At 37.5% G+C, this 134,009-nt stretch overlaps 1 protein-coding gene across 1 annotated transcript; it reads right to left on the bottom strand.

Annotated features, from left to right (window-relative positions):
- Positions 1-32,009: 32,009 nt before the first annotated feature.
- LOC149138010 (vacuolar protein sorting-associated protein 60.1-like) lies at positions 32,010-82,322 on the bottom strand. The gene is made up of 7 exons (XM_089447051.1): positions 81,709-82,322; positions 34,099-34,250; positions 33,273-33,366; positions 33,088-33,159; positions 32,875-32,986; positions 32,527-32,681; positions 32,010-32,401 (listed from the first exon to the last, which is right to left on the bottom strand). The coding sequence occupies exons 1-7, from the start codon at positions 81,775-81,777 to the stop codon at positions 32,348-32,350; spliced, it is 708 nt and encodes a 235-aa protein (XP_089303177.1). The 5' UTR covers positions 81,778-82,322; the 3' UTR covers positions 32,010-32,347.
- Between the last annotated feature and the right edge of the window lie 51,687 nt (positions 82,323-134,009).

The raw sequence follows: 134,009 nt of genomic DNA, 5'->3' as shown, positions 1-134,009 counted from the left end.
TTGTCGTGATCATTGCTTTCCTGTGGACAAATTTCTTGATGTTACTCTACCTGAAGTCTTGAATTGCACAATTAGAACTGGTTTGGACATGCTTGCTAAGCATTTTTATCAAGCAAGCAGTGTTGGGGTTATTTTCTTTGTTCCATAAAATGACCTAGACATTATTCTAGAATAGGAGTTGCTCTCAGCAAAGGTTATGCACCACCCTATTCCCTCATGGTTTTATAGCTGCACAAACAAAAACTGGAGCGTCATTGCATTGAACTGGCTGAAAAGGAGAAGGTAGATGAGTTCATTGTTGGACTTTCAAAGTCACCTCATGGGAAAGATAATTTTATACAAGAGAGCCTCTTTGTCGATATCGAGGTTCTGCCTCCAACATTGCAGAGAGTGAGAGTGAGGGAAATGTATAGAGAGCCTTGTGGACAACAATACATTTGCAAAATATTTTCGCTGAGATTCACAGGGCTCATCTTCATCGTTGAGATGGACGAGCTCACCACATGTAAGTGACTATGATGCCCGCTGGCGGTAGAGTAGGTCAGCTACCAATTTTTACGTATTTAGCTGACACTGTGTGCATCAAGGGAAAAATATATAGAATATGCTGCATTGAATCTTATATATAAGCAAGGAGATTCCACTGCTATTGAGGTTACTTCTGTGAATCATGGAAGTCCCGAAATGTCCTGTGTGTTGGGATAGTTTTGATAAGAGGGGCTTTCTTAATTAGGAATAAGTTTTGAATTATTTTATGTAAGTTGGAAACATGGAAGGCTCACAAATTACCATGCACTAAAGAAGGTTGTGTAGTGTTCATCCAAGTAGCCTATAAGTTTCTTCTTATCCTTTTTACTGATGTTATATTTTGCTAAGGATAGTAGTAGCTCCTAAATATATCATTTTTTTTACAATAGTGAAGAGAGTACTTGGCCAATGATTTTTCCTTTGAGGTTGATATGGATAAAACCTTGCAAGAGTGCCATGGTTCCCACTATTGTGGCTATCTCAAAGGGGCAAGTGTCTTCTTATAATATTAGAGATGCACATGCTAAATCAATAACTATGGTGGTCAAGATCACCAAGACTTATACAAGAAGAAGAAATGGATCTAGTGACCTACCAAGGAAGGTTAGACCACACATTGATATCCAACTGTTGGCTACCCTAGAACACCATGATCCATCACTTTTGCATAGTGCAAGTTTTTACTTCGATGATCATGAACCCTCATGTACACCACTTGAGTCATGCGCAAAGTTACATGGAGATGAAGCTGAAGAGCCAAATTTTCAAGTGGGTTTGTTGTTTCCTTCAAGTAATGATGGTAAAATTCAAAATGAAGAACAAATCACACATGCAAAATTCAATTAGCATGAAACTTTATTCTTGCATATCCAGTGGTGATCTAGGATCAATGTGATCAAGTACCATTATAGTAGGGGGAATAATTTTTGGTTCAACTAGAAGATGATATTCCTTCAATTTTCTCATGGCCCAATATTCATATCTTGTTCTTCAAGGAGACCCTCTGAATAACTATTTCTTGGATATTTGGGTTACTCATGGTCTAATTGAGCTAAGGATGATAATGTGTACTTTTTGATTTGAAGAGTTTTGGCTCTTATACTTTCATATTGAATCATTGTTGAGGTACTATGTTCCAAATTTCATGGTCTTCATCAATTTCTTAAGTGACAAGCACATGAATGCATGTCTTGGCTTATGAAACTTCATGATTAATTGCACTAGCAGGTTGACTATGTTGATCGTTCTCGTTTAATAGATTGTGACTTAGCTACATGGTTACATTGGTCATTCAAATACATTTATTAATCATGGTACCTTTAAAAAACTTCTAGAAAAAAGAGATTTTGGTATTTAGTTTTAAAATATTAAAAAGGAGAAAAAAGGAAAAAGGAGAATTATTTTTGGGGGTTTTACAAGTAATTGTCCTCCTTCAACTTTGTTGCTAGTGGCATATTTTCATTTTTTTATGTGGTGGTGTGTTCAAATCATAGTATTGTTTTTATTCTATGTTAGGTTGGCTAGTACATGGTTTAACCTTGTAAATTTCCCTTTATTTTAGCTATTGCCATGTCCTAGTTTGCAACATTATTGCTTATTTTTATTTCATGTTAGCATGATAAATGCCTCACACTAGGGCATTCTATTATTTCCTTGTTTGCATTCAATGCTAGTTTATTGCTTGTTATATTTTTAAGTAAAACTTTTGAGTAAAATGGCATAAACTCACTCAATATTCCCTTATGCTCACGTTTAGGTCAACCTTGGATGAGGGTGTAGTGTTTTCTATTATGTGAAAACTCTATTTGATAGGTGGGTAGTGTTGAAGAGACAATATGATTCTTGAGTCATATTGTTGTCATATATCTTCAATCATTACGTTGAATTATCCTCTTCCATTAGCCAACTCCTCCTCCAACCTTAGGGATATGATGCCATTTCTTCTACTTGTTTTCCACCCCTGGTAAGGGGATGACTTCCATTAGTTTTTTTTTTAATAGGTCATTCCTTATCCACTTGGACACAACATCTAAGGGATCATCCAGAATTTAGAGCATCTTGATGGTTGTTCCCCTCATTGACAATCATTTCACAATCAACAACGATGATCATTGTTGGGTCTTTGAATTAATTTGGTCAATGTTCAATTTCAGATCATCATTCACATTAACATACAATGTTCATACCTTAGTTCCCATTAGTCTTATTGGTGGGTTCATTCCTAGTTGGCATAGGTTTTCCTTATTGGCATATGGCCATGTGGCTTTATCCCATTTGTTGACTTTAGATAATTTCCCAGTGGAAGGAGCATACATGATAGGCGTGTTGAAGGTAGGAATGTATGGGAAAGTTTTCAATTTCGCAGATCACTCGAGGCACCATGCAAGTGAGTCCATTTCCCATAGGAGAACAATAATGGTCTACAAGTTGGCATTTCATAGAGGTTAATTTTTTGTAGTTGTAAAGTGAACAAAGTTGCCAACTCAACGAGAACTGTACTGAGTTCTCAGTTTTCAGAGGTTGCAAAAAATCATCCAGTTTTGAAAAGTGGCGTTGCAGAATCAACCTTTTTTTTAGCATATTTTTGACACTTTAAATTTTCTTATGTATTAAGTATGCGCATTTTTTTAAATATTAGTCATTTTCATGCCAATTTTGAAAAGTGTTGATGCAACTTCAACCCCTTTTATCGGGGCTTATTTTTGAAACTTTAAATTCTCGGACATATTAAGTATGGATAATTTTTTTAAATGTTGGTGATTTTCATGCGGAATTTGAAAATCATTGATGCCATATCAACCTTTTTTTAGTGCATATTTTTTACACTTAAATTTTTTTTTTGTCACATTTTTTTTAAATGTTGGTTATTTAACCATTTTTCAAGCTTTCTTCTTCTTCTTTGTTTTCTTCGTGAGATGTTTGTTTTTTACATGTTTTTCAAATTTGTGTTTTTATTTCTTTTTGCAATATTTTTTCTGTAATGAAATTTTCATTTTTTTTGCAAAGTTGTAAAAAATAATAATATAAATATTTTGAGGGTAAGATTTTTTTATAAATTTATATATCGTTAATTAATACTTCAATACACATAAAATAATTGTCACTAAAAAAATAACAACTTTGAAGAGTTGAAAAAACAATACATATTTTGGGACTTTTTCGCTAAACTAACATGTCAAATAAAAGATTTTTATGGAAAAAATTAACCAAAAGAAATGAAAAAAATAACAAATTTTATGTCAAAAAAATAATATTTGATACTTTTTTCCAAAAATAATAATTCACATAAAATTTCAAGTTAAAAAAAATAAAAACAACTTTTAAAAAAATTCAAAATAACAAAACAAAATTAAATCTTTTAAAATAAAAATAAATTGAAAATAAAAATAAAAGAAACAATTAAAAAACATTAAAATAAAAATTGGTAAAAAAAACAATAAATTAACCAATAAATAAAACAATATAATTCAACTAAAATCAATATTTAAAAAAAGGGAGGCAAAAAAAACAATTATTAAAAAAATGTCGTTTAGAAATTTGAAAATAAAAAGTAAAATGTTATCAAAAAAATAATTAAAAAAAAATCAATTTACAAAAAAAACTAAACACATTAATTCAAAAAATAAAAGAAAAACAAATTTGAAATACATATATAATTATTAAAAAATATTAAAACTAGTTAAAAATATTAAAATATAAATTTCAAAATATAACAATCATACAATTTTAAAAAATTAAAAAATATTAAAAAAAAAAATAATAATAATTAACCCAGATAACTATTAAAAAAATTATTTAAAATTATAAATAAATAAAATTATTTAGAAAAAAACATTTAACAATATATATATATATATATATTAAAAACATTAAAATATGTATTAAAAAAAAATAAATAAAATTTAATTATATATATATAATTTTTTTTTTTAATATATACATTTGTATGGGGTAGCTCAAGTGGCAATGGCCATGGAAATGAAGTCTCACCGCACTGGAGATTTTGGGTTCGATTCTTGTGCTACCCTCCCCGGAAAGGGGTGAATAACGAACATGTAAAAACTCGAAAATGAGAAGGTCCTATTGAAACTTACAATTTTTATTTTTTATATATATATATATATATATACCATTTTCTAAAGGATTTAAAGAGGGATTTAGGCTTCTTAACCTATAATAATAACATTGATCAAATATATTACATTTTTACTACTACCTTTTCCATTACCATTAAAAAATTGTCTACAAAGATGTCGTATAAAAAGAATAACGGAACATCCAACCCTTAGTATGATAAAGACTATAAAACTGTGAGGGAAACAATTAGAGATGCTCCTAAAACGAATATACAAAGCTCTTATCAAACAGGAAGAAAAGGTCCTATATTAATAAGAGACAAGATCATCCTCATCACCTTTCTAAAGTTGTGTCGAAAAAGTTTTGGCAGAATGTGCTTGTTCTTAAAACAAAAGATAATCATTTGATCCCCTTAAAGAATTGGGACATCTATCTTAAGAAGCTGTATGACACCCCGAACACCATGGGCATCATCTTAAACACTCCTATAAAGGAGGGTATATTTTCTTTAAAAGACGTGGAGCTCGATATTAAGAAGCTTGATAATGGGAAAACTAAAGATATTGAAGGATACCAAGTTGGAATCTTCAAATTGGGAAGGTTTAGCCTCATCCCTCATATCCACAAGCCTCTCAATTTGGCGGTAAAGCATGGCTTCTCTAAGCTTTGGACGCAAAGACTTATTATGTCTATCTTTAAAAGTGGGGACAAAAATGTTCCCTCTAACTACATGACCATATGAGTAGCCACATTTTAGCCAAACTATATTGGCTCATTTTGGAAAAGAATATTAGCCTCTGGTTTGAAAGCCATGGTAAAAGAGCTAAAGGGAACATTGGTTTTAGGAGACATCACTCGACTATCAACCATTTTGTCACTCGTAGGATCATTGCTAAGGAGTGTTACAATAGTAAAACATATATCTTTCATTTTGTTGACTTTAGAAATGATTTCGACTATGTTCCTTGGGATAAGCTTTGGAAAAGACTTGAAGAGATAATAGTTCCACCTGAGTTGAGGATTGTTGTTATTTGTCTTTACGAGAATGTTTTTACCAAGCTTAAGACCGACAAAGGGTGGTCTAAAGATATTAAATGTAATGTTAAGATATTCCGACCCATAGGAAATAATTAATTATAACTTGGTTTAGTGTAGAATTAGGTAAAGTGTGTTTCTTTACTATGTACTTTTGTAACTTACAATCCGACGGTCACGATATGTAGTGATCCGACGGTTCATTCTCTCCTCGGTATTACCGACACTTGATCCGTGACTTAACACCTAATTGGTCCATGATCTCAATTAAAGAGCATGGAGGGTCATTTGTAGGGTAACCGTTCATGAGAGAAGCTTATGTAAATTTTCATTCTTTTATTAATAAATTGCTTGAAGTGGCCGCATTGGCTCAGGCCGTGGATCGTTTCCCTCTTTGAGGGTTTTAACCACGTCAAGAATATTGGTGTATTGATTTGTGATCTGTTTGTGAGCAGTGTCCTTTGGTGTTCTATCTGAGGAACTTACCCTGTAAATTCCTACATGGTATGAAAGCTATTTGAGGGCCACATCTGTTGGTGATCCAAATCTGAAGCCGGTACAACTGCATTTGACTGTCATTTCCTAGATCTACTATTTCTGACTACTTTCGAGCCAAGAGGACTGCCCTATTGCGTTAGGAGCATATGTTTCAGTGAAGAACCCCTTTCGTTTGACAAGAAAAGGTTTCTGGTAGTCCTAGCTACGTCATTTTTAAGATCTAGAGGTATACAGTCTTTATTTGCAGTTCTAGATATTAATCTCTATGTTTATTTCGGTTTATTTAGCTCTCTTTTTTTTATTACCGGATATATACCTTTCATTTCTGCGTATGCTCTTTGCTCCGTGACTTTGTGCGATCTAGGCAAATCAGAAACAGAAATGAAGGATTTTTCTCATGTGTATGCTCTTTTCTGCTACGCCTTAGTGTGATCTCGGAAAATCAGATACATTGAGGAAAATATCTAATTTCTGGCTAAAGCTAACTTCAAGCTGTAAGTTTTTTTTTTTGTATGTCCGTGTTGGGTTTTGTGGTTTTTGTTTTGTAGGCAAAAAAGAGTTTTTTCAAGTAAGCACGCACCCCTAAGTTTTAGTGACAAAAAAAAAACTTCCTCTTTTCCAAAAATTACTAATCTTTTAAACTAACTCACTTGGTCCAAAGTTATTTTATGAGAATAGAGGTCTTGAGTTCAGGTATTTCTTTTTGTTGAATTACTTTTTCAAAAAGCACATGTAACTTATGTTTTAAAGTTACTTTATGTAAAAGTGTTCTCACCCACTATAAAAAGTAAGTCACTTATAATTCCAAAGTCTTTTTATCTTTTATTTAAGTTACAATTTAGTGGGTAGCTCAAAAAGTACCATTGTAAAAGTGACTTTCACTTATTTATAAAAGTGAGTCACATAAAATTTTTTTTTAAAGTGAGCTAATTAGATTAAGTTTGGAAAGGGGGGATTTTTTAAAAATATAACATTATCATTCATTTCGCACATTCACGCACTTCGTCGGTATCTTCAACAATTTTTTTTAAAAAACCATAACTTCTTCACCTGGAATCTGTTTTCAGAGCCTTTTTTTTTTAATCAGCCTAATTTTTCGAGATATTTCCATTGGAACATTTAGTTTCAGCATATTTAGCTTCAATTTCTGTTAAAATGGAAATTCCATGCCAAGTTATTCTTGACAACACCAACTACTTCCAATGGTGGTCTTACATTGTGGATTTACTTAGAAGTAAAGGTCTTTACAGAATAACCTCAAGCCAAGAAACCAAACCTCAAGATGAAGATAAGGCAGTGAAATGGGAAAATAGGCAAGATCAAACACGTGGGTTGATAGGGATGTCTATTTCTCCAGACCTTAGATTCCATATCGCAGAACTTGATACTCCTAATGAAGCAATGAAACAACTCACTAAAGTTTTTGGAATTAAAAATGAAATTAGAGCCCATCAACTCGAAAATAAGTTGCTTACATTGGACCCCAATAATTTTTCTTCCATTGAAGATTTTTTATCCAAGTTCAAGACCCTTATACTTCTCTTGGAAGGTGTTAAGGTTAAGAAAGAAGATGGTAGCCTTATCTATTCCATTCTTACTAAGTTGGGACCAGCCTACTATGTGTTTGTTTCCACCTTCCATTCTACTAGAGAAGCCTTTATTTCTCAAGGACAAGACTACAAGTCCCCCTCTTTTGATGTCTTTTGTGACTCTTTAATAAGAGAACAAGAAAAGCTCTTATATGTTGGTCTTCTTAATCCTGGAAACTCTTCTAAGAAAGCCCTAGCCACCCAGCAACTACCAAATTCAAAGAATCCTAAGAAGCAATATCCTAAAAAGAATGGTGCTAAACCAAACAAGGGTCCTAAGCAATTTTAGTCTCAAAATGAAAAATCATTTCAACAAAATGAGGCAAATAAAAACAAAGGAAAGAAGACTGATAGAGATTGCCACTTTTGTAATCGATATGGCCACTTAGAATCCAAATGCTTTAAGAAGATGGAAGCCTTGGAAGCAGCAATGAAGAAGCATAAAATCCATTTGGAGCATTCTTCAACTTCAACTTCATCTTCAGGAATAACACTTTTTGCATGTGGTTGTCAAGCATCTCGGTCTGGTTATGCACTAAATGTATCTTCTTCTTCTCATCCTCATGAGTGGCTCATTGATTTTGGAGCTTCTTATCACATGGCCAAAAACAAAGCCATGTTTTCTTCTTTAAATGATTGTAACACCAAAAATATATATGTTGGTGATGATAGATCTCTTAGTGTTGTAGGGACTAGAAATCTTCATCTAGACGATGGTCAATTTAATGATGTATTATGTGTTTCAACCTTATCCTGCAACCTTCTATTTGTATATCAGATAACTCATTCAGGTGAAGGTAAAATCGTTGAATTTTCACCTCACGATGTTGGAATTAAGGACCTAAGAGATCCTAGACATATTTTAGCTACTGGCATTGCTGATGATTCTACAAGGTTGTATAAGTTTAACAACTTTGGGTCATCAAATCTTCCATCAGTATTTGTTGTTCATAATGATGAAGTGAGCAAACTTTGGCATGAGAGATTTGGTCACTTAAACTATCGCTCCCTTCAAAATCTATGTAAAGAAAATATGGTGACAGGTCTTCCAATGGTATCTTGCAGAGATGGTGTTTGTTCTGGATGTGTATTCGGAAAACATCATCGGGATAGTTTTGAAAAACGTGCCTCTTGGCACACCTCAGCCCCTTTACAACTTTTGCATAGTGATTTATGTGGTCCACTTCCAGTTGTTTCATTCTCTGGCTACAAGTATTTCTTAACTTTCATTGATGATTTCTCCAGACGCACTTGGGTATACTTCTTAAAACTCAAGGGTGAAGTATTTAACATGTTCTTGGCCTTTAAGGCCTTTGTTGAAAAACAATCTGGACATCGAATTCTTAAGATAAGATCTGATAACGGCGGAGAATATGTTAACAACAAATTCATCAACTTTTGCACTGAGAATGGAATTCAAATGCAACATAATGTTCCATATACTCCACAACAAAATGGTGTAGTTCAAAGGAAGAATCACACCTTAAAGGAAATGGTTAATTGTATGCTTCAATCTAAAGCACTTAGTCTTAATTTTTGGGCATAAGCAATTAACTGTGCAAATTACATAGTAAATCACACTCCTACTAAGGTTTTAAAGAATATCACTCCATAAGAAGCATGGAGCTCAATTAAACTAGATGTAAGTCACTTTCGTGTTTTTGGAAGTGAAGCATGGGCCAATACTCCATATGAAAAACTTAAAGCTTTAGAACCTAAGAGTGAAAAATGTATTTTTGTTGGATAGTTTGAAGAAGTCAAAGGATATAGACTTATTCCATTTAAGTCCAAAAATGTTATCATTAGAAGATATGTAAAGTTTGTTGAAAATATATCATTCTACGAGCCTAGTTCAGCGGATGTGCCACCTCTCTTTATCCCTTCTACTTCTGCAATTATTTCTTCTTCAGATGATGGCAGCGAGGATGACAACCTTCCTCCACCTTTTTGGGATCCTCGTTCAGCTCCTCAGCTTCCAAAATGGGTTTGTGCTACTCAAGATGCAGCACGTGCTCTTGTCGGTGATCCTACAAATCAGCAATGTACACGTTCTCAGTTCAATAGAGCCTCTTCTTTACTTGCTCAAGCTTCAACGAATTATGATCTTGATACGTTTGCAGAAGCTTCAGGCCATCCAGATTGGGACACAACTATGAATGAAGAATATCATTAATTCTTGGCAAATGATACATGGGATCTTTTTCCTCTTCCAAAGGGACGAAAACTTGTTAGATGCAAATGGATTTACAAACCAAGTATGGACAAGATGGAAAAGTTGATAAACATAAAGCTCATCTTGTTGCTAAGGGTTTTTCACAAGTTGAAGGCATTGACTATACTGAAACCTTCTCCCCTGTTGCCAAAATGAACTCTGTTCGCCTTGTTCTTTCCCTTGCTGCCTCTTTCAAATGGGAAGTCCATCGGATGGATGTTAAATATGCCTTCTTGCATGGGGACTTGGATGAAGAAATCTATATGGAACAACCTATTGGCTTTATACAAACATGCTCCAACCTTGTATGTCGGCTTAAGAAATCCTTTTATGGTCTCAAGCAAGCCCCTCGGGCTTGGTATGCCAAAATGGATAGCTTTCTTTTAGAAACTGGCTTTTCTAGGTGTCATTCTGACAATACTGTCTACACCAAGAAAGTGGGCAAGTCTCTTATCATTCTTGTTCTTTATGTTGATGATCTTATCCTTACTGGTAATGATCCCAACCTTATAAACCATGTGAAGTCCAGCCTTAAAAAGAAGTTTAAAATGACAGACTTAGGACACTTGCATTATTTTCTTGGTCTTCAAGTCTTGCAATCCAAGGAAGGTATTTCCCTTTCCCAATGCAAGTATGCCTATGATCTTCTACACCATTTTCACATGGAAGACTGTAAGCCAGCCCCTTCTCCCTTTCACTCTGAAGCCAAACTTTCAGTCACTTGTACTTCCCCTGAAGTTGATGCTAACTTATATCATCAACTTGTAGGAAAACTTTTGTATATGACCCATACTCATCCTGACCTTTCCTTTGTTGTTGGCCTTATTGCTCGGTTTATGCAAAACCCACATGAAAGTGATTGGAAAGCAGCTAAAAGAATACTTCGTTATGTTCGAGGTACAATTCAGTTTGATATTCATCACAGTGCAAAAGCATCTCCTTTATTGGTTGGTTTCACTGATTCCAATTGGGCTGGTGACCCTGATGATTGGAAGTCTACTACAAGTTATGTGTTCACTCTTGGTTTAGGACCTATTACATGGGCTTGCAGAAGCAGAGTATCGTGGTGCTATAGAAGCTAGTAAGGAAGCCCTGTGGCTTCATTAGATCTTGTCAAAGTTTGGCTTTCAGCAGCAGCATCTGACTACACTTTGGTGTGATAATCAAAGTGCCATTCAACTATGCAAAGATCCAATCCAACATCAGCACAACAAACACATTTAACTGCATGCACTTCTTCAAAAAGCTCATTAATGACCATATTCTTAAAGTGAAATATTGCTCAACAGATGATCAAGTTGCAAACATCTTTAGAAAGGATCTCACAGAGGCGAAGTTTACTAAACTTAGATTTATGGTTGGGGTTCAAGAAGTTGTCACTAAGGGGGGATAGGCTCTAATGCCTCCTTCCTTCTCCTATTGTGTCATATTTGTACATCCTTCTATCCCAAGTTGTTCTTAAGGGGGGATGTTAGGACATTTCGACACATAGGAAATAGTTAAGGATAACTTGGTCTAGTGTAGAGTTACGTAAAGTGTCTTTCTTTACTATGTAGTTTTGTAACTTACAATCTGACAATCACGATATGTAGTGATCTGACCATTCATTCTCTCCTCGTATTACCGACACTTGATCCATGGCTTAACACCTGATTGGTCCATGATCTCTATTTAAAGAGCATGGAAGGTCATTTGTAGGGTAACCATTCATGAGAGAAGCTTATGTAAATTTTCATTCTTTTATTAATAAATTGCCTGAAGTGGCCGCATTGGCTCAGGCCGTGGACTATTTCCCTTTTTGAGGGTTTTAACCACGTCAAGAATACTAGTGTATTGATCTGTGATCTGTTTGTGAGAGGTGTCCTTTGGTGTTTTGTCTGAGGAACTTACCCTGTAAATTCCTATAATATCAGTATTAATCAAGGGTGTCCCCTATCCTCTACCCTTTTGATCTGTGATATGTTTGTGAGCGGTGTCCTTTGGTGTTTTGTCTGAGGAACTTACCCTGTAAATTTATATAATATCAGTATTAATCAAGGGTGTCCCCTATCCCCTACCCTTTTTGGTATTTACATCGATAAGCTAGAGTATTTGGACATTGTGGGTTGCAATGGCCCCGAGCTTGCTGGTATAGTCATTACTCTTCTCCTTTACGCTGACGATATCATTCTTCTAGCCAGAAGACAGGATGACCTCAACAAGCAACTTAAGACTTTCATGATTATTGCTCCAAAATGGGTATTGACAGTTAATACCGACAAGACTAATGTCTTGATAATTAAATCGAAAAAAGATCAACCATGGTAGTTTCATCTATGATAAAAATTATTTGGAGCATGTTTCTTCATACAAATATTTATGTATTAACATTCATCATCAACTCAACTGGAATTATAACATCGAGAAAAGGATTATTAGAGGCTGAAAAAATTATTACGAGCGTGAAAACAATTGTAAGTTAGTTGATCTTTGGATTTAGAGTAAAAAAAAGTTTCTCTTTGAGAATCTCGTCACCCATATTATTTTATATGGATGTGAGGTTTGGGGTTACAATATATCTAGATATTCATGGAGAAATATCAAGATGATTCAAAAGAAATTTATAACTTACAACCTCAAGATTAAAGGAAATATTCCCTCTCCTATCCTCTCGATCGAAGTTGCCCTTTTCCCCATTGAAAGCATGGTTATATTCAGGTATTTGATGTATAAGAAGAAGCTTTACAACATGGAAACCAAGAGGCTTCCCAAAATTGCTTCTAACTCTAGCCAAAACCTCCACCTCTGCCTCGAGCGTAGATGGCATAGGGATGCCCAATCTTGGCTTGGCCATTGGGGGATAAAGGAGGAGATCCTGGGGAATAAGGATAGTATCAAAAATACTATTACCTCCAAATTTAAGGATAAATTGTGCGATGATAAGGAGCTGGAGGGAAAAATGAAACTAAGGTATTATAAGGAGGTGCTAAACCCCACCCTTGCTAACCAGAATGATCTCTTTGTATTGACTATTACTAAGAAGAAAAAGAACATTTCAAGGATAAGAACTAATTCTCATGAGCTTTGAAGTGAAATCGGGTGGGGGTATATTCCCAAAACTCATTGAATTTTTTTTGTCACCTATGTGGGTGGAAGATGAAAAGTACTTTATCTTAGATTTTTTGGTTGTTACTCACACCCGCTCTCATTTCCAAAACATTTGCCACACTTCCAATTTTTTTGACTTATTAAGTCAACCTAACTATAGTGATCTTGGAGCGCTTCTTTCCCTTCTTTTTTATCATAGAAATAAAATCTTAAAGAGTCACAATTAATTTCCTTCTTAAGTACTGATAGTCCGCATTGATCTTAGTGGACATTAATCATCATCATATATATATATATATATATATTTTTATTTTTTTTTTAATTTTAGTCTTTTTTTAATATATTTTTTTGTTTTTTCTTATTTTTTATGCTTGAATTTTCTTCGTTTATGGGTTAATTTTGGTTAATTTTTTTGTTTATTTATTTATTTTAGTTTTTTGTTTGGTTTTTTATACTTTTAAAATTTGAATTTTTTGTCATTTTGTCATTTTTAGTTTATTTTTTTTCAATGCTTTAATTTAATTTGTTTCAATTTTTAACTTATTATTATTATTATTAGGATGTTATTTAATTCTACTTTTTTTAATCTCTGTTTTGTTTTTCTTTTTAATTTTATTTAATTTTTGTTGTAGGATAATGTGTAGATGTTCAATTAACAACCCGCCCCAATATGTGTTAATTTGATAGTTGATTTTTCAGTGTTTGTTACAATGAATCAAGTTCACCTCCACTATGTGTTAACTTGATGGTTGATTTTTAAGTTTTCATTGCAATGGGTCAAGCATGCCCCCACTATGTGTCAATTTGATGGTTGATTTTTATGTTTTCGTTGCAATGTGCCAAGTTGTTTTAGGTTAAGATTTTAAAAGAACTATATTTATAGGATTTAGTATAATGACTTTTTTATTTAGGTATTTATTTTTAAGGTTAATTTAGTCATGATATTTAATTTCGAAACATGTTGAAAATCAAAGGTTTGTTATAGTTATGATATTTGTTTTTAATTCCATGGCTGAGAAGTGTTGAAATTTTAAGGTTTTTCGGAGTTGTGATATTTTATTTTTAGCGCCATGGTTGAAAAATGCCAAAATTTTAACATTTTTCAGATTCATGATATTTATCTTTAACACTATGGTTGAAAATTGTTGGAATTTTTAGATTTTTTAGAGTCATGATATTTTATCTTCAATGTATTATTGAAAACTATTGGAATTTTAATGATTTTTTGAGTCATGATATTTTACTTTTAATGTTATCACTAAAAAAATGTTAGAATTTTAGCTCAAAAAAAGGTTGATGCCAACATCAACACTTTTTAATTTTGAGGTGTTTTTTCATGTTTATTGGAGAAATATTATAGTTTTTAATGTCATTGTTAAAAAAAAAAACAAATTTTAACCAAATAAAAGAAAGTGTTGATGTAACATCAAGTTGCATCAACACTTTTCGTTTCAGGGACTCTTTTCATGTTTTTTGCACCAAAAATTTTGATTTTTATTGTCTTTAAAAAAATTGTTGAAAATTTACACCTATTAACAAAAAAAAACAACACTTTTTGTTTTTAGGTTGTTTTTTCATGTTTTTTTTGGGTTTTTTACTAGAGTTATTGTTTTGAGGTTAGAGTTCTCATTAAGTCAGTAACTTTATTAGTGCATACATTCTAAAATTCTCAACATCCCATAGAGGGCTCTCATCCCCTTGAGTCAACATTGTTAACCCCCTGGTTTGCCTATAGTAATTGGAGGGTCAACATCCAACTAGCTTTCATTAGGATATTTAGAGCCAATTTTCACACATCTTAGAGATGGCTCCCATGGAGATCAGATCTGGGTTTTATAGTGATTTGAGTTCATATCATAATGAGAGGCATAGTCACCATTTTTTAGGGAAATTGATATTTTTTTAACAATCTTCCTACGTTTTAGGAAACAAAATTAGCAGGTCCATATGTCAGAGATAATTACATATGTCTTAATGCTAGTTTCAAGTGAGTTGTTGAATTTCCACGCTCTTGGGTCTAGGATAGAATCTTAAAATCTCTGACGCTACCAAACCAAGAATCTCAACAAAAGCTACTTTGCATAGCAGAAAATATAAAGTAGTAAATCACACATGCACAAGTATAGACAACCTTTTACAAAATATTGTACAAATATGTACAACCCAATCTTCGTTATATTAAACCAATCTGAATATTACAACAGTCTAAGGAATACAAGATACAATGACAATCTCAATGCAGCCTTTTTGTCATATAGTGTCATGTCAGTCCTTCGTCGTTCTGCTCTCTAGATGCCCCTTAGTCCATCAAAGGACAACACATAGAGTCTCCAGGGGGGTCGCTACCTATCATTGCAACAATTTGCTTCTGCTACAATGAAGACGGGACAATCCAATCTTGCTCTTCTAGGTTGGCCAACACTTGAGCTCTAATCTTCCAATCTAGCAATCACTCTTCCTTCAGGATTGTTTGTCAAGGGCTACTTTGGGTAGCCAACACGTTGCCCTCCACCAATCCAATGGAACCCAATACTTCACTGAAATATCTACTCCTAGGAGGGACTTTCAACCATCAAGATAAGTCCTCCAAATGGCTCCCACAGGTTGTTAGTAGCACTGATCCAAAACTGATCCACAAACAAGGATACAACACCTATAAGAATGTATTAATATACATACCTTTTCTCATTGACTTAGGTTTTTTCCTCGGTTGTTTGATTTCAGCCTGGATAGGACAACATAACAGTCATGTTCATCCCTAAACACATGCCCAGAAATACTCCTCACAGTAGTTGTGATAGTCGTTCCTTGAGAGGTCGTCCCAATGCGCTGCAATTATGGGTTTTTCTAGCCCTCAAATAGACCTCATCCCTCCTTTATTCACTACGGCATGCTTCAAAATTCCTCCATAAGCCTACGACAACCTCTTTTGAGGAATGACCACCCATAAACATGCCCCAAAATACTCCATAATTTGACCCCTGCTCCTCGTCCCTCGTGCACAACAATTTGGTCACCAAAACAGCCCTAACTGGCTCTCTTCCTCATTAGTTTCCCTCCTTTTTCTGTGGCCAAGACAGAATTAGTCTTCTTCCTTCAACGAGCTCTTCTTGTGTTGTGTTGCTCACTTTGGATGTGTTCTATTGAACTCTCCTCACCTCCTATTTATACACTAAAGGAGGGCTTCATTGGACGTCAATATGGGCTTGTACAACTGTCATTAGCCTTCTAATCATTAGGCCGACTTAACCAAAGCCCAACATTGACATTCAAAAATTCATAACTCAAGTTCTAGAGCTCCAATTTGAGTTATTTTCAAAGCGTTGGATTCTCCACGCCATCTTCTATCACCTCAAATTTTCTCATGCTCAAATACGTCATTGTTTTGGCCCAACTCCTTTGGGTACAAAACCCCAACCTTGGGTTCTAAGCCCACAAATGACTTTTGTGGCACTTCACCCTCCAAACCTTGAACCCTAGAGGACTTCTTAGGGAGGTACTTGTGGATCATCATCATCATTACTTGCTCACCCAACTCTTGGTGTTCACCATTGTAGCAATCCTTGTAGCATGAACTACACCTCTCTGCGGTTGTCACTGGAAGCATCATCCTCTATGATTCCGATGCACCCTTGCTTCCCACTGACCACACGCTCTTCTTGGGTTGTAAAGTCTCCCTCCGAATCTATAAGCTCCCAATAGAACGTGACTACCTCTGAGCCTCTAGAACTTGGACCTTCTCCTTTAGAACCCATCCCTCTCCTTTGAAGCTTGCAACTGCAACTGCTTCTCTGGAACCTGCACCTGCTCATTCTTCTTCTTCCCATCAACTTATATAGACCATGCTCTCTAACCCCAAGTATAATATCTGTGGAGCTAGAGCCTCTGGGCATGAGTCTTACCTTCCCATCCTAGAACAAGACTACAAACCCCTTATTCTTAATCATCGAGACATATATCACACTATATCTGAGTCCTGGTACAAACAATACATCCTTAACCTGCATCACTCGTCCTATCTCCATCTTGAATGATACAACTCCCGATCCTTGGATCTCCTTTTGACTCTTGTCGCCCAACACCATGTGCAACTTCGAGTCCCATTCAACTAGAGTCTCAAAAACCTCCTATGACCCTGTCATATGTTTTGACGCACCACTGTCCACGTACCATCCATCCTCATTGAATAGTACCCAGTGAGAAATGAGAAATCATAGAAAAATCCTCTTCCTCCAATCTCTTGGTGAGAGCATATATCTCAGCAGAAGTGGCAACACCGGTGACCTGCTTCCCTTTCTTCTTTTCACCATCTCCCTCCTTCTTCATCGAACATCTCGACGAAAAATGACCCATCTCGCCATAGTTGAAACAATTGACTTTACTCAAGTCCTTCTTCTTCTTACCCTTCATTCGTGCTGCAAGTGCCATGTCATCATCTGAAGCCCTCTTCTTCAGATGAAGATCCTCGTCTCGTAACTCCTCCTGAATGAAGTCGTCACATAACTTATTTCAGTTTAGCAACTTCTCTCTAGCAAAGATCCCTTTGGTGAAGGGCTTCCATTCCTCGGCGAACCCTTTCAAGGCGATCCTCACCATATCATTCTCTGGAATAGTCACACAGACGGTAGCAAGCTCATCTTTGATCTGAGACAATCACGTCAGATACGAAGTCACTCCACCATGTATCATCTTGGTGGACTTTAACTTATCCTCCAATACCAGCACCCGGTTCTTGTTCTTATTCTGGAACAAATTATGAAGATCCATCCACATCTCATGTGCAGTGTTTTCCTGGATAAATGAGGTATTAAGGGATCTTTCGCACCATCAATGACGATCAATCTCACCCTCGTATCCAAATCCTCATACACTTCCAGCTCCTTTAGGTCAGTTGGCTTCTTGATGGCTTTCTCGACGAACTCCCATATCCTATTGACCTGCAAGACCAACTTGATCCTTTTCTTCCATGGACTATAGTTGGACAATCCCTCCAACCTATCCTTGTACCGGAGACCAGTTTGCAACTTCGACATTGTAGTGAAACCTTCACCAAAAATGTGACCAACTCCCTCTTAAGTTGTACTTTGTTGTGCACTTTGATGATTCACTGTCTTCCAAAGTAACCGAGACACGCTCTGATAGCATGTTGAATTTCCACGATCTTGGGTCTAGGATAGAATCTTAAAATCTATGACACTACCAAACCAAGAATCTAAATAAAAGATACTTTGCACAACTGAAAATATAAAGCACTAAATCAAACATGCACAAGTATAGACAACTTTTTACAATATATTGTACAAATATGTACAACCCAATCTTCGTTATATTAAACCAATCTGAATAACACAACAGTCTAAGGAATATAAGATACAATGACAATCTCATTGTAGCATCTATGTCGTATCTTGTCCTGTCGGTCCTTCACTTCCATTCTTTTCTCTAGTTGCCCCTTAGTCCATCGAAGGACAACACATAGTGATCTGAAAATGGGGCACTTAGGCTTCTTGTCTAACTTACAAGAACCTCTCCCACTTCCAAAGCTTAAATTTTTCCAAGTCTTTATGATTAACCAATGCGAAATTAAATATGTGCTTGAACATAAGGTGTATGTTGGTGCTTGTTATTAAAACTGTTTATGTGTTGTAAGTGATGTTCTTAAGCTGATATATAAATACATATAACAGTAAATAATACAACAGTAAAAACAAACACATAAGACAAAAATTTAATTAGAAGTTCACCCAAAACTCTTGGGCTACGTCTCCGTGAGCTCTAGTCAACTCAACTAGGCTCTCTGGGATTATGGTATAAGTTCTTTTTACAAGCTCTTGGCTCAACTCCTACTGTTTTACACAGATTCAGAACAGTGCTCTTGAAGCTCTCAGCTTTCTGGCTGTCGGCTCTGGCTCTGGCTTTTTCGGCTCTGGCTCTAGCTCTTCGGCTTTGGCTTCTCTGGCCCTCTGTCAGTTTACAGCTCTCGGGCTTTTCACTTGAATTCCAAGTGACTCCCTCGGCTACTCTGCGCTCTCACTGGTTGCTCTCTCTGGCTGCTTCCTTAGATTTCTGTGCTCTCGTTTGCTCAATTAAGCTCTTTGGCCCTCTTTAAGGCATTTTCCGGTTTTTTGGCTTCCTTGGCCATTTCTTTGCGATTCATTATCCTTTCTGTGGTTTCTCTGCTCCTTGTCGATTAAACTGGCCATCTGGCTCTGCGGCTCTGTGGCTGCAAAATGCATCATTGCTTGTAAAACGCCTGCTACAGTGTGGCATGATGATCAGGAGCTGTTGTAGAAGGAGTCGGGGCCGTTTCATAGGCAAAACCCGAAAATTGAGAAAAATCCCAATACACAGAGTTTTTCGGAAAATACACTATCGGGCATGTATTTCGGATTTGAAATCCCATTCAATCGCCCCTAAAATCCCTATCAGGTCCGCCATTAGGCGTTATCGCATCGCATAGGCGGGAGGCCTAAAAACATCAATACATAGGAATACAAAGAAATCCCGTGATTTCCGGACTTCAAATTTTATTAAATCTGCCCTATAATCATATTGGGTCTGGCTATTATCGCTATCGCAAATCGCAAGTGCCCCTGTGTCATGGTTTCTTTTGTATTTGAAAAATACATTAAAACACAGAAATCCTGACAATTGGCTTTATGGAGGACTTCAAATAATATACAATGGTATTTATAAACCCTTTCGGGTCCGACTTATCGCTCCGTTCGCATTTCCTTTGTTTTTCGTTTATTTAACAAAAATGCGATTTTACATAAGAAAGCCCTTTCTTCCGGAACTCAAAATATATCAAATATCACCTATAACCCCGTCGGGTCTGAATATCGCAAGTCACCTTTGTACCGGTCCCACTCCTTTGTATTACTTTGATGCAATATTGCGATATCACAATCACATATCGCATTTGCATACGGGCTAGGGGTTTTGTCCATTGCCAATACTGATTTGCCGATTCGATCATCGGCGATCGGCATATCGCATGATCGCAATCGCCAAGTCCAGGGTCCCGATATTGCATACATGTCTGCCTTCGATCCGATACATCGGATCGATGAATCGGGGTTTCTTCCGCCTCCGCTTAAGTCCAGCCTTTTGACTTTTTCCGATGCGATTTCCCTTTTTAAGGGTTTTTTTGCCATTTTTAAGGGATTTTGCCTCTTTTTTCAAAGAACAAAGGCATCTTCTTTTTGTGATAACTTCTGCATCCTAAGTCCATTTTTGCCCATTCAAGTTGCAGTAGATTCAAAACGAGACGATCTCTGTAATGGGGCTAGTTCTTGGAACTTCCTTGGACTTCCATTTTCCTCTGTGAGGAACACTTAGACTTAGGAGTCTATCCAAAATCCATTTTGGATCACACCTTCCCACTAAAAGAAATTTTGGTCTCCAAAAGACTGATATACTGATCTGAACAGTAAATGAGAGTGACTCACCCTCTTCTTTCAACCTCCATACACTTGCCTTGCATAGTGCCTCTGAACCAAAGTCTCTGATCACTTCCCTTCTTGGATGGGCTGGTCTTCCTAGGAAGAACTATCTTCCTCCTTGCCTTCCGGTAGAACTCCTGCTGAAATGGTTATAGAAGGTAGTTTGAGCTTCTCTTCCTTGATCATTGATCTAAGGTGGCTCAAACCAATGTGAAGTACATCTGCTCCATAAAACTTTTATTTGTACATGTTTGAAAAGTTGTTAACAACCACTGTTAACAACAACAAAAATACAGACAACAACTGGATGGCCTAAACTCCTGCTTCAACAAAAAAAACAGATTTCACATCTTGTGAACACCTCCATGTCTTACATTTGCATACAAATCATAGACTAGACAACAAGCCCACAAAACATGCATTTAAACAAATGACCCTTCAAGTCAAGCATGTAGAAAAAGACCATTTGGACTCTTTTTCAAAAGATGAAACACTTCATCATTATCCCCATCTAGGAGACCAAGTTAACTTCTCTCAAGTCAACATTGCATCACATGCATGTCAAAGCAATCAACCCTGTAAGTTAATTACACATACATGTTCAAATATAAGGAAATCATCAGTATCCCTTTGTTCATGCACATCAAGCTCATGCATGCATTTCATCTTTCAACTTTCGCTTAAGCACACTGTACTTTTGAAGCTGAAATGAAATATAATGTTGCAACAACAAAGTGAGTCTCCTGCTCAACTTCTCCATTCACCTACTTGGTAAAATCCTGCAACTTGCATTCCATTAACAAAGAAATGCAGATAAATGCATCACTAGACATGCAATCTTAATTGGATAAGAACTCTAACTGTTTCTTACCAATCCCTTTCAAAGGTACTACCTTTGTTTGCAAATCATAATCAACATGTGAATCATTCTGAGACACATCATTCATGGAATCTTCCTTTCCATTTCTGCCATCATCTCTTTCCACTTTCTTCAACTTTTGTGAAAGCATTGCTAGATTCAGAGTCCAACACTTTTCAGCAAGATGCCCTTGCTTATGGCAATAAGTGCAACACATGTGCATCCTTTTGACAGCATGATTTGCCTTGTCCAATGGACCTTTGGCTGCTTGCTTCCTTTCCTTCAAAAAGTTTCCTGTATGTGGCCATTCTCTTCCAACATCTAGAAACATGATGGTTATCCAAACCACAAAAGGAACATGCATCACTTTTCCCATGCTTATGTAAAAATTTACCATGCTTTGCAAAATCAAAAGGAATATGTTTAGAACCAGATTTATACCTGCCTCTTTCACCTTTATTGCCTTCATGAGGAGGTGAATTGAGTGAAGAAGTAGCTCCATTTGGAACACCATCAATCTCTTCAAAGCTGTCAAAGTTTCCACAACTCTCCAGTTCAAGTGCGTGCTTCTGAACACCTGCACCCTTCAAATGATGTTTCAAGCTATTGCATTCCTCCCGAATACAATCTTCACACTCTTGAGGTAGAGGACCTGCAATGAAACTCCTTCTTGAGACTGTTTCAATGGACTTCATGGCAACTTTGGAACTCTCTCCATAATACTGTCCATAGCCAAGACCCAAATATTTAGGCCTTTCCTCAACCATTATTGGTTCAACAATACCTTGTGCATGCTTACCCAAGCCTTTTCCTTCATAGCCCATCTTGGACATTAGCTTGGAACCTATGCCTCTAGTATGTTTTCCAAAATAACCAATACAAGCATTCTTAGAAGAATTTGAAGACACACTGGAATGGCTTACCTATTCTTCAAGTTGATACTTGACTAAGGATTCTTAGGCAACAAAGAGCCGTGACTCCAACTCATGCACCATTTTCAGATTCATATCTACAATATGAAGTTGCCTCTCCATTTTCTGCAATTTGTTAGAAAGCATCTGCTTCTCTTCCTCCACGAAATTCAACTGCTCTTCCTTCCATCCTCATACATTTCTCTCACCATGTCCATCATGATGAACAAGTCTTGCTTCATGTCTTCATCAAAGAGTCTTGTGAATAAAAGAGAATTTGAGGACTCACTTGTAGAAGTTGTCATTATGCCGATGAACAAAAGAACTTCAAACAAGAATAATAAAGAGCTTATTCAAGCAACCTTTTGCAACAAACCTCTTGTGCTTCTAGGATTGCCTTGAGGTCCTTTGGGATAGAAGAATGCCTTCAATAGTTTTCCCCTCACCTCTGCAAACTAAAAAAACAGTGAGTCTGCGAACAAGCATACATCAATCAGACAATCAATCCTTGACTGCCCAAACATCTCTCAGACAAGCAATCTTTGCTCTGTCAATCAAGCATTCTGTTATAACCTTCTTTGAAGGTGAGGTTAACCAATCTTAAGCTTTGATACCACCTGATTTGAAAATGGGGCACTTAGGCTTCTTGTCTAACTTACAAGAACCTCTCCCACTTCCAAAGCTTAAATTTTCCCAAGTCTTTATGATTAACCAATGCGGAATTAAATATGTGCTTGAACATAAGGTGTATGCTGGTGTTTGTTATTAAAACTGCTTATGTGCTGTAAGTGATGTGCTTAAGTTGATATATAAATACATATAACAGTAAATAATGCAGCAGTAAAAACAAACACATAAGACATCAATTTAATTAGGAGTTCACCTAAAACTCTTGGGCTACGTCTCCGTGAACTCTAGTAAACTCAACTAGGCTCTCTGGGATTATGGTATAAGTCTTTTTTTACAAGCTCTTGGCTCAACTCCTGTTGTTTTACACAAAAACAGTGGGTTCAGACACCATTTTATCCCCTGGTTCTCGAAGCTCTCGGCTTTCTGGCTCTCGGCTCTTGTTTTGGCTTTTTTGGCTCTAGAACTTTGGCTCTGGCTTCTTTGGCCATCTGTTAGTTTACAACTCTCAAGCTTTTCACTTGAACTCCAAGTGACTCCCTCGGCGGCTCTGTGCTCTCGCTGGCTTCTCTCTCTGGCTGCTTCCTTAGCTTTCTGCGCTCTCCTTTGCTCAATTGAGCTCTTTGGCCCTCTTTGAGGCATTTTCTGGCTTTTTGGCTTCCCTGGCCGTTTCTCTGCGATTCATTATCCTTTCTATGGCTCTACGGCTTCTTTGCTCCCTGTCAGTTAGACTGGCCATTTGGCTCTGCGGCTACAAAATGCATCATTTCCTGTAAAACGCCTGCTGCAGTGTGGCATGATGATCAGGAACTGTTGCAGAAGGAATTGAGGCCGTTTCATAGGCAAAACCTGAAAACTGAGAAAAATCCCAATACACAGAGTTTTCTGGAAAATACACTATCGGGCATGTATTTCGGATTTGAAATCCATTCAATCGCCCCTAAAATCCCTATCGAGTCCACCATTAGGCGTTATCGTATCGCATAGGCGGGAGACCTAAAAACCTCAATACACAGGAATACAAAGAAATCCTGTGATTTCCGGACTTCAAATTTTATTAAATCTGCCCTATAATCATATCGGGTCCAGCTCTTATCGCTATTGCAAATCGCAAGTGCCCTTGTGCCGTGGTTTCCTTTGTATTTGAAAAATACATTAAAACACAGAAATCCCGACAATTGGCTTTATGGCGGATTTCAAATAATATACAACAGTATTTATAAACCCTTTCGGGTCCGGCTTATCACTCCCTTCGCATTTCCTTTGTTTTTCATTTATTTAACGAAAATGCGATTTTACATAGAAAAGCCCTTTCTTCTGGAACTCAAAATATATCAAATATCACCCATAACCCTGTCGGGTCCGGCTATCCCAAGTCGCCTTTGTACTGGTCCCGCTCCTTTGTATTACTCTGATGCCATATTGTGATATTGCAATCGCATATTGCATTTGCATACGACCCAGGGGTTCTGTCCATCGCCGATACTGATTCATCGATTGATCATCGGTGATCGACATACATATCGCAATCACCAAGTCTAGGGTCCCGATATCGCATACATGTCTGCCTCTGATTCGATACATCGGATTAGCGGATCGAGGTTTCTTCTGCCTCCGCTTAACTCCAACCTTTTGCCTTTTTCCGATGCAATTTCCCTTTTTAAGGGTTGTTTTGCCATTTTTAAGGGATTTTGCCTCTTTTTTCAAAGAACAAAGACATCTTCTTTCTACGATAACTTCTACATCCTAAGTCCATTTTTTCCCATTCAAGTTGCAGTAGATTCAGAATGAGACGATCTCTGTAATGGGGCTAGTTCCAAAAACTTCCTTGGTCTTTCATTTTTCTCTGAGAGGAACACTTAGACTTAGGACTCTATCCAAAATCCATTTTGGATCACATAGAGTCTCTAGAAGGGTTTCCACCTATCATTATTGCAAGTCGCTTCTACTATAATGAACACAAGCTTATCCAATTTGCTCTTCTAGGTTGGCCAACACTGAACTCCACCAGTCCAATGGCACCCAATACTTCACTGAAAGATCTGCTCCTAGGAGGGACTTTGAACCATCAAGACAAGTCCTCTAAATGGCTCCCACAGGCTGCTAGTAGAACTGATGCAAAACTGATCCACAAACAAGGATCCAACACCTACAAGGATGTATCAATATACATACCTATGCTCAATGATTTAGGGTTTGTCCTTTTCTATTTGATTTCTGTCTAGCTAGGGCAAGATAACAGTCATGTTCAACCCTAAACACATGCTTAGAAATCCTCCTAACAACTACGATAGTCCTTCCTTGAGAGATAATCCCAAAACACTACAATTTTGTTGTGTTGTAGCCCTCAAACAGACCTCAACCCTCCTTTATTCACTGCAGCAGGCTTCATAATTCCTCCATAGGCCTGTGGAAGTCTCTTTTGAGGACTGTCCACTCATAAACATGTCGCAAAACACTCCAAACTTTGACACTTGCTCCTCGGCCCTCCTGCACAACAATTTGGTCACCAAAACAACCTTAACAAGCCCTCCCTTCCTCGTTGGTTTCCCTTCTTTGTCTGCAGCCAAGACATAATTAGTCTTCTTCCTTCAACAAGCTCTTCTTGTGTTGTGTTTCTCACTTTGGATGTGTTATATTGAACTCTCCTCATCTCCTATTTATATGTTTGATCTAGGTGGATGTTGGTGGCCACCCACCTATTCCATTTGGACCCCCACAACTGACTCTTTCAGTTTTTCAGTTTCCGTAATTGTAGCACAATTTACTATTTTTAGCAGTTTTTCGAGCCCTGAACTTTCGGAGCCGTTTTAAGGCCCTAAACAACGTTTTTTTGGGAAATATGGGAGCAAGATGGGTTTACGGACCTATCTTTCTCTTCCTAAAGTTTTAGTGCTCGGATAGATCTTTCTAACGAGCTATTGTTTGCATCAAACGAAGATCGTATGCCAAAGTTACGACCCCGGGAAGTTGATGTACCAACTTACCTAAAACGAGGCCCACAATTTGGTGTTTTATCTTCTACGGTTAGGTTTTGGGATGTTAAGGGTTTTCCATTGTTTTTCAACAATAAATAGGGCTTCGAGCCTCATTGTAACACAGTTCAGAGGCATGTAGCTGCCACATCTCTTCTCATAGATAAGCTACTATCGCCCTAGCTGGTTTATTTCCATCGCTGTTTGTAAGCATATTTCAGTATTTTACATTAATGAAATGAAGTATTATTTCCACTGCATCTCTGTGTTTATGGTTATCTCTGTAATTTGTTGCATACCTGTTTAAATCCGAATCAATGGTATCAGAGCGCTCTGCTTTTTTTCTCTGTTTTTCTTTGCATGTCCCCAACGAGGTCGAGATATAAGGAGTCAGGGCTTGAATTGGTCAAACCTTTGCAAGACCAGCCTCGCAAACCCCGACGGCCTCCCATGGCAGATGAGAAGAAAGACGAGGGGGCAGGAGATCCTATCAAAATCTTGCTCGAAGAAGCCCTCGAGCGGCAAAGGAACGCGATGATGGATTTCTTTGCACAGATCCTTCAGTGGCTACCCAAAAGCGCCACATTGGCTTTCAACAGCTACTCTGGAAACGCCACACCGTTTAAAGTACAAGTTAATTTTGAAATCCCCATCTTCGAGGGTCAAATAGACGCAGATGTTGTAGATAAATGGTTAAATTTGCTAGATGGGTATTTTTCTGTTCATGAATTTTCGAGTCGGGAAAAGATTGTTTTCGCTCTTCTCAAAGCAGCCCCCATGTCAAGCACTGGTGGGAAACCTACTGCGAGCAAAAGAATGAAAGTACGGGCTCACTATTTTTAGCCGCACCCACTTGGAATTCCTTTTGGGATGCCATCAAGGAGCAGTACTACCCTATCAAAAGCTACGAGGACAAATACATAAAGTGGACCACGCTGCGGCAGGGACGAGAACAAGATGTGCCGGAGTCCACAAACATTTTTCATACCCTTCGCACACAATTGGGTATCAAGGACTCTGAGTTGCATTTGGTACTCAAATACCGCGGCTGCCTACACACATACATCCAGGAAAAGTTGGAGTTCCTAAACATCTCCTCGTTTGGCACAACTTATCGATACACTGTCAAAATCGAGCAGAAGTTCAAACAGAAGAAGCGAGACTTTGGATCTGCGAATCTGAAGACCAAAGGACAAAGCCAAGGCGGGGTGACACAAGACAACCTGTCGAAGCCGCAAGAAAAGAACAACACCACGAAATCGAAGAAGGACACAGGAAAGTGGTGTGAGTTCCACAAGAGTCCCACTCTTAACAAAAGTGAGTGTCGGATCACGCAGTCGCTAGCAGCCGAGTTGAAGGCTTCAAAATCAGATGCATGTTCTGACCCTGAGTCAGAACTTGACAAGTGGAATGGCAAAGAGAAGCAGATCATTGATGCAGAGCCCAGCGTCACTGTTGCCATCGCCAAGATTCAGAAGAATGAGCCCGAAGACCCAGAGGAGGGGGAGCGTCTTTTCCACTCACAGATGTGGGTGAAGGGTTTGCTACTGCAATTCATTGTCGACAGTGGCAGCCAAAAGAATATCATTTCAGCAGAGGTCATGAAGCAGTTGGGCCTACTGACTATACCACACCCGCAACCGTACAGTACTGGGTGGCTTCACCAAGGACGATATCTCTGAGTCCGCTAGTAGTGTCACCTCCCCTATAGCATCAAGCCTTTCACAGACGAGGCATTGTGTGATGTTACACCTCTGGATGTTTGTGATGTACTATTAGGGCAACCATACTTGTGGAGGCGACATGTTGTGTATGAGTCAAAGCCTCACGCTGTTATTATTACTTTGGGTGATTCATTATATAGGATACCGGAGGTAGCCCCACCTACTGCCACCTCTTTGATCACTTCTAAGAAGGCAGCAAGCTCATCTCCCAGACTAGGAAATTCATTTTCTGTCTGGTTCGCTCCCAAAGTAAGGGGAAGATCGTCACCACATCCATGACCCTCACGAAGGGTTCCTCCATGCAGCAGTAACAACAAAGGGATATGGTCATGACAGAACACATGAACAACTTCTCCTTACCCACAGGGGTACCACACAAGCTTTAGGTGGGCAACAAAGTCTGGTTGCATCTGTAGAAAAAACGCCTTACAAGAGCCCATCAGAAGCTCCGACTACGCCGACATGGTTCTTACGGCATTACCAAGGCTGTGGGAAACAATGCTTTGGAACACAACATTCCTCCATTCCTTTGCTTGCACCAAGTGTTCAATGTGTACCGCCTTCAACCATGCTTCCCACCATTACTGGACACATCAGAGACTGCAGAACAACTCACCAGGGACCAAGTTCAGTAGATGGAGGAACTCAACGCAATGGGGACCATTGCTTCCTAAGGGGGGAGGAATGATCCAGGTGGATGTTGGTGGCCACCCACCTATCCCATTTGGACCCCACAACTGTCTCTTTTAGTTTTTCAGTTTCCGTAATTGTAGCACAATTTACTATTTTTAGCAGTTTTTGGGTATTGAACTTCCGGAGCCGTTTTGAGGCCCTAAACGACGTTTTTTAGGAAATTTGGGATAAATATTTCTAACGAGCTATTGTACGCATCAAACGAAGATCGTATGCCAAATTTATGACCCCGGGAAGTTGATGTACCAACTTACCCAAAATGGGGCCCACAATTTGGCGTTTCATCCTCTGGGGTTAGGTTTTGGGATGTTAAGGGTTTTCCATTGTTTCTCAACAATAAATAGGCCTTGGAGCCTTATTGTAACACAGTTCAGAGGCATGTAGCCGCCACATCTCTTCTCAGAGATAAGCTACCATCGCCTTAGATGGTTTATTTCCATTGTTGTTTGTAAGCATATTTCAGTATTTTACATTAATGAAATGAAGTATTATTTCCGCTGCATCTCTGTGTTTATGGTTATCTCTATAATTTGTTGCGTTCCTGTTTAAATCCGGATCAACGCTAAAGGAGGGCTTCATTGGATGTCAATATGGGCTTGTACAATTGCCATTAGCCTTTTAATCATTAGGTCGACTTGACCAAAACCCAACAGTGACATTCAAAAATTCATAACTCAAGTTATGAAGCTCCAATTTGAATGATTTTCGAAGGGTTGGATTCTCCATGCCATCCTTTGACCTCAAATTTTCTCATGCTCAAATACTTCATGGTTTTGGCCCAACTCCTTTGCGTGCAAAACCCCAACCTTGGGTTCCAAGCCCACAAATGACTTTTGTGGTGCTTCACTCTCCAAACCTTGAACCTTAGGGCTTGGAGTGTACCTCCAAAGCTACTAAAAAATCAACACGAGTCACTCATTAATAATTCATGGCAAAGTGGTGTGCCCTTCTTCTAGATCCCTCTTTGGATAGAATTGAAAATTACTAAAAGGAAATTATAATTTTAGATAAGGCAATTTTGCATGAGGAAGCTATCTTTTTGGACTTTGGTTATCTACAGTCTAGTCAACACACACACAGGGTGGATGAGCTTGATATAAATTTAGGCAAGTTAGCTCAATTTATCTTTATCTTTAGTTCAAAATGAATTATGGCACATGAAAGGGGTTGAAGAAGGTGCATGGCTAGTATATTTTGGGAGGAGCACTTGCACGAGCTAGGGGTTTTCCTTAGTATGTTCAAGAAATTTAAAAAGGAAGGGTGCAAGGTCATAGTTAGGTAGAGTTTCCTAGAGCAACTAACAACCTTTCTTCTACATATTCTCTTCTTTCTTCCTTCTTGTTTGTACTTTCTATTGAGCAGTATTCTTATTAGTGTTGTATTTCGTCTTCATGATGCAGCGAATATTTTGACCAATACAAAGATAAAGCTTGAACTATGCCTTTTCTTGCAATTCTTTAACTTATATATGCAACATTATGTCTTCTACGATGTTGTGGACAATTTTCATGCCTCTTTTGATTATATCAATCATGTAGAGTGCATACTCTTTGTTTTCCTCTCGTATTTTGTTGCTGCAATTTTAGATTCTCTCACATTATTTAAGTACCAATATCCCTTAATCTTTGGTTGTTTACAAACAAATCGAAGGCCATTACCTATGTGTTGATTTTTTATATTAACACACAAATTTTAAGTGATTTGCAACACATAAACACTAGGAACAACCCCTTGAGATAGGAAAAGCACCAATCCAAACAAAGTAGTTATCTAATGACATTTGGGTTGATTTCTTATAAGTTATTACTTAATTTTATGTGCTACGGGTCTTCGAATCATTGTTGTCATGTGGTGTAGAAACTTAGAAATTGAAAATTGCTTAATAATTTACCTATTGCAAGTTGAAGTATTGAATGTAAATCATACATCTGATTGCATCCTTGATTTTCATACAAACATTTAGAATGGCCTCCTAGAATCATAATGCAATCAATGCAGTTTAATACAAAAGTTGGTAAAAAGTAAAATAAATCATGCATATTCTAACTTCATAATAAACACCAAGAATAAATTAATTGAAAATGTTATCAACATTTATAACGTTTGAAGGTTTTTTTATAAAGTTTAGCAAACTTGTTGAATTGTACAATATATTTTGGCACGAAAACAAGCTAGTTAGCTTTCCCAATCCAAACAATTAAAAAAAAAAAACTCATTTTCCAAGAAAACCAGTTTCATTTTAGGTTCCAAAAATAATTTGATAATTCCTCCTATTGTTAGAGCTTGGTGGATTCCTTGTCCATCTCATATGTGCATGCAATCTAAAAAGAATGATTTGGTTTCTTTTACTATATTCAAGTAATCAAAGGTCCAGTAGGTGGTAGATAAATTCATGTCCATGACATTTACCAACAAAATGTTATTTGTTAGGCAAAAGTTTCACTGTTGTCATGCCTAAATCCCTCCCATCTCCATGCACTATATGTGTTTCTAAATCCACCTCTATGCCTTATAATCCTTATATTTAATGATAAAAAATAAGCTTTTGCCTTTCAAACTAATTTCATATTTTTACAATGTTATAATTCATATAGTCATTGCATCAATATTAAAAATTATTTCAAATCTACAGTGAAAATAGATTATGAAGAAGTTAACTTTATCTTGATGAGAGAGTCTAGATTTCCACAATTGTTCATATTGAGATAATTTTCTGTAGTGTAGGATTTTAGATCATGTCCAATGTTTCGGGTGGACACTCCACCCATCATCATTCCTATATACTAACAAAACATTAAATACAAATAATCAAGCCATTTATATCAAACATTATGTTAATTTACATAAATAAAGATATAAAACTCAATTGAAATCTGACCACTTTTTAAAGATACATTTTTACATATTTTTCATCCATATTTGTGTTATTGTAAATAATTGCAACAAAAGTTCAAAGGTAAATCAGGTTATTGATGTAATTGAGATACATTAAAAAAAAATAACATTCCACTTTCTTATAGTGCATATAATTAAACAACAAAATTTCAGATGTTAACACATAACAAAATTTCAGATGTTAACACATTTTTTCCATGCATTTAACGTTACCATTTGTTTTAAACAAATATGTGTATAAAGAAAGAGAATTTAAAAACAGTTATAGACATGATCTAGGTTTAAATCTTGATTAATGTTTTTTAATTTCCTGTGCTTTACTATTAACATTATATTACACTTAGGGCATATGCTCCTAAATAATGTCGAAATAAATGACTTTTTAGGCTGTGTGTTAATCATCGTTATAGCTTATACAGTAATTTATAATATAAGTGATAAAAAAATGCTGTGGATTTTCATAGTAAGTGAAATTTAAGTTGCGCTGGTTGTGTATTTGAATATAGTAAGTGAAATTTAAGTTGCACAAGTTGTATTTGAATAAAATAATAGTGGTATTTTATGTAATATTTATTGTAATTATATTTGAAGTTTGGAATAACTATGGATCTATCATATAAATTTTATTTTAAATACATCAAATGACTTCCACAAAATTTAAAATCTATGCCCTATGGCATGTGCGAAAAATGATAAATTGTTTCTATCTCTTCACATATCCTTGCATAACTTATCAATTTTCATTCTTATGTGAGTTTTTGTATTTAATAGAATGACACATCTTCGTACTAAGTAGGAGAAAGGCCTTCCCCAAAGAGCCAAAGAGCTTTTCAATGCAGTCTGCAATACCCTGAGATCTTGAACACTTCATATATATGGTCTGGGATTTTAAAACTTCTATCATACAAGTAGCTGGGAAAAACATAAATATGAATTTCAACAAACACTGATGCTCTGAATAGAAACAGATGATAGAAGCAACAAAATATAGCGTACGCTCCAAAGATCATATTGTCTCCAGCAAACGAGATATCTACTCTGAAAGCTCAATATGACAATGTCAGAGATAAAGCTATAAATGACTTCGATGGAAAATATATAAAATGACATCATTAATACCGCACAGCCACAATACACATGCTAACCAGACCAGCTATATATCCTACACTGGTAGGTTGGAAAATGTGCTTGCTCATGAACGAAGCGAGGCCTTTGGAATATTTGGCAGCCCAAACTCATCTGTAATCTGCACATTGGGATTATATGATACAAAGCTCAGAAAAATATCACTGCCTGAACAGTAGATGGTAGATTAATAAGAAAGCACAGCTTCAAAAATAAATAGCTACATCTCATCTGCCATAGGACTACCTGTGGATTGGCTTGTGGAACTGTGGCGTGACCAGAAGGTGCTGAAGGCAGGCTCAATTCGGAATCTAGATCAGACTCCTTATCAGGTTGTAAATAAGCAGGCACCCCATCAGTTTGGGTCTCTGAGCTCATGTCAGCTTCCAGGGCATCTAGCTCTGTCATAAGAAACAGACGAGTGAATAAGACTTCAGAATAGACATTTTACTTTGAAGAGCTGCAATCAGCTCTAGTAGCTTAGAAGAGTACTAAAGTTTATACAGAAACTGTATCAGTTCATTATTTCAAAAAAATTGTATATATTGAGTTTGTGATTCCTCTTCCGGACAGCACGTTAAGTAGAGACATTACCACCCATTAGATCTTCCTCATCAATGTCATCAGGCACACTATAGCTTCTCCCAAGTGAGTCTTGGATTTCCGTACTTATGTCCATTAAGTCCATCATCTCATCCTGCATATTCTGCAAAATAAAACAATTGGAATCATAAGCCACTCATAAATCATAGGCATGACAAATGTTCTAGGGAAAATAAATAACAGCGCGCAGGTTGGTCGCCATACATCAACGTCTTCAATCTTCATCGTCTTGAGCGATCCTTTCAGTTCCTTGTTGGCCGATTTCATGGCTGCCATCTGCATGGAAGAATCAACTGTCAGTTGCTAACTTGCTACCGCAACTCTGACGGTTATCCAAAAAAAGTATTCTATGCACAATGTGCTTCATTTTGAAAGGCATGGTTCGTTACCGTATTCTGAGCATCCTTGATGCCCTCAGTGGCAAAGGAAACCTGATCAAGATTGAATGTTTGATTGTAAATCATTTCCCTCTGTCCCTCATACCTGCAATTGGCCAGGAAATATTTTGAATCGCATAGACATTCTTCAGACAAATTCCATTGATAGGCATGAAAAAGACAAATGGCATTTTGACTTTGTCAAAGATACTCTAGGTCTCAGAACATTGTACCTCTGTACTATCTTCGAAGACTTACTAGAAACTACTATTTTCTTTTAAATAGTTGCAAAGATTTATATAACCTGTTTAGAAATTATTTCAGCAAATACATCTTCCAATCTTACATCCTTGGGTTGACACAGTTTGTTAAAGCATGTTGAAAACAGCATCTCGTGACATGTCACTTTGTACAAATACATGTATATAGACAGTGGATTTCTTCATCAGGGGAGAAAAACTAAGCATGTGAGCAGTCACCGCTAAGGATTTATGCCACTCACTTTTTAGAGTAAAATATGTACTTATCCTTTGAAAGTAATCATGTTTCCATCGAGAAAGTTGAAAATTCATAAATAAAAAGCCTAAGAAACTTCTACAGCATTATTTTATTTTCATATTCAATGCAGGGATTTTATGACAATTTGTAATAATCACTGCTTTAGTTAAAAAAATATAAAAATTAGAAATTGAAATGATGTAACCTGCTAATACACCATGAAAAAGTTAAAAATTATTTTTTTGAAACCATAATAAAATAAAACTAAAACACTATCAGCAGTGTGATTAAACAACGTATAAATACAAATGACAAAAGAATTGGGAGATGAAGAACTGACATTCTCTTTTGCTTGAGTATCCTCATAGCCCGAGCTTTGATAGCCTCTTGAGCAGGGCCTGGCCTAGTCTTCTTTATTTGTTCTTTATATCTAGCAAGCTCAATATCGAGTCTCTTAACCTTTTCATCAACCGTGTCACCTCTTTTGTTGATCTGCATGCATAGGTAAAACAAATAAAACATTATTCTTCCTCCAAACATTAATATTCATATAACATTCAACTCAAACCAAGGATACAACTAGTTATTACATCAATGTCAACATCAGAACATGATCAATCACATTAGACATTAAAATATTTAATACACATAAAATAGAAGTTGGGAAGTTAAGAAGTTAAAAGTTAAAACAATAAATTGCAGTTTTCTCATTGAGTCATTTGATGCCATCAAAATCAAAATTTATTACAACATATTAAATCATTGATACTACAGGTGGGAATGCCAATGAAAAAAAAATAGGTTATATACTAGAACTGTAGATGGAAGAATCTCATAATTTGCCAATTGTCCTCCTCCATGTCATATCATCAAGACCACCACCATTGCCACTACTCTATCCTCCATCAAATTATGTATTCAATAGATCTAAAAATATAATTTCAAAGAGAAATCCTTAACTTAAGAAAATAAATCAAATCATTTGCACACAAGAATTAACACAATAATATAGATAAGTATATTAATGCTCAATAAATGACCACAAAAGTAGATCAATGGGACGGTTGAGTACAACGATGTCGATACAAGCAGGAGTACAAAAAGGCTCCTATATAAAGAACAAGAAATAAAGTAGGAACATAATGTCTATATGCTAAAATATAGAAAACCCTTGGATCCAGGTGTAGGCAGCTGGAGAAGGGAGCCAGGGACTAGTTCATGATCCACTAGATCTATCTCTCTTAACACTCAAGGTTGAATGAAAAAAACTCAAAATAGAATGGTGCCTCGAGGGGACAGTTGGGGGAAAATTTGGCTCCTTTGTTGCGTTGCTGCCGGGAAGACATAACCTACCACTGAAGTCTAGAGGACCTCGACTACATGTTGGTAAGAGATCTGGTCCGGCAATGTATCTAAAGTCCCTGGGGAAGGGAAAAATCCTTGAGGCAAAGTAACACCATATATTATTCCTTAAGGAAAGAACTCCTCAACCAATACTTGCTACAATTACAATACATTCACCATACTGCATCATATTGGCTACACTTATTTATATAGTAAGATGTACCTCCTAGTAACATTCTAGTAGGTGGAACCTTCTAGTAAGCTTTCTTACATTTATTCCTTTCACATTACTAGTTGGGCCTTAGTTACTAGAAATGGCCTCCATACATAGCAACACAATCATTTACATATTATTAGTACAACTTGAGTGGGCCTAATGGTGCAGAACATGTGCTTCCTCGTAAGAGATCATGGGTTCGAATCCAAAGCGGAGTAGAGTATGTACACCTCCATAGACTTTGGTAGTCAAAATGTTATGCAAAGGTGGGTCACTTGTCCCACAAACAAGGGGGTTTCAGACACCAATTTGATGTCTAGCTTGGCGGTGACCTTAAAATTAGATTGTTACTATTATTATTCCCCTTGGGTACCTCCCTTGGTATCCCATATTACCCCCTAGCTATACTACATTCCATCCCCCTTCGCATGTTAGTGTTTGAAACATAGGAAGAAACCAAGCATGAGCATCCATCCATCCTAGTGAAATATGAACATGGGATTGCACTGCTTCCATGCCACCTTGATTTGGAATTCAATTTCTCTTTGATGTGCTACTATGATATCTCCATGCATGGTTGTTATGTGTCCATGTGACTTTCAACTGGTTGCCTTTCTGGTGCCATGTTTGTCCATAATAGATTTGTTGATGTTCACACCCTTGCCTCGAGGACTTTTGTTTTTCCAAGTGGCATGGGTGGTGATATATGTCTTTAGTTCTTGGTTTTTTGGCTTGGACTCTTCAACACGACGTTCATTTGAGTTTTTTAACTAATTAACGTCCTCTTTATACCACTCCTGGGGCTTTTCATCATACGCTTCTATCGGCTCCACTTTTGATACATCCTCATATGATATTTGCAGCACGGGCTGGTACTTCTTGTTGGACACCTAATCTGCTAAGGGTTATGGTGTGGAAGTTGAATAGTCAAAGGGAGTCGAAGAGACCTTGCAACATGAATCCAAGAGTCACACCATTGTATTATAAATGTATATATTGTGAATAATAAAGGCATCTCACGATTATCCTTCATATTCTGTCCATTTTATTTGTGTTTCACATGGTATCAGAGTAGGCGAATACCTACCCTGCTCAAAGTGTGAGCTATGACTTTTGTGCTTGTCAGTTTTGCCTTATCTGCTTGTCAGAATTGAGCGTTTTATTCCTCATTATGCACCTATTCGTAGGGATGTGTTCAGTGTACCCATTCTTTGTGTGCCTATCATGCTTGTTGTCGAATGCGTCTTTTCCATGCCAATTCACTTGTTGCTCTAACGCACTTACTTGGAAACCAAAACTCGCACCTCGACTTCTTCTTATTGAATAATACATGGAGATCTACTATGAAACCTCTCACCAGAACAATTCCAGATGCGCTTTGGCCTCTCAACTTTTGAACAGTGACCATCAACTGAACCACTTCGTAGCAGTGAACAACAAAAAATTCCAAGAATATTGTCGGTGTCAAAGGTTCCTTCACCAGCCGACTCCGTGCGACTAGCAGTACGATGGGAATTTGGTGTGTTGTTTAGTAATGCTTATGTTGTAGTGCTCCACTGGTTAATGCAAGCTTCAAGTCATCATTTATTGTCAGAGCATTGAAAACTAAACCTCTCATTGGTTTTGGTCAGTTGCGTTGAGTTCTTTACGTCGGTATCACAATGCTTGCATGGGCGTGGTTGTTGGAAAATTGAATGTTGTTGATTATTTGTGTTAACCTACGAGGACCAGGTCTGTCATTGCATATGTTATATGTGGAAACATGACTGTGGTATGTAAATTCAAGTTCATGCTGTGTTGAGCTCTTTTAAAAGGGCATATGGTATGAAGAGTTGAGTTGGTTGTTGCTTATGCGTTGAATGTCTTTTTTGAAGGCCGTTTTTTATGTGCATTGGTTATGCTCTTTACCATATGTAAAATAAAGCTTGGTATGGTTCATAAAATTTATGAAATGCATTGTCCCTTTTTAAGGCTATATGATATGTGATGGGCATATATATTATAAGTATAATGCACCGTGAACTACGACTTGCAAGTGTATATGTTGTGTTGACTCGTTTGACAACATTTATGTTGGTTGTATGGTCGTGTTCCATGCAAAGCTTGGTATGGTGAGCTTACAATGTTTTTAGTGGGTAATGCGATTAGCTTACAATGACATATTTATGAAAGCCAGTACAAACGGTTCAAATCTGATATTTATGAAAGTCAGTACAAGTGGTTCCAATATGCCTAGCCTTATGAGAAATCACTCTCTCCATTGATTTTTGTGAAGTAGCTTGTCGATTCATCTCCCGCTCCGTCGCAATTGCATTTGCTTGCTCCATTCCAAGAGATTTTTGTGGTAGTAACCATTCCAATCACAAATTATATGATAGCAGCTAGTACTTGTTCATCTGGTGTCATATTGCTTCCTATCATCTACCTGCTCAACTTCTAAATGACAATTGTTGATATAGCGTTGAAATTTGATCTCTGTGTAGCTCTATTCAAATTTGTTGAAGCAACATAAATGGTATGTAAAAGATATTGAAGGAAGTGATGGTGTACGTTGTCCATATATGCATAGATTTAGAGGCATATGTTGAGATATTTTAAAAGTTTGATGTGAAAGACTTATGAAATGCCATATCCCTGCCTATTAGCCAAAATATAGCCTGGAAGTTCGACATTGTGGAGGGGAATCAGATTGACAAGTTAGCATATTGCTATTTGAAGTTCAAACCACCTTTGTTTGTTGCAAATCAAAGTTTGCACTAGTGACTGCATTCATTGCTAGTCTAATTACTTGGTGGGTTTGTCATAGACCTGGAGTCTCCTCTTATTTTCATGTGTTGAGAGTACAAGTGGGTAATTTTCCTTCATCATTTTATGGTTTTTTGAGATTAGAAAAAAATGGTCAGACTTGACAATGCATTAGAGTGTTGAATACCCTAATTCATTCCACTATTGATGAGATGGTAGAAATTAGCAAAATCGCTCTTTTTGACATTAAAACATGTCTGCAAAATGCACAAGAAAACATTGAATTTTTGCAACGTGAGTCACAACTGCAGTGAGATGACTTACAATAGAAGAGTTGTCATTTTGAACTTGTTTTTGTTCAGAACAATCCATTGTTTAAGATTGAGATAGACTCTCATCAGTAGCCAGAAATTGTTCAAATCATTGAGCCCATTAGAGCAGATGTGCACAAAATTGTAGAAATTCAGTATACACTTCCCAAGCCCATTATCATACCTTGGGAAGAGCTTGTCAGCAACAAGCATAGAATTGGTCTTGGATATGACAATGATGTATCCTTTCATATTCCAAACTATTCCAATCCAATCTGATTTCAAAGTGCTGGATATCTTCACGACGGTTCAGCTTCACCCGTTCCTCCTCTACAACAACAAATTGTGAAATTCTCACATTGTGACTAAGTTGGCCATATGAAAGATCATTGTTTTGATCTTTCCTGTGCCAGCATTGTGGTCAACATACTCATTCTTCAAACAGATGCTTCAAAAACAAACCTCCTACAAGAACAAAGACTCACCTTGGATGGATCGCTTCTTAGCAATGGGCTTCAATAGCCAAGAAGATATTTCAGTCATATGTCAGAATTTCTTCTAGAATATTAAAAAGCCTTCCAGTTGAGATCTCTTCATCTTCTCACCTTGTATCTCACAAGGGGGTAATGATGGTCATCTACAAGCTTCACAGCCACATCAAGCGAGCCTCAGTCACAACCCAAACCTGTTGCCTAAGCCTACAGCCAGAGACAGCCATACCCATATTCAGAGTTGTAGCCAAAGACACATAAGCCCCTAAGCATGACTTTGGTTGGTGGCTTTCCTTAAACCACCACAGGTTGCAGACCTCCCTTTTTCCAGGTTGAAGGTCTCCCTCTTCAAAGAATTAAGGATCACTTCCTCTAGTAGAAGACTTCAACTTCTTGCCAGATTTGGAAGAGTTCTGGGAATCTCACTAAGCGTTTCTTTGGTTGGTGGCCTTCCTTAAACCATCGCAAGTTGTAGACCTCCCTTCTTCCAGGTTGAAGGTCTCCCTCTTCAAAGCATTAAGGAGCACTTCCTCTAGCAGAAGACCTCAACTTCTTGCCAGATTTGGAAGAGTTACAAGAACTGCACTAAGTGTTCCAGTGTTGGTGGTAATCCTTAAACCATCGTCAGTTGAGACCTCGAGTTCTCCCACCTTATGCCATATTTTTAGAGAGCACATTGTGCCATGCATTTTTGCACATTTTGTATTACACTTCTCTTCTTGGACTTGTATATACCCCTTCGGATTAAGGAGGCAAATGTTGGGCACCTAATTCGCTAAGGGTTATGGTGTAGAAGTTGAACAGTCAAAGGGAGTCCAAGAGACTTGGAAGATGAATCCAAGAGTCACACCATTGTATTATAAATGTATATCTTGTGAATAATAAAGGCATCTCACGATTATCCTTCATATTTTGTCCATTTTATGTGTGTTTAACACTTCTGTACAGGCCTAAGAGTTTAGGAGTGCAGAAGTCGTCCAAGATCTCCTTAGACACTTGCTCTAGTGTGAACAAGTTGTTTTTGTAACTTAGCCTAGGTTTTGACTTGGGAAAAGCACATAATTATTATGTTGCCTAATTGAGATAAAATAAACTTAGGAAAAGTGAAATATTTATTTTAGTGATTATGTTTTAATCTCAACCCTTGATCTCGAAGTTAGGCAAGATTTAATCTCAGTGGTTAATCACTTTGGAGATTTGGTTTAGGGATTTAGCTCAATGTGAAGTTATAAAAGCAAGGCTAAGGAGAGGGAGAAGACATACCATACAGTAGCACAAGATTGAGAGAGGCATCTCAGTGAGAAGTGTAATACTCTAGTATGTAGGGTCTGAGGAAGTGCAAAAGGGGGGCTTGGAGATTCAAATCAGCCAAGGGGATTGAGGACCAATCTAGGGCTTGATCTGTTGGATCAAATCCAAGGTTTATTGTAATATGTTATTTTCTCAATTGGGCCATTATTCCAGGACGAGAGCCCAAGGAAGTTCTAGGTTATTCATGAAGAGTTGTTGATTGGGCAGATTTTGTTTGTGTCATTGTGATTGAGATTGGCTAATGTGATTTGTGCTTTGGCTAATTAAATTAAGAACCTAGACGTGCTTTCATTCAGTAGATTTGTAATCTCGTAAGTCAATGAAATATCGGGTGCTCGATTTGAAAGAAAATTAACATGGCATCAAAGCGAGAAACTCTAAAAATCAATCTCTAAATCACGCAAAAATCCAAGTTCATACAAGATCATCGAGGTCCAGGTTTGGCCACGATCGTATGAGGTGAAAAATTAAATTATTTTCTTTGGTCATATGACAACAAAAGAAATTATTTTTCTTTTGTAGGGCTATAGTATGTGGTACATATTGATTTGTATGCGAGAGGGGCCAAGATGTTTTAAAAAAATGTACATTGGGTAGAGTTAAAGACAAAAAAAATTTAGAAGAGCAAAGGTGACAAAGGGGTGGCCAACAACCTGAGTGGGTTGTTATATGCACCCAACCAAGGTGCAAATAGAAGTTAAAACACCATCTGCTTAGGGCGACCGACTGCAAAGGAAAGAGGGGTGGCGGAGTAGCGTCTTGTCAAGTAGAGTGCACAAAAGATTAGCTAACCAGTTGCATCAGACGCAGACAATCGCGAGATTTGATCAAGGTACAAAGCATAAGGCAAAGGTGGTAGCAACAAAGGAGATCTGGGAGAGCAAGGACACTGAGCAGCAAGATGCCATTGTAACTAGTTGCACACAGTTGACCTGTAATAGGAAGAAGATTGTGCACAAGTGTTTGGGCCAAGACAAGGGGCAACAGATCATGATAGTTCATGACGGATCTAAGGAGTTGTCAAAATAACTGATATAAATTGTGGACCAATGGCACCAACTAGTGATAAGGGAAAATGCATAGGGAAAAGGAAGTTGTGAAAAGACTAAATCAAGGGCCCAAACAGTGACACTGCATCAGTGGACTGTCAAGACTAGGCACAGGGTAGCCAACGGGCATGGAGGGACAATGTGGTCGGTGCATAGTGCCACTGTTATAGCCCAAAGACACTGTGAAGGAGATGCGGGCCACAAGATGCTGAAGTGGACAACAGTAGGGTATGTGTCAACCCAACAACTGAGTGCACAAGTTGGCTGAAATAGGCCCGTGGAGATCAAGGACAACTGCTAGCACAGTTTGTAGGTTAGCTAAGGTTGAGACTGATCCAAATTTAAACAGGAACGCAACAAATTACAGATATAACCATACATATAGAGATGCAGCAGAAATAATACTTCATTTCATTACTGTAAAATACTAAAATATGCTTACAAACATAAATGGAAATAAACTAGCTGGGGCGATGGTAGCTTATCTCTGAGAAGAGATGTGACGGCTACATGCCTCTGAACTGTGTTACAATGAGGCTCGAAGGCCTATTTATTTTTGAAAAACAATGAAAAACCCTAAACATCCAAAAACCTAACCTTAGAAGATGAAACGCCAAACTGTGGGCCCGTTTGGGTAAATTGGTACATCAACTTCCCGGGGTCGTAACTTTGGCATACGATCTTTGTTTGACGCGCACAATATCTCATTAGAAAGATGTATCCGAGAACTACAAATTTGGGAAGAGCAACATCGGTCCATGGACCCATGTTGCTTCCAATTTTCCCAAAAAACGTCGTTTAGGGCCTCAAAACGGCTCCAAAAGTTCAGGACCCGAAAAACTGCTAAAAATAGTAAACTGTGCTACAATTAAGGAAACTGAAAAGCTAAAAGAAACAATGGTGGGCGTCCAAGTGGACTTGGCGGGTGGCCACCAATATCCACCTGGATCATTCCTCCCCCCTTAGGAAGCAATGGTCCCCATTGCGTTGAGTTCCTCCATGAGATGAGGAAAATTCTACTGAACTTGGTCCCTGGTGAGCCACTTGCCTTGGTGAAGGAGTTGGCCTGCTTTGACAATTCGATACAGTTGGATATTTTGTTGGCGAGTGTGCTTGATCTATGTGTCCATGATCCGATCAGTTGCAGCTTGTTCCATGCAATTTGGATTTAACTCTGTGGGTGTGAGCTATTCTGCAATGTCGGATGTGTCTAGTAATGGTGGAAAGTATGGCCGAAGGCAATCCACATTGAACACTGGGTGCAGGCCAAGGAATGGGGGAATGCTGAGCTCAAATGCATTGTCTCCCACAACCTTGGTAATGGTGTAAGGACCATATCGGAGTGGTTTGAGTTTCCAATAGGCTCCGATAAGGCATTCCTTTTGCAAATGCAACCAGACTTTGTTGCCCACCTGAAACTTGTGTGGCACCTGATGTTGATCATGTCGTTGCTTGTACTTGGCATTTGATTTCTCCAGAATGTCGTGGACCTGCTGGCAAATATGTTGGATGTGCTCAATGAAGTTGTTTGCCTTATCTGTTTCGGACTGGACATGAGCTGAATCTGCGTGAGTAGCTGCAAATGGCATGGCCACATCAATGGGACATAGTGGCTGGAATCCCAAGCCCACCTGAAAAGGGTTGTGGCCAGCCGCGCTGTGGAGAGCCTGGTTGTAGCTGTGTTGAATATAGGGGAGGCTCTCATCCCATGTGCGTGGATGCTTTGAGTTGTACATGCGCAGAATGTGTACGATCATCTTGTTCGCAACCTCTGTCTGGCCATCAATTTGAGGATGGAAGGCTGTGGACTTAGTGAGTTTGGTGTCCAGCATCGACCAGAGACTAGACCAAAATGTACTAAGGAACTTGTTGTCCCGATCTGAGATGATAGACTGTGGGATCCCAAAGTGTACCCACACTCATTCAAAGAAGAGTTTAGTAGTGGCTTCTGCTGTGATATTCTTCTTGCAGGCCGCCATAATGGCCATCTTCGAGAACCTGTTGACGACCACAAAAACACAGTCATTTCCATGCTTAGTAGAAGGAAGGCCCAACATGTAATCCATGGAGATGGATTCCCAAGGTCGACTAGGGGTAGGAAGCAGAGTATAGAGGCCTTGCTTCTTGATGGTCAATTTGGCAATGGCGCAGGCAGTGCATGATCTGATGTACTTCCCGACATCCTGTCAAAGATTCGGCCAATAGAAATACTTCTGCAATACTACCACCGTTTTCTCGAACCCGAAATGCCCAGCAGCCCGACTGTAGTGTGCTTCCCAAATCATCTTGGCACGCTTGCTTGAAGGAACACAAAGGTGACCCAAGTGGCATAACAGGGCGTCCTGGAGGTGAAAATCTAGAACATGTTGTCCCTCCAAGAGTGTCTGGTATGTGTGGCCGAATTCTGGGTCGCTTTTGTAGAGAAATGGCCAATCAGAAGTCTCGTGCCCACAAGAGTTGAGCAAGGTGGTTAACGCCATGATCGGTGGTCGACTAAGGCAATTTGCAACATTATTGGTGCTGCCCTTCTTATACTTGATATTCAAATGGAACTGCTGCAGGTATGTGGACCACTTCTAATGGCGATCATTTTGCAATTTCCCTTAGGTCTGTATGAACTGCAGGGGTCGATGGTTTGTGTGGATGACAGTTTCCTTTCCCAAAATGTAATGCTTCCATTGTTGGCAGGCCTACACAATGGAATACATCTCTTTGTCATAAGTGGGATACTTCCGGACTGTGTCTGAAAGTGTCTCACTGTGATATGCCACTGGGTGCCCATGTTGAGTAAGGATTGCCCTAATAGCATAGTCAGAGGCATCTGTATCGACCTCAAATGGTTGTTGCAAGTCTGGTAATGCGAGCACTAGTGCCGAGTAGAGGCGATCTTTCAACTCTGTGAATACCTTCTGTTGAGATTTAGACCAAAAGAATTTTGCTTTCGCTCCTCCCTTGGTGACTTGACTCAAGGGCCAAGTGATATGAGAAAATCCCAACACAAACCTGCGGTAGAAGTTGGCAAGACCTAGAAAGCTGCAGAGCTCTGTCAGAGTGGTTGGAGATGGTCAATCCCAAAAAACTTGGATCTTGGCTGGATCCACATGCACCCCCCCCCCTCGTTTATCAATAATGTATCCCAGATACTGAACCTGGGTCATGCCAAAAGTGCATTTCTCCAAATTGGCACATAGTTTGTGTTGTTGCAGTGTTTGGAGAACCTATCGAATGTGGTGGAGGTGCTCTTCCCAACTCTGGCTGAAGATCAAGTTGTCATTCAAGTATACCACTACAAATGAGTTGGTGAATGGCCACAAGATGTCATCCATTAGCCTCATGAAGGTTGCAGGAGCATTCGTCAATCCGAAAGGCATAACCAACCATTCGAAAAGACCCTCCTTGACTTTGAAGGCAGTCTTCCACACATCAGAGGGTTTGATCGGTACCTGGTGATATCCTGACTTCAAATCGATCTTGCTGAAATATTTTGCCCCCTTCAGTTGGTCTAGGAGGTCATCAATCTGTGGGATCAGGTACCTATTACAGACAGTGATCTTGTTCAGTGCTCGATAGTCAATACAGAGTCTCCAAGTCCCATCCTTCTTTTGTACCAACACGATTGGGCTCCCACAGGGCAATGAACTCGGACATATGTGACCTTTCTGCAACAGCTCCTGAATCTGCCTCTTGATTTCATCGTTCTCCAGAACGGAGCGCTGATAGATTGGTCCATTGGGCAGCGGCGCACCTGGGATCAGATCGATGGAGTGCTTGACCTGACAGTGCAGAGGAACCCCTGCAAGGGAGGTGAAGATGTCCTCGTACTCTTCCACGACCTTGTCCATCTGTAGTTGTCGTGCGGAGGGGCCCTGTCTGGAGGTTGTGGCCACCGTCTTCTTCTTTCCTTGAGGGCATATCATCAGGAAAAAAAATTTCCTGGTTTTGGAAATGAGCTTACTGCATTGTTTTGCATTAACCAAAGAGATGGCAGTAGGCGGTGCTACCTCTGGTATTCTATACAACTTATTTCCCAAAGTAACAATAACAACACAGGGCCTTGATTCATACATAGCATGTCGCTTCCACAAGTATGGTTGTCCTAATAAATACATCACAAACATCAAGGGGAGCAACGTCACACAATGCCTCATTCGTGAAGGGCTTGATGTTGTATGGAAGGCGACACTGTTGGCTTACGCGAAGATCTCGTCCTTGGTGAAGCCACTCGATGGTGTACGGTTGTGGATGTGTTGTGGTCGGTAAGCCCAGCCGCGTTACGACCTCTGCTGAAATGAGGTTCTTTTGGCTCCGGCTGTCAACAATGAAATATAGCAGGGAGCCCTTTACCCACATCTGGGAGGGGAAGAGATGCTCCTCCTCCTCTGGATCTTCGTGGTGGCAACGGTGGCGTTGGGCTCCGCATCAATAATCTGCTTCCCTTTGTCATTACCCTTGTCGGGTCCTGACTCAAAGTCGGAACATGCATCTGATTTTGAAACCTTTAGCTTGGCCACCAGTGACTTCTTGGCCCGACACTCGTGTTGTGAGTGGAGCTCTTATGAAACTCACACCAATTTACCGTGCCCTTTTTCGGCTTCACGGCGTTGTTCTTTGCTTGTAGCTTTGGCGGGTTTTCTTGGGCCGCCCTGCCTTGGCTTTGTCCTTTGTTTTGCGGTTTGGGGACACCTTTCCCTTGCTTCGGATTCGCAAATCCAAAGTCTCGCTTCTTCTATTTAAACTTTTGCTTGATCTTGACAGCATATTGGTATGCCATGCCGAGCGAGGAGATGTTCAGGAATTCTATTTCTTCCTGGATGTACTTGTGCAGGCAGTCGTGATATTTGAGTACCAAATGTTGCTCTGAATCCTTGATACCCAACTTTGTGCAAAGGGTATGGAAAATATTGGTAAACTCCGGCATGTCTTGGTCCCTTCCCTGCCGCAGTGTGGTCCATTTTATGTATTGATCCTCATAGCTTCCGACAGGGTAGTACTGCTCCTTGATGGCAGTCCGAAATGAATTCCAAGTGGGTGCGGCTGAAAACAGTGAGGTCGTACTTTCATCCTTCTGCTCGTAGTAGGTTTCACACCAGTCCTTGACGTGGGGGGCAGCTTTGAGAAGAGTAAAAGTAATCTTTTCTCGGCTGGAAAAATCATGAACAAAAAAAATACCCTTCTAGCAGATTTAACCATTTATCTACGACGTCTGCATCTATCTGACCCTCAAATATGGGAATGTCAAAGTTAACTTGTACCTTAAAGGGTGTGGCGCTTCCAGAGTAGCTGTTGGAAGTAGATGTGTCGCCCCTGGGTAGCCGCTGAAAGATTTGGGCAAAGTTGTCCATTATCGCGTTCCTTTGTCGCTTGAGGGCCTCTTCGAGCAAGGTTTTGATAAGATCTCCTGCCCCCTTGTCTTTCTTTTCATCCGCCATGGGAGGCCGTCGGGATTTGCGAGGCTGGTCTTGCAAAGGTTCGACCAGTTCAAGCCCTAACTCCTTATATCCCGATCTCATTGGGGACATGCAAAGAAAGACAGAGAAAGAGCAGACCCCTTTGATACCACTGATCTGGATTTAAACAGGAACGCAACAAATTACAAATATAACCATACATATAGAGATGCAGCAGAAATAATACTTCATTTCATTACTGTAAAACACTGAAATATGCTTACAAACAGAAATGGAAATAAACTAGCTAGGGCGATGGTAGCTTATCTCTGAGAAGAGATGTGGCGGCTACATGCCTCTGAACTATGTTACAATGAGGCTCGAAGGCCTATTTATTGTTGAGAAACAATGGAAAACCCTAAACATCCAAAAACCTAACCCTAAAAGATGAAACGCCAAATTGTGGGCCCCGTTTGGGTAAATTGGTACATCAACTTCCCTAGGCCATAACTTTGGCATACGATCTTCATTTGATGCGCACAATATCTCGTTAGGAAGATATATCCGAGAACTATAACTTTGGGAAGAGCAACAGTAGTACATGAACCCATGTTGCTCCCAGTTTTCCCAAAAAACGTCGTTTAGGGCCTCAAAATAGCTCCAGAAGTTCAGGACTTGAAAAACTGCTAAAAATATTAAATTGTGCTACAATTAAGGAAACTGAAAAGCTGAAAGAAACAATGGTGGGGGTCCAAGTGGACTTGGTGGGTGGCCACCAATGTCCACCTGGATCAGAGGCAAATGCAAGGTTTGTGGGTTTGTAGATCAGTCAACGTTGAGTGTTGCTGGCAGACACACTAACAACTAGATAGGCTAAAATCACATTACGCCTAGAGTGATTGGCAGAGGTCAATCCTTAGTAAGAGAGATGGAGACCATACCAATCAAGGTGTGACATCCATAATTTTTCAGTTGATTTTCCCATTTCGAGCTGGTAGCAACCAATCTGAGGTTCAATGACAGGTTGGATGGCGCTTATAATTCCAGTCCATCGAAAGAGAGGATAGCACTGGTTCTCATGGAGAATGACCTATGAGATTTTGTAAAAACCCAGGTTTCAGCTCCTTTCGACACTACAACTCTAGCAACCCACAATTTGAAAAATGTAAAAGCCAGACATATCATCATGGATGGAGTGAAGGATCATGTGATCGTGGACCGCACTTATGAACCTATATCAGAGTAATAATCAGAATTGAAAAATGGTGTTGAGGGAATAGCTCAAGAACACCAACATGATTGAATCAGACACTGCCATCCTACCTCACTAGGATTCAACAAGTCCAAGATGAGCTTGGAGCTATTGGGGTAGACATGTTAGATGAAGAGCTTGTAAGGACAGCCTTGAGTGGGTTCACAAAACCTTGGGCTAACTTTTGTCACAAGTGTTTTGTCACAAGAGAGGCTACAAGATTGGAACGGATTGAGGGATGACTTCACTCGAAAGGAGATCTTGGAGAAGTCATTGTCTGGAGGACAACAAAAGAGTGAGGATGATGAGAATCTTGCTTTTTCCAATTAGGTAAAGAGGAGCAAAGTTTCGAGTAGCAAGGGTGAGGAGTCAACCTCACAACACAAGAAGAAGAACTTAACTAAGGTCAAGTGCTTTGCCCATCATAAAACTGGATGCTATGCTTCACAGTGTTACCAATATGCCCAATCAATTCCACCTCAAGAGAAACTCAAATTTGCTCCAGAAAATTTTCATAAGTTCGTCTTTCACTTGCCTCAGATTTTACCTCTTTGATTTCCTTACAAAACTTCGCTTGCCTCAGACAGATTTTGCTTGCTTAAAACAACCTTCGCTTGCCTCAGAAAGACTTGTTACCCTGCCTCAGAAAATTTCGTTATTCTACCTCAAAATACTTCGTATAGATAGAAGATGAGATGATCTGAATGAGAGAGAGAGAAGCTCTCTATAAACAGTAATTTTGATGACCAAATAGGTGCATCTAAGAGGCAAGCCGACCTAAGCTTTTGGAGAACCGATTTCACTTTCGAAGCCAAAAATTTAGCTTTTACAAATTTAAAATTTTTCTTTTTGGAGCCAACATGAAGAACATGTTTCGCATTTATTCTTACATGCATATCAAGGCCAAAAATGTTAATTATGAAGACTGACCATGGCTACAAAAAATTCAACATGTCCTTCATCTTGACATCTATAGCCAAGTTTGGCTTGCACTCAGCTATCAACCTCTCTAAACACGTGAGAAACAAACCATCCACATATAGTACCAAGATGAGGTCTCATCTCTAATAAGTATAAAGTACAAGTTGGGGTCCGCCTCACTTTTGGTGAAGCCCATGCTCAATAAATACCCATCAATCTTGTAGTATCACGCCCTGGGTGACCGCTTGAGTCTGTATAAGGCCTTCTTCAATCTACACACATGAGACTCCCTCCCATCATCCATGTACCTCAAAGCCTTGAGGGTTCTGTATACACCTCCTCCTTAATCACTCCATTGAGGAATGCTATTTTGACATCCATTTGATGTATCCTCCACCTCATAACTGAAGCAATATGTAAAACAACTCTAATGGAACATCCAACGACTGGCGAAAAAGTCTCGTCATAGTCCACTCCCTCTTTCTAAGAGAACCCTCCTGCTACAAACCTCTCCTTATACTTCTCTATGCTACCATTTGTAGCATGCTTGATCTTGAAGACCCATTTGGAACTCACCATTGACTTTCCCTCCGATCTTGGCACAATATCCCATACATCACTCCTCATAATGGAGTTATACTCCTCCATCATGGCATCCCTCCAAACTTGCTGATTTGTTGCCTCCTGAAAACTGTTAGGCTCGAAATCAATAATGTTGTTCATAAGAGCCACGTAATTTGACAATTTCCTCAAATACCTACTCACCCTAAATGTGCTCCTAGGAGCCTCCACATGCTCGTAAGCATCTTTCAATGTCTACTCAAACAATTGAGGTCTTCTAATAGAACTTGCAAGAGGTGTTGTTGACTCCGCCTCACTTGAAGTCTGACTCCTTGAACTAGAAGTAGTTGATGAACATTGCTCATCCTTCAAAGCCTCCTAATCCTTGTCCTATATCACTGGAAGTGGCTCATGAGACTTCCTGGATGCTAGGTCCTCCTCGAACTTCACATCCCTGCTACCAATTAACTTCCTCCGTGATGGAACGAAAAACTTGTATGCCTTTAAAGTCTCATTGTATCCCATAAACATGCCCTTCTCTCCTGAGGGCTGCAACTTTGTCCTCTTCTCCATAAGAACATGGAAATACACCAGACAACCAAAGAGGCAAAATTGCCCTATCTCTAGCTTCACCCTTGTGAATGCTTCCTCACAAATCTTGTCCCCCAAGATCCTATAAGGACTCATGTTAAGAACATAAATTGTCGTGTTGCATGCCTCTGCCCAAAGAAACATAGGCAGATCCTGGTCATGAGGCATCACCTCGGCAACTCCAAAATGGACCGATATTTTCTCTTCGCAACCCTATTTTGTTGAGGGTTGTCTAAGACTGTCATCTCCCTCTTGATCCCTACCCCCTTGCAAAATTTCTTGAAGTCATTGTAGGTGTACACTCCTCCATTGTCTGACCTCAAGTCCTTGATCCTCTTTGTTTGGTTCTCCACCTGGGCCTTGAACTCCCTAAACCAAATGAAGGCCTCATCCTTGGTCTTGAAAAAGAAGATCCAAGTTTTCTTAAAAAGTCATCTATGAATGTAACATAGTAGAGAGACCCTTGTATTGATTCCACTGACATCAGTCCACATACATCTCAATAAACAAGATCCAAGATCCCCCTTGGACCTACTCTCACTACTGGTGAAAGTAGCCTTGGCATTCTTGCCAAGTACACACCTATACACACACCTTGTTGCTCAATGACTTTGGAAGACCAGTGACAATCTCCCTCGGAATCGACAATGCCCAATAGTGCAAGTGTCCCATCCTCTTTTGCCATAGCTCACAGAGTGTCATTGTTATGTAGTAAGGCCTATATTGGCATCCCTTGCAACCTGTAGAGATTGCCCTCTCCAATCCCAATGACTCCTATTGAGCTAAGACTAACTCCCCCTAGACATATGAGTACATGTCCCTTCTGAAATCATACAACAAACCCTTTGTTTTGCATCGCTGAGATTGAGAGGAAAATTTTCTTCAACCCTCGCACATATAACACTTCCTTAGCCTCTAGTGACGCTCCAGACTGGAGTTGGAACATGATGGTCCTGACGCCCATCACTGCACACTTGACATTGTTGCCAAGCTCCACATGTAGATTTGAGTCTTTCTTTGTCAAACTACTGAAAAGCTAGTGTTGTCATGTGGCATGATGCACGACTATCTAGATACCATGCACTTCTAGTCGTGGTGGTGGTAGACAATTAGGAGACCAACGAGAAGTCCTTATCAAATTTGGCTACAAACTAATCAAGCTTTGTTAATGTTATTGTTTGTTGTGACTTCCGCTTCCCCTTCTTCTTCTTCGGATATTGTGATGCATAGTGCCATTCTTGTGACAAATGAAGCACTTGATTTTACTCAAGTCCTTCTTCTTGCTTGGCTATGATGTTGACCCTTCACTTTTGATTTGTTTGGTAGAACATTTTTCTTCACCTTCCTTGGCTTGACCCACCAAGGCCAAGTTCTCCTCTCCACCACCTTGCCTATTGACCTTAGACTCCTCCTAAGCCTCTTCCTAGATGCAATCATTGCAAAGCCTCTCCCAATTAAGAAGGTGCTCCTGAATGCAGATCCCCTTAACAAAAGACTCGTTGAACCCATTCAATGCCACGTTTACTAGTTCTGCCTCTTTCTCCTTGTTGACCTAGGTTGTCATTGATGTCAATATGGCAATATTCTGGATACTAGAGGATGACATGAAGCCAAGGGGATGCAGAGTAGATTCATGGAGAGACAGGAGCAAGGCCATCAGGATAGCCAAGCCATAAGCAAAGAGGAGTTACCAAAGGAGGCAGATCAAAGCATATCATAGGATATTAGAGTACGCGAGGCATTCATATATGCAAGGAGGTCTTTGAAAGACACTCCCAAGCCAAAGGAGCCACACTGGAGCAAGAGGAACCATAGGAGGAGCCACATATATATATATATATATATATATATATATATATATGCCAAAACAGAGCAAGCAGAATTAGTCACCTCCTATTTAGAACAACTCTGGTACTATGTTAAATTTTCTAACCCTAGTTTTCTAGCAAAATTTCCTTCCTAATTTTAATTTAATTTTTAGCTTGTTGAACAAAATGTACTACTAGGATTTTAATTGGTAAATAAGAATTTAATTTTTAGCAAAATAAAAAATTCAAACAACCAATTTCATTTGCACAAAACACAAAAAAAATTCCTTGAAAATTCAGCTTTTCATTCAAAAAAATTCCAAGCTTACAAGGGATTTCCCAATATGGGAAATTATGCCCACTGAGAAAATACAAAGCTAAACCAACATTCAAAAATTTTATTGAGGAAATTTTGGGCACCTATAAAGCTGTATGGCCCTTTGAAATCACTGAGAAAACCCAAATCTGCAGACTTGTTTATGCAATTTGTTGTATGACCACACATGTCACACATTGTACCTCTATCATACTCACATATGTCGCGTGATGAACCTTTGTCATACTCGCATGTATCACATGTTGTACCTCTATCGTACTTGCACGTGCACATCATTGTTGGCTTTTGTCGCATGTGTGGGCTGGATCTGCTACAAAAAATCAGTGTTTGATTTTCTACCTTTAGGTTTCCTACTTGCTACAAATCCTCTTGCTACTTTTTCATATGGCAACCCTACACACTTGAATGAATTTCCTTTTCCACCCAATCGTTGAAATTCTCACTTATCTCACTGTGTCTTGTGCTTAATAATGTGTCTTCTCCCTTAGCCCAACTTTCTTTTTATAAGTTGAGTTATAACTAAATCAACAACCCTAATCTCCAAAGTGATTGATGATTAAGACTAAATTTCGACTTCACTTGAGATCAACGATTGTGATTTATCTATTTCACTAATGCAAATAAACCTTTATATTTCATTATATCAAACTCACTTTTCTCATAAAAAGAAAATAATTTATTATATAAAGTAATTACTAAGGTTAAGAAGTAATTAGGCGACCTCTAGACGCCTTGACACATAGGCTTGTGCAAAAGAACCTGCCTAAGCTACCAACATCAACATAGAGAATGTGACAACTATGGATTCAGAGTTGGACCCTACAATGTATAGGCAGTTGATAGGTTCCTTGATGTATTTCATCAACACCAAGTTAGATATATGTTTTGCAGTAAACACCTTGAGTTAGTTCATTGTGAAGCCAAGACAGGAGCATTGGGTAGTAACAAAACATGTGTTCAATTATTTTAAAGGCATAATGGAGTATGGTTTAATATACCTTGGAGATGATGAAGTGAAGTTGCAAGGTTATTTAGACTTAGATTGGGCAAGCAGTGCAATAGACAAGAAGAGCACCCCAGGGTGTTACTTTAGCTTAGGATTAACAACGGTATTGTTGTTCAACAAGAAACAAACTTCTATGGCACTTAGCTCAGTAGAGGTAGAATACATGGTAGCTAGTACTACTAGTTGTCAGACCATTTAGCTTTTCCAGTTACTCACGGGATTGTTTGATTAGGATTTGGATCCTACAATTATTTACTATGATAGTCAAAGTTGTATCAAACTCTCTGAAAATACATTGTTTCATGATAGTTCGAAGAATATGGAAATCAAATATCACTTCATACAAGATAGAGTTCAAAAGAAATCAATGAAGCTCCAACATATTCCCATGAATCAACACAGAGCTGATATTTTAACCATACCCTTGGAAAAAGGGAATTTGAGGCATTCAAAAGCAAACTTCAATTAGTGCAGAATTAATTCCTTCCTAAGAGGGAGTGTTGGCAAAAGGGAATTTGAGGCATTCAAAGACAAGCTTGGATTATTAATTCCGCACAAAGAGCGAGTGTTGAGAATTATAGCTCGGATAGGAACTTCCACACATGTTCATTATGCACATGTGAGAAGTATTTCTAAGATATTTTCAAAAAAATATTTCTGAAAAGTAATTCTATTTTATAAGTCACTTTTGCAAAAAAGTGAGTCTTATTTTTAGTAGTGAAGTCTAAAATTGTACTTAGAGTAGGAGCAATCTTAAAAATAGATTTTTTTCTAAACCATAAATACAAGGAAAGGTAAAGGCATTTACAGACACTTGAGCAGTTGAGTGAGATAGAGAGAACAGGGAGTTAAGTTGCATGATACGAAGGAATTGAAGAAATTTCAACCCTCACTCTGGTTATCAGTTTTCCTAATTACTCCATGCATTTAGTTTTAAATCCAAGTATGATAAAAATTCTAAAATCTGGAAATGACAATATTTTCTGAAAACACAAATTTAGAGATTTCACAACTGCTGAAATTGCAGAAATAAAACATAGCAAAAAGCCACACACAGAAAATAACACAGTGATTTTTGGTCAATGTGACCCTGGAAAAACCCCTTACAACTCTTGGGAAAAACCAGTTTGAGAGCTCTTCTTTATTTCTGAAAATGCTTTTACAGAGAAACTAAAATACACAATAAAAATTCCCGCAACCACAAATTACAACTTATCTCGATTTCTGTGCTTGACCTCCACCTCGAAAATCATGCCAATCAACAAATAGCCAAAACAAAAGTTTCTACAGCAGTAAAACAAAATTAAATGTTGTACGTCCAGCCTCGAAAAATGCGCCCAAAACTTGTTGTCCCTCTTCCTCGATTTTTGTGCCTTTCTCTTGCTATACGGTTTTTACTTGGGATGCATGCCAATCAACGTTGCTGCCAAGATTTGCGGAAATGTCTTCTTGCTGCTCTCCTTCACTTCCTCACTGCTAAGAAATTTTCTCCTTGCTCTCTCTTCTCTTTCTCTCAAATGCTCATGAAAGAATGAATTGATCTTTTCCTCTTCTCTTCTCCTTTTATTCTCTAAATGACCTTTTGGGTTACCCTAAGATCTAATGGCTGAGATTCATTTAGATCTAGGGATGAGAATAAATGTGCATTTAATTCTCACTTTCTATTTTTTAACTCACCCACTTAAATAAAGACCCACTTAGCCTTTTATTTCCATGGTCACTTTTTCACTTTCTAATTCTTCATTGAATTTAATAAAGTCACCTTTAAATTAGAATGTAATTTTACCACTTATAAAGTCACTTTTAAATTAAATCGACTTTACCACTTATAAAGTCACTATAGGAGAAAAGTAAAAATAAGTTTGAACTCTTGAAGACCTGCCAATTGACCTCATGCCTGAATATGTGTCTGTAGATGCTAAAGTACCGTGCGAACTGTCCATTAGTGGACTACCCTGTGAATTGCTTTGCGGACTGCCCTACATGCTGCTCGAGGAACCACGCACCTGACTCTAAGAGCCATTGCTCACTGATGGACCTGACACTATAATCGATATACCTCCTGATCCCTGACCACTAGATCCCTGTGACTGACTCAGCTGCGACTGAGGGTCTGGTGACTCTAGATACTCTAACTCCTGTGACCTCCTGAAAGCTCTCTCCTCCTCGAACTTCACATCCCGCCTGACAACCACTTTCCTCTACGCAGGAATATAAATCCGATAAGCTTTCGAGGTCTCGCTATAACCCACAAAGATGCCCTTGTCTGCAGTGGGCTCTAGCTTGGTCCTGTTCTCCTTGGGGACATAGGAATATGTAAGGCACCCAAAGATACGAAAGTGCCCAACATCACGCTTCCTCCCAGAAAAAGCCTCCTCCGAAGTCACATTCCCCAAGGCACGATGTGGACTCATTTTCTGCAAGTACACAACAATGTTGCAGGCCTTTGCCCACAAAAATAAAGGTAACCCCTGATCATAAAGCATGGCTTTGGCAGCCCATGCAATGGATTTGTTCTTCTTCTCTGCAACCCCATTCTGTTGGGGTAGTACGGAACTGTGAACTCCCTTCTAATGCCTACCTCGGCACAAAAATAAACAAACTCACTAGGGGTATACTCCCCTCCATTGTCCGACCTGAGGACCTTCATCTTCCTACATGTCTGGGTCTCCACAAGAGCTTTGAACTCTTGAAACCGCTTGAAGACCTCACTCTTGGTCTTCAAGAAATAAATCCAAGTCTTCCTGGAGTGGTCATCAATGAATAAAACATAGTACTCATAGCCACTCAAGGATACATGAGACATCTGACCACTCACATCAGTATGAATCAAGTCAAGGATCCCGATCGCTCTGCTATCACTGCTGGGAAAAGGGGATCTGGCAAACTTCCCATAGCACATCCTCTGCATACATCAAGGTGATCAAAACTGAAATCTGGCACACCAGTGGTGATCTCCCGCAATGTGCTCAAGGCCCCATGATACATGTGCCCCATCCTGCGGTGCCAAATCTCACACAACTCTAAACTGCTAGATCTGTTGTCGGTCCTGTCTCGGGTGCTGCTACTCAATGCCATCAGGCGCTGGAATGAGAACTTGTACACCTTGGCATGGCGCACACCAATCTCTCTAGCTGAAGAAGCTGGAGTTCCCCTAGGATATATAAGCACCTGCCCTCTCCTGAACAACACATCATGCCCTCTATCCTCAAGTGCTGAGATAGATATCAGGTTCTTCATTCCAGGCACATATAGGACATCTGACACTTTCAAGGGAGGTTTGGGTCCCCTATCAAATGTCAATGTCCCCAAACCGATTGCTCTAACAATGTTGTCATCACCAAGTACTACCTCCATATCAGTATCACCCTCTGAAAGCTAGGAGAAGTACTCTGACTCTTGTCATGTGGCGAGAAGCGCCACTATCAACATACCAAATGCTAGAAGATGCTTTGCTAGTAGCAGGGAATGCACACTCCCTCTGAACCTGTATGGTAGGTGATCCTGCACTAGTGGCCTCACAAGTTATGAACCCAAACTCCTGATCAAATCTCTCTAAGAAGCTCTCTATCTCTGCAGATGTTGCCATGGGTTTGTCTTTCCCTTTCTTGTTCTTCTTCTCCGGACACACAACAGCATAGTGTCCCAACTTTTGACAATTCCAACATTTGACTTTGGAATAGTCCTTCTCCTTGTTCTGTTGCTTGCCTTTACCTTGGATTTTGCCTCCACTGTTAAAAGCTTGCTTCTTTGCTCTGCCCTTCTTGCCTCTTGCTAACAATGCCACATTGTCATCCTCCACCTGTTTGGCTGCCCCAAGATGGTTCTTTCTGATCTCATTTTGAATGCAATCTTCCACAACCTCTCCCAATCGGGAAGGTTTTCCCGTGCAACAATACCATCCACAAAATTCTCCCAAGTCTTGGGAAGACCATTCAAGGCAATTCTCACCAACTCAATCAGTGCAATGATCTCACCTACGGCTGCCAACTTATCTCTCACTTGTTGGGTTGTGTTATATTCTTTCCACGACTAGCCCACGTAGTTAACCGGGGGGTTAGGGGGGGCACGGAGCCCCCCATTCGTTGCGCCGATTGCGTAGTGGGGGGGTCATGAGAGTTTGAGGGGTGCAGGTAACCCCACTCTATGGGGTCGAGGGTAGTGCCTCAGAAAATTTTGTTTTTTGGACCCTATATTAGGTTGGGCAGACCTACCTATGGTTTTGTGTATGATTTTCGCACATGGTTTTGGACGTGATGGTTTTCAGTCCATGGTTTTGGAAGCAATGGTTTTCAGTCCATGGTATTGGATGCTTCGGCATGTATAAATATGTATTGTAACATTGAAATGAACATAATGAAAAATCAAACTGGTAGTCTCGGTTTTGGGATCTAAGGGAAAATCTCTATGTATATGTGTTTTATGTGTTATGCTCTCGCATTGTTTATTTTCTCTGTTTTAGAATTCGTATGCAAGTAATTTTTGTACGAGGTTAAAACCTACATTTGGTATCAGAGTTGTTTTGGCTTCAAGGGGATGCCTTTGTTGCTGAGGGGTTTCACTCAGGCCTGTGGTAGACCCTGTTTAGTGGGAGATCTGCGGGGTTGATTCTGGTGGTGAAAGAAGATGGCGAGCAGTGGAAAAATAGAGATCGAGAAATTTAATGGTTAAAGTTTTGAGTTATGGAAACTCAAGATGGAGGATCTATTGGTGGATAAAGATCAGTGGATCGCGGTAGATCCAGGTACTAAACCAACGGGAGTGTCCGATGAAGAATGGAAGAAGTTAGATCAGAAGGCAAAGAAAACAATACGATTGTGTGTCTCAAATTCAGTATTGTTGAATGTATCAGGGGAAGCTACAACGAAGGCTTTGTGGGACAAGTTAGGGACTTTATACCAATCTAAATCTCTGGTGAATAAACTGTTCCTATGAAAAAAGCTATATAACCTGAGGATGAAAGATGGAGACTCGGTGACAGAGCATATGAACGCATTTAATATTGTGGTAAGTCAGTTATTATCTGTTGATATCAAAATTTCAGATGAAGATAAGTGCATCAGTTTGTTGTGTTCTCTACCAGATTCGTGGGATAGTCTGGTTATTGCAATAGGTAGCAATGCAACTGTCTTGCAGTTTGATGAAATCGTCTCATCCTTGTTGACGGAGAAAATGAGACGGAAAAATATGGAGAGCCAGAATGGTGATGCCTTGTCTGTATGAGGACCGTCCCAGAACAAAAACAAAAATAAGTCATCGAGTAGAAGGTCTAAATCTAGAGGGAGATCTAAATCTCCAGGAAAACCTGTAAAGGTGGTGTGCTGGAAATGCGGAAAGATAGGGCACTACAAAAGGACTGTAAATCTAAAGCTCCTGATAAAGGAAAAGGATCTGAAGATGCTCCTTCTGCAGAGGCAAAAACCACCTCAGATGAAGGTGGGGATGTGTACTTGGCTTCTTTAAGTATACATGTAGATCATGAGGCATGGTTGATTGACTCAGGTGCATCATTTCACTTCACTCCCCATAGAGAGTGGTTCAGCGAGTGTGAGAAATATGATGGTGGCGATGTCTTCTTGGAGGATGACAAGAAGGCTAGAATCGTCGATCGCGGAAAAGTAAAGTTGAAGTTGCAAGGTGGAAGGGTTAAAACACTTATGGGTGTTCTACGTATTCCTGCATTAGCCAGAAATATGATTTTTGTAAGCAAGCTAAATGATGCAGGCGTATAAACAGTGTTCGAGAAGGATACTTGCAAGATGATTCAGGGGGCACTGGTATTGATGCGGGGAGTTCGAATTGGAACTCTGTACAAGCTGCAAGGTAGCACTGTTGTTAATGGGTGCAACATTTCTGTGGTTCCTGAAAGTGGAGCAAAAAATCTAGTGGTCTCTGGAGAGAAGACCATGTTGTGGCATCAAAGGCTTGGACATATTGGAAAGAAGGGCCTTCGAATACTTCATGGTAAAGGTATGAGTAATAGCTCTCTGGATTTTGATTTATGTGAAAATTGTATATATGGGAAGCAGAATCCGGTGAGTTTCCCCTCTGGTGGTAAAAGGGCGAAACATATATTAGAACTTGCGCACAATGATGTGTTTGGACCTGTGAAGGTTCCATCACTGGGTAACTCTGTGTACTATGTATCATTTATAGATGACTTCTCAAAGAATACATGGATATATTTCCCTAAAAAGAAATCTAAAGTCTTTGACAGATTTAAAAAATTTAAGGCTCTGGTGGAAAACCAGACAGAGAAGAAGATAAAGGTGTTGAGAACAGATAACGGTGGAGAATTTTGCAGTAAGGAATTTGAAGAACTCTGTAAGAAGTGTGGTATAGCATGGCAGAAGACTACTCCATACACACCTGAGCAAAATGGAGTTGCAAAAAGAATGAACAAGACGTTGATGGAAGGGGCACGAAGCATGCTCAGTGGTGCCGGGTTAGGAAAGGAATTTTGGGCAGAGGCGGTGGAGACAACACATTACCTGGTCAACAGATCACCTTCATCAGCGTTGGAGGATAAGACTCCACAAGAGGTATGGACTGGTAAGAAACCCTCTTTCAAATCTAAGGGTATTTAGATGTGATGCATTTGTACATGTTCCAAAGGAGAAACGAACCAAGTTGGATAGTAAATCTGAAAAGTGTATCTTTATTGGGTATAAGGATGGTTTAAAGGGTTATAAGCTTTGGAACCCAGTAACAAGGAATGTTGTGTACAGCCAAAATGTGATGTTCAGAGAGGTAAATGATGTTATTAAACATGAAGTCCAACCAAAAGAACTTGAGAAGATAGAGTTTGAGCTTAAGGAGGAAGAATCAGACTCTACAGCAGAAGAGGAATCAGAAGATGAAGAGCCACAAACTCCAGGTGTGAGAAGATTAGTTTGAGAAAGAAGGCAGCCGGAAAGGTATAGTCCATCTGCTTTCTGTTCAAATTTTGCTTTATCTATTACTGACGATGATCCCAGAACTGTGAAGGAAGCAGTAGATTCAGAGGATGGCAAACTCTGGAAAGAGGCCATGGTTGATGAAATGGCATCTTTGTACAAAAATGAGGCTTGGGATCTGGTGGAGTTATCCGCTGAAAGGAAACCCATTGGCAGCAAATGGGTGTTCAAGAAGAAGACAAATGCAGAAAGAAAGGTGGAGAAATACAAAGCTTGGTTAGTAGCAAAAGGTTATTCCTAGGTGTCAGGAATTGATTTTGGTGATATTTTTTCTCCTATTGCCAAGGTAACTTCTATTAGATTACTTTTATCTGTTGTTGCTGCTTTTGATTTTGAGGTAGAAGGATGTAACGACAACATTTCTTCATGGGGATCTGGAAGAGGAAATTTACATGAAGCAACCTTAAGGCTTTGCGGTAAAGGGTAAGAAAGAACTGGTATGCAAGTTAAAGAAGTTTTATATGGGTTAAAACAGTCACCAAGGATGTGGTATCAGAAATTTGATACATTTATATGGGGACTTGGCTTCACCAGAAGCAAAGCAGATCACTGTGTGTATTTTAAATTAATTGGTGACCGTGTTATTTATTTGGTCTTGTATGTGGATGATATGTTGCTGGTTGGAAATGACAAAGAAATTATCCAGGATTTGAAGACCCAATTGTCCTCCAAATTCGACATGAAAGATCTTGGTGCTGCAAACTATATTTTGTGTATGGAAATTAAAAGAGATCGGGCAAAGAGGAAGCTCTGGTTAAACCAGAGGAAGTATGTCGAGACAATATTGCAGAGGTCTAATATGCAGAATAGTAAACCGGTGAAGGTTCCTATTCCTGTAGGTGTGAAGTTATTTGCTGAATAGTGTCCCAAGACACAAAAAGAGTAAGAGGATATGTCCCGTGTTCCATATGCAAGTGAAGTTGGTAGCCTGATGTATGCAATGGTTTGTACTAGATCAGACATTGCACATGCAGGGGAGTATTGAGCAGGTTTATGTCAAATCCAGGGAAGGAACACTGGACAACAATGAAGCGAGTTTTCAGGTATTTGCGTGGCACTAGTGATTATGGTTTGTGCTACCAAGGAAGACCAAGATCGGACAGAGTGTTGGATATTCGTAGCTTTGTTGATGCCGACTGGGCTGGAGATCTGGATCAAAGAAGATCTACAAGTGGGTATGTGTTTAAATTATTCGGAGGTGCAGTCAGTTGGATGAGTAAAAAACAATCTGTAGTGGCACTATCAACTACAGAGGCAGAATACATCGCAGCCACTCATGCAAGCAAGGAAGCAATTTGGTTGCAGAGATTGTGTTCAAGTATGGGGTTAGTACAGGGAGCTATAAGGATAGACTGTGACAGCCAAAGTGCAATTTTCTTGGCAAAGAACCCTGCATATCATTCAAAGACAAAGCACATTGATGTTCAGTATCACTTTGTGAGGGATATGATAGAAGACAAAAAGGTGTTGCTGGTAAAGGTAGACACTTTGAAGAATACTGCAGATGCATTGACAAAATTTGTGAGCTCTGAAAAGTTCTCTTGGTGTAGAGAAACAATGGGCATTGTAGGGCTAGATAAATGACTAAGCTCTCTTGTGGCCCCCTGTGGAAAGAAAACAACAAGTGGGAGAATGTTGGGTTGTGTTATATTCTTTCCACGACTAGCCCACATAGTTAATTGGGGGGTTGGGGGGGGGTGGGAAGCCCCCCCTTCGTTGCGCCGATTGCGTAGCGGGGGGGGCACAGAGGGTTTGAGGGGTGCAGGTAACCCCCCTCTATGGGGTCCCAGGCAGCGCCCCAGAAAATTTTGTTTTTTTGGACGCTATATTAGGTTGGGCAGACCTACCTATGGTTTTGTGCATGTTTTTCAGTCCATGGTTTTGGACGTGATGGTTTTCGGTCCATGGTATTGGATGCTTCGGCATGTATAAATATGTATTGTAACATTGAAAGGAACATAATGAAAAATCAAGCTGGTAGTCTCGGTTTTGGGATCCAGGGGAAAATCTCTGTGTATGTGTTTTATGTGTTATGCTTTCGCATTGTTTATTTTCTGTGTTTTAGAATTCGTATGCAGGTAATTTTTATACGGGGTTAAAACCTACATCACTGAAGTGATCTTTGTGAGGTATGTTGTAGCACTGATAGTCTTAACCATTTTAATGGCCTTCGATTTCTCCTTTAAAACCATTTTTCTGTTTTCATTTGAGCTCTGGTAAAGACTGGTCAAGGTTGTCCACATCTCATGTGCATAAGGCTTTCCTTTCACATGAGGAATGACATGGTCTTTGATTCCTTCCAGAATCAATCTTTTTGTTTTAGCATTCTTTTTGTTAAACTCTGCCAACTGTACAGGGTCAGCAGGTACTACTACTGAGTTCTGTGTGGTATTTACCATAATGCCCCAGACTTCTACTTCCTCAAAGATGCTCTGAATTCTCTCCTTCCATGCACCGTAGTTGTTTTGACCATCCAATCTATCTTCAACTCTCAAACCCAAAGACATGTTTCACTATCCTACCAAATTGAAATTTTCAAATATGTGGTAAAGGTTTCTGTTTTCTGTGTAAAAATCAGTTTGCTGTAATTTTCAGTCAAACATGTTTTCTTCATTGTGTGAATGGATGGATGTGATGGAATGAGTTTGGTTATTTTTGAGATTGTTGAAATTTGGGCAGCTTCAGGATGAATTTCCCCAAGGGTAAACCCAACATCCCCAAGGAAGTCCCACCTTGCCCCAAAGGAGAATTTAAGTTGGACAAAAGAATTGTTATTGTTATTAAGTTTGGCACTCCTCTAATTATTATTAGCTTGTTGTGGAAAATTTATTTGGTGGATAAACTCTAAGGGATTTATCAAATATATAAATGTAATTTAAATTTAATATTTCCCTCCATAAGTCTACCTCTAAATCTAGTCAGCCTGCCCCCTAATGGATGCGACTTTTCGCACACAAAAACTACTATAAATTCAACACAAATCCTCCTCCATTTGGATGAGAAAAACTCAGACTTCTGTGGCTCTTCTCTGTGGCCTAGTGTGGCACTTCTCTGTGGTCTAATGTGACTAATGTCTGCGGCCTAATTTGACTGTCGTTTGCGGCTTAGTGGCATTCATCCCTGTGGCCTAGTAGCATCCATCTCTGCGGCCTATTGTGCCCTAGTATATGAGCAGGTTTCTCTAAAATTCTTATTGAGATTCGCTCAAGTATCTTGTACCTTTGATGAAGGCCGAGACACTAAAACTGGAGGACTATGATCTATTTCTGATTAACTAGCCGTAATCACTCAGTCATATGTGCAGGGATCTGTGTTTATATATATGCTTCTTGGAGAGGGTTTAATAGAGGAGAGAGGTCTCATGCCTGGTTTCACAAGTTTGTTTTAGTGGCGAGTTAGGATTCTTCAGCAGGAGGGGCAGTAGCCCTAAAAGGAGGACTGAATCTTCAAAAGTTTGTGCCCATACCCGTGAGTCTCTCAATACACAAGAATCATCCGTGGAGAGGTATGCATGACCTTCTATATTGATGATATGTAAAATAATGTAGCACTAAAGTATAGTAAGATTCATTGTTGAATGGATTGCCTAGTTTTGTACATCTTATGAAAGAAATAGTGCTAAGGTCTGATGCTAGTATCGAATATGGTCTCATTTTTATGGATAAGATGTGGCCTTTCTCCAAGGAGATGGAGATTGTTCCAGGATTTTATTTATATGCAACTGTTGTGATGATTGAGCAGTGGTACATGTTCATATAACTGTGATAATTTGGACATTGATATATACTAGTGGATTTATATATACAACAGAGACGTGTGATAGTGCAATAAGAATATCTTCATGACAGTCCCTTCATAACATAAATATGTGACAGTGACCTTGAATATGACAGTAACATATGGCAAACTCTATATGATCTTGATGTATTACATTGATCCTTGTTCAGAAATAAATGAGTACATGTTCCTATAACTGCGATAATTTGGACATTGATATATACTAGTGGATTTATATATACAACAGGGATGCATGTCAGTGCGATAACAATATCTTCATGACAGTCTCTTCATAACATAAATATGTGACAGTGACCTTGATTATGATAGTGACATATGGCAAACTCTATATGATCTTGATGTATTACAATGATCCTTGTTAAGAAGATCCTTGATTCAGTAACGTTTGTGCCTATGATAATGACAATGTGGTAGAGTATGACAGTGCTTCCATGATAGTATGATAGTGCTTCCATGACGGTGATGACTGTTCTTCCATGATAGTGATGGCAGTGCTTCCATGACAGTGATGACAATGCTTCTATGTCGTGCTCCAATGACAATATGATATGGTCTGCTGCTGGAATGGCCCAGGGTGGCCCAATGTGATTGATGATGATGTCTCATGATTATTGTACTTTGTATCTCAGCTGAACTTTGATGAATATCTAATAGAAGAAGATTCTGATTGGGATTTCCCCCTTGTGAGATTTTGCCCTAGTCTCTGACCTAAATCCCGGTGTTTCTATTGTGCACGCTTTTCTTCTACTGTTCCTTTATTGTTTCACTGTGTTCTTGATGTTATTGTTCTCTCCACATAATTGTTAATGATGGAATGATGTTATGGGCTGCATGTTATATGAAAATGTTGAAAAGTTTAAAATTGCAATTATCTACAACATAGAACAATCTAGCCCTAAAAATTAATAGAGATTACTAGTTTTCGACTATAATTTATTATTTACTCTATTTCACCACGTGGTCCATTCACTAGTGTAAATGTGTTGTATGTTTGATTTTATTATTTGAATAAAGTACATAGAAAATATGAATGTGAAAGAGGAGTACCACCTTTATAAAAACATAGGGGGAATTTGAATAATTCCCTAGGAGGTTGATTCTTGTCCTTGACAAGAAAAGAGATCAACAAACCTCATCATGTCACATGTGGGAATTTAATGGGGATGGAGACGATAACATCATTTCTCCTAACCACCCCTACTAGTCCAATTGACACACAAATATATATATATATATATATATATATATATATTTCCCATTTCCAAATTTTTGGGGGTTCATGTTTCCAATGCGTTTCCATTTTGGAATGTGCATACTCGTTCTTGTTAAAATTTGGCTACCAGAGGACAAGTGGTTCCCTAAGGCTTTGATCTTTGGCCTAGGGAAAAGTGTCCAAATTTATTTGTACTTTTCTCGTAAAGTAACTTTATAAGTGGTAAAGTCAATTTAATTTAAAAGTGACTTTATAAGTGGTAAAGTTACATTCTAATTTAAAAGTGACTTTATAATAGGTAAAGTTACATTCTAATTTAAAGATGACTTTATTAAACTCAATGAAGAATTAGAAAGTGAAAAAGTGACCATGGAAATAAAAGGCTAAGTGGGTCTTTATTTAAGTGGGTGAGTTAAAAAATAGAAAGTGAGAATTAAATGCACATTTATTCTCATCCTTAGATCTAAATGAATCTCAGCCATTAGATCTTAGGGTAACCCAAAAGGTCATTAAGAGAATAAAAAGAGAAGAGAAGAGGAAAAGATCAATTCATTCTTTCATGAGCATTTGAGAGAAAGAGGAGAGATCCAGGAGAAAATTTTTTAGCAGTGAGGAAGTGAAGGAGAGCAACAAGAAGACATTTCAGCAAATTTGGGCAGCAGCATTGATTGGCAAGCATCCCAAGGAAAAACCATACAACAGGAGAAAGGCACAGAAATCGAGGAAAAAGGAGATCAAGTTCTGGGCATGTTTTTCGAGGCTAGCCATACAACATTTAATACTGTTTTATTGCTGTAAAAATTTCTATTTTGGTTGTTTGCTGATTGGCATGATTTTCAAGGTGAAGCTCAAGCACGGAAATCTAGAAAAGTTGTAATTTGTGGTTGCTGGAATTTTTACTGTGTATTTCAGTTTCTTTCTAAAAGCATTTTTAGAAATAAAGAAGAGCTCTCAAACTCAAACTGGTTTTCCCCAAGAGTTGTAGGGGCTTTTTCCAGGGTCACATTGACCAAAAACCACTGTGTTATTTACTCTGTGTGGCTGTCATAATTTTGTTGTGTTTTATTTCTGCAATTTCAGCAGTTGTGAAATCTCTAAATTTGTGTTTTCAGAAAATATCGTCATTTCCAGATTTTAGAATTTTTATCATGCTTGGATTTAAAACTAAATGCATGGAGTGATAAGGAAAACTGATAACCAGAGTGGGGGTTGAAATTTCTTTATGGTATCAGAGCTTGGTTGGCTGAAAAGTGCAATTTGGGATAGTAAAGTGAAGACTCACAGGGTTGCAGTTTATCATTCCACATTCGGAATCCAACTACCTCTTACTTCTACAAATGAGAGGGTCTGCACCTGTCAGAAATAGGTCGTCCTCATAAGGTGCTGGTATGAGAGGTTTATCATCCACAACCTTTGGGTAATGGTTTGGATCGATTTCACTTCTAGTGAATCTCAGCTTCATCAAACAGCTATCAATCCTCTCATACTACGCCCGGGGTGTTTTGCTTCAAGCCATATAGGGCTTTCTTCCACCTGTATACATGATATTCCTGATCATGAATCTCAAACTCCCCAAGTTGTTCCAAACCTGTGGACCTACTGCATGAGGGGAATGGTCCCCTTGTAATATTTTCCTTTGGTACATCTCATACATGTACTTTCATGCTCTTTTTGAATTCAGGCATCCCTGTCACCATCTGACTCACAGACCTTTGACGCTATGTGTCAATAGACATGGTCCCTAGTGGACTTCTTGCAACTTGATACAACCCTGAACTCAAAAACATCTTTGAAAATTCTATTTTCAAACACATACCTTTCCATCGATGAGTGCCACCCTGAAACCTTTGACGACACCAGGTTCTTCTTGCGATTAGGTACATAAAAGAGATTCTGTAAATGAATTGAGTTACCCTCATTCAATTGAGGGATAACATTCCCTACACCCTTTCCGGGATAGGTGGCATTGGCTCCAAGTATAATCCCACAATTGTTTCCATATCTACCAAATTAGAGAGTGCACCCATCTATCCGATGAAGTGCCTTGAAGCACTACAATCAATAAGCCAGATTCCCAAAGAATCTGAAGGAGAGGGCCAATACAAGATAATGCTTCTTTATCTTATTAGAAACAACATTTGATTCTTCATACCTAGGGTTCCTTGCTTTCTTTGAAGAGTAGACCATTTCCTTGATGACCTGCATTACCTGTCATTCCTTTGATCATTGAAGATGTCCCTGGAATGATTGTTATCAAGAGATGTGTCTCTACCTCAGACACTCCTTTGCATTATGGCCGAATTTATTACAACCAAGGCATCTGCCTTTCCTTCTACCCTTAGATCCGGACTTCCCATTGAAGTGATTTTGGTAGGCCATTAGAAACTTCTGTTGCGCCATTCTCTGCTTTGACTTCACCCTTGGTGAATTTGAAGAGGGATGAGGAATCCACTGATCCTTTTGTCCTTTCCCAACTGTCTTCGGTGATTGCTCTTTCACTCTTGCTTGGGCATTGTTTTCACCTATGCTCTGATACCATGTTAATTTTAGGTATGTTCTATGCTTAGAGCAATTTATTTCAATTTTCACTGTTAGCTCAATATCCTTTCCAGATTAGCAATCACATCAGCATTAAAGTAAACTACAAATAAACATAAACATAAATCGCAAAAGACAAGCCAAGACAAGAGGACACAAGATATGGCGCTAGCCAGGGACAAACCCCAATGTGGGGAAACCCTTGATCAATTCTTCTTCTATGTTATTCGATAGTTCAGCAGAGAGAGAGAGATAATACATTTACAACAGAAGTCAACACTTTGACTTTCTATATCCACATGAGATCAGTTGAAGACATGCTGCTTCAACTGATTCTCCAAGGTGACTCCTTCACCTAGCATAGTGCTGCATCTCGTCCACTTGCTGCACCTCACCGTGCTGCACCACGCTGCACTTCATGTTGCTGCTCTTGTCACTTTGCTACTCCAATCATTGAGCTGCTCTTATCACGAATCTGCATCTAATGTTGTACTCATCGTTGATCTGCACTCAATGTTGCACCATCACTGATCTGTACTCAATGACTGCTATGCTACACTACATTTCACCCTATCATACACACAAGGCATACTCAATACATCATCATCATCATGCTAAAATAATTTGTTGCTACATCTAGTTGTTGCAATACTTCTGTTGCTTCATCATGTTTGCAATACCTTGTTGTTACATCATACTGCAATATGTATATCAGCCTTAGCTGCGTGCTATGGCTTGCAGCCTAGCAAAGCAGCTAGGCTATAGTTCCAGATTCCTTCAAGCAGACCCAAACTAAACAATCCTTCCATTGTCATGTTGTCACCTACAGTAATCTGAATTTATACGTTGTCCTTAAGTGCCATATTTTGTTGCGGATAAGGAGACTCTTCATTTGCTACGTATAGGGTTTCTTTGCTGTGGAATGAGTGACACATCTAATCAACGAATATGATCACTCTTTAGCTGTGAATGAAGGCTCAAAGGGCACCTTCATATTGTGTATTGGTATTCCTCTTGACAGCTACAGGTCTCCTTTTTAACTGCGGCCAGATCTCCTTGTATGACTTGACTGCAGCTAGGCATTATTATGACAGCAGCTAGGTCCTTAGATGACTGCGGCTAGATGGTGGCTAGATCCTTCCCTTGTTGCTGCGTATATACCCTCATGGATTGCGGCCTAGGGCAATCTTAAGTGTTGCGGCTAGGAGACTGCGTTAATCATCTCCATAGGGTCATCACCATGACAACGTTAGGCTGCAACCATGATTCCTTTGGGACAGAGCTTAGGTCTCTCTGTGTTTAGGGCATGACAATATTAGAACCCTTGTTCCATGACAGCGTTTAGGAGGCTCCTTTGATCAGCAGATTAGGGCTCTTCTGTACAATGGTTAGAACCCTTTTATGACAGCGTATAGGTCTTCATTAGGCTCCTTCCTTCACTGCGTCTAGGGCTTCTCCGTGACTGTAATTTAGGGCTGCGTATAAGTTTCTCCATGATAACGGAAGGGCTTCTTCTTTGGTTGCATTAGGCTTCTCCATTAGAGTAACGTAGAGCTTATTCTCCCATGACTGCATTTAGATCTAGGGCATGTTATCTTAGGGCAGCATATATCCTAGGGCACTCTTTCTAGATCTCATCTTCATCAAACCCAAAATAGGATGAAGAGAGATCACAAGAGTGAGTGTGTGTCAAATGACTTCAAGTCCTCTTCTATTTATACTAAAACGTAGAGGTTGAATAGACATGACTGTTGGGCTTCTAAGCCTACATAAGTTGCTGGCCAACTTGACAATTTGTCCATAATCATAATAAATTCATATCTTCATAAATACTTATCAGAATCGGATGATCTTTAAATCAATCCTACACCTTTCGATGAGAGGGATCCAAGAAAAATATCAGCTGCCATAAATAAGATGACCCACATGGAGTTTGGCCCTAGTTGCCAATTTTAACACAGAACAATACACTTAATAAAGTTGGATGATTAAACACTGGAATGAAAGAAGGGAAATTGCTTCAGTAAGCGAATAAGACAAAAAAATTGCATATGAATGGCGGATGGAATGATCTCTTCTTTCAACATCTGAGTGTTGTGGCATATATTCTAGGCTTCAAATCTTCTTGATCTAACCACCTTTGGTAGCTATTCAGGAATGATCTCTTCTTTCAACATCTGAGTGTTGTGGCATATATTCTAGGCTTCAAATCTTCTTGATCTAACAACCTTTGGTAGCTATTCAGGATTAACAATTTCTATTGAAAATATTTTAAGCCAATCTTATATATACTCCTTTATGGGTGGAATTGTAATTTCCTCATTTACCCTAAGTGAATAGATTTCTTCTTCCATTTCTTTTAATTCTGTGTAATTGTTCAATAGTTTCCAGGTGGTGATCATTGTCGTTTACAAGTAACTAACCACCGTTTAATCTCCATCTTTTAAAGGTCGGTGAGATTATCAAATTCATTGGCGCATGAAGCTCATTACGCTTAATTCTTCTTCTAACGGATCTTTAGCTATTAGCATGGAATCTCTTACCATCTGGGGTCCTTCAATGCCCTAAACAAATTTGATTGCTTTAAAGAAATCATTGCTTCTCTTACTCCTTGACTATGTAACCTAATGAGCTTTTTCAAGATTGATGTGGGGCAGTTCCTTACCATCATCCGCTCCAGCATGTCGGGCATTACTTTCTCCTCTGCCTATACTTGTTTCTTCTTTCCTTTGCGCAAAAGAGGAACTCTTACATCCCTGAGTAGCAGAGGAAGAATGTACATTAGTTGCACTTTTTCCTCTTCGCTTTGTTTTAGTATGTCGTTGTTGAGAATTTGTATTGATTTTGGTAGCTACATCCTCACTGTGTATCACTTTCGCTTTTTTCTTTGAGGTATTTGGGTCAATATCGCATATTCCTTCTACAATTCTTGTGAGTAGACTACCATATCTCATAGAAGCCAAATGTTTAGAAAATATTCCTTCAAGGTTGTTGACACCTAATCTTCATGATTGGGGGAATTTGTAAATAAATAAATCAGGAATGTGAATAGTCATCGGGAGATGAACAGAACAATCACTCCTAATGTATATAACAATAACCTACCTATGGAATAATCAAACGAATCAGTTTTTTCTGCCTTTGGAGAGTTACTGCCTGGCCTGACATGGTATCAGAGCCAGTTCCAAAAACAGTTGTAACTCCCTTCATTTTTGCTACTGTGGGCTGTACGCAGGCCTGAGCTCTGTCCTCAAACGCCTCTGTCGTTCTGTCCACTGAGCGCTGCTCTGCCTCCATTGCATTGCATTCACCTGATTACTCTGTCCTATCTGACTGTTCTGCTCTCTGACTAATTTATAAACGTTCCTGACATGCTGCGACTGACATGGTAGCTGCGACTGTTCGACCTGCCGGATTCTGGTGAGCTGGTTCTGTTGCAAACTCACCTCTGTCCATAACGCGCTGCCTCTGCTGCAAACTCATCTGCTATCCATTTCCTGTTGAATGCTCATTGGAATATTCGTGGTGAAAGAGTCCGTTGGCTTTGCAGCTAACGAAGACATCGCGGAGGGCGCTCTGGAGAGAAGCCAAGGGCGTAGAATGTTTTCCATGGAATTTTATCAAGGGAAAACTGGTCGTCTTCTCGGCCTCCTCGGTGTTCTTTTCGTCATCTGATTTTTGGTTTACAGCAGATACAGCAAGCCTTCTATGCTTTGAACGTAGAGGAGGGTGCCCGATCCTATTGCAATTCCAGATAGGCAAGCCACCCCTCAATGTCGCTGCGGCACCAAAGCTCTCAACAGCCATTGTCTTGATCCAATCTCTGTCTATTGTCCTTCCCCTGTTGTACTTGCAATTTAAACAAGATCCAAGACCAAATTCTACCTTATTTTCCAAAACAGAAAACAAGGCCTTCGAAGCTCGGCCCCCGCCCTTGGCTCCTCTCCAGAACGCCGCATAGTGGCAACGATCCCCATCGAAGGTGTGCTCGGCACAGATTGCCCCGCTCTCCAAAAGCATCCGGGCTGCGTCCAAGTGCCCAGCGAGACCCTAAATCTCTGCACTCGCCAGCTACGATTTATTCTGCCTCCAGCATTTTGGTCCTTACCAGTTTGGGCCTCCTTTTGCGGTTTCGACACATAGTCGCTGCGATTCTGGGGAGTTTCTTTGGCTTAGATTTTTGGGGTAAAATTCTGGGTATTGTGGTTTGCTCACACTAATTATTCTGTGTATTATTGGAAACGACAGTCTTTCCATCGCTAGTTGTGACATGGTATCACGGTTCAAAGTCAAAGATTAGTGTCTATGTTTTGTCCCAGAAAGTTATAAGGTGAAACCGAGTTTGCATCATTGTAATAAGTATTCAGATAATCTTGTAAGTATTGAAGTTATTATATGAGTGAATGTATGGATGAACAGCTGGTATTATTCTGGATGCTTTTATCTAACATTAGAGGGATTTGAAGAAAATATAGTGCATAAAGTTGTAGCGTAAGGAAGAGATTTGAAATCCTTTGAGAATGCCTTTTTGAGTACAATTTTACTGTACATCAGTAGAAGTTTTTTTTTATCAGCAGAAGTTTTTTATCAGCAGAAGTTTCTTATCAGCAGAAGTCTTTTATCAGCAGAAGTCTTTTATCAGCAGAAGTTTTTTTTTATTAGCAGAAGTATTTTTTACAGAATGCATTCAATCATCTCTATGGTAGGAATAGTTCTCACTGGCAAGGAGAACTATCATGAATGGTCCCGGATGATAAAACACACCCTCATCTTCAATGAGTTGTGGAAAGGAGTGTGTGTCGGAGAAGAAGACAATGACCCAGTGCAGCCTACATCAGACAAAGAACTCGTCATTTGGGAAAACAAGAACAGCAAAGCCTATGCATTAATCGCAGCATCTGTAAATGAAGAGGTGAGTCGCCATATTTCATCATATTCAACTGCCTTTGAAGCTTTACAAAAGCTGAAAGAACTCTATGACTCACATTCTGCACTTGAAGTTGTTCAGCTCATGATTAAACTCTTCACTCTTGAACTGAAAAATAATGATCCTCTTGCTCTTGCATCTGAAGTAAAGTCTATAATGCATGATATCAAATCCACTAAGGTTGAGCTGGATATCCCTCTTATTGCTTTTCTCAAGGCACTCTATCCTACCTACTCCAATTATCTTGAGTCTTTACAAGCAAATGGAAATCTTAAAGATATAACCTTTGACTCTCTTGTGAAAAAGTTTGCTGAAAGAGAGAAAGCCTTTGGAAAGAAGACAGCTCCTGAATCTTCTGAAGAGACTGTGTGCCTTGCTCATAAAGAAAAGCATCCTGCTCAAGATTCTACAAGAGGAAGAGGTGGACGAAGAGAAAGAGGAAGATACTTCAGAGGCAGGGGGGGCAGACATTCTCAAGGAGAAAAGGCAGATCTGCATTGCATTCGCTGCAAACGAAATGGATCACATGATGCTTCTACATGCAAGCTACCATGGGACAAAATTGAGCAGAAAAGAAACCAACAGAAAGGTAAAACTGATGATACAGACAAAGGTAAAGCACCTGAATCCGCTCACTATATTGAGGCACAATGTAACATTGGAGTAAATGAAGATTTGTTTAATGCTTCACTTGCTTCTTCGAAAAATGATTGGTTGCTTGATTCAGGAGCAACCTGTCATATGACTCATAGAAAAGATTTTTTTGAAGATTTCACTAACAATGTTGATGGAGCAGTATACTTTGCAGATCAGTCAAAAATCAAGCCATCAGGGCTTGGCACAATCAGGCTTAAACTGCCTGGTCTTCCAGACTTTCTTCTGGATCATGTTCTATATCTCCCACAGCTCAAGAGAAACTTGTTGTCCTTGGTCCACATCCGCCAGCAAGGTCACTCCATTCATATGTTTGATGGCAAGCTTGAGGTAAGAAAAGCATCTGACCACTCACTTGTCATGAGGGGAATAGAAGAAGAAAGACTTTTCAAACTGCAAGGAACCTCTGCTCATGCACAACATTTCTCATATATTTCTCATCATGAAGAAGGTACACTTCCATCAAGTTTATTATGGCATGCTACATTTGGACATTTAAACTATGACAGTCTCCGCTTATTGAAGAAAAATGGTGTTGCTAGTTTGCCTATAATTCCTAGGAAACATAAGCAATGTGATGCTTGCATTCTAGGAAAGCATAGCAAACAGTCTTTTCATGATTCACATTCAAGAGCACATAGGAAGCTTGAACTCATTCATTCAGATTTATGTGGTCCAATGCCTGTTCCTTCTGCAAATGGAAATAAATATATCATGACATTTATTGATGATTACACCAGAATGTGTTGGGTTTATTTATTGAAGAACAAATCTGATGCCTTTCAAACATTCAAGAATTTTCATAAATGGATTGAAAATGATGCACAATCTCATATTGGGTCTATTCGCACTGATAATGGAAAAGAATATACATCAAATGAATTTGAAAACTATCTTCGCCACATGGGATCAAACATCTAACAACTGTGCCTTATAATCCCCAACAGAATGGTGTAGCTGAAAGAAGGAATAGAACAATCTTGAATATGGTACGATCCATGCTTTTCTTCAAAAATGTAAAGATAATGTTTTGGGCTGATGCTGTTCTATGTGTTGCATATATAAAGAATAGATGTCCATCTAATGCTATAAGAAACAAGACTCCTTATGAATTGTGGTATGGACATGTTCCTTCGGTAAAACATCTCAGGGTCTTTGGTTCCACCTGTTATGCTTTGATACCAAAGGTACATAGAAACAAACTTGGTGCTAGAAGTCATAAGTGTATCTTCCTGGGGTATTCAAACACCTCCAAAGCATACCGCCTCTATGATGAAGTAAATAAAAAGTTTGTTGTATCTAGAGATGTAATTTTTCTTGAATCATCCAAATCTAACAATGTTGTTGAGCGGCAACTTGATCGCTTGGATAGATTCGCAAAAACGAAATCATTTCAAGAATTTGATAATCAGATTCCACATCTTGAAGGGGGGATTCCTATACTAGATCAACATGTGGAATCTTCTTCTGAAGAACAATCTCCTATGCATGAAACTCCAACAACGGATGATGCTTTAAGTGATGTAATTGATAGAATTGGGAGACTCAATCTTGAAGGGGGGATTCCTATACTAGATCAACATGTGGAATCTTCTTCTGAAGAACAATCTCCTATGCATGAAACTCCAACAACGGATGATGCTTTAAGTGATGTAATTGATAGAATTGGGAGACTCAATCTTGATTCAGTCCCAACTCAATCAACAGAGCAGCTTGGACCATCTCAGAAAGGTCCCCCAAAGTGGCTGACAAAGACACTTGAAAGTGTTCATCCTGATGAAATTGGAAAAACAAGAACCAGAAATTCAAACCGACAAAATGAAGGTGATGTAGATGACTCTAATTCACCTGTTGATATGGATGTTACTTATGATTGTGAATTGAACTGTTCTACAGATTTTGAACCAACTTCCTTCAAAGAAGCTGCTTCTCATGATGAATGGAAAGCAATGCAAAAGGAGTATGATGCCCTCATAAAGAATGGCACTTGGAAGCTGGTTGATCCTCCATTTGGAACCAAACCAATTGGCTGCAAGTGGGTCTACAAGAACAAGTACAAAGCTGATGCCTCACTTGACAAGCACAAAGCTAGGCATGTGGCAAAAGGTTTTGCACAGAAGGAAGGGGTCGATTATGAGGAAACTTTTGCCCCACAGCAAAATGGGCCACCATCTGGACACTCTTTGCACTAGCAGCTCAGAACGGTTGGAAAGTCCATCAAATGGATGTAAAAACTGCATTCTTGAATGGAGATCTAAAAGAGAATGTTTTTATGTCCCAGCCTGAAGGATTTTCTGTGAAAGGACATAAACATAAAGTATGCAAACTTGTGAAGTCCTTGTATGGCCTCAAACAAGCACCGCGAGCCTGGTATGAAAAACTAACTGAGCATCTTCTGAAACTCAACTTCAATCATTTTGATCTTGATGATGCAACTTTATTTGTCAAGAAAGTTGGCAAAACAGTTGTGTATCTTGTGGTATATGTAGATGATCTTTTAATGACAGGGAACAATGAAAGCTACATTGCATCCATAAAGAAGGAATTGGGGAAAAGTTTTGAAATGACTGATTTGGGCTATGTTCATTACTATCTTGGCATTGAAGTAACCCAACATCCAAAATCCATATTTCTTTCTCAAAAGAAATACATTGGAGATTTGTTAAACAGATTTGGCATGACAGAGTGCAATCCTCTTTCTACTCCAATGGAACAAAACTTAAAGCTCACATCTATTGAAGGAAAGGAAATTGAGGATGCAACAAAGTATAGACAGCTTGTAGGAAGTCTCATCTACCTCACTACTACCAGACCAGACATTTCATTTACTATTGGAATCCTCTCAGGGTTCATGCAAAAGCCTTGTGAGGGACATTGGTCTGCTGCAAAAAGAGTTCTAAGGTACTTGAAGGGAACTCAAGACCTTGGAATCAAGTATACACAGGTGGACGACTTCAGCTTGATTGGATACTCTGATTTAGACTTCGATGGAGACAAAGAAACTAGGGTATCTACTTCAGGATATGCTATGAGTCTTGGATCAGGAGCTGTCTCCTAGAGATCACGCAAACAATCAGTTCCAGCAGATTCCACAATAGAAGCAGAATACGTGGCAGCAGCTGAAGCAACGAATGAAATTGTGTGGCTCAGGAAAATTCTTGAAGATTTGCAGGTAAAACAAGTACAATCAACTCCACTCATGATTGATAACACCTCTGCAATAAAGTTGGCCAAGAATCCAAAGTTCCATGATCGAACAAAGCATATCAATACTAAATATCATCTTATTCGACATCATGTTGAGGCCAAAACAATCCATCTCCGTCATTGTTCCACAAATGAGCAAATTGCAAACATCTTCACCAAAGCACTTGGAAAGGAAAAGCTTGAATGATTCAGAATGATGCTTGGACTCACCAACATCCCTTCAGATTAAGGGGGGGAATGTTGACACCTAATCTTCATGATTGGGGGAATTTGTAAATAAATAAATCAGGAATGTGAACAGTCATCGGGAGATGAACTGAACAATCACTCCTAATGTATATAACAATAACCTACCTATGGAATAATCAGACGAATCAGTTTTTCTGCCTTTGGAGAGTTACTGCCTGGCCTGACAAAGGTCAAAACCTTTGAGGGGTTCAGTCTCTTTTAAATTAAGCAGCTTGAGAGTTTTAGACATTTTTGTTAGGTGAGAAGAACTCCTTATAATGACATCAAATATATTAAAAGGTAATGAAATAAATTGCCTCTCCTTTTGGTAAAAAAGGATAGACCACAACAATATTGTCTACAAACTTCAGTAACAATGTATCTGTCACAAACAAATATGGGAAGTAGTAAGGGACTTCTTCCATACCCAAATAACCTGATATAAGTATTATCTTCTTCATATACAAAAACTCCTTTTCCTTTGAGGAAAATCCCTTGCTTCCTAATTAATTATTTAGGGTTTGGCTCTAATCACCATATATCTATATTCTTTAATAAAATTGTCCTCGATGAGGCAAAATTTGAAGGGAGCCTTATGTTTCCAAAGAATAGGATACCAAAATTGAACTGTTCAATTTCAGTATTTAAATTATTTCTTAATGACAAACCTTTGAACACATTACACTAAACCACAACCAAGACTAAATAGGCAGGCATAAAGGCCTTTGGGTCTTCAAATAATTGTCCAATTGAAAAGAAATCTTATTTGAAAAAACCTTTGCCCAATCAAACATGATTTCCTTCTTAAAAGAAAAATATAAAACATATAGAACTCACATGGGAATACGAGATGATGAGTCTCATCCCATCAATTGTGCAAATAACCAAGAAAAACCCCGATAAGCCTCTACAAACAAGGAGATGTCAATTCTTGAAAGATTAGTAGGCATTTCGGTCGATGGAACCACAAAATCTTTCAACAAATTCAATCCACCACCCCGGGAGTCCAGAAAGGAATCAACTTCAAGAAACTTAGGGCTTTTATTTGAGTCAAGCCGCCGCAACATCCCTTTGAATGTTGAAATTTGTTTGGAAACTAGAATTTCGGATCATGATAATTACTTGTGACTTTTTTATATATATTTTTCCTTTAGCATTTTTCTTTATTCATTAGGTCATCAAGCAATTATACCAATGCAATGCACCAAATACAAGAAACACCAGAGATTGGGCCAGAGGCCAGGGCAAAACCCACAAGAGGCTCCAAACTTTGCTTTCTTGTAGCTAGCATCATCAGAGATAGTAGTCTTATGTAGCTTGTATTACACATAGATCTGGTCCATCAAATAGGTCGCATGTCATAAAGGTCTGGTTGATCAAATAGCTCGCATGTCATAGAAGACTGGTCCATCTAAAAGGTCACATGTCACAGAGGAAGATACCTCAGAAACACTTGCACTGTTACAAAGAAGATGCCTCAAAAACTCGCTTTGTCACAGAGAAAAGGTACCACAGATAGCTCGCTTTACTTCAAAAGTTTATGCCTCAAAATCAGCCATAGGTAGCTCACATATGTACCTCATAATCTACCATAGATAGCTCACACATGTGCCTCGATACCTGCCGCAGGTAGCTCGCATATGTACCTCAAGATCTGCCACAAGTAGCTCACATATGCACCTCAAAATCTACCACAAGTAGCTCGCATCATCATAGAGATAAGGTGCCATAAAGGACATATTAACCAAAAAAATATGTCTCATATTTGTATGCCATAGACCCGAATTGTCTTCCACAAAAGAGTGACCGAATTGGTTCCAAAAAGGTGGAGAATAGATGCCAATATATACTTGTTCATTCATGCGAAGGGACACGTCCTTTGAGTAGGCTGACTTGTCTTCTAGAGGGCAACTTGGTAGATTGGAGGATCAAATGACACTTACAAAAATTCAAATTTTCTTCTTTTACATGGGTCACGAAGAACATGCCCTTTTACATTTTCTTTGGACCAAAATCAAAGCATGAAAAACATGCTAGGAAATAAAATAATTTTTCTTCTTTTGTTTTTACATGAAATACACCTTGATACAAGTACAATAACAATTATGAATACCGCCCTTACCGCCCTTAATTACATTTTCAACACTAAAGACCTTGGGCATGAGAAGAGCTAGATTCTTCTATTCAATAATTACTTGAAGTATTCTGCTCTTTGAACACTAAGCACACCATGAAACTAATTCTCTAAAATCAAATACCTCAAGGACACACTCATCATTTGCCAAACCAATAGTCTTGTTGACCATGTACATATCAACAGGTCCAAGAAGCAGAGTACAGAAGTGTGGTCAAATTTTTTTTAGTCATTATCATTATTGTAATCCCAAATTCTGCTTTTGTATTGTAAAAATGATTCTAGTATGACTATTAAGCCATGTAACAACACCTAGGTAAGCCTATGATTCTTCTCAAAGGGTTTCACTCTAGGGATTTTTTTAACCTCCCCAATTACTTGTGTTTCTAAACACAATTAATTGGCAAAGTTTTCCTCCCAGATATACCCCAAAGCTAGGGTGGAACTCATTGACAAGGTCTTAGGTGAGTCCTAGTGTTATCGAGTCGATGTATTTTTATCATACTAGATCATGTGTCTTGTGTTGCAGAATTTGGTTGAGTCTTAAGGGGTCTATGACTATTGTAAAATTCCCCTTCTAGGGTTGATTATTGTAATATCTTGATGTAAAAGTGTGTCCAAGAATATTTTTGGTGAATGATTCCTCATAATGAGAACACCATTACCAAAATATTTTTTAGACCCACTTAGAGGGTGGAAAAATATTTGTAATCCCCTCTTGAGTCTATAATTTTATTTTCTGCCAAAACTAGAAAATTAATTAGCCAGAAATTGTCAAAAAATAAAATGAAAGGAAAAAGTAATTACCCTCCAAGTGGAAAAATTATCCAAAAAATTATTGAGGCTATTTTCAGAGGGAATAATTCAAGTAAAACATAAAAACCTCATTTACAAGGCAGGATGGACCAGTCCAGAAATTCATTGAACCAAAGAAGACTATTTTCCGAGCAAATCGAAATTTTTGGACCATGGAGTTAATTATTTTGCACAAGTAACAATAATTCTATTTTTGAAGATTCTTCAATGGTCTAGAAGTCAAAGTTTGATCCCTCCAGTGCAGTAAACAAGGAAAATCGAATCCTTTTGGAGATTTGTGCCAATTAATCAAGGGATCGAAATTTTTTCAGAAGGATCAAGCCATGGATCGAGCTACTAGCCATTATTTTCCACTTGGAAGGGTTGATCCCTCTCATTTTCTATATAAGGAAGCTTTCTATCTCCTCATTGTATCCGATGATGATTTGATGTACTAAGCTGAGCTCTGCTGGAATATTTTAATAAAAAGTCTTTGTGTTAGGGATGCTTGTGTCTTTAACCCTATTAGGTGCTTCTAGCCCCCAAGGGGAAGGACATTTCACACCCATCAATTCATATGTGCATGGGATAATGATGGTGATGGAGTTGGCAAGACTTCAAAGAAGATGGCCATAGACATGATACCAAGTAGAGGGGGTCCAATATCTCTAAGTAGTATAATGAGAAGAGAGAGAAATCGTGGAGGCATGAGATACCCACTTTTGGTGGGTTATGGATTACCCTCACCGCTGCCTTTGCTCCTCAGAAGTGATATGATGATTCTCCACTGCTGAGCTGCCCAGATGATGCATTCTTGAGTAGGGTGTAGATCCATCAGCTTGAAACGCCAATGTGTCAAGTAATTCGGCTGCCTCCAATGTTCCAGCTTCCATTGCTTGGAGTGATCCATTGAATTTTGACCTACCTACTTGTTTGATGGCCTTAGGCCACTCGAGACTCTTCATTCACTTATAAGTAAATAGATTCGAGTATTATATACGTTCGTCTGTTAGTATGAAAACAACCGAACAAATTATTGGTTTTTTGCACCGTTATCCTAAGGCAATAAGGTGGAAAAGAATAGATTTTGATGTGAATTTGATCTTAAAGCCCGCCCTGACATACAGAAGACCAAACAGCGACTATCTTGGAAGACACAGTCAAATCAGACTGAAATGTGTTTCATGCATCTTTTAGTCATATTTAAGCATTTCAATATAGAAATGTGATTGGTAGGAGGTGGTGGCATTTCCTACAACATAGGCAGGCAACCAAGGAAGAGGCATTCTTGAGCAGCATGAAGCTTGAAATAGCAATTCTGTACAGTCATACAAACGCGTGGACAGCTGTACAAATAATATAATATGGGTTTCTATAGTCATATAGAATACGTACAGCAGGGTTGTACAGCAGAGAATTGTTGTTGCTGATCTTTTCAGCAGCTGTACCTCTCAAACAGCTTGTACAAGCTCAATTCAAGAAGCTTTTTTGGTATTCATGTATGCTGTTTTTCTTGGGCAGTGTAGGGAGGTTTTCTTTTAAGGCTTTTTCAAAGGAACTGAATGCTGATTTGAAGGAGTAACCAGCATAGATTCATTTTAAATATTGATCTAATATGAGACTAGAGGGATCCAATTTCTTCACATGCAATTTTTTATGAGTAGATATTATTTAAATGTTTTGTATAGTTTGTTTGTTTTTTTTTTTTTTTAAGGGTTTTTAAATTTTTTATTTTGGCCAATATAGCAAAATTTCAACTTCTATGACAGACGGACAGGCTTAGGCATCATACTGGGCTGTAGAATGAGCCTCTCGGTTCAATTAACAAGGAATTAATTGTATGCCCCTTTGTGTGATTGATGCTATGGTTGGAAATTTAATTCATTATTAATTAAATTTTGCTATTTATTTGTTTGATTGAGATCAAAAGAACACCAGTTGTGAAATTCTAACATATGTGCGATGATTAAATTAATTCAATATATGACCACAGAAATTGAACGTATAAGAGCATGCTGAGAACAAACTATATCAAATCTTGGTAGTTTATGTAAAGGTCTAGAGATATCACCATTCTAGAGCTTGGTCGGTTGTGAATTCAGTCATAAAATTTAAATTCAAGCATTACAAATTTGACGACAGAAAAAAAGAAGAGGACCCATAGCGCACCTTTTCAGCAGCATCTTGAACGGATGGAGGAGGCCCCTGGTCCTTCTTGGCTCCAAAAACTCTCCTCATCTTTCCTGATACGATGAACAAAACTGAATTCCCACAATCTAAAAATCGGTTCAGAATCCTTAACAGGGCCTTCCAATCTCTTCTGTTTTTTACTCTTTTATGACCTAATTGTACCTCCCAGGGAATACCTCCTCGATTGCGCCACCTCCTGTCCAGAAATCAATAACAGGAAAACTAGCCCTTGTAGGCTAGAGCAGCTAAGGCTTGCGGTATGTATTTACGAAACATTAACCAGAAGGTCTATGCGCAGCCATTAACAGCCACCCGAAGGGCCGGTCTCATATAAATTCGTTGATCAAGTGAAGAAAAGGCCTGTAGCGCCAGCCAAGGAGTCGAATGCTTCGCGCCTCATTTGAGTGAGGGAAAGTAAGCCCTATAACATTCCAGCCCTGACGGGAAGGGATGAATTTCAGAAAGCGTTGGAGTGGAATGCAGACAAAGCATGCGAATTAGCATCGAAACTCTAACTCCCAGAATAACAATTGTAACCGGGTAATCCGGGGAGGAGGCCTTCGCTTCACAAAGCGATGAAGATATTTCATTACAATTAAGATAGTCCATCTTATTAGTCAAAGGATTAGACCATCCAGATCTATCTTTTTTCGGGCTCTACCCAAGTTGAAAGATCGAATCTTTTCTAAGAATCTACAAGGTCAGAAAGGGATAAACTCTAAACTCTTTGATTTAGACTAGTTTTATTAATTATAATTATTATTATTATTATTATAAGTTTTACTCGTTTTATTATTGATTAATTATAATTATATTATTGATTAATTATAATTATATTATAATTATTGTAAGTTTTATTAGTACAATTTGATTAAGATGGACTTTATTTGCAAGGCAATTTGGGAATTGTATTTGTGCTAGCAGAGGAGATATGCTAAAATCTAGTCACATTAGGATTGATGTGGCTCACGTGGGATGCAATCCGCTAGTGACTTTGACGACTTAGACACGTTTTTCAAGCCACAAGTCAAACTTAGAAAAACACAGAGAACTTGACACAATAGATATATATATATATATATATATATAATTTTACATTTTCTATTTTATTTTAGCTTTAATTTTATGTAATATGATTAAATCAAATGTTTTATTGACAATTATTATTATTAATTTTTCTATTTTAATTTTATTTTATTTTGATTGAGTCAAAATGTTTACAAAACATTACAACATCTCTACATATTGGGGTGGAGAAGTTCTCTCTCCGCAATTACTTTTAAACTTTTATTATTTTTTTAATTGAGTCACTACAACATGTGGCCCATCCTATTTTTTATTTTGAAATGAGTTATCGTTTTTGAGCAAGTGTTATTGATAAGTCATGGAACTTGTCTATAGTGTTGTAACAAAACTTATTTTTTTTTTTTTTTTTAAATGAGGGGGGATGAGTTCCTCTTGAAGAAGCTGTATTAACCTGAAATTCACAATTACACATATTTACAGAAGCAAGATTGAATTCACAATGTACACATGTTTACAGAAACGTGGGTGGGGAGGTGATAAGCCGGTCGTCCCAACCACTCGGGATAAACGCCCAAGTGCTAACAAAACTTATTTACAAGTCAATAATATCCATGGTAAAATGGGTATTGTAACAAAACTTATTTACAAGATAATAATATCCATGGTAAAATGGGGTGAATATCCATCGTTAAGAATCTTGTTAAGTATTAAGTTTTAGTTTTAAAAATGTTATAAAAATAAATTAAAATAAAATATTTATTAAAAATTTTGATTTTGAAATGGGTTATGGTTTTAGGGCATGTGGTATTGATAAGCTATGGTATTTGCCCAAGATATTGTAAAAATGTTCATTTAGAAGTTAATAATATCCATAATAAATGGAGGTGAATATTCATGGTTAAAAATCTTGTTATATTGTAAGTATTATATTTTTGTGTACTTATTATTTAAATTTAAATATGGTTTTTAATTTATATCTAAAATGGATCTTAATTTATAACTACTATTTATATATTTTAATGTGATATGTATATTATGATTTTTTTTAATCTAAAAAAATTGTTTGTAATTTTCTTAATAAAAACAAAATTACAATGTAAAAAAATTGAATTTAAAAATGTTTACATCTAACATCTAATGCCTACACATCTCCCCTATACTGGGTTATAAAACACATATGGGTGCAATAAACCAGCCCATATCCATCTAACTCCATATCTAACAAGCTACAAGAGGGATCAAATCTCTTTATCTCAAGAGATTTGATCCCTTAAATAGTTATAAGCTAATTTTTATTATTAATTAATGGTGTAGTCTAACTTATAGACGGAATGGCCTTTTCCACTGCATTTTTTTTAGTTAATTTTAATCAAAATATGATAGAGATTTTTAAAAACTTGAGTTTAGGTTGTTTAATCAATAAAATTTGAGGGCCTAAGGGTGTAAATATTTGTCATTTACTTTTCACTCTGCAAGCCCCACTAAATTCTAGACTAAGTGAAAGTCTAGTAAAGGAACTTTAGATGTTAAAATTTATTTTATTTGTTTTCTTTTAAAAAATGTTATGTTGAGTCATGGAATTATTCTAGACTGGGTGAAATTCTAGTAAAGGAACTTTAGATGTTAAAATTTATTTTATTTGTTTTCTTTTGAAAAATGTTATGTTGAGTCATGGAATTATTCTAGACTATGTGAAAGTCTAGTAAAGGAACTTTAGATGTTAAAATTTATTTTATTCATTTTCTTTTAAAAAATGTTATGTTGAGTCATGGCATTACATGAGAAGACCCTAAAAAGGAAATCTTTAATTTACAAGTGGTTGACATAGTTACAACCTCCTCCCTTAGATATTAAAACATCTCAATTTCGGGAAAAATCCAAAGAAGGCAAGAGAGGAAAAGAGATGCATGAAGCAACTGAGAGGAGAGAAGAAACCTTAAGTAGGATTTTGTCAAAGGTGAAGTGGGACACTGCTAAGGGTGTTCTTGAGTTGGACAAGAGCTAGTGGAAGCCCTGAAGTTTAAAAGTTTTTGGCTAGAATAAGAATCTTGAGGTCTAAGAACAGGGTATTGTCTACTAACAACTCTGGAAATTAAAGAGGCCCAGGGGGCGGGAGGGCAGAATTGGACATAATCACCAATCTCATTGGTTGGGTGGAGGAGTCTTTTTCCCAGTTTAATTTCCTGATATGCTGAATTTATGCAGATAAGTATACTGAAATTGCATGCTAGCGATAGTTCTGTTCTAAAAGAAATGTGTTTTTGTATATTCTCTTCCAAGTTAAAATGAGAATGGAATGATAAAGATTGAAAGGAATGGTTTGATTTCTCTATTTCATTAAAACCAAAATGAAAGTATAACATTTTGTTATTGTTACTAGACTAAGTTGCCTATATATATATGTTTGGTGGTGGGGGGGTGGGTAAACAATATGAACGGGTTCAGGGAAATCTTGGTGTTAAGAAGAGAATAGCAATCACAATTATTTCAAGAAAAAAAATAGTAAAGGATTTGAATATGTAAAACTCTTTGTAATGAATACTAAAATAAAACAATATTTGAGTATAAGGATTTATGTACTAGTTATATGTTGAAATAAGAGCCTGGTGGAGGCAAGTTAGATCTCATGTTGGAACTAGGGGTCCATTTGGAGAACAATTCTTCCTAAATATGTATACCTAAATACCATGTGAAGTCATTAATAGATCCCGATGAGGGTCAGGCTCTGTGCACCCTAGAGGTATCGGTAGTAATTTTTGTTAGGGTCCAACCCTAACCCCCTTATTTATGTAATAGGATCAAGTCATAGTTATAGTTAGTAAAGAGTCAATAAAGCCCATATTAATAATTGTAAGTGGTTGACCTACATTTAATGAAGGGACCACAGTTAGTTGCAAATGGGTCATGGTATTAGATAGATGGTATTAATAAGAACCATGGTATTGCATGTATGAATCTTATACAAAGGATAGAGACTCCCCTCAAGGAGCGTCATGTCTTATTTTGTAATCGAGCCTAGCTCTATTGGAGGTTGCCCCCTCGAAGAGGCAAGTGAACATTGCTTTCTGAATAATAAAATACTTGCTGTTATTTCTTATTGTCTGTGTTCTGGGTATATTTCTTCGTATATTTTGTATTCTGGTATCTTCTCGCAGGTCAAGAGCATAACAAGTGGTATCAGAGCACTTTCAAGGGCCGGTGGGATCTCCAATTTTTAGCAATTTTTTTTTTGCTAGAGACGTGTTCCAACGTCTTTAAACCACAGGATCTGTCGTTGAACGCATAAACCTGCGGATTTGGGGAGGCATGCACTCAGGAAATACAAGAGGTGGTCACGCTTGTTGGACTCCCTTGTAACCCTTGTGGGTACCCCTTCGAGTAGTAGCGCATTAGACAGAACTGCACATGGACTGTCTTCCAAGTACCCTCTGGGTAAATCAGAAGCCCCCTAGGCTCTCTTGAAACTTCGCCACAGATAAACCATCGGTCGTCTTGCTGTTACAGTACACCGAGAACAGCACTCGGGGAGATTACTCGCACGTACGATAGGGTAGTCGGGTTGTACGGCTAAGGGTACGATTGATCCTCCTTGGTTAGTGCCCTGAAATATTGGGCCGAGTACTACTGTCAGACCCTTATGTATATTGCGATCTGTAGCACCTAACACTCCTTGTGACCATAGTTCTCGTGTCTCTCTCTGGATCACGCATAATCTTTGCCAGATCAGATCTAGCAGGTGGGCTTCTGTTGCATCAGCCACAATCAGTTCAGCCATATAGATCTATCCAATATGCCATTCAGATCCATCATATCCGCCAATCAGATCTATCAGATCCGCCATCCAGATCTAGCAGTTTGGGTTTTGTAGTAATAGCCAGGGTTCGATCACTGCCACATTCCTACTCATACTCTGCAGTGGAGGGTTCGCCAACAGATCTGACTATTTGTGTGGACTCCTATACCTGGGCGCGATTCTTGCAGGACTTTGGGTAGCATCGACTTTTCTGGGATTCGGCTACTACAGTATTCCTAAGCGACGAGTAAAACTCCTTTCGGAATACCCCAAAAAAAAAAAAAAAGTCTGAGACCCCTCGGGACGCTTATTGGAGACTTAGCCCATAAGAATCAGGTCAACGAGTTGAGCAAGGTGGTACCATTCAATTGTTAGTGCAGAAAAATTTCGGGCAGTCCCAAATTTCAAGTGCATCAAATCGGTGCATGGTACAAACTAGAGCTCAAGCTATGGCCAATGAGAGGATCGACAGCCTTGAATCAAAATTGAACGACGTACTGTTGTCGCTGAAGAACTTAACTGAAACACTCTTAAAGGGCAAGATGAAGGAACGCGCAGAGGCATATATTTGCAATGAAAACATTGAGGGTGAGTCTAGCCATTATCTTCACCTCTTTGGCTACCACCAACAATCCCAGACACGACCACCCAAGCTGGACATGTATAAATTTGATGGCTCTCATTCGGCCACATGGATAGCACAAATGGAGCAATATTTCACACTGAATCACATCAGAGATGATGCGACTCAGCTTAGTGTGGGTAGCATGTACTTGGACAATGAAATATGGCAATGGTGGCAGTGGCATCAACGTTGCTATGGAAGGCCCATGACTTGGCAGACATTCACAAAAGCTCTTACGGCTCGCTTTGACCATGACTCTAACTTTTTGGGTCGTCTCACAAAGCTCCGACAGACAGGAACAATGAACGAATATATTACAACCTTTGAAGCCTTAGCTTTCTGCACATGAGGTCTATAAGATGAGTTCTACTTGGAATGTTTTGTCAGTGGTCTCAAAGAAGCCATACAAGCCCACGTCCGACTGCAACACCCTATCTCATGGCTGCATGCCTGCAGGATCGCTCGTGGAGTAGAACGTGTGTTAGCGGCCCAGTGCAATCGCCTAAATTTCATAGCCAAGGGTCGCCCCACCCAGGCTCAAAGCACTACCCAAACACTCAAGGTTCAAAAGGTGTCACCAGCGGAAATGGCAGAAAGAAGAAAGCAAGGATTGTGTTACTACTGTGATGAGAAATACTCCCCTGGGCATAAGTGCAAGGAGCCCAAATTCTTTCAAATTGATGCTACTGATCACAGTTCATCGGAGGAAGCCCCACCACTTGAGGAACCAGAGGAGGAAGACGAGGACAACCAGCTGGATAATGTACCTGAAGAACCAGTTATCTCGCTGCATGCTTTGGCAAGGATTTCTTCTCCCCAAACTCTCAAAATCAAAGGTTTTATTAAGCATTGGCCGATAGTAGTCTTGATTGATAGTGGCAGTACACATAATTTTATCCATCACAGAGTCGCGAAAGCAGTGCATTGTTTTGTCAGAGCAGTTTCTAACTTCCAGGTCCAAATTGTTGAAGGGGGGACAATGCAATGTGAAGGCCGTTGTGAAAATTTCAAACTTCAAATAGGGGATTATCAGTTGAAGACCCACATGTTTTCCATACACATGGGAGGGTGCGACATTGTCCAAGGTGCTTAATGGCTTCGCACACTTTGCCCAATCATAATGGATTTCCAGGAGTTGTATATGAGCTTTAAGCAGAACAACCACACACATACCCTCTGCGGACTCCAGGCGGCTGATCCCTCTATCATCAGCTCACATAGGATGGAAAAATTGTTAAAAAAGGGCCACCATGGAGTTATAGCCCAATTTAATGCCATCCAGGCCTTCGAAACCACTTCTCTTCAAATTCATCCTGAGATGCAACAGATCTTAAACAACCATCTACCGGTCTTTGACAAGCCTCATGAGCTTCCACCCTCGAGAGGGGAACATGATCATAGCATTACTTTGGTCCCAGGGGCCCAACCCCCAAATGTGTGCCCATATAGATATCCGTTCACCCAAAAGAATGAAATTGAAAAAATCATCAAGGAACTCTTGGAAGCAGGAGTCATTTGTCCTAGCATTAGTCCTTATTCATCGCCTATGGTCATGGTGCTCAAGAAATATGGGGAATGGCGTATGTGTCCAGACTTCAGGGCTCTCAACAAGCTGACAGTCAAAGATAAATTTCCCATCCCGATTGTCAATGATTTGCTGGATGAACTAAATGGGGCTCAGTTCTTTACTAAGCTCGACCTTCGCTCGGGCTATCACCAAATTCGCATGAAAGAAGTAGACGTTCCAAAGACTGCTTTCCGAACTCATGAAGGCCATTATGAGTTCTTGGTCATGTCATTTGGTCTTTGTAATGCCCCATCCACTTTTCACAGCCTCATGAACCACCTGCTCAAACCATATCTCAAAAATTTGTCTTTGTTTTCTTTGATGACATCCTCATCTACAGCCACACCTGGGCCACACATCTTCAGCATGTAGATCTACTCTTGCAACTGCTCCAGAAGCATAAATTGTTTGTCAAGCTGTCCAAGTGCTCTTTTGGCATGGAAGAAGTTGAGTATTTGGGCCACATTGTGGGGCGTGAAGGTGTCAGGGTGGACCCCAAAAAGATCCAGTCAATGCAAGATTGGCCTCAACCAAAGACCTTGAAGAGCTTGAGAGGATTTTTGGGTCTCACGGGCTACTATCACAAATTTGTCCGCAATTATGGTCGCATTGCTAGACCCCTCACTCACCTTCTTAAGAAAAATTCATTCCTCTGGAATGAAGAAGCACAACAGGCATTTATAGCTCTCAAACATGCCATGTGTTCCACTCCTATATTAGCACTACCAAACTTCACCAAATCTTTTGTGAATGTGATGCTTCACGTACAGGTATTGGGGTGGTCTTAATGCAGGAAGGTCGACCCTTGGCCTTCACTAGCCAACAACTAAGTGGGACAAATCTGGGACAATCTAGCTATGAGAAGAAGATGATGGCCATCTTACATGCAGTCGATACATGGCGACCATACTTATTGGGACGGTGTTCCCAAATCCGCACAGACCATCAAAGCCTTAAATATTTTTTGGAGCAACGCTTATCCTCGCCACAACAAAATAAGTGGCTTGCCAAAATGTTGGGATATGATTATGAGATAATCTCCAAGAAGGGCACGAAAATGTAGTAGCAGATGCGTTATCACGCCAATTTGAGGAGGATAAAACATTGCTCGCAATGTCCCTTCCCATTCCAGAATGGATTGAAGAGGCTCACAAGGAATGGTTTTCACATCCTTTGCTCTCCCAACTCATTAATAAATTGCAGGGGGATCCAAATTCCACAGCGGGCTACTCTTGGTGGGATGAGATTCTTCACTACAAGGACAGAGTCGTGATATCACCAACATCCACCCTCAAAAGTCGCATTTTGGCGGAGTTGCACTCATCTCCCACTGCAGGTTGTTCAGGCTTTCAAAAGACTTATGCTCGCACTCGACGCTCATTCTTCTGGACAAGCATGAAAAAGGACATTCTTACTTTTGTAGTTGAGTGCGACATATGTGAGCACCACAAAGGCGAGACAGTCAAGGCCCCAGGCACATTACAACCATTACCCATCCTGGCCTCAATCTGGACGGAGGTCTCTATGGACTTCATTACGGGTCTTCCGAAGTCAGGCAACAAGTCAGTCATCATGGTGGTTGTGGACAGACTTTCTAAGTATGCTCACTTTTGCGCCCTACCCCACCCTTTTACACCGACTTTGGTAGCTCAATCTTTCATGGACCAGATCTTCAAATTGCATGGCATGCCCACTTCCATTGTGTCTGATCGTGACCCAATCTTCACCAGTAACTTTTGGCAGGAACTTTTCAGGCTACAAGGGACCCAAATACAACTCAGTACTTCCTATCATCCCCAAACTGATGGTCAAATTGAAGCAGTCAACAAATTTCTGGAGACCTACCTGTTGATGCCTCGAAAATCGCTGCAACAACATTGGGGGATAACCACCCGGTCCGGACCTTAAAGCAGCTCCTTTTCCGTTTGGTGTGGTGGCTCCAACTGTTCAACTAGGTCCAGTTACCTTCTCCCTATTGCTATTGGTTTATAATGTATCTTTAACTACCAATAGACAGGGACATCAGATCACTTCTTCTTGCTGATCAGGCAAGAGAATGACCCTTAAGCTGATTTGGGTTCAGCCAAGCCACAACTAAAATTTTGCCTCTTTGAGGAGAGGACTTAAAAGAATGTAGAATTTACTCTAAATGCAAGCTTATTCTATGATGCAAGCAAAAGAAACTAATCTAAATCCTATCTTAATTGGGCAGATATAGATCTAACCCAACTAAGAGCAAGATAATTAAAGTATTGGGATTTAGATATGTCTTGTTTATAATGAATATCAAGTTAATGAAGTAGTTCAATTAACTGATATTATGGATATCAAAACACATCCTATTGAGACCTTTTAACTGAAATAATAAACCAACAACATTCAGGAAGTAGTTCACATAAATGATATTGACTATCAAATCAGCAAATCCAATAACTAAACAATAATATGTGGAAATAGTTCACAACATATTACCACTCAATAAATCAGTTTTAATAAGGCAGATTTCTGAGTAAATAGTTACTCAGAAATCAGAAATTAATCCATAAGAACAGAGATACATGATAACAACATTGAGACAAACTATCCATATTGACAATAATGCACAAACATGAATAAGATGACACATTCCTGTTACCATAAAAATGAAACTGATATTTAAAACAGTAGTATTAAAAATACCAATTTATTGCATCCATTTCTCTGATCTTGGTCTCCAACAGTCCTTTACATTGCTTGAACTTCTGCCTTCAAAGCTAAAGTCACAATAGTGAAAACTCTGCCCCTCATATATAATTCAAGATACAAAGAAAAAATCCTCAATAATCCCCAGATCTGAGATTTTCTCTCCTCTCTCCTACAACTCTAAATTCCTATTACAATAGTGCTTTTAGAAGTCTAGCATTGCAGAGGAGAGCAGCCCTTATTACATTCTGCAATCTATTACTTATACTATTTGTGAAGGAATTCTTGAGAGAAGAGTTTGTTGAAAAGAAATCTGTTAAATCCAATTTTATTTGCTCAAAAATTCTGATCTTCAATTGCTGGAGTCTTCTCATTGATTGAGATCTTTTTCTCCATATTCCTTCCACTGTTTTCCTGCAAAAAGAAATCAAAATAAATTAAAATGCAACAATAAAATCAATCATGTCATTGCTGGCATTTAAATCAAATCAAATCAAATTTTATTTAAATAAATAATTGAAAATAAAATATAAACTTTCTCTTGATGCCTGGGATGGTCTAATTGACCAGAGATATGATTAACCAATGGATCTGCAATTAGAAGAGGTTTTGGACAATTGAAAATGAAGAAAATAACTCAGAAAATTGATTTTGTTTTCAAAATTCGAAGCTTGATTTTCTGCCTGATTTTTGACCCAATAAATGATTAAATCTGTTAGTGAAACCTCTTCCAAAATGTTCTCCTTGATTTTCTCTTTCCAATGAGCCGTCCTGGGCCTCATTTGGCCAAGTAAAACTCATTCTATGAGCTTTCAAAGTTGATGAGTCAAATCTGGCATGAATCTGGAAATTCTGTTGCTGGGCTAAAAAATCAAAATTCCCATTAAAAATTAAATCCTGAATTAGAATTCTAATTAATTATTAATTATAACCTAAACTAATTATTAATAAACTATTTATTAATTTAACTAACTATTTATATTTAACTAATTAACTAATTATATTAATCTAAATGAAACTTTAAATCAATCAAATTAATTAAATATACGTAATAATATATTAAATATTGAATATGAATATTTAAACTAATATTAAATAAATCTAAACTAAACCTTAAATGTTCATACATTCACTCACGTATGATGAATTGAAACATTAAGTATATATATATATTAAATATTAAATATTGAATATGAATATTTAAACTAATATTAAAAATAAATCTAAACTACCCTCCATTACCTTACTATATGTTCATACATTCACTCACGTGTGAGTGAATTTGAAACATTAAGTAAAAACCCAAGTTTATATAAAAAACAAATGCTCTTTGACTTTTTTTTGAAAGGATTGGCGATCGGGGGTATGAGGGGATATCGCCGATCGGGGGAGTTAAAATGTCGGAGTTTTCAAACTTTGGCACATTGGAAAGCTCCGATCCGATCTGCCAATCAGGTAATAAAAATTATTTTAATATTAATTCAAACGAATTTGCCATGTATTGAAATGCCTCAATGCCTTTTTAAGCCATCGCATATCGGCGAATCAGGAGGATATGAGGATATGGTATCGGGGGTTTATAACATATGTTGCGAATAAAACTTGCGACCCGATATCGCATCGGGGGATGGTGTGTATCGGGGTTTTTAAACTATGTTTTAAATAAATCTTCCGATGCGATTAAAATTTATTTTATATATATTAAATTTTAATTTAATTTAATTAATTATATAATAATTAATTTAAGATTTAATATTAAAATTCAATTTTTATTTTTGATTTCATTTTATGAAGATTATTTTCTAATCTATAGCCACTCTTAATAAAAATAAAAATATAAAAATAAACTACAGCCACTTCGAAAATTTTGGGTTTTCGAGATTAATAATTGATTTGGAAATTGAAGTAATTGATTTGGAAATTGAAGTAAATTTCTTAAATCCCGATACTTAATGATTTGGCTGCATAACTAAAGATGAAAAATGTTAGTAAAAACTCGCTACGGTTTAATATTTAAAATGAATGGGTTATTGAACTAATTTATTTACAAAATGCGATATTTTACATTTTATGCATTTTTAACCCAGACTACATAAATAATCAGATTTTCAAAGGAGTGCCATTTTCAAACCAGTTGACCAAATGAGGTGAAACAAGCGTCAATGGGAAGCTTATAAAAAATCGATTCTAATAAAACAATCAAAACAAGAATCCAAAGAAAATGTAAAATTAACAAAAGCGTAGGGCAATCAACTAAAATAAAAATCCAAAAAGGTGCTTAGCCAAATTTTTTATAGAAAGGGTCCCCATTATTTGAGTTGAGCAAGTCAAAAATGGGGGGTTGTGTTTTTTACCACAACAATGGCGACACGCGGGAGAAGAACCAGTTATCTCTGTTTAATGAGATTTTCCTAAAATTAAAGTAAAAATAATTAAAGAAGAGAGAATTATTTTTTGGCATGCTTGACTAGGTTCATTAATTTGAATAAAAACAAGAATCATCTAACTGTAATTTTTCTTAAAACTTCTCATAAATTAAAATATTTCAAAACTCTATATCAATCCTTAATTAGTCGTAGAGATAAAGCAAGAATCACTTTACAGCTTAGCTTTTAGATATACTCGTTTGTCACAGGTAGAGCCACTGCTGCCAGCAAACATCTATAGTCTCGACAGGGTTACCTTTTAATCATCAATGATTCAGAATCCCATCTGTTTAAGAATTATTGATCCAGAGATAAATCCATTTATATATGTTTTTTTTTTTTTTTTGTTATAAATCTTAAAAGCCATTGTCCTGGTTTGGTGGCCAGATAGTTGACAATGCCATTCACTGGCTATAATCGGACTGAACAAGCTGGCTCGTGATGAGACCCCTTGTCTTATAATTGTTTGCAATCATAAGTCATTACCCTGGTTTGTTTAGCAATGTTGGTAATGTCAGCCTATTTTTCCCCTATGATCATGGTAAGCAGGCTCACGATGAGACCTCTTATCTTCTAAGTTTAAATATATTTCAGGATTATACTCTAGAAAAATAAGACTCTTTGGGACAGGGAGAATCATTGACTCCTTAAGAGTTAAGAATGACAATTTCAGAGTTAAAGGTGCTTTGCTGTAAAGTGTCTTTACTTGGTTAAAAATAACTTTTCTTGACTGATAATAAAACTTTGAAAGATCTTAATAAAATTTTGAAATCTCAAAATGATTACAATTTGATGAAAAAGAAATTTTCAGTTTTTATGATACTTTGCCAACTTCTCTTGATTGGTAATCTCTTCCTTAAGTATGTCTACCTTTATAATAAGAAAATCAAACTTCATTAAGAGATTTAAGAAAAAGCTAATAGGTGACTATTAACAATTTTTTCCATGTATGCTGACCATTGTTAGGTAACAAGAAGACCTTCCATATAAATCACGGCAAAGTTACCAAAATCAAAACTGAAAACCAAAAGAAAAGAAGTCTTATGCTAAAGTGAGAAAAGAAATCAGCAATCAAAAATAAAAATGAAGAAATTTTAAAAGTGGAAAAGAAAATCCAAGTTTCGAAAGATAAACTCAAACAAGAATGTTTATACCAATGTCTCAACAATATGAAGAAAAGAAAATAATCGTGTAATCATTCCTTCTTATGTCGAGATTTGAGAAAATCATACCTTACAAAGTTGTGAGTGTTTTAGGCTTTTTTTTTAGATAGCAGCGTCGATAAAATTCAGCCACAATGAAAGCTTTCTGTATGATATTAATCTTCTTGTTTCAAAGCATCTTCTTGATCATTTTCTAATAAAATGAATGCTTAAAGAAACAAACTAAAGGTTCAGAAACTTCCTGGTGTAGCTGTTTCGATGAAGATTATCACTGCTTATTGAAATAAAACTTGGAGAAAAGTATGGACTTCGAAAATATGATCTGGCGGAGGATTGGAAACTTCAAATGGAGAGCTGCAAAACAGAGTTTTATATCAGCATAATTTAAAAACAAAAATGAAACTAGAGTGATGAAATGGAAATTAATGAAAGTGGGTACATGAATCTTACCATTGGATAATTGCTTTTGATCTTACCTGAAAGGTATCAGTTTCTCCAAACTAGCTGACTTCTTATTTTAATTAACATTAAAAACATGAAGAAGTCAAACTAACCAAAATCCTATAACCCAAGATCATTATTTATTTTACTTACACTAAAGCAAGCAGTAAAATGTCAAAATAGAATGCTTAGTGCTCAGGGGAATTGAAATTAAAACCAATGCATCAGAAATGAGAATGAGAATTTGCAGTAATGACTATTCCTCAGAATATTATACGTTTCATATAAACTCCATGATTTGATAAATTTTTCAGAATCAAGACAAAATCCAAGATAATAAAAATTAAATATGAAGATAGAGGTCTTGAATCCCATTTTTAATTACGGAATTATATATTTAAAACTAAAATGTAATGAGAAATTGAAATGATTTTTTGTATGCTGCAAATTTATCATCAATTGCCTTTTTCCCATAGTGGTTACCTAAGCTCGCTTTAACACATCGCCTCATCGGATGTTCCACACAACATGTTTCTTCACCATGCTTGAATTTGCAAAACTTTACTTTTATTGCTATGCCATATATTGATTAAATGTTAACGGCTTAGAGGCATGCATTGGAAGTTCTCGCATCGAAGGTGGCAACGGCGAATCGCCGATATGAAAATATGCGAAGAGAAGTTGTGCTATGAGATGGAGCGATCGCATCATTAAAGAAATATTATATCGGGGATCGGGGCATATTTACACTGTGCTTCCCACATCGCGCATCGCACATCGCAGAATCATAGATTTGATGTAAGCATAAATAATAATGTGACGAAGCGATTGCGATATCGGTGATTGGCAAACTTTTGGTACCCGATATAACACGATATGATTCTTGCGATGCCGATATGCGATGAATGACGTGGCTAGTCGGCGATCGGCAATTTTAAGCACACGGTGTAACAATATTTGATATGCCGATATGCGATGAAGAATGGACCCGATAACTTTATGATGAAAATTTGATAACATATCGGATCCGAGACATCGGCCCTTTAAAATTTATGCTCTTACCATTATTGCAATTAAACGGACGCGATAATTTTATGACTTTGATTTGAATTTCATATCGGGTCCGGAATTATGTGTTTTATCGCAATATCGGTAAAGTCGATTATCGGATATCGGCGATTCATGTTCATGGAAGTATACTTCACTTGGAAAGCTCCGATATGCGAAATGCGATATGGCATATGAGTAAGATAATACATCGGAGGTATTTTATGAACAATTTGTTATCAAAAGAAATGCTAAGAACTACTTCCGATGAAATCTTATGATGCGAATGGTCTTATGATATTCCTTGAAATTTCAATTGTGTTTTCTACGTGAATAAAAGCAAAATAAAAAATGCTTAAATTCTAATGCATCACAAATAAAATTTCCCTGAGCCTATTGCAAATTTGAATTGGGTTTGCTGCTTACTTCAAGTTTTGAAAACAAATGAAAACCTGTAAATAAAATAGAACACGAATCAAAAATAAACTAAGGAAAAGAGAAACTAATAAGAGATGAGAACGAACTTGCAAATGCGTACCTGGAAGGAAATTGTTTGCAAATTTTACCTTACGAATCTTCAAATTCTTCCTTTGATTTATCAAAATTTCGACTTTGTTCAAAATCATCTCATCATTTATTCTAAATCTAAGTGTGCAATCAGCCTAAATAAAATCTGTTTATTCATGTTCAGGAAATATAAAATTTACCAGAAATAAATATAAAAATAGGCTCCCCTTTTGAATTGAAACAACAATTTATTACCTCTGCTCATTGTGAATTACTTGAGAAGAATCCGTATTGTTATAGCGACTGTTCAATAATACCTTTAGTAAATGAATATGATGCGTTTTATAGCATCAAATAATAAACTAAAGATCAGAATGGGATAAAGCCACTAATTGTAGAAAAATATCAAAACAGATTTAAATGTGTGCATTCGGCAAAATGGACATCCTTAAGATCAGCTTTTGGCAAATTCCGAGGAAGATAATATGAACTTCATATGATTATCGTGAAAGGTTAGACTGACTAATAATGATTGATTTAGAATTAAGCTTATGATAGACAGTCATACATTTCATGGGATAATGAGATCATGAAGTTCTTATATCCTCAACCTTTATTATATAAATTCCAAAAGAAAATCTTAGAAGGAAATCTCGAAATGAAGAAAAGTGGCTTTGAGGCGATCGATGCCAAGTGCAACCTTAATTGAGTTTAATCAAGACATTATTCAAAATAAGCAGAGTTGAGGTATTGCTGCAAGAAATTTTAAAAGACAAGCAAGAATTAAAACTTTCTGATAAGGAGAAAATGTTTCAGTGAACATGCATGAGAAGGCTGATTGCTTTGTTTTATTTTTAATCTACAGAACTGTTAAAAATAAATTATCTATACAAAACAAACTAACTAAATTAATTCTACTCCTATTCTAACCATATACATGAAAATGACTAGGTATAGTCATATTTCCAGTGTAACCATTCTCTCATTTTTATTCCCGCGTTTATGTACAGTTCAAATCTTAGTAATAAAAATACAGATTTGACTAAACTAAGGAAAATAAATATGAAATCAGAATGTACAGTTATTGTTAGGAACTTAATTAAAATCTCTCTCTCCTGAAATTTTCTTTCCAATTGACTACCAATTGGATCATAAAAATCTGGATGGATTTCTATTAAGGATTGAGAAATGTTCAAAGGAAGAGATAACAGGCCAGATTGTGAAGATGAGCTTTTGGATTCTTTGACCTGAAAAAATTTGTTAGTGTTATGTACAAATGTTAAATCATTGACAATTTTCCTTGAAGGAAAAATTTCCAAACAATTTTCAAATGAGTCAATGAAAAATGGATGGAAGCCTTTCAAATAAAATGGCAATTTATTAATTGAATTGAATTGCTGGCCAGATTGCAAAAATACATTCTCTTGTTGACATTGCCTTTGAAAAGATAGAAGCTTTTGATGAAACATTAGCATTGATATAAATTAGAATATTAATATCTTTCGATGCTGATGATTATAATATGAAACTTGAATTTCACAATTGGGCAATGCATCAATTGAGTGTTTAATAGTAAGGTATTCAATATGCCAGCGAAAAGTGTGGAAAATTTGAAAAATTAAATCTGATTTTATACAAAATAAGTGGGGAAATAAAAATAAAATGAAATTACTATTTTTACAACTAATGTTACAGCACATTTGGGATCGTTTTGAAATGATTTCATTTTCACAAGGAATGGCCAGAATTATGGAATTTGGGTAATTTCGAATTCCAAGTTGTGAAATAGAAAATGAATTATGATTATGAATATGAATGGGAGTTTGATCCTCATATGAATCATAAATTGGAATGATTTCTTGAATGGTGAAATCATGAAGATAATTTGCTGCTCTAAAATGAGGATTAGTTGAGATAATTCCTAAATTGAAGCGTTCTTCATCCTCAGATGTTATTTGAATTTTATCATGAGGATTCTCTTGAGAAGAATAAAAATCAACATCCTCAATGTCAGAGTAATCATCATAAATGACTTCACAAGATTGCCTGGAATTCCCTTCGATTTCATCCAATTTAACAAAACAAGGAGGAACAAAAATCTCATGTTTATCAGTGGCAAAAGAATGATCAATTATTATTTCTTTATCTTGATAAAAATTTAATGGTAATTCATTTAAATCATCCTCTTTAATTTCTGAAATATCATTAATACCGAGAGGAAAAATATTACCATTATTGAAAATATCAGGATAAAGGGAAAAATGTGAACCTGAAACAATGCATTTAAAACTGTCTCTGTTTGAGAACTCTTGTGCATTATGCTCATTGTAAATTTCAGATTGCAGATCATTTATTTGCGTGCATATGCTTTCTTGAAGAACGCTGCTTTGCTGCTATGATTTCGGCATTTGCTCATCAAGGAGAAATTCAGAAATTTGTACAGCAGTTTGCATTTTATTTACTTTGATTGCTGCTTGTACTTGCTGATTTGCGATTTGATTTTCTGAATTTACTTCGAAGTAGCTTTCAGATTTCAAGGCGGTTTTTCCTCCAAAATTGCTGTTGTTGTCTTCTTGCATTTGATTAGAAATATCTTCTAAGCTTTGTGAAACCACTTCATCACAATTTATTTGCACATCCAAATTGGAATTCTCATTTATATTAGAAGGGGATGGAACAAAGCTTGAATCAATTTCATATGGATTAGGAATGGTTGGAAGATAACAAATATATTTAAACCAATCTAATGATTCTTCTTCCGTAGGTTTATCTTCATCTTTAAATCTTAAACAATTCAAGTGAAATCGAATATTAAAATCATTAACACACTCATTTTTAAATCTTCGTAGATATTCAATTTCTTCACATACCTGTTCATAATCGTAGCCGTCAAATTTACATATGAAAATTGTAACAAATTGATCCCAACTGTGGATTGAAGCAACTGGAAGAGTTCTACACCAGCTTCTGGCTTTTGCCGCAAGTGTGAGAGTAAAAATTCTGCATAAGATGCCTTCATCAATTCCTTGAAAAGCGTGATTGGAAACATTTTAAATGAATTGAAAGACATGGTTAAAAGCAGAAGAATTTCTCTTACCATTGAATTTTACCTGAGACAAGAGTCTTACCACTTCGGGTGGAGTATTGGAGGATGCACGTCCATGGATGCAACTCCAAATTGGAAGTTTAAGAGGAGTCATCACAATAAATAAAATATTAAAATTGAAAAGACTCCAATAGACAAAAATTCTCAGGCCCTCCTTCTAGCGCCAAAAATGTTGATGCCTCGAAAATCGCTGCAACAACATTGGGGGATAACCACCCGGTCCGGACCTTAAAGCAGCTCCTTTTCCGTTTGGTGTGGTGGCTCCAACTGTTCAACTAGGTCCAGTGACCTTCTGCCTATTGCTATTGGTTTATAATGTATCTTTAACTACCAATAGACAGGGACATCAGATCACTTCTTCTTGCTGATCAGGTAAGAGAATGACCCTTAAGCTGATTTGGGTTCAGCCAAGCCACAACTAAAATTTTGCCTCTTTGAGGAGAGGACTTAAAAGAATGTAGAATTTACTCTAAATGCAAGCTTATTCTATGATGCAAGCAAAAGAAACTAATCTAAATCCTATCTTAATTGGGCAGATATAGATCTAACCCAACTAAGAGCAAGATAATTAAAGTATTGGGATTTAGATATGTTTTGTTTATAATGAATATCAAGTTAATGAAGTAGTTCAATTAACTGATATTATGGATATCAAAACACATCCTATTGAGACCTTTTAACTGAAATAATAAACCAACAACATTCAGGAATTAGTTCACATAAATGATATTGATTATCAAATCAGCAAATCCAATAACTAAACAATAATATGTGGAAATAGTTCACAACATATTACCACTCAATAAATCAGTTTTAATAAGGCAGATTTCTGAGTAAATAGTTACTCAGAAATCAGAAATTAATCCATAAGAACAGAGATACATGATAACAACATTGAGACAAACTACCCATATTAACAATAATGCACAAACATGAATAAGATGACACATTCCTGTTACCATAAAAATGAAACTGATATTTAAAACAGTAGTATTAAAAATACCAATTTATTGCATCCATTTCTCTGATCTTGGTCTCCAACAGTCCTTTACATTGCTTGAACTTCTGCCTTCAAAGCTAAAGTCACAATAGTGAAAACTCTGCCCCTCATATATAATTCAAGATACAAAGAAAAAATCCTCAATAATCCCCAGATCTGAGATTTTCTCTCCTCTCTCCTACAACTCTAAATTCCTATTACAATAGTGCTTTTAGAAGTCTAGCATTGCAGAGGAGAGCAGCCCTTATTACATTCTGCAATCTATTACTTATACTATTTGTGAAGGAATTCTTGAGAGAAGAGTTTGTTGAAGAGAAATCTGTTAAATCCAATTTTATTTGCTCAAAAATTCTGATCTTCAATTGCTGGAGTCTTCTCATTGATTGAGATTTTTTTCTCCATATTCCTTCCACTGTTTTCCTGCAAAAAGAAATCAAAATAAATTAAAATGCAACAATAAAATCAATCATGGCATTGCTGGCATTTAAATCAAATCAAATCAAATTCTATTTAAATAAATAATTGAAAATAAAATATAAACTTTCTCTTGATGCCTGGGATGGTCTAATTAGCCAGAGATATGATTAACCAATGGATCTGCAATTAGAAGAGGTTTTGGACAATTGAAAATGAAGAAAATAACTCAGAAAATTGATTTTGTTTTCAAAATTCGAAGCTTGATTTTCTGCCTGATTTTTGACCCAATAAATGATTAAATCTGTTAGTGAAACCTCTTCCAAAATGTTCTCCTTGATTTTCTCTTTCCAATGAGCCGTCCTGGGCCTCATTTGGCCAAGTAAAACTCATTCTATGAGCTTTCAAAGTTGATGAGTCAAATCTGGCATGAATCTAGAAATTCTGTTGCTAGGCTAAAAAATTAAAATTCCCATTAAAAATTAAATCCTGAATTAGAATTCTAATTAATTATTAATTATAACCTAAACTAATTATTAATAAACTATTTATTAATTTAACTAACTAATATTTAACTAACTATTTATAAACAAATTTAATCTAATTAAAATACTAATTAATATTAATCTAAATGATATTTAACTTTAAAACAATCAAATTAATTAAATATTACTATATTAAATATTAAATATTAATATGAATATTTAAACTAATATTAAAAATAAATCTAAACTAATTACCTTACTAATCATACATTCACTCAATTGAATTTATTAAGTATTACGTATATAATATATTAAATATTAAATATTGAATATGAATATTTAAACTAATATTAAAAATAAATCTAAACTACCCTCCATTACCTTACTATATGTTCATACATTCACTCACGTATGAGTGAATTTGAAACATTAAGTAAAAACCCAAGTTTATATAAAAAACAAATGCTCTTTGACTTTTTTTTAAAGGATCGGCGATCGGGGGTATGAGGGGATATCGGCGATCGGGGGAGTTAAAATGTCGGAGTTTTCAAACTTTGGCACATTGGAAAGCTCCGATCCGATCTGCCGATCGGGTAATAAAAATTATTTTAATATTAATTCAAACGAATTTGCCATGTATTGAAATGCCTCAATGCCTTTTTAAGCCATCGCATATCGGCGAATCGGGAGGATATGAGGATATGGTATCGGGGGTTTATAACATATGTTGCGAATAAAACTTGCGACCCGATATCGCATCGGGGGATGGTGTGTATCGGGGGTTTTTAAACTATGTTCTGAATAAATCTTCCGATGCGATTAAAATTTATTTTATATATATTAAATTTTAATTTAATTAAATTAATTATATAATAATTAATTTAATTAATTTAAGATTTAATATTAAAATTCAATTTTTATTTTTGATTTCATTTTATGAAGATTATTTTCTAATCTACAGCCACTCTTAATAAAAGTAAAAATATAAAAATAAACTACAGCCACTTCGAAAATTTTGGGTTTTCGAGATTAATAATTGATTTGGAAATTGAAGTAAATTTCTTAAATCCCGATACTTAATGATTTGGCTGCATAACTAAAAATGAAAAATGTTAGTAAAAACTCGCTACGGGTTAATATTTAAAATGAATGGGTTATTGAACTAATTTATTTACAAAATGCGATATTGTACATTTTATGCATTTTTAACCCAGACTACATAAATAATCAGACTTTCAAAGGAGTGCCATTTTCAAACCAGTTGACCAAATGAGGTGAAACAAGCGTCAATGGGAAGCTTATAAAAAATCGATTCTAATAAAACAATCAAAACAAGAATCCAAAGAAAATGTAAAATTAACAAAAGCGTAGGGCAATCAACTAAAATAAAAATCCAAAAAGGTGCTTAGCCAAATTTTTTATAGAAAGGGTCCCCATTATTTGAGTTGAGCAAGTCAAAAATGGGGGGTTTGTGTTTTTTACCACAACACTACCTTAGGTGTTTCACTTCAGAAAAGCAACATCTATGGGTACAGTGGTTACCTCTAGTCGAATGGTGGTATAACACTAACTATCATGCCACCACCAAAATGACTCCCTATGAAGTAGTTTATGGTCAACTCCCTCCTTCCCCTACTTCTTATATCAAGGGATGTTCGAAGGTACGAGCAATGAATCAACTCCTTCGGAACCGCACAGCCATGCTGGCCCACCTCAGAGAGAATCTCCATCAAGCTCAAAACCGCATGAAGCAACAGGCAAATCAACATCGTTCACAACACCATTTTCAAGAAGGGGATCAAGTATTTTTTAGGCTGCAACCATATAAGAAAACATCAGTCAAAGACAAGGGTTGTTAGAAATTATCTCCAAAATTCTACGAACCGTATCAAGTACTTCAGCGCATCGGAGAAGTCGCCTACAAACTAGCTTTGCCACCCACTGCAAAAATCCATCCAGTCTTCCATGTCTCATGCCTCAAGAAAGTGATTGGGAACCATTGCCGAATTCAAACCAATCTACCAGAATTGGATGAAGAAGGTTCAATCTGGCTCCAACCTGAATAGGTTCTTGACATGCGAGAACGACACTTGCGCGGCCGCAAGATCAAGGAAGTCCTCGTCAAGTGGAAAGACACCTCTTTGGAAGATGCGACCTGGGAACCGGCCACTATCCTTTAGCAGTTTCCGTAGCTTCAGCCTTGAGGACAAGGCTATTCTTATGGGGGAGGGCATCTTAGGGTCCAACCCTAACCCCCTTATTTATGTAATAGGATTGAGTCATAGTTATAGTTAGTAAAGAGTCAATAAAGCCCATATTAATAATTGTAAGTGGTTGACCTACATTTAATGAAGGGACCACAGTTAGTTGCAAATGGGCCATGGTATTAAATAGATGGTATTAATAAGAACCATGGCATTGACCCATGGTATTGAATTTATTAATCCTATATAAAGGATAGAGACTCCCCTCGAGGAGCATTGTGTCTTATTTTGTAATCGAGCCTAGCTCTATTGGAGGTTGCCCCCTTGAAGAGGCAAGTGAACATTGGTTTCTGAATAATAAAATACGTGTTGTTATTTCTTATTGTCTGTGGTCTGGGTATATTTCTTCGCATATTTTGTATTCTGGTATCTTCTCGCAGGTCAAGAACATAACAATTTTCTTAAAGAAACATAGAGAAATAAGTAAGGTAACTATATTATTAAACTGACAAATGATGAGTAAAGAAATAACCAAAACAACCATATAATACAAATAGCTATGAAATAAATTTACAATAGAGTAATTATTATGAGCTTATGGTACATATTTAATGCAAAGATATGTGAATTAAGAGCAATTAGCACCAAACCAGAAACTGACGTATAATACTAAATTTCAAGCAAGTCGAGATCCTCTGCAATTGACATAAATGCAGCACATAACCAAACCACTTAATTTGAAAACAAACAAACATATGAGCTTGGAAATTTAAAGAAAAATAAATTATGTCAGCTATAGAAGCATATTTTAACAAGTATCCATCAATACAACTTCTAGTTACTATATCGAACCCAATGTTTGGGTTACTATAAGCATGGATCTACTTGTATGCTGAGAGGAAATTATAGAAGAATTGTTTTGTGAACCTAGTTCTCCATTCAAATACCTTGAAAATATACAGAGTATGTTCCCCAAACTCTTATTGAGTGAGGGAAAAACCTCCAGGGGAGGCACCCAGGTCTCACGAGAACCCAAGAGCCAGTATGTAGTTGAAAACTCAAATACAAACTAATCTTGAAAATATACAGAGTATGTTCCCCAAATTCTTATTGAGCAAGGGAAAAACCTCCAGGGGAGACACCCGGGTCTCACTAGAACCAACGAGCCAGTATGTAGTTGAATACTCAAATACAAACTAATCTTATGAACACTGAAGCCAAATAAATAAAGTTTGAGTCTAAAGGCTCGCAACCCTCCCTATTACTTGAAACCTTTGAATAATAAAGATAGAAAGCTCAAGAACCTGGAAAATAGGGAGAAAATTTGTATAAGGGTCAGCTTGTTGCATAGTTGAGATGTTGACGAACTTAGCAACAAACTGTGCAGAAAGGGACTGAACTCTCACCTGCAAGGCAATCCAAGAAATGAGAACTCAGAGAAATAGCATTACTAAAACTAAATAATTTTACAGGAGTTATAAAAAAAAAAAAACAAAAAAAAAACGCAAGAAAGCGTTAACTCTCAACACCAAGAGTAATTACTTGAAAGGGGCGGGGGTTCGACACCGAGCAAGAGAGATCTCACTACAAAAAGAATATAGGGAGTTAAAACCCTATAGGGGCTTATACATAGGAAACTAATGAAAGTGAGGAAAAGAACATACAACGTTACTTGGGAAGTTATGGTCATGTCGCATAACAGTAAGGAAGCATTTTGCATTTTCCAACAGATAAATCCTCCTTGCAAGTTGGGAACATTAGACAATTGTAAAACAAATAACAATTGTAAGAACCGGGGTACGCCATATTTGCAGATGAAAACAAAAAAAATATAAGCCAACTCTAACTCACCAACAATTATTAGTAGAATCATCAAGTAGAAACCCTTGGTGTAGTAGGGTTTGTTGCATAGTCGCTACAACGATTAGGTAGAATAACAATGTCAGTGGGGTGGTTACCCATAATCATTCCAAGAAAACCTAGGTCGTCTAGTCATCTCCTAAAATGATCAAAGGTAAGGGTGAGAACAAATGTCCCATATGGAAATGGCTAGAGTTAATGCATTGGACGCCAACTAGAGGTTCGCGAGACTTCCACAATAACTCAAAGTCAAATTCATCACTCTTAAACCAAAAATGAACACATGATTATCATTACTATTCACTGGTGGTGTTGTAGAGAGCCTATTATAGTTATTTGTAATATGAATCTAACTTAAGGTGTGAAATATAAAATGTAAGAGGCTAGTTTCATAAACATATCAACGCTGAAAGAAATTTCACATATGTACTATGGTTTTACTCTGACCATTTAACACTCTTTAGGAAAAACATATTTTCTTAAAAACTTAGCAGTAATATGTTTAAGTAGTATATTTTAAGGTTAAGATAAAATATAAAAATAAAAAATTATGTGTGATAGTGGACATTACAAGTGGTATCAGAGCCACGTTGCAATACTATGGCAAATTTGGGCAATTAAATAACTAATATATATATATATATATATATATATATATATATATATATATATATATATATATATATATATATTTATTGTGTTCACAAAGAAAGCACAATGAGGAGAGGAGTTGGAAGTACACAACCATGAACGCCATCTGTAGAATTTGGCCTTATACCAATTTTGGGAGCAAATCCATAAATGTAGGTTCAATTGGAAGGAGAATACCAAAACCCCACCACTATGCTATTAGAAACAGTTCAACAGCTAAGGGCTGAGATGGCTCATTTGCAGGTTGACAATGAGAGACCGATGCAATACTAAGAACAAATTATAAAAATTCTCTCTTATCGACAGAATCATAGGAAATCCATACCAAGCCCTGGTAATGAAGACAGGGATGAGGAGAAAAGACAAAGAGGTGAAAACATATGCCAACAAGGAGCCATACTTAGAGACCAGAAGGGGATAAAGGTGAAAATGAGGAAGAATCTGATAATGCCTCGGACCATAGGGAAAAAAAGAAATAGAAAATAGAAGTGAAAGGGGAATTCAATAAAATTAAACCCCCGACCTTTGATGGAGAAATATAAGAAGTCGTTGAATCTTGGCTAATTAATATGAACAAATATTTTCAAATTTATGAGTATGACGATAACTTGAAGGAAAGACTAGCGATTTAACAACTTCTGGGAAAAGCTACGCTATGATGGGAAGAGATCAAAGTTATTCATGCAATTGATGAGCAAGGAGTGACTTGGGAAGAATTTCAAAATTATTTCAAGGAAAAGTACTTGACTAAGTGATTCTATGATGATAAGGCAAAGGAATTCCATGACCTTCGATTGGGGCAACTTTCTATGGATGAATTTGTGACTACGTTCACATCCCTATTGAGGTACATGTCTTACATACATGAAGAAAAGGCCAAGGTACACCATTTTATGAGAAGCCTACTAGAATTATGAAGGAACACTTGGAATTTGATAATCCTAAAATTGTGGATGATGCCATTCAGAATGCACATATATGTTATCAACAAATTAAACAAGAGGGGGAGGGCAGTAAGAGTTGGTTAAATAAGAAAGGATAGAAAAACTCCCAAAGTATTAAAAATACAAAAATTGGAAACATCATAAATCTACATAAGAGTCAACATAACAGACCTCCTTGAAAGAATTAGTAGAAATTTAGATTACAAAATGAACTTAAACAAATAGAAGTATCCAGTAAACCAGAGGTCAGTCAATCACAAAGACCTCCATTACAGTGTTGGGGTTGTGGGGAGCCTCATTATTACAAAAATTGTCCCCACCGCACCAAAGTGGAGAAGACTACTAATATTCAAGAGGCTTCTACAATTGGTGAGGTGGCTAGAAGTATACCTAAAATTAACGTTGCTTTGGACGATCATCAAGTAGAATATCAACCTACTATGATCGAATTTGAAGGTAAAATGTATAACCATATTGTGTCTATTTTGATATATCTAGGAGCAAGCTTAAGTTATATCAGTCAAAAGATAGCATAAATGTGTCATCTACATACCCATAAATTTAAAAATCCTTGGTTGGTGCGCTTGGCCATTGGGGAAAAAAGAAGAGTGTCAACAAAAGTAGATAATTGTCCTATTGAGATAGCATGCCATCAAATTAGTATAAATATGAATTTGTTACCCCTAGGGTCTTATGATATATTAATTGGTATGGACTAGTTAAAAGGACATTGGCCCTTAGTTGTCTATAAAGACAAAACCATCAGTTATCTCATTGAGGAGGGAGTGAAACAAGAGATTAAAGGGGTTAGGAGACCCATAAAGTTGCAACCAATTACCGCTTCCCAACTAGGCAAATGTATTAGGAAAGTATGCCAAATCTATGTTGTTCAAGTAGGATATACCAATTCAAATGATAAGACAACCACCTTAGAAAATTTGTCAGTTGTTCAAGATTTTTCTTATGTGTTTCCAGAAGTAATTTTGGGCCTACCTCCAAAGCGAGACACATACTTTACCATAGAATTAATTCCATGGGTTGCCCCTGTGTCAAAAATCCCTCATCGAATGATCATACCTGACTAATCGAGCTAAAGATGCAGTTGCAAGAACTACTTGATAAGGGATACATTCGCCCAAGTGTATCACCTTGGGGAGCCCCTATGTTGTTTGTTAGGAAGAAGGATGGTATTATGAGACTTTGCATTGAATACAAACAACTTAAAAAGCTGACCATTAAGAACAAATATCCATTGCCGAGAATCGATGATTTATTTGATCAAGTCAAGGGTGCTACAGTATTTTCTAAGATTGATTTGCAATCAGGTTATCATCAGATAAGGATAAAAAAAAATACATTCCTAAAACAACTTTTAGAACTCGTTATGGTCATTACGAGTTTGTGGTTTTTCCCTTTGGGATTACTAATGCCCCGACAACATTCATGAGCCTTATGAATGGTATTTTCCACCCTTATCTTGATAAATTTGTCCTAATTTTTATTGATGATATTCTTATATATTCAAGGAATCTAGAAGAGCATAAGAAACATTTGCAGATAGTCTTGCAAACATTGCAGGAACACCAATTGTACGCCAAATATAATAAGTGTGACTTTTATAAGGATCAGATACAATACTTAGGACATATAATTTATGCAGAAGGGATAGGTGTTGACCCAGAGAAAATCAAAACTATTATGGAGTGACATGTTCCTAATAACGTTGTTTATATTTGATCTTTTATGGTCTTAGTGGGATATTATCGTCGTTTTATTGAAATATTTTCTAGAATAGCTTATCCTATAACTTCTCTATAGAAGAAAGGAAAAGATCTCAAATGGACAACTGACTGCTAGCGTAGCTTTGAACAATTGAAACATTTACTAACCACAACCCCGATATTAAATATTGCAAACCCAGAGAAGGAATTCGTTGTATGTACTGATGCATGTCAAGGAGTGGGAGGAGTATTGATGCAGGAGGGAAAGGTAATTGCCTATGAAACTCAGAAATGAAAGGAGCGTGAACAAAGATACTCTGCTTACAACCTAGAGTTAATTGCGGTGGTACACACCTTGAAGGTATGGAGACATTATTTGGGTAAAAAGTTTGTGTTGATGACTGACCATATCAATCTAACTAGTTTCTTTAAGTAGCCTAACCTCAACACACGACAAGTGAGATGGACAGTATTTCTAAGTGAATTTGACTTTGATATTAGACATTTAAAAGGAAGAGAAAACTATGTGGTTGATGCATTAAGTAGGAAATCACATCATATATATGAAATCTCCTATAGTTGAGTGGAATTTATTTTTTCAAATCAGATTAAAGAAGTCACGGTTAAAGAACGAGAATATATGTTTTATGGCAGCAAATTAAACAAGTTAACAACTTTAAATATGAAACTGAATATGGCATAATAAAGTCAATTTATTGACTTTTATGGGAAGGATATATGCTCCTAATCAAATGATTGTTAGGGAATTAATATTGGATGAATTTCATAGAATTCCTTATGTTGCCCATTCCAGATATGAAAATTTATTCTTTGCCATAAAAAAGAATTGTTTTTGGCTTGTAATTAGGAAGGAAATCATTGAATATTTAGCTAAATGCCTGAAATATTAGCAAGTTAAGTCTGAACACCAACATTCATTCGGTTTGCTCCACCCGCTACCCATTCCGGAGTGGAAATGGGAATTTATTACGTTATATTTTATAACATGTTTGCCTAAAACCAAGAAACAAAATGACTCAATCATGGTGGTGGTAGATAAATTGAGTAAGGTAGCCCATTTCATCCATATTCAATCTACATACAAAATTGTGCAAATTACAAACATATTTATGCAAGAAATCTTCAGGTTACATGGAATGCAAAAGGCGATGATTTCTAATAGAAATGTGAAGTTCACATCAACATTCTGATAAAAAAAAAAAAAAAAACAAACAAACAAACAAACAAAAAAAAAAAAAAAAAAAAAAAACAAAACAAAACAAAAAAAACAAAAAACTCTTTTTACTAGATTAGCTACACAGGTTCAATTTAGCACCACATATCACCCATAGATAGATGGGCATACTGAGTGGGTAAACCAGGTACTATAAGATATGTTAAGAATGTATGCAATGCAACAACTGATTGAGTGGGAACAATACATTCACTTAGTTCAATGCACATATAACAACAATTATCATGAACCATTAAAGATGAGTCATTTCGAAGTGTTATATGAGAGGAGATGTAGAACACCGGTTAATTGGAACAACCCTAAAGATAAGTTACTATTAGGACATGACATGCTAGCAGAAATGGAACAAATCATGAAAAAAGTTTGGCGAAATTGGAAAGTTTCCCAAGATAGACAAAAAGCGTATGTAGATAAGAAAGGGACTTATAAAGAATTTTATGTAGGAGACCATGTAAATGTTCAAGTGAAACCCAAGAAAAGCACTCTACAATGTGCTAGATGTGAAAAAAAAGCCCCTTGATATTGTCGACCCTTCCAAATCATAGAAAGAATTGGACTTGTTGCATATCGGATTGCATTACCTAACCATATGCGAGTCCATAATGTGTTTCATGTCTCTTTATTAAAGAAATATGTATATGACTCTAGACATATTATTAACTAGCACGATGTGTAGGTAAGGATCTAATAATTTTATTACTATTATTATTAATTCTTGTTGAAGATTAGTGTGAATTAATGAAAATTTTATGATGTGGAACAAGTCAAACCAGATAGAGAGTTCCTCGTAGAGCCTCTATGCATTCTCGACCGAAGAGAAACAATGTTACGAAGACGAGCTATCACCTAGGTTAAAGTGCAGTGGAGGCACTTTAGCCTAGAAGAGGCCACCTGGGAAGATGAAATATTTATGCAGGAAACATACCCTGACCTATTCCAAGGGAAAGAATGAACACCGAGGATGGTGTTTCGCGCAACAGGGGGAAATGTAACACCCCTAATCGTGAAAATATTGGTCATTTACTTTTTACAGTGCAAAACTTAGTGAATTCTAGACTAGGTGAAAGTCTAGTAAATGAACTTTAGATGTTAGTTTATTTTATTTGTTCTATTTTAAAAATGTTATGCTAAGTCATGGAATTACAAGAGATAAGTCATGGAATTACGGGAGAAGACCCTAAAAAGAAAATTTTTAATTTCCAAGTAGTTGAGACAATTACTTCCTCCTCCCTCAGAGATTAAAACATCTCAGTTTGGGAAAAAACAAAGGAAGGCAAGAGAGGAAATGAGAGGTATGAGGCAACTGAAAGGAGAGAAGAAACCTTGAGTAGGACACATACAAGGTGAAGTAGGATGTTTCTAAGGGTGTTGTTGAGCTAGACAAGAGCTAGTGGAAGCCCTGAAGTTTAAAATTTCTTGGTTGGACTAAGAGTCTTGAGGTCTAAGAACATAGTATTGGTTGTTATCAACTCTGGAAATTAAAGAGGCTCGAGGGGAGAATTGGACGTAATCACCAATCTCACTGGTTGGGTGGAGGAGTCTTTTTCCCAGTTTAATACCCTGATAGGTTGAATTTATGCAGATAAGTATACTAAAACTGCAGACTAGCAATAGTTATGTTCTGAAAGAAATATGTTTTGGTATATTCTCTTTTAAATTAAAATGAGAATGGAATGATAAAGATTAAAAGGAATGGTTTGATTTCTCTATTTCCTTAAAACCATAATGAAAGTGTAACCTTCTATTATTGTTACTAAACTAAGTTGTCTATAGTGTGTGTGTGTGTGTGTGTGTGTGCATTTGGGGTAAATAATCTAAACGGGTTCAGGGACATCTTGGTGTTAAGAAGAGAACAACAATCACAATTATTTTCAAGAAAAAAACGGTAAAGGATTTGAATATGTAAAACTATCTGTAATGAATACTAAAATGCAACGATATCTTAGTATAAGTATTTATGTACTAGTTATCTGTTGAAATAAGAGCCTGGTGGAAGTAGGGCAAATCTCATGTTGGAACCAGGGGTCCACTTGGAGAACAATCCTTCTTCCTAAATATGTATACCTAAATACCATGTGAGGGCATTGACAGATCTCGATGAGGGTCAGCCTCTATCCACCCTAGGAGTACTAGCGATAATTTTCTTAAAGAAACTAATAGAAAGAAGTAAGGTGACTATATCACTAATCTGACAAATGATGAGTAAAGAAATAACCAAAAAAAACATATAATATTGACAGCTATGAAATAAATTTATAGTAGAGTAAATATTACGAGCTTATGGTACAAATTTAATGTAGAAATATGTGAATTAAGAGCAATTAGCACCGAACTAGAAACCAATTTATAATACTAAAGTTTCAAGCAAGCTAAGATCATCTACGGTTAACATTAATGCAACACATAACGAAACCACTTAATATGAAAACAAACGAACATAGGAGCTTGGCAAATTTAAGGAAAATAATTTGTTTAAGCTACAAAAGCAGTTTTAACAAGTATTCGTCAATACAACTTCCAGTTACTATATCGAACCCAGGGTTGGAGTTACCATAAGCACAAATCTACATGTATGTCGAGAGGAAAATATAGAAGAATTATTTCGCGAACCTAGTTATTCATTCAAAACTCTTGAAAATACACATAGTATATTCCTCGAACTCTTATTGAGCAAGGGAAAAACCCTCCAGGGGAGTCACCCGGGCCTCACGAGAACCTGTGAGCTTGTATGCAATTGAAAACTCAAATACAAACTAATATTTCGAACACCAAATCCAAAGAAATCAATTTTGAGTCTAAGGGCTTGCGACCCTCCCTATTACTTGAAACCTCTGAACAATAAAGATAGAAAACTCAAGAACTTGGAAAACAAGAAGAAAATTTGTATAAGGGTTAGCTTGCTGCATAACTAAGATGTCGATGAACTTGGTAACAAATTTTGGAGCAAGGAACCGAACTCTCACTTGCAAGAAAATCCAAGAAATGATTACTTAGAGAAGTAACCTTACTAGAACTAAATAATTTTACAGGAGTTAACACAAAAAAAAAACTGTTAACTCTCAACACCAAGAGGAATTACTCGGGAAGTTATGGTCATGCTGCATAGCAGTAAGGAAGCGTATGTGTTTTCCAACAGATATATCCTCCTTGCAAGCTTAGAACATTCAACAACTGTAAAATAGATAACAACTCTAAGAACCAGGGTAAGCCATATTTGTAGAAGAAAACAAAAAAAATATATAAACCAACTCTAACTCACCAGTGATTAATTATAGAATCATCGAGTAGAAACCCATGGCATAGTAGGGTTTGTTGCAGATCCGCTACAACAATTAGGTAGAGTAACAATGTCGACAATGAGACTAAAAGTGGGGTGGTTACCCATAATTGTCCTAGCAAAAATTAGGTTGTGTGATCATCTACTGAGGTGATCAAAGGTAAGTGCAACAACTAGTTTCCCATACAAACAGGGCTAGAGTTAATGCAATGGGCACCAACTAGAGGTTCACAAGACTTCCCCAATCACTCAATGCCAAAACCATTTCTCCTAAACCAAAAACGAACACATGATTATCATTAATATTCACTTATGGTGCTATGGAGAGCCAACTATAGTTATTCATAATACAAATGTAACTTAATGTGTGAAATATCAAATGTAAGAGCCTACATTCATAAACATATCAACGTCGAAAGCAATTTCACATGTGTACTATGGTTTTGCTTCGACTATTTAACATTGTTTAGGAAAAACTTATTTCTTAAAAACTTGGCTATAAGATATTTAAGTAGTAAATTTTAGTAGTAAGAAAAAAAGGAAAAAAAATGTGTGATAGTGGATTTTTATTTTTATTTTTATTGTGTCATAATGGATGTTACAAGGTTGAATCTGTTTCTACATTCAAAAATGTATTTTAAGCAACAAAAAATCACATTCTTTCTTGACATTGTATCATCGGACTATAGTGAAAAAATATTATTTTGAACTAGGCCTTTCATTAATTACAATTATAATTACTATTATTAATTTTACATTTTTTATTTTTTATTTTATTTTAGTTTTAGTTTGATGTAATATGACCAAGTCAGAATATTTTATTGATAATTATCATTATTAATTATTTTATTTTGACCTAGTCAAAATGTGTACATGATATTACCACATCTCCACATCTTGGGTTGGAGAGCATCTCTAGATAATTATTTTAACATTTTATTATTTTTTAATTGAGCCCACATGTAAATGTTCGTGCCTGAGAGGTGCTCTCTAGCCCAGCATGGTAGAGATATTGTAATATAATGTTTAACATTTTGATTAAATCAAATTACATAAAAATAAAATAAAATTTGAAAAATAAATAACTAACATTAATGCAATGTAGTGTAAATAAAAATAAAATAATCCTATAAAAATACAATAGTAATAAAAATAAAAATGACCCATGGTATTAATCCATAGTATTGAGAACTCATGGTATTGACCCATGGTATTCATGTGGAATATAGCCTATTTAAAGGGTGAAATTAAACCATTCTAAATCCATCTTATCGTGAGATCTACCAAGGGCTAAGAGGGATCAAATATCTTGATATGCAAACATCTTTTAGAGTGAAAAGTAATTTGGGATCAAATCTCTTGATATGCAAACCTCTTTTAGAGTGAAAACTTATTTGATCCCTCTAGTGCTTGGTAGATCCAGTTAAGATGGATCTAGGTTGGTTACAAACATTTACACTAGTACAACATCTAGAATAAAATAAAAAATGGCATTGTTTATTGATGCCACAAATTCGCTAGGACCACAGATTCCTTGCCAGAATCTGGTAACTTTTTTTCCAAAAAATCATAACGCTGGAGTATTTGAATATTTATTTATTTATTTTATTATTATTAATTATTTATTTTTTATTTTTATTTTTTTTATTTTTTTTTATTTTTTATCTATTTATTTATTTATGGAAGAAATGGATTCAACACCATCAAGAACCCCTGGGACACCCAAGATAGCGATAACCCAGATTTTCAAAAATTTCTGCCGGATTTTGTCATAATCTTGCCAAAATTTTCATTATAACTACTATTTATATATGTTATATGTTTTAATGTGATATGTATATTATGATTTTCTTTTAACTAAGAAAATGTTCGTAACTTTATTAATAAAAACAAAATTACAATATAAAAAATTTGAATTTAAAAAATGTTTACATGTAAGGTATAACATCTAACATATAATGCCTACACATCTCCCCTATAATTGGTTGTAGAGCGTTTCCTTCTCGACCAAATAAATAAATAAAAAATAAAGTTTGGGTTTTTTAAAGTTAATTGGAAGTATACAATATTATATTAATTTAATAAAAAAATCACCTTTCAATCTAATTATTAGTATAAGTGTGTTTATTTTAGAATAAGGGTTTTAGAATTTAATTTAATTATTAATAACTATTAGGTGGATATGATTTAAACTCCACAAAATATTCTAGAATATTCACAGTAGCATAGGTTGAGATATATCTCCAAAGTAGTTATTCCATTTTTGCCTTTTTAATGAAATTGATTAATTAAAAAAATATATATTATATGAACAATAACAAGTGTCATATGAAGTTATGTGTTTTTGGTCATGTGATATTGATAAGTCATGGTGTGGGCATGTGATATTGATAAGTCATGGTATTGACCCATAGTAAGAATCTTCGTGGTAAAATGGGGGGTAAATCTCCATGTTTAAAAATCTTGTTCCATATTTTTTTAAAATGTATATATGTCTAACTTATATACTAATTCTTTTTATAAATAGCGATAATAATAATTTAAAATAAAATTATAATTTAATTAATCTATATAAAAAAATGGAGTTGTCTATAATGCGACTTTTTGGAGATTCTGGTGACGGAATCCGAAGGAAGAAATTGAGGTTAAATCTTGATTTGTTGCAGTTAAAATGGTTTTTTAACTGCATATTTGGATTCAGCACCCTCGAAAACCCTGGGACGCTTTCATTGTGCAGAAACTAGCTATCAAACTTGCGATTCCAATAAATTCCTGCCGGATTTCGACCGGAAAAACCCGCCGAAAAGACTTTCAAAAAGTCGCGTTATAGACTATTTCTAAAAAAAATTAGCAACATGGGAGATATTAATATTCTCTAGTCCCTGATGATGGGTGGAGGGTCCACCCGACACGTTGGACAGGATATTAATCATATACACAGTTCCATTCGAAAAATTTCTTCAAATATTTCATTCAATATTCTCTAGTCTATGATGATGGGTGGAGGGTCCATTAGATATCATAAGTATTATTGAATTGAGACTTCTGTGATCCATATCAAATTTTTGAAGAATTTTTCGGCAAAAATCACATGGAGAAATTTTTGTCCACTCGTTTCGAACCAACCAGTGTGGTTCATCGTCAGGACAAGTTGAATGAGAAGATCTGGTTATGCACTTTAAATAGACAGGCAGAATATCCAATGACTCAGATTTCTCGACAAGGTAACAGCTAAAAAGACAACAGCTAGATTTGACCTGATAATGGCTAGTTTGACCATGATAAGGGGTATTATATTAATTTATATTATTTTTTTATTTTATTTATATAAAAGAAATTTCAGTTATTAATATAGAATAAATTAATATAATAAGTAAATCATAAAATAAATTAATTACAAATCAATTAATTTTAAATATATTAATAAACCTAAATTAATTTAAAAATTGTTAGAAATGTATACTAGAATAGGTAAAATTAGTAAATCATTAAATAATAATAATAAATAAATAAATAATTTCAAATATATTAATTAACAAGAATAAGAATAAAATTAATTTTGAACTGTTAGATAAAATATTAGTTAGTTATAACGGCTAGTTTGACCATGAGTCTTTTTAGCTGTTACCTTGTCGAGAAATCTGAGTCATTGGATATTCTGCCCTGTCTATTTAAAGTGCATAGCCAAATCGGCTCATTCAACTTGTCCTGACGATGAACCACACTGGTTGGTTCGAAACGCTTCGACAAAAATTTCTCCATGTGAATTTCGCCGAATTTTTTTTCAAAAATCATAAGTATTTTTGTATTTTTCTTCAAATATGAATAGTTGTGGAAATCTTCATTCTATTAGATATCATAAGTATATTTATGCTTATTGTTGATTGATACCTCACCAATCATTTAATTTATATGGCTACGCTCATTGATTTTTAAAATGAATTTTGGTTATATATATATATAGAGAGAGAGAGAGAGAGATGCTTATGGTTATATATATATAGAGAGAGAGAGATGCTTATGGTTATATATATATATATAGAGAGAGAGAGAGAGAGAGATGCTTATTGTTGATTGATACCTCACCAATCATTTAATTTATATGGCTACGCTCATTGATTTTTAAATGAATTTTGGTTATATATATATATATAGAAAGAGAGAGAGAGAGAGAGATGGCGTAGTCTAGACGAAACCGAAATCCAGTAAAACAATTTCAAGAAAGAATGTAATTATAAGAAGAATGTAATTTTGTTTTTTTGAATGCATAAATGGATTCAGCACCATGAAAAACCCTTGGGGCACTCATAATTATGCATATTAAACCACTTAAATTCAAGTTTTTAAAAATCTCTGCCCAATTAAAATTAACTAGAAAACATGTCATGAAAAAGGCCATTTCATCTATAAGTTAGACTACGCCTATGAAACATTTTCACCACTCCCCACCATACAAGGTAATGTACACTTATTGGGATTTTGAAGAACTTGCATTGTTTTCATGGCTATGTTTGTATTAATCAATAAACCATTTTATAATAATTTTTTATCCCATCTTTGAGTGTAAATTTTTTCCTCACATATTTTAATTTTAGAAATATTGTATAATTGAATAAATAAACACCAAGGGATGTTATCACTTTGATTATTTGAAACTAAAATCAAAATTATTATACAAAAAATTGCAATCATAAATTAAAGGATATGATTTTATACTCTAAATAACATAAGAGTTTAATTTATTATTCTTCATTATAGACTAATGGATGGGATGGAACATCACTTTGAAAAGGATTTAGGGTCAAAACACTCAATCAGGAATGAATCATTATATACTTTTTCATCTATCTTTGTACTTTTGGGTGGAAAAAAATGGAGGAATTAGTTTGTAGGAACCATTTTTAGTGACAAGTCCTAGTTCATATATTTGGGAGCTAAAATCTTATAAAGCCATTTTGGGGTAGCATGTTGAACTTTTTGGGGTCAAAACTTTGTGAGCACGACTCTTAACATTATTATACAAATTGGAACATTTTCAAAGGTACAAAAATCACCTCAATTAGAGCTCGTATGTACAAGTTATGCCTCTTGTAAGTTGACCTACCTTGTTGACTATTGTGATACCTAGTGGATGCCACATTAATTCCCATAACTCATGTGTGAAGCTAACCATGCATGGGATTTCAAGAAGATTCTAGAAGGTCCAACACCTTATCACTAATTGAAGGTTGAGGATGTAAAAACCTAACCTTATATGACTATCAAGCTATGTTAAATATGGGACCACTAGGAGGAAAAATTGTTCCACTCTTTAGTATTGCACTTGTTCCGTAGTTGAGTAGCGCATCTAGAAATGGGATTAAGGGGACGACGACATCTACAAATGAACTCTTGCAACGTTAAATATCCACTTGGAACCATGCCAAGGTTCCCTATCCCCAACTCTCTCAATTACAATCATACAACTTTAGAAGCTTCAAATTTGGCAACCACTCTAATCGAGAGAGCTCTATTATGTTGTTGCACTCGTACAATTGTACCATTTCAAGATGTTCAAACTTTCAATTGAGAAGACTTAACCCTTTGTAACAATATAGTCTAAAACTTTGTAGCTTCTTCATGTTCTGCTTATCTTAAGGAAGATTCTTCATGATTTCATCTTAACTATTAAGCAGGTTGTACAAATTTAAGTTCCTCATCACCGACTAGGTTCCCATTATGCCATATTTAATTGTTGGCTTTGTTCCATCCTTGGACAGTTCTATGCCTACAAACAACTCCAACTCCGTCAGGTTTTTGAGACCCTTCAAACTCCAAATATTTATAGGTGACTCCTTTTCCACACTTGAAAATGTTCTTAACAAGAGACTACTCAACGCAGTAAGTTTATAGATTTCACTTGGAATATGTTAGCACTTCGTAATTCCTCTAACCTGAGGAGAGGAACCCAAAGGTAACCACAACCCACTTTGAAACTGGAATCTATCCCTTCCAGCTTCAGAGAGGGCTCTCTTTATATGAATATTTAGTCACTAGGTCTTAGGTTAGATATTAAGATCATAGGGAAAACAAGATTTAACAATTTGATGGTAGGGAAGAGGGAAAATCCATTGGGCATGGAGTCATGTTAAGCTGATTGATTTTCCAGTGAGAGGATGAAGAGATGAGGAATCTTTTGACAGGGACAAGGTAGGCAGTCCTTGTTGTGTTTTTAATCAAATTCGTTCTAGAGGGGTGAGCAAAGGACTAGTGGAAATGACATACAGAGCATATAACTGAAGGATGAATTATAAATGCGACTTAAGAAGAAAATATAATATGTTTAGCAAACTATATCAAATCACTTTGACAGTAAGTTATGAGATAAATCCTTGTTTAACCAAACATGAAGACATACATTCAAAGCATGGAAATGACCATAGACAAAACTTACAACATAAGAAAGCACATCATCATCAGGGGCTGACACATGAATCCCTGTAAAATCAGACATCGGTCTTCTGCATTCACTAAAAAAATGTTTTGAAATGAAAAATACAATGCACAATGTTTTTCTTTCTCTAACCCTAACCAACCAACCAACCCTTTGCACACCAAAACTCATGAAATATATAAAATTAGTTGATCCCTGGACTTAGGGTGTCAAGCTCAACCATTTTCCCAAAGATAGAGTCAGTTATATTAGATTTAGAAACTGCCTACTAGGAAATAAGGACCGAATTTCTGGAAAATAGGGGTCAAATATTAGATCATATCTCTTGAATCATGACAGTTGTTACAAAATTAAAGAATCTTTTTTATGAGCTTGTTATTGAGAGAAACCTCTCTCAATTTTTGAAAACGCTTCTCCAAATCCTCGTAATCCGCACCTAAATATCACGACTAAAACAGGAAATGATGAAATCTGAAAAATAAGTTGTAAAGGTTCATTTGAATATTCCAATCTATGACACCTGTTACAAAACTGAAAGAGGTTGTTATAATTTAGCTCATTTTTTACAAAAACCTCTTTCACTTTTTCAAAATTAATCTCCATTTGGTTAGAAACCGATTTTGAAGTTAACTGTTAGAACAGTAAAAAACGTAGTAAATCGCTTGTAGCAAAAACGCAGTGAGCATATTTTTCATATTAGATGATAAATGATTGAAATAACAACCTTTCAATACACTCAAGGACATTTTAATAACAATTAGAATCAATTTCATGAGGTTGAGTCGAATTAAAAGGTCAAAATGTTGATTGTGTGGAAACGCAGCGCATTCGCTACGCTACTTCAAAAGCACAACGAATTCACCATTTGTTTACTTTTGATCATCCACTATACCTTTGAATGTGCCAAATTGATCCAAATCGGATCTATAAACGACTGTCATAGAACCATGACTGTATCGAGACAAAACAAATCCTTGAAGAATCCAAAACAACAATCGAAAACACCCTGAACCAGTGGCCATGGCAGCTGGCGTGGAACGACGAGGACCTCAGTCAAAGCGCGCTAACCGAGGCCCATGGAGACTGCGCAGGAGGTCGATGTAGCCCCTGGGAGCCCCGGAATGGGAAAAGGAGCTGATTTTTGGCGCATTGCTGGGCGAACAGGGTTGAAATGGAAGAGCCTTAAGCACTCGGTCACGTTGGGAGCCAGAGGACCGTGGGCGGAGAAACGAAAAGCGCCATCATACGAAGGTGGGACCCATGACCTGGAAACCGACGGTTTGATCGGGGCGCCCTTGAACGGTAAGAGGTTTTGGAGGAGAGCGGAGCGATCCCACTCAGCGATCGACGCGTGGCAGCAGAGGTGAGAGAAAAACCACTGTGATCGCACGTTATCGGTCAAGCAAGTCAACCGCGCTCAACATGCATATGATGTTGGATCTGGAGGAGCCTAGATCGGACGACTGAGATTGCGCCTGATAGATAGAAGCGGAATCGACAAGGAATTACACCGCGATTTAAGGGGATTTGGAATCCGTTGACCGCCAGGGTGGAGAAAGAACATATCCATGGTATAACGGAAGAAATGAATCGACGAGCGGGTTGGAACTGTTCCAATGAGGACACGTGGCTACTTCCTGAGCATTCGTGCTAACGTCGAACAGGGAACTCCAAGCACACAGGCGGAAGGAGAATCGATGCAAGCAGGAGGGGAACCGAATAGGCATGGAGACCGAATGGCTAAAGCCATAAACAGAGACAGTTGAACGGGGATTCGAAGAGAAGAGGAATAGAGAAGAGTCGAAGCGACTAAGAGAGACAGTGAACAATGAACCCTGAGAGGAGGACTAAGCACAGAGAGCAGTAAAGCCAAGCAGAGGAGACAAAGGACCGAGCTGACCACAGGCAGCATCAAGCACCAGAGAGCTTGAAGAATCAAGCCTTCCCATAGAGGAATATGTCCAGATTGAGCATCACAGTTGGCTCTTTCCACTGTAGACCAAGGGTCACAGAGCTGGTAGGAAGAACAAGAGTCTGTGTACTCTGAGTGGCTTGGGGAATCCAAGAACCACCCTTCCAAGCAAAATCTGCTACAGGAGAACTCATATTGAGTCCATTTATTGTAATTTCTCTACTGAAAGACACAATAAAACAAGGCCACCACTGAAGCTGGACCGAAGACGTAGCCCTGGAGAATAGGGTGAACTCCTTATTAAAAAGTGTTTGTGTCTTTGTGTTGCTTACTGTATTTCTTTGCTGTCTTTCCACTTATTTTCTGTGTATTAGCAATCTGATCGATCCGTTGTTTCAATAACACAGAACACACACACCAGCACATGGGTCTGTAATCCCTTTTGTTTAATAAATCTTCAACTGAGGTCACTCATAGGGTGATTATCAGATCAAGTGGTATCAGAGCTCTAGGCTGTAAGGTTAAACAAGCTTGTGTTGGTTTAGCTGTGAATGCTCACTAGATCAAAGCTCAAATTAGGAGAAGGAGAGTTGGTGGAAACTAATCCTGAAATTGGCAGAGTCTATTCTCGGAAGACAATGCCAGAAGAAGGTTCTATAGGGCCAGACCCTCAATTTATAGAAAGTTTCCTAGCTATAAAGTATATGGTAGAAGAAATGTATAGGGACTTTAGAAAGCATAAGGGTGAAGATTCACCAGGCTCTAAGCAAGATAAAGAAGAAGATGAATCTCATTCCCATGACCACTCCAAAGGAAAGGGAAAAGAAGAAAGCTTCCCTACACCTCCTAGTAGCCCTGTGCATAATAAGAAAGCATCTTTGATTAAGTTAGATGTTAAATTTGATTTGCCTATATATGATGGAGAGCTAAATGCTGAAAAGTTGGACAACTGGATAAGACAAATTGATGTGTATTGCAGAGTACAAAATATAGACTCAGACAAGAGCAAGATTCAGCTAGCAAGCCTTCGCCTAGGAGGCACTACCTTGGTTTGGTGGGAAGGCAGAACCCAAGCTGATATGAGGAAGCATGGTAAGACCATCTCTGTCTGGAGTGAATTTGTTAATGCAATCAAAAATCAGTTCTATCCATTGGCCTACATGCAACAAGCCATGATGAGCTGGCAAACTCTTCGACAGTTGAAAGGGCAAAGTGTACAAGGGTATACTCAAGAGTTCCAAAAGAGAGCATTGATGTTGGGTATTTCATTAGACTCGCCAGAAACTCTTTTGAAGTACATTGGTGGTCTACACAGCTACATGAGGCATACCATCCTCATGTTTAATCCCACTAGTATAGATGAGGTATTTGTACAAGCTACTCATCTAGAAACTAGAGGAAAGAATGGAAATCTAGAAGTTGGGGGACCATCCCAACCCACTGTAAGCAAGAGCAAGGAGAAAAGAAAGCAGAAGTGGAAAGCAAGGAAGGCTAACACTGCACAGAAAGGCAAAGCTTCATGCACTCACTGTAAAAAGAAAGGCATGATGATGAGCACTATTGGATTCTGCATCCAGAGCTGAGACCTAAGAAGTCCGAGGGCAAGAAGAAGAAGACTGCTGCAGCTATTTAGAAAGATTTTGGGTTAGAATCGGGAGATGAAACAATCATTGCAGCCACAGGTATAAAAGGTTATCTGCTTTAGAGAATGTTGAAATCAAGAAGCAGGTGCAGGAGTTGCTCGAGAAAGGGTTCATCAGGCCTAGCACATCACCATGTGGGTCACCAATCGTTTTGGTGAGAAAGAAAGATGGCTCATGGAGAATGTGCATTGATTATCGAGCACTGAATAAAATAATGATCAAGAATCGTTATCCCCTTCCTCGCATAGATGATCTTTTATATCAACTGAAGGAAGCTGTTTATTTCACCAAGCTGTATTTGCACAATGGATACCATCAGGTCAGAGTTGCAGAGCAAGATGCATGGAAGACTGCTTTCAAAACAAAGCAGGGATTGCATGAATGGCTGGTTATGCCTTTTGGCTTGACCAATGCCCCTGCTACTTTCATGAGATTAATGAATGATGTACTCCGACCTTTTCTTGATGATTTTGTTATTGTGTATCTGGATGACATTCTGATTTTTAGTAAAATGTGGGAAGAACATTTAAAGCATGTTAAGCAGACATTAGATGTTTTGAAAAGAGAAAAACTTTATGTTAAACTCTCCAAATGTGAATTTGGCAAAAACTCTCTAAATTATTTGGGTCATATAGTAGGGGGAGGTGAATTGAAAATAGATCCCTCTAAAGTGGCAGTCATTGTAAACTGGCCTAAACCCAAGTCTGCTACAGAAGTGAGAAGCTTCTTAGGAGCAGCACAGTATTGGAGGAAGTTCATTTCAAATTTTTCCTCAATTGCAACTCCCTTACATGCTTTGATAGGATTGAACAAGGTGTTTCAGTGGGGAGGCAAACAGCAGAAAGCCTTCGACACCTTGAAAGAAAAAATTAGTACAACACCTGTACTAGCACTACCAGATCTACAAAGACCATTTGAGATCCAAACTGATGCTAGTGACTATGCCATGGGAGCAGTGTTGACACAACATGGTAAACCCATATGTTATCATTTTGAGACTTTTAATCCTACAGTAGTTAACTATCCTACCTATGATAAAGAATTGTATGCATTAGTTCAGAGTGTGAAAAAGTGGAAACATTACTTAATGGGCAAAGAAACAGTAATACATACTGATCATCAGCCACTTCAATATCTACACTCCCAAACTAAGTTGCAACAATCAAGACATTACAGATGGATGGGTTTTCTACAACAGTTTCATTTAGTCATCAGATATAAAAAGGGCATACATAACAAGGTTGCAGATATGTTATCTAGACCCATTATAAATGCATCTACCATACTTAAGCATAATTCTGTGCTGCATGAAAGCTACATAGAATAGTATGCTCAGGACATGGACTTTAAAGATGTATATGCAACTTTGAGTCAAGGCAAAAGAGTAGAAGAATTGGACTATCATGTAAAGGACCGACTCTTATATCATTGTGGGAAACTCTGCATTCCACAAACTGAGAGAGCAAAGATAATTAGGGAAGCACACACTTCTCTGATATCAGGTCACTTTGGGGTAAGTAAAATAGTTGCACAACTGCAAAGGTTCTGCTATTGGCCAAAAATGAGTGAGACAGTTTCTAGATATGTAAAGGGGTGTGCTATGTGTGCTAAAAGCAAGCCCAGTAACAGAAAACTAGGCTTATACACTCCCCTACCAGTTCCTTCTCACCCTTGGGAAAGCATTTCCATGGATTTCGTGGGAGGACTGCCTAAATCTAGGAAAGGTCATGATTCTCTATATGTTGTTGTGGATAGGTTTAGCAAAATGTGTATTTTGATACCCTGTAGTAAACATATTACAGCTGAACAAACTGCAAAATTATTCTTTGAACATGTATGGGTTCATTTCGGATTACCCACTTCTATTATATCCGATCGAGACACCCAATTTGTGGGGAAGTTTTGGTCCAGTCTGTGGGAACTAATGGACACTAAATTAAAGAAAAGCACAGCTTTTCACCCACAAACAAATGGCCAGACAGAAGTAGTTAACAAGACAGTGATCCAATTACTGAGAGGATATTGCAGCAAACACCCTAAGCTTTGGGATGAACACTTGTGTTATGTACAACATGCTTACAATAGAGCCAAACACTCTTCTACCCAGAGATCTCCTTTTGAGACCTGCTTTGGTTTCATACCAAGGTCTCCCTTGGATTTTGTCTTTGGTAAAGATACGATGGTTGATGGACATAGTGATGTGGACAGGGCAACTAGGTTCATTGAACAGATCCAGGAGATCCACCAGGCAGTACAGGAACAACTGGAAAAGAGCCAGGCCAAGTATAAGGCTAGGCATGATAAGCATCGGATGGAGCATAGTTTTCAAGTTGGAGACCAAGTCTGGTTGTATATCAGCAAGGACAGGATGCAAGGTGAAGGTAAAAATCTAAAACCTATCAGGTATGGACCCTTCAGGATACTTGAGAAGATCGGTGAAAATGATTTTTGCCTTAATCTGCCAGCTTACATGCACATCTACTCAGTCGTGAACGCAGATTGCTTGAGGTTGTTTGAACCTTCAATGGTTGAGGACCCTGAAGAGCAGAGTCAATTGCCTTCTGTTGACAACCTGCTACCTGAATATCTTAATGATTTGTAGGAAGATAAAGTGCTAGACAGGAAGGTAAGGACGACACGTAGTGGACAGGTGGAGTACCTCAGGATTGGGCTTAAAGGTTCGAAGCCGAGCAGTGCGAAGTGGATTGAGATTGGACAAGCGAGACAACAGTTTCCTCACTTAGTCGATGCTTGAAGAAAACCAACTTTTGGTCGTCCAAAAGCTTTTTTAGTAGGGAGGCCGTGATCCAAATCAGATCCATAAACGACTGTCATAGAACCATGACTGTATCGGGACGAAACAAATCCTTGAAGAATCCAAAACAACAATCGAACGACGAGGAACGACAAGGACCCCGGTCAAAGTGCGCTGACCGAGGCCCATGGAGACTGCGCAGGAGGTCGATGTAGCCTCTGGGAGCCTCGGAACGAGAAAAGGAGCTGATTTTCGGCGCATTGCTGGGCGAACAGGGCTGAAATGGAAGAGCCTTAAGCACTCGGTCACGTTGGGAGCCAGAGGACCGTGGGCGGAGAAACGAAAAGCACCATCGTACGAAGGTGGGACCCACGACTTGGAAACCGGTGGTTTGATCGGGGCGCCCTTGAACGGTAAGAGGTTTTGGAGGAGAGCGGAGCGATCCCACTCAGCGATCGATGCGTGGCAACGGAGGTGAGAGAAAAACCGCCGTGATTGTGCGTTATCGGTCGAGCAAGTCAACCATGCTCGACGTGCGTATGACGTTGGATCTGGAGGAGTCCAGATCGGACGACTGAGATTGTGCCCGATAGACAGAAGCAGAATCGACAGGGAATTAAGCCGCGATTTAAGGGGATTTGGAATCCGTTGACCGCCATGGTGGAGAAAGAACGTATCCACGGCATAATGGAAGAAATGAATCGACGACCGAGCTGGCGTTGTTCCAATGAGGACACATAGCTACTTCCTGAGCGTTCGTGCTGACGCCAAACGGGGAACTCCAAGCACACAGGCGAAAGGAGAATCGACGCAGGCAGGAGGGGAACCGAACAGGAATGGAGACCAAATGGCTAAAGCCATAAACAGAGACAGTTGAACGGGGATTCGAAGAGAAGAGGAATAGAGAAGAGTCGAAACGACCAAGAGAGACAGTGAACAGTGAACCCTGAGAGGAGGAATGAGCACAGAGAACAGTGAAGCCAAGCAGAGGAGACAGAGGGCCGAGCTGACCACAGGCAGCATCGAGCACCAGAGAGCTTGAAGAATCAAGCCTTCCCATAGAGGAATCTGTCCGGATTGAGAATCACAGTTGGCTCTTTCCACTGTAGACCAAGGGTCACAGAGCTGGTAGGAAGAACAAGAGTTTGTGTACTTCGAGTGGCTTGGGGAATCCAAGAACCACCCTGCCAAGCAAAATCCGCTACAGGAGAACTCATATTGAGTCCCTGTATTGTAATTTCTCTGCTGAAAGACACAATAAAACAAGGCCACCACTGAAGCTGGACCGGAGACGTAGCCCTGGAGAATAGGGTGAACTCCTTATTAAAAAGTGTTTGTGTCTTTGTGTTGCTTATTGTATTTCTCTGCTGTCTTTCCACTTATTTTCTATGTATTGGCAATCTGATCGATCCGTTGTTTCAATAACATAGAACACACACACTAGCACATGGGTCTGTAATACCTTTTGTTTAATAAATCTTCAATTGAGGTCACTCATAGGGTGATTATCAGATCACAAACAGGTGGAAAATAACTCCTAAATCATGAAATACCTATTAAGAATCAACTGAACAAACTACAAACCTCCCATCTTTGAAAATCATTATCTACAACAGAAGCGCAACGCAATTTCACATGCATAGGTTTGGCTGAGCACTAAGGTATCTGAATGAAGAAAATAGCTTTTTGATGATGCTGACAGTCTTTAAAACCTCCTTGAGCCTCCATAAATTGAAATAACACAAAAAATTTCCATCTCCTACCAAACTTCATGGTTATGACAGTAGCGCAGCAAGAAAGCGCAACACATTCAAGTTTATGAGGGTTGTGAGATTTTCTATGCGTTTTTCTCAATTACTAAAGATGAAAATGACAACATACAACGTGAATTGTCTTAGAGAAGATAAATTTGGAACCTGAGAGTGATCATGGCACAAGAAATCCTCCAATTATTTGGAACCTGAGAGTGATCATGGCACAAGAAATCCTCCAATTTGCAGAAGCACAACACAAAGGGAAAGTGCAACAACAACTTGTAATGATGATGATTTTATGATTTGACCTTAAAACTAATTGAAAAGACACCACTAATTGTCCCAATGATGAGAAAACAAGACTCACTATGACCTCATTCATGATTTTGTATGAGACATTAGCCCTAGACTCACTTAACTCAACCCTTTAGAGAATCGATGACTATCTTGACATTATCACTCACACACTATAACATAATTACATCAATAATAAAATCTTTCATTCTTTACAAAGACTAATAGCTTGATCTTTAAGAGATCATATAAAAACCTTACAAAATGACCAAAATGATGAAAATACTAAGCTGGTCTTTGATTACTATAACATAGCATACTAACATTGGCTCTAATGGAGATGGGATCCTTCCTGTGAGGTGCCAAAGAACACTGTATACTAGTAGCCTGGACCATTGAGATGCTCCCAACCTCGAAGAATAAAACCTACAAACTATGACCTACAATCTAACTAACCAAAATTGTACATGCCAGAAACTGAAATTGAAAGCTAAAATAAATACTTTCCCAACAAGCTTATTGCACATAATTTCGTACTCTACCTTGCCGAAGAACTTTTGAAATCAAGTGATACAAAAATTCCAGTGAAAAAAATCCAGTAGTTGCTCAAATAAGTAGATTGTTTGATTGTGCTTGCACCATATGGAAATTGGACAGTGTAGTGGTGGTGGCAACTCATGATGCATCTGGTCTCCACACTGAAAACATGTTTGAAAACACAAGTGGAAAAAATCTTCCATATAGTGAGCTACATGATCATAAAAGACATGATTTGTTTAATGATCCTTAAGGTATTCAATGAATGGCCTGTCATGGTTGAATCTTTCAGATGTATTCACTATGTCAAACCATGACTTCAAATGTGCATTGTCAAACTTGTGTTCAAAATCAGAACATTCATCAATCTGAAAATCATAGGGCAACACTACCTCGTATCGTTTCGACTGGAAAAGGTTCTCAAAGGACTAATTTTGACATTGGAAATTGTGGGACTGAATTTGAATCTCTAAGGCTTCAATATATTTCTCAATTTTTTCAACAAATGATTCTAAAAAATAGCTCTTCTCCTCAGAACATTTGCATAATCTTAAATACCTAGGTAAAAAACTAAGAAAGCTTCTTCCACTTGATCATCATCAAACATATCAAAATACTCTCTAAAACCTTCAATAGACAAAGGATCTTCAACATACCCTGTCATCTCGTTTGGCTAGGCAACTGGATATGCACTTTAAACTCTAAATTTTTTGGATAGTGAAGTCGCCATAGATGTTATGAACTCTGGACTGTTTGGCAATGGAATTGCCCGATGAATAATCCACAACCTGCTTGTGTCTAATCATTGTTCACCATAAATAATTAGATATGGAACTTGATGGTTCTTTCCTAGGTAATGTGGAACCTTTCGGTCCCCGAAAATGACACCACTATGTTAACACTTTGTAATTCCTCGAGGCTTAGGAGAGGAACCCAAAGGTAACCACAAACCACTTTGAAACTGGAATCCAGCCCTTCCAACCTCAGAGAGGGCTCTCTCTATATGAATATTTAGTCACTAGGTCTTAGGCTAGATATTAAGATCAGAGAGAAAATAAGATTTAACAATTTGATGGTAGGGAAGAGGAAAAATCCCTTGGGCATGGAGTCATGTTAAGTTGATTGATTTGCGAGTGAGAGGATGAAGAGATGAGGAATCTTTTGACAGGGGAAAGGTAGGCAGTCCTTGTAGTGTTTTAAGGAAATCCATTATAGAGGGGTGAGTAGAGGAATGGTGGAAATGAAATATAGAGAATCTAAAGGAAGGATAAATTCTAAATGCAACTTAAGAAGAAAACATAAACTGTTTAACAAGCTATATCAGAGCACTTTGACAGTGAGTTATGAGATAAATCCTTGTTTAACCAAACATGAAGACATACATTCAAAGCATGGAAATGCGAGAGACAAAACTTACAACATAATAAATCACATCACCATCAGGGGCTGACACATGAATCCTTGTAAAATTAGACATCGGTCTTCTCCATTCACTGAAAAATCTTTTTGAAATGAAAAGTACAATGCACATTGTTTTTCTTTCTCTAACCCTAACCAACCAACCAACCCTTTGCACACTAAAACTCATGAAATATAAAAATTTAGCTAATCCCTGGACTTAGGGGGTCGAGCTCAACCATTTCCCCAAAGATAGAGTCAGTTACATTAGATTTAGAAACTGCTTGCTAGGAAATAGGGACCGAAATTCTGGAAAATAAGGGTTAAATATTATATCATATATCTCAAATCATGACATTTGTTACAAAAACGAAGGAGGCTTTTGTTTATGAGCTTGTGCTTGAGAGAAACTTCTCTTAATTTTAGAAAATTATTCTCCAACTTTTCAGAATCTGCACCCAAATATCATGACTAAAACAAAGAATGCTAAAATATGAAAAATAAGTTGTAAAGGTTCATTCGAATATTCCAATATATGCCACCTGTTACAAAAATGAAGGAGGTTATTATAATTTAGCTTGTTTTTGACAAAATGATCTTTCACCTTTTCAAAATTCATCTCCATTTGGTTAAAAAATGATTTTGAAGTTAGCTGCTAAAAAAAAAATGTAGCAAATCCCCTTCAACAAAAATGCAGTGAGCTTCTTTTTCATATTAGATGATCAATGCTTGAATGTTTAACCTAAAATACACTCAAGGAAATTTTTTATAACCATGAGAATCAATTTCATGAGGTTTGGAGTCAAATTAAAAGGTCAAAATGTTGACTGTGTGGAAGCGCAACGCATTTGTTGCGCAACTTCAAAAGCGCAACGAATTCACCATCTGTATACTTCTAATCATCCCTTGTACCTATGAATGTGCCAAACAGGTGGAAAATGACTCCTAAATCATCAAATACCTATTAAGAAACACCTGACCAAACTGCAAACCTCCCTTCTTTGAAAATCATTATCTACAACAGAAGTGCAGCGCAATTTCACTTGCATAGGTTTGGATGAGCACCAGGGTCTTTGAACGAAGAAAATAAATTGTTGATGATGATGACATTCTTAACAACCTCCTTGATCCTCCATAAACTGAACTAGCACAAAAAAATTCCATCTCATACCAAACTTCATGCTTATGACAATAGCACAACAAGAAAGCACAATGCATCCAAGTTTATGAGGGTTGTGATCGTTTATGGGCCTTCTTCTTGATTACTAAAGATGAAACTAACAACATACAATGTGAATTATCTTAGAGAAGAGAAATTTGGAACCTGAGAGTGGTCGTGGCACAAGAATGCCTCCAATTTGTAGAAGTGCAACACAAAGGGAAAGCACAAGAACAACTTGTAATGATGATGATTTGATGATTCGACCTTGCAACTAACTGAAAAGAAACCTTTGACTGTCCCAATGATGAGAAAACAATACTCATTATGACCTCACTAATGATTTTGTATGAGGCATTAATCCTAGACTCACTTAACTCAACCCTTTAGAGAATCAATGACTATCTTGGCATTATCACTCACACACTCTAACATAATTACATCAATAATAAAACCTTACATTCTTTACAAAGACCAATAGCTTGATCTTTAAGGGACATAGAAAAATCTTACAAAATTACCAAAATGATGAAAATACTAAGTTGGGTTTTGATTACTATAACATAAGATACTAACAGAATCATCTGTAATGAGTCACATCAGCCTAAATGAAGACACCTGAGATTTTTAAGTTCCCCAATCATAGATGGGAATGATTCTATAGATGTACAAAATGAAAGATGCAAAAAATGAATTCTAGAAAGATGGCACATCTCTTCCAGTAAATCTTTGATGGGGAGCCTTTTTAATGAGAGAAACTCAAGCATTCTTAGTTGCCTAACTGACATCGGGACTAAATTTATTTGGGTGCTGCCAGACAGATTGAGAACCTTGAGAGAGTGTTCCACTTTTTATTATTTCACTTGTTCCATGCTTGGTTTGTAGATGTTGGTGTCCCCTTCACTTTATGTTGGATTGGTAAATGGTGTGAGCCGTAGTACTCAGAACCTCGCATCAACTGCTTGGGAAATCTATTCGCTCACTGATGAGTTGGTAAGTTTACACAATATATGTCTTGGTCGTATAACTAACATTGTAGAATATATTGCAATGATTGAGCTATTAGCCGATGCCATTTCTCTTGGTATTCATTTTTTGGTTGTTAGACTTGATTCTCAACTCATAGTACTACAATTAAGTAATGTTTATTTTATCATAAGTCCTACTCTTCTAAGAGTATTTTTAAGGGTTCGTCTCTTGGAAAGATAATTTGATTATCTAGAATATCAACACATTCCAATGAATATTAATACATTAACAGATACTTTGGCCAACTATGTATTAGATATGCATTTGTGCAATTTGTAAATATTTAAAACATTCACACATTTCATAAGATAGTAACAGAATAGAAACTAGTTTCCATTAAGAGCTTTTCCAAAATTTTTTAACAAAAAGCGTTCATACAACATAAATCCCATTGCCTTTATATATCCAAATACATGTTGATAAAAACAAAATATCCCAGTTGTGATATGTCTAAACTCTAGGCACGATACTCATGATAGCATACTACAACCCGAGCCACACATCGAAGCAATTGACCCCTATCTTCTTGGATACTCCAACAATATTGGGTTGATAGCATTGACAAACCTCTTGGAGACACATGTCTACAATACCCAAAGTGAAACCCTCAAGGTTCTGCACTATCTCGTGAAGCTCCTCTACTTCCTCTCAATCATGGTCACCCAATCCATCTTACTGAAATCATTGGTGGATTGGTGACATTCTAGCTGGATGGATCGGTCCAATATCTGCATGTAAATATGATATTGGTCTCAACACAAGGAAAACATTTTAAAAATAAAAATACGTAAAAATCTAAATATTTCGAAAAAAAAAATCCTTTTTACGTGTTACATCACACTGAAATCCTGCAGGAATTCCTAGATTTGGATCTCCTCGGAAATCTATGCCTGCATAAGGGAAATCCTTCATCATAATCAGTTGATCCTCAAAACATCTGAACCCTATGGAACCAAATGGGAATGCTCAAGCACCCCCATGGCATGCCTTGTGATATCCCTTGGTTAACATTTTCCCCTTATGTAAGTAATTGTAATTACCTTAAAAATGGCTGAGAAAGGGACAAAGATTCCATTGCTTAAGGAAATGATTGTTCTTTAAATAACCATCTTGGTTGGTGGAAAACAATGAAATGTGTTGATTGTGCATTGAATTCAACTTAAGGACTAGTC

This window comes from Pinus tabuliformis, chromosome X (genome assembly GCF_031772625.1).
Source record: "Pinus tabuliformis cultivar Carrire ecotype Pingquan chromosome X, CPIR1, whole genome shotgun sequence".
Lineage (NCBI taxonomy): Eukaryota > Viridiplantae > Streptophyta > Pinopsida > Pinales > Pinaceae > Pinus > Pinus tabuliformis.
Note: the sequence above shows the minus strand (reverse complement) of the source record. Positions and strands in the feature narration are given on the sequence as shown.

Bases quoted from the DNA above. Each gene is read 5' to 3' on its own strand.
- LOC149138010 (XM_089447051.1), bottom strand. From the start codon at position 81,777: ATGAGGAGAGTTTTTGGAGCCAAGAAGGACCAGGGGCCTCCTCCATCC. The intron at 34,251-81,708 runs GTGCGCTATGGG...CTATGCATGCAG, and splicing joins TTCAAGATGCTGCTGAAAAG to ATCAACAAAAGAGGTGACAC. The intron at 32,987-33,087 runs GTATGGCGACCA...TTTATTTTGCAG, and splicing joins TGAAGATTGAAGACGTTGAT to AATATGCAGGATGAGATGAT.